This window comes from Lytechinus pictus, chromosome 9, assembly GCF_037042905.1.
Source record: "Lytechinus pictus isolate F3 Inbred chromosome 9, Lp3.0, whole genome shotgun sequence".
Taxonomy (NCBI): Eukaryota; Metazoa; Echinodermata; class Echinoidea; order Temnopleuroida; family Toxopneustidae; genus Lytechinus; species Lytechinus pictus.
The window spans coordinates 23,062,178-23,177,812 of NC_087253.1; the positions used below are offsets into that span (position 1 = coordinate 23,062,178).

General features: G+C 37.7%; 3 protein-coding genes across 5 annotated transcripts; 1 reads left to right on the plus strand and 2 right to left on the minus strand.

Moving 5' to 3' along the window:
• Positions 1-19,351: 19,351 nt before the first annotated feature.
• LOC129268116 (formin-binding protein 4-like) lies at positions 19,352-42,417 on the minus strand. 3 transcript variants are annotated; one of them, XM_064104944.1, is made up of 14 exons: positions 42,224-42,417; positions 40,073-40,158; positions 39,061-39,257; positions 37,765-37,940; positions 37,020-37,206; positions 34,960-35,744; positions 33,423-33,534; positions 32,171-32,358; positions 31,118-31,222; positions 29,804-29,937; positions 27,198-27,409; positions 26,059-26,588; positions 25,444-25,610; positions 19,352-23,593 (listed from the first exon to the last, which is right to left on the minus strand). In XM_064104944.1, exons 3-14 carry the CDS (start codon positions 39,149-39,151, stop codon positions 23,512-23,514), a joined length of 2,769 nt encoding a protein of 922 aa, XP_063961014.1. In that variant the 5' UTR covers positions 39,152-39,257; positions 40,073-40,158; positions 42,224-42,417; the 3' UTR covers positions 19,352-23,511. The 3 variants fall into 3 exon arrangements, with proteins under 3 accessions (XP_063961014.1, XP_063961015.1, XP_054761675.2); XM_064104945.1 differs by having other exon boundaries at positions 40,073-40,163; XM_054905700.2 differs by lacking the exon at positions 40,073-40,158.
• A 16,352-nt stretch (positions 42,418-58,769) lies between these two features.
• LOC129268115 (synembryn-A-like) lies at positions 58,770-91,191 on the plus strand. The gene is made up of 15 exons (XM_064104946.1): positions 58,770-59,179; positions 60,790-60,978; positions 63,770-63,817; positions 64,605-64,797; positions 73,927-73,996; positions 76,360-76,488; positions 76,886-77,102; positions 78,325-78,419; positions 79,967-80,126; positions 81,018-81,134; positions 82,392-82,453; positions 82,923-83,005; positions 83,464-83,617; positions 86,678-86,797; positions 87,345-91,191. Exons 2-15 carry the CDS (start codon positions 60,889-60,891, stop codon positions 87,469-87,471), a joined length of 1,665 nt encoding a protein of 554 aa, XP_063961016.1. The 5' UTR covers positions 58,770-59,179; positions 60,790-60,888; the 3' UTR covers positions 87,472-91,191.
• An 828-nt stretch (positions 91,192-92,019) lies between these two features.
• On the minus strand, positions 92,020-113,337 carry LOC129268114 (NAD-dependent protein deacetylase sirtuin-3-like). The gene is made up of 9 exons (XM_064104947.1): positions 112,986-113,337; positions 105,712-105,976; positions 104,829-104,987; positions 104,098-104,333; positions 102,156-102,256; positions 101,174-101,224; positions 100,214-100,330; positions 99,001-99,219; positions 92,020-96,582 (listed from the first exon to the last, which is right to left on the minus strand). The coding sequence occupies exons 1-9, from the start codon at positions 113,092-113,094 to the stop codon at positions 96,223-96,225; spliced, it is 1,617 nt and encodes a 538-aa protein (XP_063961017.1). The 5' UTR covers positions 113,095-113,337; the 3' UTR covers positions 92,020-96,222.
• Between the last annotated feature and the right edge of the window lie 2,298 nt (positions 113,338-115,635).

The following is a 115,635-nucleotide window of genomic DNA, read 5'->3' on the forward strand; positions in this document are numbered from 1 at the left end:
ACATTGTGAGATACGAGGTTTTATCAGCGCAACATAATATGCCACTGTTGCCACAGACTTGGTAATAGTCCATTTTGTTGACAATATAGGCCTATATGTATGTCTCGAGGTCATTGGGTTGCCGTGTTTTTTCCTGAGGTCTTTCCTTTCAACCGAAATTCCAGGGGTGTTAAGTAACAAACAACGCCACTTTTCAAGAGGCAAGCTACTTTAATTATTTTACCACTGACCACGTGATCAAAACAACAAATAAGTCAACATTTAAAGCTTATATGAAAGTATATTAATATGAAGTAATGAAAGTATTAAAAACAACATTGATAAACTTAAAAAAAAACTCATCTCTTTATCTAAGCTGAAAAAACAATAGAAAAACATACAAATAAACGCATCATGTGCCACAATGTAAGAAACATACTCTCAACAGAGCAAAATATAAATATATCTCAGATCACAGCTAACTGTAATAAAATTATCACAAATTATGATAAAAATGGGGCCCTGTGGGCCTTCCGTACAGGATTTGACCCGGCAGCAACACATTTTCTTGACCACTGATATCATGCCAACATCTTGGGACCATGAAACCTTTGGTGCCCGATCAGCTGAATAAACTCTCCCAGCCCCCGGACTAACTTGGTTTAAATACGGCCCCACCTTCAACACCGCACCTCGCGCGAATCAGACTCTTAACACGTATAGTGTTGGGGCAAAAGGACATCCTTTATAAAACATTTGAATCTTGTTTTATCATCCCCGCAAATTTGACCCTAAACACGTATAGCTTTCCTAGCGAAATAGATACAATTTTTTTATTGTTTTTTTTTGTGTTTTTGACACCCTTATCACGTTACGTACGTAACGTGCCCTATCTTGAAAAGACATCCTTTTTACGTGTTTTTTGGGTCGCGCATGGTATCCACTCGTCAATGTAAGTGCCCCCCCCCCCCCCCCCGGTACATTGGCGTGCTATTCTAGTCACCTGGGCTCCGTAACACAAATGTTTGCGATGGATTGCAAATATGAAAGGACCGCACTGATTGGTCCCTGGTCGGTATTTTAAACCTAATGCGCGTGTAACATTGATATTGATTGGTCAGTTCATTTAGCGATTGATCACTAATCTTTGTGTTACGGAGCCCAGGTCTATTCAATTTCTTCAAACTGCTATGCAAGGCATGCTTACGTAATATCTTGCTTTGAAATCTGCCTTTCAAAGGTCATTTGACCAAAATTGTCCATGAAGTAACTCGAACTGGTCTATTTTCTACTTTCACTTTTTTTTAATGTATCGGAGCATGGGCGGAAATCTGTCCCGAAAGGTAGGGGGACCACAGGGGCGGATCCAGCCTTCGCCAATAGGGGAGGGGGGCGATTTTTTTTTTTTCAGCCATATGTTAATCCCCGATCGGCCGCTCGAAGATGATTTTTGTTTGTTTCATTGAAGGGGTAGTCCTCATGGTCACTTTTTAGCTTTATTCTTATAAATCAACATAAATATATAATATCATAATCCTTATTTATATAATGCGAGCGCGAAGCGCGAGCAATTTTTTTTTGGGGGGGAATTTTATGTATTTTTTCCTAGAATTTGAACATCCTGGGCAATGTTTGTTATCCTGAAAAAGATGTGTATGCAACTAAACAATTACTACGAACGCGAAAAGGTACCTGTTAAAGACTGCTTGCAGTTAGCCATGAAGACGTTACATATTTCAACAATCAAATAAGGCGAGTGCGAATCGCGAGCTGAATTTTCTTAAATTTTTACCTAAAGAATGGAAATTCTAAGCACTTTTGTAACTTAAACATATAAACAATTGATGCGGAGCGCGAGCGGAAAATTTTGAGATTTAGACCTATAAGAACGAGACATTCTATTTATGTTCTGTAAATCATGAAAAGGATGAGTAATTGGAGGTCTTCCTTACATTAATAAAGCGAGTGCAAAGTGCAGCCAGAAAATGTTTATATACGTTTAATTTGAACTGATCGAAAAGGTAGACCCTACTTTTTAAGCAGGGGCGGATCCAGCTTTCGCCAATAGGGGGGGGGGGCAGATTTTTTTCAGCCATATTCTCCCCGATCGGCCGCTCGAAGATGATTTTTGGTTTCTTTGAAGGGGTAGTCCTAATAGTCACTTCTTAGCTTTATTCCTATGAATAAATTTAAATATATAATATATATCATAATCCTTATTTATATAATGCGAGCGCGAAGCGCGAGCTAAATTTTATAAAAATATTATGTATTTTTTCCTAAAATTTTGAACATTCTGGGCAATGTTTGCTATCATGAAAAAGATCTGTATGTTAACTGAATAATTACTACGAACGTGAAGCGCGAGCAGAAATGAACTGATGGAGAAGGTACCTGTTAAAGACTGCTTGCAGTTAGCCATGAAGACGTTACATATTTTAGAAATCAAATAATGCGAGCGCGAGCTGAAATTTTTTGAAATTTTTTCCTAAGGAATGAAAATTCTAAGCACTTTTTGTAATTTAAACAGATAGACATAATAACTAAACATTAATTTTGTTGCGATCACGAAGCGCAAGCGGAAAAAAAAATCGAGATTTAGACCTAAAAACGGCACACTCTATTAATGAAAAGAATGAGTAATAGGGGATCTTCCTACATTAATAATGCGAGCACAAAGCGCGAGCAGAAATTTGTTGATATTGTGATCTGAAACTGGATAATTATTTAAATAGAGAACAAGTTGAGTATCTGAATAAACATGCGCGCGCGTGTTTCATATTTAGACCTAGAATCTAGGCATTCTAAATACATCTTTTATCATCAAAATCAAAGCCAGCGCGAAACGCGAGCTATTTGATTTTCCGTTCTGAAAAAAGAGTAAATTTCAGCTCTATATTTTAAGCACTTTGTAGGAAAATTGTGAGGTGGATATGGATCGCACTTAATAAAGAGCTGATATTTTTCATTATTATTACGTTGAGTTTTAACGTAGGACCGGGACATCCTTAGGACATGCATATAAAAATGATGACTATCTTTCTATTCCTCTTTCTAAGCGCGAGATGAAACAAAAGGGACAATTTAATTATTAAATTAATATCTTATTCGTTAATGCCTATAATGATGGCGCGAAATCTGATGATATTATGGCCTGAAAACTGGACATTTCAAGCACTTTGTAATTATAAATAGGATATATCAGTTAATATATTTTAACCATTAATGCGAGCACAAATCGCAAGCCAAATTTTTTGATAAACTGTCATGAAAAGGGTATTTTGAAAACTTTATGGAGTACACGAAAATGATAATCAAAATTTGCGAGCGCGCAGGGCGAGCAGAAATGTTAATATTCAGACCATAAAACTAACATTTTTACAGAGCACTTTTTAAAAATAAATTTGTAAATCACAAAAAAAATAATGAAAGTTCGATTTCCGAGGTGAAATGTGTAATGTATATTGACTTTCAAACTCGATATTTAAGCTCCATATTGAACAATCACCTAACAGGCAATGCGAGCGCGAAGCGCGACCGAAAATTTTATATAGTGACATGAAAGATTCTTTTTATTTTCCAAGTCTTCCCCTCATCTTACTTTATTCACTCTGGAAATTTTAGAAGCAAAAAAAAAGGTTTTCACCCAAAATGTAAGGTCATTTAGTCGAAAATACATGTATTATTTCGAATGTGAATGATGCATTTTTTCCATCATAAAAGACCAAAAAATAGTAGGGGGACATTTGATATTGTGTCCCCCCTACTATTTTTGGTAGGGGGACACGTCCCCCTGCCCCCCCCCCCCCTGGGATTTCCGCCCATGTATCGGAGTAAAAGAGCAAAACTCTTGGATTCGCCCATTTTATAAAGGGGGTGCTGAAAATGATTGTCACAGACGGACGGTATTAAAGGTAAAATCCATCCCAGCAACAAGTGGATTTGATTAAAAATGGAAAAATCAAACAAACATAAGACTGAACTTGCAATGTCAGTCCCCTCACTTGTATACTGACCCGGATATGCATATCCTTGTTTTGTGTAATTAAGCGATACTTTGAACACAACTTTCTTTAAATTTTCAGTGTAAAAGATAATGGTTACGATCTCAAAATGAGTTCGAACAGAATCCAATAAAATTACCACCAAAGTGTTTGTATCTAAACCTCTCAAAAAAAGTTTGGAAATCTGTGTTTGGCCATTAATATCTCCCGACTCCCAATTTTAAACAATGCATATTTTACATCATTCAAAAGATAATTTAATTCTCTTTAAAATGATACCATGCTTGTTATGATCATGTCTTCACAAAATCTGCGTTTGACCATTCCTTTCTCCCAACTCCCAGTATTGCACAGTGCATATTTGATATCATTCAAAAGATCATTTAATTCTCTTTAAGATAATACTATGCTTATTATGATCATGCCATCACGAAAAGAGCAGGATTCAAAAGTGTTGGATGAGGTCTGAATCGAAAAGCTGCAAAACGAGCTTGACAGTCCCATAGACTCAATACACCAACCTAGAAATGTTCTTTCCGATTAAGTTTTTTTCTTAATTCGCGTTCATATGGGGTCCTAAAACAAATTCAGCTTTGTTGCCCAAAGTTGCCGTTTGGGCAATTTTGCTAATTTGCATAAATCCAAAATTGCCGCCAGATGCCATCTTGAAAACCTAACTTTAGCACCCCTTTTCCCAAAATGATGAGTAATGACTCTTTTTAGGGGTTTAGAGGTGTGTAGAGCCGATTTCTGTTATCATTTTCGCAATATAAGGTCATTTTCAGGTCAAATCCAAGATGGCCGCCAGATGCCATCTTGAAAAATTGACTTTTGATCCCCTTGCCCCAGAATGACTAGTAATACCTCTGTTTGGGGGTTTTGGGGTATGTAGAATCTCTTTCTGCTTTCTAGTTTGAAATGTAATGTTCTCTTCAGGTCAAATCCAAGATGGCCGCAATATATGACGCCATCTTGAAATATTAACTTTTGAACCCTTTGCCCCAGAATCATGAATAATAACTTTATTCGTGAGTCATTTGGTATGTTGATTCAATTTATGCTGTAATGTTGCATAAAGGATAATCTTCAGATCAAATCCAAAATGGCCGCCAACCTCCATCTTGAAAAAATTGCTTTCCGAGGCTTATACGTGAAAGAGTTAATGTAAAGGGATTTCAGTAAGAACACTCATTTCTTTTATTAATTATCAAGTTTTAGGTCAAGGTGAAGTTACATCTTAGATGTCAGATTTTGACATTAACTGCTCACCTAAGAATGAATCCTCTTTAGGTTTGGGCTATGATCCATTTCGCGTGTATTTTTATTTTTTTTTGTCCATCCATACTTTTAGAGTCTTATTTGAATTTGAAAGTGTTTTCTATAAATTTTTTTTATAAATCAATGTGTTCAATGATTGGTGGGTATCAGTTCGTCTTAAAAGACGATGGTGTAGCGCTAGGTCTTACATTCTCGAGAGTGACTGTAGAGCTCCAGAGTGGCAGTCTCTAGAGCAAATCTGTACAGGAGGAGGATGGCGCTGAGACAGGTTTATATAGAGATTCTGCCCTAGCCTTCCTCCTAGGTTTTTGGTCTGCCATTTTAGCATTCCGACTATTATCTGACGTCTTGACCCCTGTACTTAGTAGCTCTCCATAGAATGGCGACTATCATCTACATCTTCACAAGTGTTCTTGTCTATGCCGGCAAGTTTTATGTCACATTTGCAGGTGTCTCTATAACGGAGATGTGATCTACCGATGGGGGTGAGACCAATCACACAGCTCACCTTACCTTGGCGAATCCCTTCTTGGATTCGCCAAGGTTTCCTGCGGCGAACATGCCCCAACCACTTCAGGTGCCTTTGGCTAAGGAGCGAGAATAAGCTTGGGATGCCAGCACGTACGCTGAAGGGCGTCTGTATTTTTCACTTTGTCCTGCCATTTAATGTGCATGATACGTCTGAGGCAGCTGACATGGAAGGTGTTTAGCCGCTTTACTTGGTCGGCGTACGTTTTCCAGGACTTTACTTCCGTTCAGGAGCTTGGCCATGACTGTCACAGATTTTACTATCCAGGGGGCCGTTTCATAAAGCTTTTCGTAAGTTAAGAGTGACTATAAGAACGACTGGTGATCCTTTCTTGCGGTAAATGATATCAACCATTGGTGATTATTTAGCATGTAAGAAAGGTTTACCAATCGTTCCTTAAGTTGCTCTTAACTTTAATGAAACACCCACCTGGTGGGTGTTTCATAAAGCTGTTCGTAAGTTAAGAGCGACTTTATGAACGACTGGTGATCCTTTCTTACATGCTAAACCATCGTCAATGGTGCATACCATTTATCAAGAGAAAGGATCACCAGTCGTTCTTTAAGTCGCTCTTATCTTACGAACAGGTGCTTATATACGTGTCCAGTGAAAGGGAGCTAGAGACTTATAATCGATCCAAGGTAGGTAAGGGGTCCACCACAACCAAACGAGTGCGTGTTATTAATATAGATATCTGGAGGACAGTCAGTGTCTTGAGTCGATCAAGATTTCTGTCTCACAGGCTGATGGGTCATCCAAACCCCTTACATGCAAAAGACAAGCAGCTGTTGTGTATGACTAGGTCTTGTACACCCACTTCTTGAGAGGCAGGGGCGACATCGTTTCCGTACATTTCACACATGAGAACCATCCTGACCATGGAACAGTCTTGGGGGCCTATCTTCTGCAGGAGGCTAAATAGTGCACTCCTGCTGACCAAGTCGATGGCTCTTGTCAGGAGAAAAAGTCCAAAAGTCCAATAACAATTATAAAGGAATTTAATAAGTTAACTATTTTTTTGGAAAAAAAATACGGAGAAATCATTTTTTGATTCAAATAATACTTTAAAGTCCTTTCACTAGAAAAGTATGGTTGGACAGAACTAATAAAACGATTAGAACTCCCGAAATCATAGCCCAAACCTTGAATGGTTTCATTCTAAAGTAAGCGGTTAATGACGAAATCTATCAGCCATCTGACCATCTTAGACATGACTTGACCTCGAACTAAAAATGGGGTGATTAAAAGAAATGAATCATTCTCACTGAAATCCCCTTACATGAGCTCCCATACATAATAGTAACCTTATTAGGGAGAGTACTTCTTCAAGGTTCAATAGTCTCGGGAAATTGTTTTTTTTTTATATGGCGTTTAGCGGCCATGTTGGATTATTTTGACCTGGAGATGATCCTATATTGCAAAATTATTGACAGAAATTGAATCAACATACCAAATAACTGACGAAAAGAGGGATTAATCATGATTTTGGGACAAAAACTTAAGAATTAATAAAAGAAATTCTTACTGAAATTCCTTTACATTAGCTCTTACACGTATAAGCCCTGGAAAGTAATTTTTCAAGATGGCGGTTGGCGGCCATCTTGGATTTGATATGAAGATTATCCTTTATGCAAAATTACAGCATAAATTGAATCAACATACCAAATGACTCACGAATAAAGTTATTATTCATGATTCTGGGGCAAAGGGTTCAAAAGTTGATATTTTAAGATGGCGTCATATGGCGGCCATCTTGGATTTGACCTGAAGATAACATTACATTGCAAATTAGACAGAAGAAAGAGATTCTACATACCCCAAAACCCCTAAACAGAGGTATTACTAGTCATTCTGGGGCAAGGGGATCAAAAGTCAATTTTTCAAGATGGCATCTGGCGGCCATCTTGGATTTGACCTGAAGATGACCTTATATTGCAAAAATGATTACAGAAATCGGTTCTACACACCTCTAAACCCCTAAAAAGAGTCATTGCTCATCATTTTGGGAAAAGGGGTGCGAAAGTTAGGTTTTCAAGATGGCATCTGGCGGCCATTTTGGATTTATGCAAATTAGCAAAATTGCCAAAACGGCAACTTTGGGCAACCAAGCTGAATTTGTTCTAGGACCCCATATGAACACGAATCAAGAAAAAACTTCATCGGAAAGAAAATTTCTAGGTTCAGAAAATGTCAAATCGACTATCAGGAAGGGTCAATACAAAACATGGTTCTTTTGTCTGTGTCAGTAGAGATGAAAATCCATTCAAACCAAGCCCCTGCTTCTGTAGTAATGGTTCTGTGAGATAACATGGTTTGTGTCGTTGTTTGAAATTCCCAAGCATGTTTGATGGTTATGTTTTGCTTGTGCAGAGGTGTCTTTGATTCCATTTTTATGTTGCATGAAAACAAAAGAAATTCCTGAAAAACTCACTCATCACCACGGAAAAAAAAACAGTGACTTTCAAAATTGCGTCATTTTGCAACTTTTGAATTTTGACCTTGCCCCACATTTCAAGGCACTGCACCTCCATGTGAATCATAATCATATCATGTAGGGTATCATTTTAAAGGAATTCATTAAAAAGAATAAAATGCTCTATTTATTGATATTAATTTTACATTGATATTTACTAAAACCGAAGAGGGATTATCGATCAAAGTCAGATTTCCAAACTTTTTTTGAGAAGTTTATAATAAAAAAATATGTGCCAAATACTTCTGGAAGAAAATGGCACGGAACTTCATCCCATGTCGGGTGTTTTTCGAATCAATATTAATACACTGTCCCACATATGCTTATCTGTGTTAGAGAATATCAGAATTATCGATTTTGAGCTAAGGTTTCATGATTTTTACAAAAATAGTTTTACATTAATGAACCACATCTAGATGTATGATAATATTTTGACAATCAACCTTGATTTAAAATACTTTCTCATGAAATAATTGTTTGATGCAATAATTAGGCCGACGTTCCACGAGACCGCGAGTCCATAAGACCGAAGATTAGTACGTTTGTCTTCATCAAAATTAATTTCTGCTAAACCTGATCTTATTATAATTTTGCATTTGGTTTTAAACAGACCCTGACCCTGCATTGTCAAGTCCACCCCCCAAAAAATGTTGATTTGAATAAACAGAGAAAAATCAAACTAGCATCCCCGGGGGGGGCACTCGACCAAAAAAGTGGTAGGGGTGTGCCGCGGGCGAGACAAAAAACGGGGGCCTTGGAGCGGGCTCATTGTAAAAAGGAGGGTCCTCGGAACGAGCTTTGGAACTACAAATGTTTGTGAAAACGGGGGTCCTTGGAACGGGTCGCCTGTGTGCGAGTGCGTATGCATCCCTATGGAACGTACATGCAGCTAGCCCGGCGGCACGACTGACGGGCGCGCTAGCGGAGAGGCGATGGTCGGACAGCGAACTGCGGCCGCTTTTCGCCAAAATTGCGACCGGAACGGCGTAACGGAAAATATGCGAAGCCCTGGAGCGGATTTTTTTTCTTCTTTTTATCTCGAGAAGAAGAAAATGCTATGCTCTGGAGCGGCTTTCTATGTTCTTTTTCTCAATAAGACAAAAATGCTATGCCTCGGAACGGAAATTTGAGTGTAAAAATGGGGGTCCCCTCCGCGGCACATACCCACTATGCATTATATACTGAGTGCCCCCCCCCCGGGCTAGCATCACGCTGAAAATCTAATCAAAATCGGAAGTAAAATAAGAAAGTTTTGGCATTTTAAAGTGTCGCTTATTTTTCCCAAAACAGTTCTATGCTCACCTCAGAAATATGCAAATGAGAGAGTTGATGATGTCACTCGCTTACTATTTCTTTTGTTTTTTATTGTTTGAATTATACAATATTTCATTTTTTACGGATATGACAAGTATGACCATCTTGTTTGAACCACAAAATGTTAATACAGTCAAATACCACATGCTAAGGGATGTATGAAACTTTGCTCACATGACATTGAGGAGAGAATTCAAATATTTCGTATTTCATATAATAAAATACAAAAGAAATAGTGAGTGGGTGATGTCATCGGTCCCCTCATTTGCATACTGACCAGGATGTGCATATAACTGCTTGGTGAAATTTAGCAAAACTTTAAAATGTCACAACTTTCTTATTTCAGATCCGATTTTGATGAAATTTTCAGTGTTATTCTCGTTTGATTTTTCTCCTTTTATTCAAATCAACTTTTTGGTGGGGTGGACTTGTCCTTTAACGTTTACATGGTTAGGCGAAAAGACTGGAGATATCTAAAGATTTTAGTAATTTTCTTTTAAAGTAGTGTTTTAAACTTAATACTCCTACAGAAATGTATGTGTGGAAGATTTTAATCTAGAAATTATTTATTTTTACGGAAATCGAATCCCGACAAATGAATGTAGATTTTAGAGTAAAAATATAGGGGAGAAAAACCTAGCAATGTGATCTAAACACATTTTGTAATCGATTCTAAACAGGTTAATATTGGTTCAGTTTAATTATACCGCTTACAAAAAAAAATCAGAGCAAATATATTCCTGACTTTGAAGCCCAAAATATTCTTTATATTTAGCTTAAATGTTTTTTTATATATCAATAATCGATTATGTGGCAATTTTGTCATTTTTATATTGTCCTAACGATTTATCATTTATACTACTATCTATTTTAAAATATTCTAATTCTTGGAGTTATACTGCCACATTTGTTAACTAATTTAGCGCGATCTACTCTTTCTCGTGTTGGAGTGGCGAAATGCTTTCAATGCTCGTAGGCATTGGGTTAGTACTAGATATTTTTATTTGTGTGCATTCAAAAGATAGTTCAAACCCTAGAGGGCACATGAGAGTAATTCACAAGGCCCTATATAAAGAACATAATTCTTTTGTCTGTGCCAATATACACTACTCAAAAAAAGTTAAAGACCACTTTTTAAAACGTACATAAAGATTTTATACAAGGTGTTTTATTTCTGGAAATACCTCAGTACAACTGTCCTAAATGTCCTTAAACACGCTGTAATCAATTTCACGCATGGGTGGTTTCAGTTGTTGCACAATGTCTCTCGCATCACTGCACATCCTGAAAAGTGGGCCCCGAGGGGTATCAGCTACCGACATGAAGTGGTAAAAACGAATGTCTGAGTGTCTTTCAGGCAGTTCAGTAACGAGTGTGACCACCTCCTGCAGCAATAACGGCTTCACAGCGCTGTCTCATGGAGCTGATGAGGCGATTGATGTCTCTGACGTCCAGTGCATCCCATGCAGCCTCCAGAGCCACACCCAGCTGCTGCAGTCCAAGTGGATGGGCTTCGAGCTGCTCGAGACTCCTCCCCATCATTTCCCAGACGTGCTCTATCGGGTTTAAGTCCGGGGACCTCGCTGGCCACTCCATACGCTCAATCCCCTGGCCCTCAAGGAACTCGGTCACCACCCTAGCTCGGTGGGCACGGGCATTGTCATCCATGAAAATGATGTTTTGTCCCACATTTTCTGCAAATGGCACCACTATAGGTTCAAGGACCTCATCCCTGTACCTCACTCCTGTCATTGCTCCCCCTGGGACCACGTAGAGACGAGTACGGTTGGCGTAGGTGATGCCTCCCCACACCATGACGCTGCCTCCCCCATAACGGTCATGTTCTGCAATACAGGGGTCTGCAAATCTCTCTCCTGGTCGCCTCCAGACTCTCGAACGTCCATCATTGTGGTCAAGGGAAAATCTGCTCTCATCTGTGAACAGAACTCTACGCCATTGCTGTCTGGTCCATCTGACATGCTCCCGGGCCCAGTTGAGACGAATTCTTCTGTGAGCAGGGGTGAGTGGGACACACTGAGCTGGCCGTCTGGCATGCATATTGGCTCTGTGAAGTCGGTTACGGATTGTTTGAGTGGAAACAATCACTCCAGTTGCTGCAGCGAAGTCATTGTTGAGGCGGCGTGCACTGTGAAAGCGGTTGCGGAGGCTGAGATTCGTCAAGTAGCGATCATCTCTAGGGGTTGTCGAAACTGGTCGGCCACTGCGGGGTCTCTCGGAGTATAGCCCTGTCTCTCGGTGTCTTTGATTTGCTCTGCTAATGACACTGTGTGACACGCCCATCATTCTGGCTACTCTTCGCTGACTGAGGCCAGCTTCCAGCATCCCTAGGGCTCTGGCTACATCTGTTTCACTTAGGTGGTGTCTTGGCATTGCTATCCAGCTGTCCAGGATGCCATCAAACACAATGAAATCAATTTCACACATGCAGTTCTTTCATGTCTCTTGCATCATTGCAATGTGCCCGTACAAAAGTGGCTTCCAAAGCATTTTCTGTCTTTAGTCTCTACAATCAACAACTTGCTGACAATAGCAATGCCAAGATACAGCTGTCCAGAATGCCATCAAACACAATGACATCAATTTCACACATGCAGTTCTTTCATGATGTCTCTGGCATCATTGCAGTGGGCCATAAGACAAGTGTCTTCCAAAGCATTTTCCGTCTTTAGTCTGTACAATCAACAACTTGCCTACAACAGCAATGCCAAGACACCACCTAAGTGAAACAGATGTAGCCAGAGCCCTAGGGATGCTGGAAGCTGGCCTCAGTCAGCGAAGAGTAGCCAGAATGATGGGCGTGTCACACAGTGTCATTAGCAGAGCAAATCAAAGACACCGAGAGACAGGGCTATACTCCGAGAGACCCCGCAGTGGCCGACCAGTTTCGACAACCCCTAGAGATGATCGCTACTTGACGAATCTCAGCCTCCGCAACCGCTTTCACAGTGCACGCCGCCTCAACAATGACTTCGCTGCAGCAACTGGAGTGATTGTTTCCACTCAAACAATCCGTAACCGACTTCACAGAGCCAATATGCATGCCAGACGTCCAGCTCAGTGTGTCCCACTCACCCCTGCTCACAGAAGAATTCGTCTCAACTGGGCCCGGGAGCATGTCAGATGGACCAGACAGCAATGGCGTAGAGTTCTGTTCACAGATGAGAGCAGATTTTCCCTTGACCACAATGATGGACGTTCGAGAGTCTGGAGGCGACCAGGAGAGAGATTTGCAGACCCCTGTATTGCAGAACATGACCGTTATGGGGGAGGCAGCGTCATGGTGTGGGGAGGCATCACCAACGCCAACCGTACTCCTCTCTACGTGGTCCCAGGGGGAGCAATGACAGGAGTGAGGTACAGGGATGAGGTCCTTGAACCTATAGTGGTGCCATTTGCAGAAAATGTGGGACAAAACATCATTTTCATGGATGACAATGCCCGTGCCCACCGAGCTAGGGTGGTGACCAAGTTCCTTGAGGGCCAGGGGATTGAGCGTATGGAGTGGCCAGCGAGGTCCCCGGACTTAAACCCGATAGAGCACGTCTGGGACATGATGGGGAGGAGTCTCGAGCAGCTCGAAGCCCATCCACTTGGACTGCAGCAGCTGGGTGTGGCTCTGGAGGCTGCATGGGATGCACTGGACGTCAGAGACATCAATCGCCTCATCAGCTCCATGAGACAGCGCTGTGAAGCCGTTATTGCTGCAGGAGGTGGTCACACTCGTTACTGAACTGCCTGAAAGACACTCAGACATTCGTTTTTACCACTTCATGTCGGTAGCTGATACCCCTCGGGGCCCACTTTTCAGGATGTGCAATGATGCGAGAGACATTGTGCAACAACTGAAACCACCCATGCGTGAAATTGATTACAGCGTGTTTAAGGACATTTAGGACAGTTGTACTGAGATATTTCCAGAAATAAAACACCTTGTATAAAATCTTTATGTACGTTTTAAAAAGTGGTCCTTAACTTTTTTTGAGTAGTGTAGATGAAAATCCATTCAAATCAAGCCCCTGCTTCTTCATTTTTGACGTGGTTTATGTCATGTATGTAGTGATGGTTTTGTGAGAAAACATGGTTTGAGTCGTGGAGTGAAATACCCATGCATTGTTTGTTTGTTATGTGTTTGCTTGTGCAGATGTGTGTATGATGTTAATGTTGATGTTAAGGTGCATGAATTCAACAGAAACCGCTAAGAAACTCACGCATCACCACGGGGAAAAAAAACAGTGACTTTCAATATTGTGTAATTTTGCAAAATTTGAATTTTGACCATGCCCCACATGTCAAGGCACTGCACCTCCATGTGAACCATAATCATATCATGTAGGGTATTTAACGAGAATTAAATGATCTATGCATTGGTATCAATCACACATTAATATTCACTAAAACCGAGGAGGGGTCATCGATCAAAGTCAGATTTCCAAACTTTTTTTAGGAGTTTAGTTCGTCTAATTGTCGGTTAGTCTAATACTAGTTGGTCTAATACCAATTCGTCTAATCCTCACTTGGTCTAATTTCCAGATAGTCTAACATTTATTTCGTCTACATGCCACTCATTATTAAGGGAAATTGTCACACCTAAAATAAGGAACTTGTCGGGCTTAGCTCCCCGGATCACGGTGACGAAGATTTAAATGAATTTCCCCAAGAGAAGACGTTGCTAGTCATCCCAATATCTGTCCTTTAAATATGTTTAGACCTGCTATATTGTGCCTATGGGCTTTGAAAGGTATTTCGCCACCCCAGCTTACCGCAAGTCCGACAAAAAGTGTGTTATGGTTTCATAGTAACATGAACATATATCGCTTCAAGAGCAGCGGTAATTATATAAAAATATAACAAATATAAAAAGAGATTAATTAAACTCATTGAACAACTTTTTTTAATTTGAATTTCCTAATGCTATTTGTAAGCAATAAGTATGTTGATTTTTTTTCTTTCACAATGAGAAATGTATAGCTCGCTATCTAATTTACTTTATTTTATTTCTATTTCTCTATTTCAGACGCTTTTAGTTTCGAACTTAATCGATTACAATCGGGTGACGCCACGCTGACGTGTACTCTGTGTCAATCAGAACCGGCTCCGGTACTTTTTTTTGGGGGGGGGCAGGGGGGCACTCTGCCCCCCCCCCCCGACGAGCCACAACCCATACAAAGGACGCATCCCTGCCCCCCCCCCCCCCCCCCCCGACGAGCTTGAAGACCTTTTTTTTTTTTTGCTTGTCAAATTTTTTGGCTTGTCGGGCTTAGCTCCCCGGATCACGGTGACGAAGATTTAAATGAATTTCCCCAAGAGAAGACGTTGCTAGTCATCCCAATATCTGTCCTTTAAATATGTTTAGACCTGCTATATTGTGCCTATGGGCTTTGAAAGGTATTTCGCCACCCCAGCTTACCGCAAGTCCGACAAAAAGTGTGTTATGGTTTCATAGTAACATGAACATATATCGCTTCAAGAGCAGCGGTAATTATATAAAAATATAACAAATATAAAAAGAGATTAATTAAACTCATTGAACAACTTTTTTTAATTTGAATTTCCTAATGCTATTTGTAAGCAATAAGTATGTTGATTTTTTTTCTTTCACAATGAGAAATGTATAGCTCGCTATCTAATTTACTTTATTTTATTTCTATTTCTCTATTTCAGACGCTTTTAGTTTCGAACTTAATCGATTACAATCGGGTGACGCCACGCTGACGTGTACTCTGTGTCAATCAGAACCGGCTCCGGTACTTTTTTTTTGGGGGGGGGCAGGGGGGCACTCTGCCCCCCCCCCCCCCCCCGACGAGCCACAACCCATACAAAGGACGCATCCCTGCCCCCCCCCCCCCCCCCCCCCCGACGAGCTTGAAGACCTTTTTTTTTTTTTGCTTGTCAAATTTTTTGGCGGACGATTTTGCCCCCCCCCCCCTGTGGAAAATCCTAGGTACGCCACTGGGGGGGGGGGTCGTTTTACTTTGTAGATAAAGATACACATTATCTTCCTATAGTATAGGTCTATAACCCTTGAAGACCAATTGCAGCTATGTTTTTAAATATTAAATATCTCTGATGTAAATTTCAATCATTATGTTCTACATGTATGTATGCATATTCCCTTATTTCTAGTGATATGTGTTAGTTTATAATAGTGTTGTTTATCTGTATTAATGCATTCTCATGTTAGTTTTTCAATAAACAGGAGCCCAAAGGAGAGCAATTTTATGTTCATTGATCATCCTATCGAACATTGTTGATAAATAAATAAATAAATAATAGATAAAAATAGATAAATAAATAAAAAAATATATAATAAAAACAAATTAATAAAAAAAATAGAAAAGTAAAAAAAAATTGCTTTAAACATAATTCGCAAACTGAGCAACAAAAAAGGAGAAGAAGTCCTTGCTCATACGACGAAATTGTACCTTAAATGCTCAGGCTAACAATACAAATGTGCTATTGACAATGCTGAGCTTTGTTTGATGTTGGCATTCATTTTGGATAAAAAAAAGCATCCAAGAAGAATAAAAATCATATTCGTGCAGAAACTTTCATATCTGTGTCTGAAATAAAAATCATCATTTACTAAACCTCCTGAGAGATTAATACGGTATAACACATGTTAGTTATGAGATGTTATTAAGGTGGTACTTTCGGATTATGATTTCCTTTTTTTAAGCACTAATTTTTCAGGCGTGATTATAATTTTTTCTGGGCTTTATTTTGATATCATGTCACAGACACAGGTGACAAGGGGATCTCGTAACTCCGAGTTTTGAAAGTCAAATCAATGTTAACCTATTCCTTTAAAGGGATACTCCAGGCTGAAGATATTTATTTCTCAATAAAAATGAGTGAGATTCACAAAGCAAAATGCTGAAAATTTGATCAAAATCGGATTATGAATAAAGAAGTTATTGAATTTTGAAGATTTGCATTAGTTCCGGTGTAACAGTTGTAGGCATGTCTTCATGAATATTCATTAGGTGGACTGTCATATCCTCACTTGTTCTTTTGTATTTTATTACATGTATCTGAAATCAGGTTTAGTAAAAAAAAATCTACCAAGAACTAAAACAATTGGATTGACAACTGATGAAGAGCATTAACTGCCGCAACTTTTTCATCATAATGGAGACACATCATTTACACAAGTCATGTATGAAAAAAGGAAATATTTATGATTTCATGCAATAGCATAAGAAAAAGGAAAATTGGGATGTGACATCATCAGCCCACCAACTAATGAATATTTATGACGATGTGCACATATCTGTTTTCACAAACTTTTTATAAAACTTTCAACTTTAATAATTTGTGGATTTTGGACTGGTTGATTTTATTGTGCTTCTTTAAATCTTGATTTACGCGACGTCATTTTGTGCGAAGAGGGGTTCCCACGCAGAAGAGATCGATTATTTTCTGGATTTGAGGGAGGGTCTAAGGGGGGGGGTTGGGTTGGGAGGTAGGGAAGGTAGGGTGGGTTTAGGGCCGAGACTATGTTGTCAAGATATGTAATATCTGAGGGAGGAGGCGGAGATGATATGGAGGGGGGGGGGTTAATTGTTAATTGCTTCAATTCGTTTAGATTTTATCAACTGTTGGAGGTAGTATTTAGAAAATCTCTTGTTTATGTTTTGTTATGAATATTTGACACTCGAAAAGAGAATGGGTATGTTGGATATTCGAGTTTATAGTACTTCATTTATATTCATGAACTGAAAATTGGAAGATGTGTGTGATATGTAGATTCAATTTAAGACCCGGCTACACATAATATAGAAATTTAAGAATTAAAACGCAACTTATATAAAAACAAATACACTTGATCAAAATCGGATTACAAATAACAGTTATTGAATTTCTTACATTCCTCTCGTAACATGTTCAAGCTTCTAATGTTCAACTCATACTTAAAATGAAGAACAATATTGCTTCATTAATTATTTATAAAAGCAAATCTAGAAAAATAATTGAATGACAAATGAAAGAAGAAAAAAACATGATCGGTGTCAATTTGTTCTAATCAGTTGTTTGTTTTATTCATTACATTGCATTAGTATTCAAATTTACTCTCAATCCAATACCTGATGTGAAATATAATGTTTGACATGTCGTTATGTCTTTTTGGCGGGTCTACTTCGTATGAGGCCGGCTGGAGTGGCGAAATTATTTCTAAGCTCAAAGGCAGGAGCACCGATCGAAAATGGATGTCATAAAACTAAAAAATATTAATTATAAATGTAAATGTGTTTGTGTGTGTTTAGGTATATACATTTTTATGTATTTTAACAAAATGAAAGGTTTATTTGATTATCAGCAGTGTTTCAGAACGGTGCAGAGCGTAGAATAATTTTCATTCCATGTTTATTATTGTAAAGCAAAATTCAGTAATCGTTTGTAATCGATTATGAAGAGATTTTCTTATAAAGTGTAATTAAGCCATCTTGCTGAGAAATAACGAAGTTTACAACTGTATAATTATGTTAGCTTTGTATCTATGACTATTTTCACACTGTTCAGGCATAAAAGGGTGACAATTACCATTGTCTAAGCTATAAAGATTTATTTCAGGACTTTAACTGTTTTTAAATTAAGATTAAATTTACAAGATGACAAGCTCCCTCCTCATCTGTGGTTGTGTTAGATTGATAAAGTCTTACAGAATTTGACTTTCTTTCCTCAAAATTTTGATTATCATTCATTTTTCAGTTCAGTTAGAAGGCAGTGGCGTACGTAGGATTTTCCACAGGGGGGGGGGCAAATTTGTCCGCCAAAAATTTGACAAGCCAAAACAAAAAAAAAGGTCTCCAACCACAAATATAAGATTTCGTACCAGCAAAAAAAGGGTCTTCAACCACAAACATAGGATTTCGAACCAGAATAAAATGACAAGCAAAAAAAAAAAATGTCTTCAAGCTCGTCAGGGGGGCAGGGATACGTCCTTTGCATGGGTTGTGACTCGTCCACCCCCACCCCCCCCCCCTCCCACCCGCAGGTACGCTAGTGTTTGAAGGGTTTCAGGATAAATATATATATATATATATATATATATATATATATATATATATATATTTGATCCTTGGACTGCTATATAAGATTAATTGCATTGACTATTGTGTATGATCGCTCATACATGTAATTCAACTTCACCCATCTTCAATTTGCAGCTGTATGAAAGGTTAAAATATGTGGACTGTCCCTTTAGTCTGAAACATCCCCGGTGTCATAGTAGTGTCACAATCTGTTGTACCTGGTTATAAGAGATTACAAACACACACCCCATCTCGCTTTCTCACTCATTCTCTTATCTCTATCATATTTATGTTTATTTTAAAATGAGCTAATGCCAATTTGTCAAATTACCAACTTGTCTACTATCATTGGTCTACCATCAGTAAGTCCACTATCCACAGGGTCTAACTGCCAATTCGTCTACTCACCATTTCGCCAAATCACCAGTTGGTCCAATAGCCATTTAGTCCATACACTGTTTGGTCCATTTGGACTAGGTTTCAATTTGGCAAAATGAATGAAAACAAATTGGACATTAGACCAAATGGTTTAGAGACGATATGGTCATAGACGAACTGGCAATTAGACGTAGTGATTGGACCAAATGGATGTTTGACGGAATGGCATTTATAAACTAAATGAAGGCAGACTTAGTGATGGGTGGACGAATTGGCAATTCACCCAAATCTTGACCCCGGATCTCGACTCGTAATAAACAAGGATAGACCAGAAGGAAGCATGTCTATTCAAGATTTTTTAATACCGTTACTTGAATATCAAAAACAATACATGTACATTCATAACCCACTGCTCGGTTCATCAATGTGGTTTTCTAACCACAATTTCTACAAAATTTACATAGGATTGGGCATTTCATTTTATTTCATGTTTTTGCCACTTCTTACAGTGTTACATTTCGCAAACTCTTGAAATCTCTTGAAGGGCATGGCGGAGATCACAATACAGTAAATCAGACAACTTTGATGTCCCAACTATCATCAACTTTATGTCCAATTTATCTGCACATTCTCCACTCTCAAGGGAGTACAAACACTATTTAAAGAGAAAACATGCATGACCAACTACGAGCAGTAAATAAGTAGCAACTCACATGAAATACGAAATACATGTATGCACGAACTTATAACGGGCCCTGGGCTTTTTTGTCAGAGCCTCCGGTTGTGTAGTGAAAAGGGTCTGATGCAGCAATACTACATGTACACTCGAGAGCTGCGAAGCGGCACGAGTGGAGTGCCTTTTGGCTTTTACATCACAATTCTAATCTGCTACCAATATGGTAGAACCTATCAGGAGCCATCTTTCATAACGGCTCGACTCACATTATCAATGGGCAAAAGGGGCCACATGAACCCATCATTTTGATTGGTCAACTGTCTCTGTAGAGTGATGAATATTCATATATGGAACCCCACCACAATTAAAAGGCCCATCAACCAGCTGGCCAGTCGGTAATTTTCATTAGCATTTTTTACATTGCTGTTTAATGGTGAAAAAGCACAATTATAATAACCGTGTAGCCTTCCTTGTCCATAGGATAAGCCGGCCAAAGATCTTGTCCATAAAAGTGACTACATAATAAAAGTAGGCTTTTGTACTGAAATAATTATCTACATGTACTTTGTCAATAGAAATAATATTTTAGATTGGATGATAAAATCCTTTTAGCTAAAAGGGAGCCACCATAGGGGTGCCTTACATATGTTAAATTTAAACGGTTGATCCCTGTTCGCATACTGGGTCATACAAGTTAGGGGGAGTTGTAAGAAAATATTTGCAATCAATTGCAATAGCAATCTCAACTAATACAGAATCAATTTATAGTTTTTGATGCAAGAAGTAGACCAGGGGTGTAATGGAATTTTACAATTAATTTCAAGACTTATGACTGATCTGGGCATCGTCTTACAAAGAATTACAATTGATCCAATCAATTGCCAGTCAACATCGAAAATTACATGTTGGTTCAAAATATTTTCTAGAAATGATGTATATTCATACATTCACAGTTTTCTTGACAATTCAGTATGCTTCTCTTTGTTTTCAAAGGACGTTGAGCAAAGTTCCAAAGAAAAAATAGGACATTGATGGATTTCCATATTCTTGAGAATGATCGGATCAACCGTAACTCTTTGTAAGACGGGACCTTGGGGACTTAAAACTGACTAGTAATCGATTGTAAGTTTCATACAGCAACCCATCAGACAGACTGTAGGAGATTGCTCCAAATGTTTATAATGATATGCACAGAATGCCATGAATTCATCGTTTTGTATATCGTCACCTTAAATCTTTGAAATAATAGAAATTAACAAGGGTATGTTCGAAAAGGCAGATAAAAACCATGTCCTTACAGCTTTTTCATATGAAAAATGCAAAATGTAACAAATCATGCACAGGTAGATTTGAAGGAAAAAACATATGTTGCTGTGTAAGGTTATATCAGGCAACCAATCTCCAGAACAAAAACAGTAAACATTTTGATAAGGCATATTAATTATCAATATCTGGTCATGAACACCAAGCCAAGATTTCAACATTTCAACAGTGGCAAACAAATACTGTATTATTATACCCAACATAGGCTATCTAATGGCAGCAACAGATACTAAATTTCATATCATGATGAAAATATATTACCTTAGAGTTCATGGGGGAATTAGATACTATTCATTTGCTTATCAAGTAACAGGCGGGTGTTTCATAAAGCTGTTCGTAAGTTAACCTTTCTTATGCGCTAAATAATCACCAAAGAACATTTAACAGTGAATATCATTTACCACAATAAAGGATCACCAGTCGTTCTTCAAGCCGCTCTTACCTTACGAAATGACCACCCGGGGACCGTTTCATAAAGCTGTTCATAAGTTCAGAGCGACTTTAAGAACGACTGGTGATCCTTTCTTGTGGTAAATGGTATATGCATTGGCGATGGTTAAGCGAATAAAGAAAGGTTCACCAGTTGTTCTTAAAGTCGCTCTTGACTTACGAACAGCTTCATGAAACAGCCCCCATGTGTGGTAAATCACCCAGGAAAATAGGATGATGAAGCAACTGTTAAGTAATTATATATGGGATATGATCCTCACATCACCTCATACATGTGGTGAAGTCATCATCTCCCTTTATGGATATTTTCACATTTTAAAATTCTGATACACAAAAACCAAAGTATGTGCAAGAATGATTACAGCAAATTGGCAACTCTTTGTGACAATTTGTATGAATGATTACAGCAAATTGGCAACTCTTTGTGACAATTTGTATGAATGATTACAGCGAATTGGCGACTCCTTGTGACAAGTTGTAACCAAAAAATTGCCAATTTGCATTTACAAAATATTTTGTTGTTTTCCTTTGCTTGTGTTGCCAATTTAAAGTGTGTAATCATTAGCAAGGTGAAAGTCTTTTATACAAGAACAGAACATACCACTCTCGGAAAGGTATCCCCTTTTTCAAAACAGATTTCTTTTTCTAACCGTATTTCAGGTAATTGCTAGCATTCGAAATACAGAAGAACTGTATAATTGTCCACTGTACCTCTTCAATTGATATGAATAAGCCAGTTCGTAGATCCTTCTGCGCATGATCAAAAGATTCTGCGCATGATCAGAAGAAGGTAATTTGTACTAAAGTGACATGGTGGTTTAAAATCTAATGAGATAAGCACCAACTTTGATGTCTTGATTATTCATATATTCTTTTGAATAGTGGTTTTCATTTACATCCACAAAAAACAACAATGCGTCCACGAACGACTGGTATTTCACAGTTTGCCAAGTACATTGTGCAACATGGTATGATATGCATTCAAAGTAGGAATGCAACAAATACCTTCATAAAGTGTTGATTAGTGTGCTACTCTAGTCACCTGGTCTATTCAATTTCTTCATCCTGCTATGTAAGGCAAGCTTACGTAATATCTTGCTTTGAAATCTGCCTATCATAATGAAAGAAATGAAAGGTCATTTGACCAAAATTGTCCATGAAGTAACTACAAACTGGTCTATTAGTTGGCTATTTTCATTTTGATTTCTTATTTAGAAAAAAAAATAGACCTTTATCAGCCAAGTCATGCCTTAGCAATCCTTCAGAATCAGTTACATGAGGCGAAGACAATTTCAGAATAGTGACATCGTTTAGTCATAGTCATCAGAGATGACCTTGTAATGACCAAGACGCTAGAAGCAAAAATAATATAGTGGAGGCAGTCTACAAGGAATAGGACGATGGCAGATGCATTATTGTGAACAGATGAATGAAAGCTGGCGACATTATCCTCCTGGGAAGCTTCTCTAGTATCACAGATGTAATCAACACAACTCTCCCATTCCTTTAAAAACACAAACTAGATTGAAATGTATTCATTGTTGTCCATATGTACACATAGATAGTTCCTACGGGAGTTACCATAAATAGAAACAGAAATGTTGCATTAAGTTTACACATATGTAACAGTATTCTTGTAATTATGACTAAATGGGCACACATTTGCTCTGCATGCCTCAATCTCTCTCTCTATAACACACTATTTCAAATATACATCTTTGCTACAAAAAAATAAAGCAAGGCTGTAACTGGGTCCATAACACAATGATTTGCGATCAATAGCAATTTCAAAAGATTGATTGGTTGATGCAGCATGATTTGCCTCTTCCATTTTGCGATTAATCACAAACATTAATGCTTCAGTGCCCCCAGTTTCCATTGGATAATGACATTGTTAGATTTTCATAGTTGGGACTGATTCGATCAATCGCAACTACTGATAAGATGGGATCGTACTCTGTCAGTATAGTCAAAATGAGATGAATGCATACACCTATAAACCTCATTGAAAGGCAAAATACTAAATGGCCACATTTTACATTTGTTACGATGCATCACGGTTTGGCTTTCCTTTTTAGTCTTTCCCTCCAGTCTCCTTGGATTTGCTCGAAGTTGGCATTGTACTTCGCTTTGCCCCTGGAAAAAAAAGAAGAAAGTTGAATACGGTGAAAGTCATATGTCGGGATATTTTTTTCATTACATCTATCATTAGCATTGCTTGAAAACACAAGTTGGATAACTAAATCCAAACAAGTGGAACGCCTCTGGCAGTCTCGCCTGCATTACGCGATTTAATATAGCAGCAGTGCTAACTTTGAAAACTACTATAAAATAATCATTCACAAAAACACCATTCATATAATGACGTAATACCACGTTCATTGACCATAAATGACATTTGAACGGTGACTTAAGACTTTTCAACTACACCCATGTCCACATTTCATTCACTCTATCTATAAACTTTCAAAGTTATGATGGCAATTCAACAATTACCCCAACATGGCCTAAGTTTATTGACCTTAACTGACCTTTGACCTTGGTTTTGTGACCTGAAACTCACAGGGGATGTTCAGTGATACTTGATTACTCTTATATCCCAAGTTTTATGAACTAGATCTATAAACTTTCAAAATTAGGATGGTAATTCAACAAATACCACCAACATGGCCAAAGTTCATTGACCTTTAATGCCCTTTGACCATAATCATGTGACCTGAAACTCGTACAGGATGTTCAGTGATACTTGATTACTCTTATGTCCAAGTTTTATGAACTAGATCCATAAACTTTCAGAGTTAGGATGGTAATTTAACAAATACCCCCAACACGGCCAAAGTTCATTGACCTTAAATGACCATTGACCATGGTCATGTGACCTGAAACTCGAGCAGGATGTTCACTAATACTTGATTAACCTTATGCCTAAGTTTCATGAACTAGGTCCATATACTTTCTAAGTTATGATGTCATTTAAAAAACTTAACCTTCGGTTAAGATTTTGAAAATAATTCTCCCAACATGGTCTAAGTTCATTGACCCTAAATGACCTTTGACCTTGGTCATGTGACCTGAGACTCAGGCAGGATGTTCAGTAATACTTGATTAATCTTATGTCCAAGTTTCATGAACTAGGTCCATATACTTTCTAAGTTATGATGTCATTTCAAAAACTTAACCTTAGGTTAAGATTTGATGTTGACGCCTCCGCCATCGGAAAAGCGGCGCCTATAGTCTCGCTCTGCTATGCAGGCGAGACAACAAAAATGGGATTTAGTTGGGATTCTAAGATAATGACAATAATAACTGGGCCCCGTCTTACAAAGAGTTACGATTGATCCGTTCAATCTTAAGTATATGGAAATCCATCGATGTCATTTTTCTTTAGGAAAGATGCTCAATGTCCTTATGAAAACAAAGAGAAGCATACTGAATTGTCAGAAAAACAGTAAATGAATGAATATACATAATTTCTAGAAAATATTTTGAACAAACATGTACTTTTAGATGTTGACGTTGCTGGCTTTCCATAGTTGCTATTGATTGGATCAATCGCAACTCTTTGTAAGACAGGGCCCTGATGTACCACTTGATACAATGGGGTGATGACTCTGAGCATTAATATCATTATAATCAAAATATTTGATTCTCCCTTTTGCATCAGACAAAGTATACAAAACTCCGCTCCCTGGGGAGCATTCCAGCAATAACCAGTGACTTGGCACTCAAATTTCTTGGCCATGAAGAGTCACATTTTACCAGGTACCCATACTTTCACGGACACACTGAGGCATATGAAGGCACCCCTCAGGGATATGTATATGGACCATTATTGCTTAATTCTAATTCATGAACTTACATGAATAGTTGCTCCTTTTTCCATTCCTCAATCATATTCCAATATTCCCCTCCTTGAAAAAAATATGTGCATTCCCCAAGGATATGTACGTGGACCATTATTGCTTGATTCTAATTCACGAACTTACATGACTAATTGCTCCTTTTTCCATTCCTGAATCATCTTCTGGTTGCGGATTCCGATATCCTCCTCTTCGCTTTCCTCGCTCTCCTCCATCTCTTTCTCCTGCTCTTCCTTGATCTTGCTCCACTTGGAGACGAGGGAGTGTGGGAGCTTGCTCTTGACCAACTTACCCTAAGAGGGGATTGAGAAAGTGGAGGAATGCCATTACAATTATATAAGTGCATGGGACTACACACAATTATTTGATCCAATCAGTGCAGCAATTTTTAATATATTTATTTAATCTAAGTTGTTATTAATTCATTTTTATTCATTATCATTATTGTTATCATTTACTACTATTACTACGACTACTACTATTATCATCATTGCCATTATCGTTTTTTTCTCTCTTTTATGAGGAGCGCATATATATATATATATATCATGAATTTGGGGAATATGAAGAGTAACCTTTCTCAAATTTATTGAAATCAACTCTAAAAAAATGAACCTGACCTTTAAGCGTAAAGTAATCTTTGAACATAATAGCAAATACTTGAAAATCCTTATAAACAATCTTGATGGAGTATGACGACCTTATCAATTACTTTTAATGAACACTTTGTCACCAGCTTACCTCTTTCCCTTTCTTCTTTTTCTTTTTGGTTCTAGCAGGAGGTGCCGCTGGTTGCTGTGGTACAGGCGGCGCTGGGGCTTGGGTGGCAGGTGCAGACAATACCGGTGCTGCAGCTATTGTGGAGGCACCCTTGGTCACTGCAGGCGCCGAGTAGAGGACCTGAGGTTTCCCTATCACCGCTGTTGACGAGTCCCTGGAGGACGTCTGGGGTGGGGGAGGGGGTTGCGTCATGGTGGCCACGCCCGGGAACGAGGAGAGGAACGGGGGTGGGGTTAGAGGTCGGATGGTGTCCCCCTCCTCTGGAGGAGGTGCTGGTGGAGGGGTGGATGGTGGTGGGCTTGGGGGTAATGGAGGCAGGGCTGGTTCCTCTCCTGGTGGTGGCGGTGGTGGTGGGCCGTCTGGTAGAGGAGGGGGTGGGAGGGGTGACTCTGCTTCCTCTTGGGGCATAGGGGGTTGGGGAGGGGTCGGTGATGGGGGTAAGGCAGGGGGTAGCTGAATCTCGGCTGGTTTCGGGATGGGAGGCTCTTCATCTGATCAAGAGGAAAGCACAAGCGAATACAAAATAAAGAGGAAAAGACGATTTCATAATAGAAATTAAAAAGACTGTCTGCACCAAACTCTCTGGATGTTTTGAATTCATGAGCCTACTGTATATTTTGATCGATGTACATAACAGTGGATTCATTAATACAGTAACCTTTGTAACAGGCATCAATATAGTTCTGTGGCAAAAGAGTGCATTCATTAGTGGACGCTGTCGCAATATACACACAAAATTAAGTGTAATCAATGTAAAGAATCTGCATTTATAAACCATGGTTTGAAACCAGATTTAAACACACCTTTGTGAATTCTGTCCAGAGAATTCACACTTTCCAAAGGTGGAGAAACATTTACCGCTGAACGCTTTTCTACCACCATATTGAAATAAATAAAACAAATAATCACTTTCATTTATGACTTATTCCCTTACCAGAAGTGTTCCCCTCATTCATAGACTCCTCTCTGCTGTTCCCAATGTTCCAATGAATTCATACTTTTCAACGGGGTAGAAATGTATACCACTCTACGCTTTTCTACCACCATACTGAAAAAATAAAACAAATAATCAATTTTCATCTTTTGACTTGTTCCCTTACCAGAAGTGTTCCCCTCATCCATGGACTCCTCTCCGCTGTTCCCGTTGTCGTTGGCGGACCCCCGGTCAGCGGCGTTGCTGAAGGCGCTTCTCGTCTCCTCCCTCGTGACCGTTGACTCCGCCCCCTTTGCATCTTCTGCAGCAGCCTCTACGGGATAATCCCACTGTGACTCGTTCGTTGATATGTTGGTGTAGTAGTACTGCTTGTGCGTCCTGATGGTCAACAGAGGGCAGCAGATAGGAGGCACATGGTGGGAAAGGATGGAGAAAAGGGGAAGAGAAGGAAAGAGAGAGAAATCCAGAGAATGAGAACCTAGACATTGGATGATTCTAAGAAGCATGTTTTTGGTGACTTCACATCACCAATCAGAAATAAACTGAAAAACAAAATTGGTGAATACAAGTAATAAGTTCAGTAAATATCACATTTTAAAGACAAACATAACAATTTTGGCAAATCAAGAATTGTTTAAAGAAGTAAATTGCCAGTAAATTTGATTGCATGATATGAGAATCCACTGCCAATCTTGTTCTGTAAAGGAGAACAATTAATTGGCTGTCGTATAAAACGGTGGTCCTCATGTCTTTTTTTTTTCTGAGTCAGTTAAACCAATGTCATCGTAAATATTCATAGGGCCATTTGAGAAATTGAAAATTAAATAAAAACAAATGTGCAAGAGCATATGATTTTTTTTCCAAAATTCATATTCACTGACTCATGAATGACCATGCTCATTGACTCATAAATATTCATGTTCATTAGCTCATAAACAATCATGGTCATTGACCTCTGACAAATCATCTTCGTTGACACATGAATATTCATATTCTCAGGACCAAATTCCTTCATGAATAATAATTCAGGAAAGAACAATCATTCATTCTGGTTCTGAACCATATTCAAACAACATATATATGAAACAAAAATATAGATGAATGCTCCATTTTCTGAAGACAATAGAATTAATCAAAACTGCCATTGATAAAAATACAACCAGTTTTGCTTAGAACTTGCAAAAGATACTCATAACTGTACCACCAACAGAATTCACCATGCAGTATACACATATCCAAACAGGCAATCAAAAGCAAGATTTCCATGGAACTTTGGAAGATACCATTAATGGCAGAGTTACTCTAATTGTTAATTCCATGATATGCGGCCCTGATGAAAGTAAATTATCATCAAGAAGAATGGTTTCTACATTTACTGCAGGCCTGGTTCACAGATTCAATTTTTACTTGAAATGAGGAAAATAATGTTTGCTTAATATAAACTGTAAAATGAAGTGTAATAAAAATAAACAGCGCGAATACTTTGTTTCTACAAATCAAGAAGCATTCTTATCAAAATGAAAAATGTAAATTTTGCCAAAGTACAATTTTCATTTTTATTTAATTTCGAAAAATGAAGCATTCATCACTTACGGTAACAAGAACATCATCCAATATTACAATAAATGAATAGAAAAATGATAGAAAAGATTTGTTTTTGACTGACCGCACCGCAACATCTTCTTGTTGTCTGGTAGAGTTCCTAATCCTCCTCGATGGTCAATCCTGGATGACGTCTGAAGTGTCGACTCCTGCTTACACCATCTTGGTGAGTTTTTTAAAACAATTTCTTTTTTCTTCTTTCATTTTTTTTTTTTGGGGGGGGTTGGCAATCTTATGCTTGCAGGGGGAGAGATGGTTTGTGTGTTGTAGCAAAGAAAGGAACTGGGAGGGACAAGGAGGTGAAAACAGGAGCAAAGTTGGTCGGGTTGGGACCAACTGGGAATACCCAAACGTTGACAATTTTAAGGGACAAAATCTTGTTCATGAAAAGGAATGGGGTTCTTCTTTTGAATAAGAGGTCAAAATTGAAATATTTAACAGAACACACAAAGAAATGCTTCTGTTTCTTTAAAATCTTTTCCACTTCTTCCCATATAAATTACATGAAATGATTGTTTTTTTTGTATTGCAACATAAAAGAGTATCCGATTTGGAATCTGAATAGAAGTATTGAAATTAGCTTCTTGTATCGTTGCTTCCACTTGGAAAGTGAAATTTTAAATTCTATAAAATTTGGACAAAAACAGCTTGTGAAAAATAAAACTGCATCAAAACCAGAATATGTAAATTTTTGTGATGACTACTGCTTCTTATAAATCTGGGAATAGTTATCATAGCCTTTGGAAAATCTGTAATTACCCTATTAGTTGTCATTTGTTGTCTGACATAAATTTGCAAAGGGAAAGGTTGGGGAAGGGTCGATGGGAGACAGGATTGATGAATCAGTGAGGGATGATGGGTAAGTGATAAGATGATCATGGATGAAATCATAGGGATGGGGGCGGAGAGAGAAAAACACATTGCATCTGCACATAGTTATGAGTTATGAGAGTGAAGGCATCATTGTTAACAGAGTCGTTAATGGTGCTCCACCCGGACTCCTTCCTCACGGGCGGAGCACACTGCTAAGGTAATCACCAAAGCATTTCCTCTCTCTCTGGACAGAGTCCACTGTTCCTCCAACAAATACACAATCCCCCTTTTCAATTCATTCATCCAGTCGCCAACAACGGGGGCGCTGTTGAAAGTGAGAAGCCTTTTTGACCGTACCTGTCCCAGGAGCAGAGCCAGCCCTTGGGGGCGGCGTCCGTCTCGTAGCGCTGGAGCTCCCAGTCTGATGTCTCCAGGCGTTGCAGGAGCTGCTTGCTTTCCAGGAGCCCCTCCCTCCAATCCTGGATCCGAGTCTGAAAAAAGAAGAGAAAAGTAATGATGACATTTCAAAAACGATTTTTTTTTTTCTTTCATAGAAAGATTTCATTCAAAATCAAACACGAAAGCAATTCAAATAACAGAAAAAAACATGAAGTGAACATGTTTACAACAACTGTACATGCGGACTATTATCTAATGATAAAACAAAATTATGTTTTTTACTCAGAACCCTTTCAATTTCACAATAGCATTTCAATACGTTCTTAAGAGTTAAAACACAACCGATCACCCTTACAACGTGTCGGGAAAAAAAAGAAATTTAGCGTAAAGAATATAACCGTTTACAGTAGAGTATTGAGCGTCAGGGCAACCAAACAAAAATAAATTCTTATTCAAATACATGTCATTGTTCAAAAAGAGGTTTGGAAGTTTTGAATAAATTGTTGAGTTACAGGGCAGTCCCAAAACAGATGTGAAAAACTTTCAACAGAGGAATTTCAAAAATTTGCCCTTGGTTAAAATTTCAATGTTGGCAACGCTTATATTTCGCTTCTGCTATGCAGGCGAGACAAAAAGGAGATATATTTGCGGTCTCTCTTTCACCTGAAGCATAAGCAGTTACTGTCCTACAAAAGAAAATTCAATTTCAACTGTTTTTATTAAGAAAAAAAACTACAATACAAAGGGGGTGGACTAAAGGAAGCAAGCTCTCATTTCGATTCTCGGTCAATGATAAACTTGCAAGTGTAAGCCCACATTGACTCTCACTCTTAATCTCATCGCCTCTAGTTTCTCAAAATGATGATCAAGCCAATTTTTCAATATTATTGATGAAATGCCACAGCTTGGTCAGCTCACAGTGGCCCAATCACTTTTCCAAGTGCAAAAGGAGACTATCAATGACCCTTGACAGGCAAGTTCATTGTAATATCTCAGGGCTCGACATTAGCAGTGGTCCGGTGGCCCAGGGCAAATAAAAATGAGAGTCGGGCCACCAAAATTCTGTAAAAACCCACACTTCGTGGCCCGGTTGGGCTACCAAAGTTTTGATAAATTGTAATATTTTCCTTTGTTTTAGGGCCACCAAATTTGCTTTGCGGGCCACCAATGATATGAAATTGATGATTTTGGTGGACCGATCGGGCCACCAAGAAAAAAGTTAGTGTGGAGCCTTGCACACCCATGGGTCTACACCCTCGCTTCTATACGTACCTCCATTTCAATGAGCATGACTTGGAACTTGTTAAGGCCTTTGGTGGAGATCCCAAGAAACTCCAGTTTGTTCATCATGGTAGATACCATCTCAACAATCTCCTCCTGCAAGATACAAAAATAGTATTAGCATTAAGGGATGTTAGTAAATTCAAGAGAGCAGTCTTATGGGGCATTGCAAGAAACCTGCGATCAATTGCAAGTCTATTTTCTCTCCCGAAATCACGCATGTGCGGTGCAATTAATTGCAAATTTGCGATTGATAGCTAATCTGCTCCATGAAACGAGGAGTGTAATCTGATTTGCTATAGCAAAAAGTGATCAATCAATTGTAAAATTGCAACAGAATATTTGCCATTGATTGCAAATATTTTCTTGCAACACCCCTTTAGAAATATCCGAGGGGTAACTTACAGTGCCCCCCCATATCTTTCCTTGACTACACACCAATCTGGCAACCTGATCAAGAACATTTCAGTATTTTAAAGCTAAATGAACGTAGTTGCAGTAAAACACTGATTTAGTGAGAAAGTCTGTAAAACCAAGGTTAAGTATTACTATATCATCGTGGATCTAGATCTGGTACAGTTACATAAACTGAACTTTGTGAAATCATAAAATCTAAGCTGAAAAACGATCACACTGAAGATCGCCAACACAGATAGGCACACGTGGGACAGTGTATATTATTATTGCTGGAATACAGACCCGACGGAAGTGCCCAAATCCGCGCATATTTGCTTATTTCTCATCAATTACACAATTTCTTCCAGAAACGTTTGGCACATATTTTTTATTCATACAAACAGACGCTTGGGTGGTCATTATGTTGGATTCTGTAAAAAGTCATTTTGAGATTGTTACCACAACTGGCATTTATCTTTCAAAGCTGAAAATCATAATATTGGTGAGGAAATCAGTATTTTTTAAAAATACCATAGTACAACACATAAAACTAAAACTTTTGAAATCAGTATTTGGAATGAATTCATAAGGAAAATCCCTACACGACTTGGCAGGTCTGTATACAGCATACCGATGTTCTCGACTTACTTTCTTTTCTTTCTCTTCCCTTTTCTTCTGTTTTTCCTTGGCCTTATCCCTTTCCTCTGGGGTGATTTCATCCTGAAGGTCACATTGAATACCAGTCTCCTGAGTTCCTCCAGAGCTCTTCTGCTTTCCTGCAAGGTTCTCTAATCGCTTCTTCTTGAACCTTGATAGATCGACGCTTCCGCTCTCATCTGAACAGGAAATGAATAATGATAATTGCATTTTAAATATTGTCATTACAACTGTCAATGAGTTTTCTCTTGTGACCTTTCCCATATTTCATTAGGATAATAATAATAATAATATGCAACATTTATATAGCGCTTAATACAAATGTTTCTAAGTGCTGCATACTATTACCCTGGCTTTAGCACGGCTACCCTGATTGGGTGCATCGAGCATTCAAGGAATTCCTTCCTACCGGGTACCCATTTACTACACCTGGTTCGAGAGTGGCAAATGGAGATAAACGCCTTGCCAAAGGACGCTAGTACTTTGGTGGGATAAGCACTAACACTTTCGAATTAAGATATGGCATTAGCTTTCCTGACATAGCATTCGGTGGTATTCTAATTCCAAGAAAGAAAGACATGGCACAGACTAGGTTCCGTAACACAAAGCTTTGCAATGATCGTAGAACATTTTTCTACGATTGATTCCATTGACTACAACGTACAATCAATCGTTAAAATCAAGCGTACAATTAATCGCTAACCTTTGTGTTATGTAACCCTGGTGACTGAAATAGTACATCAGTGATCAAATTTGGAAATAGTTTGTTGTATTGTCTGATTTTGACATAATGTGTACTATTTGGGTAACTATCAAATACCAATGAATATTTTCAAAGGAATATACACGTATAAATAATCATCAAATCACAATTATGCTTACATCTCAGTGAATTTAAAACCACCTCGATGGTTTATATCAGATGATCTTTTACTGTTCATGCGCAGGATGCAATCATGAACTGGGTCACGTCCTACAAAGTCTTACGATCGATCCAATGAACCACAACTGTGGAAGGCCAGCAACGTCAAAATCGAAATGTCATATTTGTGCAAAATATTTTCTAGATATGTCTATTCATACATTCATAGTTTTCTTATAAGGTTCAGTGTGCTTCGCTTTGTTCGCAAAGGACTTTGTGCAAATTTTCTGAACAAAAATCATGACATGGATGGATTTCCATACAGTTGGGGTCGATCAGATCAATTGTAACTCTTTGTAAGACAGGGCCCAGGTCTCTCACCATAAATGCTAGCCATCTCTGCTGCATCTGTTTTCCGTTTCTTGCTTTTCTCAGACTTTGAAGGCTCTGGTGATTTCTTGTCTTCTGCCTCTTCTAACTCTTTTAACTCAGCCTACACAAGAGAGAGAGAGTGGGATAGAAGGAAAGATTAAGAGGGGGAGAAAAAATAGAGGGAGAGAGAAAAGGAGAGAGGAGAGAAAAGGGGAAAGAAATGAGAGAAAAAGGGGGAAAAAAGGAGAGAAAAGGGAAAGAAAGGAGAGGGAAAGTGAAAAAAAAGTGACAGACGAAGAAATAAAGAGAGATTTTTAATAAAATATATGTATTTGTAATATTTGTTACTTATTGCAGTACTCTCAAAAGAAGCAGCTCTCTAATGCAATATTTTGGTTTCAGTCATATCATGTGCCAATTGAGGTAGCAAGGTGCAAGACTGTTAAAGTGGAAAAATTGATTTCATGCGTATCGATTGATCAATAAGGTGCAGGTACATAGGCAGGGGCACAGTACAAACATAGGGCACACGGGCCATGTCTTACAAAGAAGTGTGGTTGATTTAATTAATCTCAAATAAGAAAAGACAGCAGCGTGTGTGTAAATTAGTTTTTTCAGATGTGTAACAATCAGATATGATTATCTATGTCTGGGATCGACCTTTACATGTAACATCACCATCCAAAAGATAAGACCAGGGCTCGAATCTCGAATCCAATTTGTAACTTCCCCACATAGCTTGGATTACAGGCGCACACCCACAGCGACATAATTATTTGTTTATAAAGGCATGCCCAAATCCCTCTCTGAAAACTTGAAAGAAACGGATCAGAATTTGAAACGGAATAGTGACAATACAAGAGTATTTATTGTGTTTAACAAAATGTTTTGGAAGGAGCATATAAACTTTAGATTAAGGTCTCATAAGGTCTCATTCCTGCCCCTTGTAAACAAGTATGATTGTGCTGCTGGACAAAAACAATGACAACGCACAGATCAAGTATTTTGCCATATTAAAGCGACCTTCCATTGACAAATCAAGGGGAAATCAAGGCCAATCTCAGAACATAGAAGGGATTGAAGTCTTTCACTCGGCTGCATGCCTGGGGGTGTTATGCAATAGATGCAAGCATGTCTGGGAGGTCTAATATAGGAGAGCAATAGTTAGTAGACTAACCAACCAGAAGTAAACTGTGTTTTCACTTTGAAACATGCAACTTCACAGAGGATATTTATTTTGGTTTTGCAACCAAGAGACCTGCTAAGAGTCTAGGAATTGGGATTGTTGGAAACTAGAATTGTGACAACCCAAAGTAAATGACAATCACGAGTTCGATCAAATTCGTGCCGTCTGAACTCTTATCGCATTAGTCCGACAGGCTCTCATGACAGAAGGATTATATTATGCAAGTCAATAGGCCTTTTGCAAATTTCGTACTGATACACTTTCCCCATGATTTGTCAATGGCAGGCCGCTTTAAGAGAATAGAATGTCGGTCTCACTGGCTTTCCATAGCCAAGATCGGTTGCAGGGGACTAACCATACCTTTTTCTTTTCTAGCGCCATCTCAAGCTGCGTATCAATGTCGTCCATCTCATCAGCAAACATATCAACAGCATAGAGTTCATCTTTCTCCTCCTTCTCCTCCTTGATCTCCTTCTCTGGCTCCGGATGAAGATCATATCTTCCATCATCCTCCTCATCATCCTCCTCATCCTCTTCCTCTTCGTGGTCGATCTCTTCCTTGACCCTCTCAATCCGTTCCTCGACATGATCATCTGATTTGCTAGATTTTGCGTCCACGGTCGCAGGGAGTAAGGTCTCCCCTTTTGTAAATTTCGATTCATAGTTAAGTTTGCGTTTCCTCGGGATGGGAGCAAACTCCTCCTCCTCGTCGACATCGTTCTTCTCTTTTAAATCGTCTTTCTTAAGCTCATCCGGGACCGGATCAAGCTGGTATTTCACCCGCGCTGATCCATACACAGGAAGTTTTTCGATATCGTCCTTGGTGACTTCGCCGACGGCATCGGCCATCTTTGCGAGAAGATCCTCCGTTGGGACACCGTTGGGGATCTCTGCACCATCAATGTCGCCGTTTTGAACGTCCATTGCGTTTGATTCAACAGCAGATGCCGCTGGGAGATTGTCCTGATTGTCCTCTGCAGCACTCTTGTCCGGTGCTGTAGGGAGGGCAGTGGTAGCTGAGGCAAGCTGCTCCTGCTGGAGTTTGAATGCCTGAGGCATCTCCCACGTCACTTCATTCGTGTACATGTTCCAGTAATAGACGCAGTTGGTATTCTCATCCAGCAACTCTTGCCATTCCCCAACAGCTGAAAATGAAAAGAAAACATGTTAAAATCAATGCTTGGCTTTTGCTTAGATGTGAATCAAATTACTTAAACTGGGGGGTGTTTGACAAAGATTTAAGCATGACTTAGAGTCGCACTTAAATGCTGACGCGTATATGACAACCCGCAATCTTATTGATCAAACTCAGTAGTGCGTGTCATCTCAGCATGATCTGACCAATGCTGTCATGCCTTTTTTAACGCACGCAACTCGGCATTTAAGTGTGACTCTAAGTCTTACTTAAATCTTTGTGAAACACCCCCCTGGTTTTGTCCCAACGGACAACTTTACAGCAATCATCCTTAGCCCCCCCCCCCCCCTCAACCCAATCTACTTGCCTGATCTGGTGCATCCTCCATCCTCAGCCCAACCCACCTAATCCAATTCTACAGTTGATTCTTATCATCTTTGGTCATCCCAGCAGTGACCATACCAATTCACATTAATTTTTTTCTTCATTTTGTATCTGATTTTGAAAAAATAAAATTCAGGGTTACTCTCAATTTATATTTCTTTTTATTCAAATCAACTTTCTGGGCCCCATTGCATAAAAGTTGCTACTATAGTAACCCTGCCATCAAATGGTAGCTTTCCTAAAATCTTGTTTCTGATTGGCTGATGAGCACTGTTACCATGGTAGTTACGGTAAGATGGCAAAGTTACTATTTAATAGTATTTTTTATGCAACAGGGCCCTGTTGGGGTTCAGTCTGTTGACAATAAAAACAAGTATTTTGACAATAAAAACAAATAAACTTGACTTTATAAGCCAGTTCACGGTTAGCTCATGATCAACTTTTCTCAAATGACCTTTGTGATTTTTCATTAGGATAAGCACTATCGTTCTTAAATGTAGATGTTGCGTAAGCTTTACGGTAGAGTATTCAAATTCTAAGAACAAAAGGCATTGTATAGACCAGGTGACTAGAATAGTACATCAGGGATAAAGTTTGGAAATCTGTTTTATTGTCTGCCTTTGGCACATTTGACTATTGTTTAGGCTACTGTCAAATACCAGTGATTATGAAGGCTCTATTTATTACTCTTCAGCTTGGATGTGATAAATATTTTGAAAGGAATACATGAATAATCATCAAATCACAAATGCCTATGTCAGTGAATTTGAAAGCCATCTTCATGGTTGTCTCCAATGACCTTTTTCTGTTGTGCGCAGTTTACGACCGTGAACAGGCTTATTGGTCTGGCATGCTTGATGGTGGCTGGGCAAAATAGCAAATTTGGCCTACAATAAGTTACCTGTCAGTTCAGGGTTGGGTACCCCTGCCTCCGTCTCTGTCGCACCTGCTGACAGGGCTTGTGGATCTGTTGGGTCGGGTTCACTTCCTGATATTGGTCTGCCATCGATGGATTCGTCTTCCATCGGTTTGCCATCCTCCGTCTCCCCAGCTGGGCTGTTGGAAGCGGTGTCCATAGCGTCAATTTCCTAGAATCAGAATACATATTGTTTAAATGCAACTGATAGCATGCATCTTCAATGTATAAACATCTACATGCAGGTGCACACTATGAAAATTGACAAATTATTGTGTTTTTTTTACTAATATTCTTACTGGCATAATTATATAACTAACACCAGATTTTTATTATGTATTTTTATCATTATGAATAATAAAAACAATAACAATAATAATGAAAATAGAAACAAATTACCAAGAAATTCCAGAAATGGGAGCAGGATTCAATTTCCTATTCAATACTACAGAGGATTTTCACATAAAAAGGAACATGCAGGTTAAAATGGCAAATTTTCTTTTCTTCAAAGTATGAACATTTCTTTAATATTAGGAACACTTTGCAGGTATATGTATGCAAAATGATGACGGATGCAGAAAATAGAGACATTTCAGAGCTTCTTTTACATTATTACAGACAAATATTTAACAAGAATTTGTTAAAATGGCTCTCCCTCTTTCACTAAAAATCATAACTTTCCTTCTTAAATAAGGGCACTCGGCAGGTATGCAATAATGAAGTTACTCACTGCTAAAAAGTCTGCCAGCTTGGCATCCATTGCAGTTTTAGGTTTTGCCGGGGCCTCGGCTGGCTTGGGGTCACTGTATGTTGGGGGCGTGTAATCCTGTTCTTCATCGCTGTCCCCATAGTTGGCCATTAAACCACTGAGGGCGTTGACATTAGTGCTACTGCTTGGAGCATAACCTAAAAGGAAGAAAAAGAGAAGGGTGTTCAAGGGTAGTTTGGGCATGATGTAAAGATGGTTTTGATAAAAGTAGAAAAACAAACGATATATATATAATATATATATGATATATATTCAATAAGATGCCATTTTCTCAAAAATTGAAAATATAGTCGCTTTCCTACTACTTTTGATACATCGTGAGACAACTGGTTATTTCTTCTTCTCAATCCTTCACCACAATGAACCTCTTCCACATCAAATTGAAAATAGTTTTACCGTTGTATTCAGTATGTCATGAGATATATTATTTGATACCAACTTCTGAGAGAAAAACACTTTCAGTCATCACAAGCCAGAAAAAAAAAATGTGGAATTAGGCATTTATATAGCGCCATCTACCAGTTTCTAAAAAACATATATACCCTGGTATATATATTCTGAGGTGCACTATTATTATCCCCAACTAGTCAGCTACGAACTTCTAGTGCTTAGTGCATTCAAGATATTACTCCTACAATGTACATGTACAACGTACCAATGCCCCTTGCCTGGGTAGAGTGCAGAACAATGTGGAAAAACGGCGGAGGAAATTTTTTTTTTTTTTTTTAGACCCTTGGGGCTATCTTTTTTCTACACACTGGGTCGATTTTGGAATTATGGGGGTATTTCTTTAATTTTTAGGGCTACTTTTTGGGGAAACAAGCAATTATGCAGGAGAAGCAAATCATCATTCTGCCATAGTTAAAATATTTATTATCTGTAATCTTCAATATTGTTTGTGACAGATCTTAGGGCTACTCAAGAAAGAATGGTTGCACAATTGCATGCATTTTGGGGGACTTTTAGGGACGGTTTAGGCCGTCATGAGGGAGAAATCACCCGTCACTCTCATGTATTACCTATGCTGGTGGATAACATTCTTACTGAAGAAAAACGTGCCATGGCTCAGGGGCCACGGAACGGTTTTCAAAGTGGGGAGGGCTGACCATGCACAAAATCACAATCATATGGTCTTCTTTACGTTTTTGGAAAACCCCCCCCCCCCCCCAGCTTCCGTGGCCCCTGTGGCTTAAACTTGAACGAAACAAGGAAAGATGAAAATCAGACCCAATAAACCACAACTCAGACTATTCTAACCTTTCTTGGTGCTGACAGCTGGGCCATCAATCTGAAGAACTGTTCGTCTTTTGCCCGGGCCTGGCATGGACCGGTCCTTCTTCTTCCCCATGGTGAAGGGGATTGGGATCACAGCTTCCTGCTAGTTGCTATCAGTATCTCTTGGGTGTCTCAGCAAGCTTATGTAGGTAAAGATCATTCTGCTGTTGCATGTAAATCTAAGAGAAAGAAACAGATCTCCATGAATTAAGGGAAGATCATGATGTGGGGAAGGTGAAAACAATTTTGTATTTTCAAATTGTTTGCATGATATTTAGGAAATTTTTTGTTGAAAACAGAAATGTTCAAGCATATAAAGCAAAGGAAAAAATTACAGAGGCTTGGAGCAACTTAGTCCCTGAAATGCTCAATTGAGCCCTGGAAAATGAAAAACGGAGTCCTGGAAATCCCCATTCATCTTAATGTTACATGTACATGTATGTAGCTTATCCAATGTTGCAGATTAAGACAGTAAGTTGTGAAAAGTAGCCCCTGAAAATGAAAAAAAAGCTTTTACCTTGCAAAAGAGAGATTGCTCTTAAAATGATATCCCCAAAACCTGACTAAAATGATCAGACCAGTATTTGTGTGTACATACATGTATAGTTCCATGCTTGCTTTTGTTTATGCACTGAATGTGACTAAAACATGTGTACAAATACAATCCAAAAATATACATGTACCAAAATGTCGAAAAATTCATAATTTATACATCTCACATTTACCTCAAGACAGGTATTTATAAACAGTGCAGATATTGAAAAAAGATCAGGGCGAGTTATAAATAACCAACCCCTGGGTACATATAGCTTGTCTGAGTAAGAGTAATGTATAGACGCTCCCATCTTGAATGCACAAATATAACATGCAGGTGTGCATACATGTATGGTAGCAACATGTACCATGCAAATATATTCAACTGGGGAAACCCCCTGGCTTATTCTGCCAACTATGTGCATGAACTACATGTATATACTAGTATATATGCAAATACCTGCAATCACATCACTGCAAAAGATCACTGAAAGACCAAGAATGAGAAAATTCTGGTAGGCAGTTTGTTCTGATAGACAAGCAGTGCTTTGCTGGGCAAGTGATACAAAAGAACAGTAGAGGCATACATGTACAATTGTACATTATATTATATGATACAAGTAGAAGTATATTTCATATTGATAATTCTACAACAACGATATCCACAATCATTAGGGACAGTGATTTTCCGCGATCGCGGAAAACGGACGGAATTCACGGAAAGGGCCTTTTGAAACGGAAAGTGGCATTTCAAACGGAAAATCACGGAAAACATATTTTCCCTCAAAATACACAGAATAGCAACAGAAATTACTCCAAAATCACAACAAAATGAGAATATTAAATTGCCCCAAAAACCCAGAAAACACAATCTCACTTCGCTACTATCATGACAATTCACACATCGTGACTGCACTTGACATCAGCACACTCGATTGTATACCCCGCACCGTACCCGTACCCGGCCGGCCGGGTGTTGGGCTTCACATGCACACATATCGTTCAACTCCTTACACGGTCGTGTGTTGCTGCCCTCTACGTTTGAAGATGTAACAGCACGATATCGTGGTCTTAAAATCCAAGATGGCGGATTGGCAGTAGCCGTTGACTGATGATAACGATGTCCAAAAAACCCCAAAATTATCGATGAAATATCATTTCACCGTGAAATAATGCTAATAATATGAAAGGTGAGGATGTATGCATGCAAAATGGGTGTGTAAAAATATTTTATGCACCCGCATAGATCCGATTAGAACGGATTTTATTGTGTTGTTGGTACAGTAGCAGATACAAATTTTGACCAGTGCGAGTGTGCGTGTTGTGATTTTTCTATTCAATGTGTAAACTGAATTGTCACTTTTCCGTGTGTACAAAGTCTATGGGGAAACGGAATTTCCGTTTTCTGACATGCTGAAACGGAATTTGAGATTTTCTGAAACGGAAAAGGCAATTTTTTGAAACGGAAAATCACTGTCCCTAAATCATGCAGACTGAATTATACCACAATCACGAAGCATAATTCCACCGTACAAATATTACAAAACATAATTTGGACAGGGGGCCAAGTATTAAAGTTAAGAACGACTAGGGATCCTTTCTTGTTAAAATGATATTCACCATTAAATGTTCATTGGTGATTATTAAGCACATACAATGTAAGAAAGGTTCACCAGTCTTAAGTCGCTCTTAACTAATACCTACATGTAAGTCACATTGGCTCTACGGCGGCCGTAAGGCGAGTTGAAAACAGCTGTTTGACATTTTTTGTATTAATTAGCTACATGTATGTACATGTATCTAGGTGTTTTGAATAAAAATAAATAAAACTGCTGTTTTTGACTCTCCTTACGGGGCAGAGCAAATGTGACTGAGGTATTTCAAAAAGCTTTAGGAAAGAAACACCCACCAGGGTTTGGGAATAAGAAGTAAACATGAAACAAATTGGCAGATGTTTTCATGCAATTTTTAGTTAAAAGGATTATGTTGAAAAAATAAGGTGGGTTTTGTTATTAACTCATCTTTTTTAAATGCAATGCTAAATTGATTTAAAATGTTTACAGAATTTCACACAAAAAAATTATTTCACTGCAACCTCAGAAGAAATTCTAGATGCTTTTTAAACATCAAATGATGCCATTCACTTGTTCATCAGCTAAACATCTACATGTACAGCTACATGTAACTTTGTACAACATGTACGCGAGTATAAAGTTTATATAGTACATGTTTTGAGGAAAAAAAATCACTCCTCAAAATTAAAAACTCAAAATTCGAGCACAACCCTGGAAATAATACAAGCTTTGAAACATCAAATAATGCGATTTCTCTAGCCAAATGTCTAAAGCTACATGTATAACAAAGTCAACAGCTACTGTACATGCACAAAACACATAACATTAAAATATTTTAAAGAAAAACAAATAAATATATAAAATAATCAAAAAAACAAATTTTATCACATCTGTGGAAGCAGTTTGAAAACTTTGTTAAACATCAATGCAATTGACATGTACACCAGCTATTAAAACAACTATAGCTACAGTATAAATAAAGCAAACTGCTGTATGTTACTGTATGTAAGCTTAGAAAAGGCCAATTCTCCCCTTACCATGTATAAAAAAATCGAGAGAAATATCATTAAAATGACAAACGCACTGCTCCAGAAAATACAAGTATCGGAAGACGTGTTCACATCTGATTTAGAAGCCATTTGATTTGCGTCCTTGAAGAATTTGTACCACAATTATTCTTTTCATGATTGTAGTTCTGATAGTTGGAGTTGACCATCTCTGCTTCCGCACTAGTAAAAAGATAATAGAAATTACACAATGTGTAAATTTGTTTTCTGAAAAGAAAATTGTGTCCCAAAAGCCACGGTGGTAGCAAATTTTCAATTTTCTCATCAGGATCCCAACTCATCCCAGTTCCTGAAATGAACTTGGGGTTCTTTGTTTTCTTTCCTGTTTTGACTAAGTACTGCATCCCCCACCCTAGACCAAAAGCTTCGGTCTCTGTTATGTTGGTTGTTCAGCTGAACTCCGTTGGCTTCACTCACCAAATACAGAGACCGAAGTTCTAGCGCGATCTGTACAGGGGACTCAATGGCCATATGTTTATGTACTTAAGATTGGATAAAACGGGGAAGTGAATTTGCGCGACAGCCGAGGTAAGTCACTGTTTTTGTTCCTTTTAACTTGATTTTTCTCCGTTTTTTGGCAATTGATGCCAAGAGGGAATATTAATTTGCATTTTGGTCGCGTGAATTTTCAAAATTTTTACTCATTAAAGACAAAAATTGAAGAGCCCCGACGGGGGGATTTTGCATTGCAAGTCCCCTAATGGTGGCTGCACGCTAGCGAGCCGTCTGTGTATGAGGAGAAATTAAAAAAAAAAAAAAATGTTAAAAAACTCCTCGAAACAGACGGCTGCCAGCTGTCTACCCCCACCCCCCTTCTTTAAAAAAAAAAATAATGAATTCTCGTGCGGTTTTCAAACTGACAGAAATGTGACCTTAAATGAAAATGTTCAATTACATGTAACATGGTACTCTGTCTTCAAGAGGACTCCAAGCTAAAATGTTTTTAAAAATTAGAATAAAATTAAATGAGCAGAACAACAGTCACTGTTTCATCAAAATCTGATTTTAAAAAATGTATTGAAAAAGAAACAATGTGGAAGAGGGCCTAACAAAACTACATGTATAGGTCTTGACTCTATGGTAGCTACATTCATGAAAAATAAAAAACACCTCCAAATCTTCTCGCACTCACATCACTCTACAGATAAATAACTCAGTAATCTCTTATGATAAGTGAAACAATTTGTAAAAATTTAAAATGATCAAAATATTTGAATAAAATCAGCTTTATTGTGGCAAAAATAGCATGGAGAATATCACCAGCGATATCAAGCGATATCCCAATATTATGATCGTTTAAAGTATGTGCGTCCGCATACGCGCTCTGAAATTGTGTCGGCTGCTAGCGAGAGATGAATTGCCGAGTGCTGTGTGAAATGTACGGAGGGCTAGGGGCCGGGGTAAGCGCGTGCGGGTACACGGGTAGTCGACGCTGTCATTGCCGATGTACATACAATCTCTGCACGCGAGGCATTGCGACTGTACCGACGGCAGAGACGATACGGGGCTGCGCTGGCGGTCATGCTGGTTGGACGACCGCTCGTGACTGCTGCACTGCACCTGCCACTGCAGTTCACTGCGATCTGCGACTGACTTCGGGCCGAGCTGGGGCTTGCTCTTTCTGCATTAGAATCATGCATTTTGATCGCTGGTGTATTTCCGTGGGGATTACTAAAAAATTATAGCGATGTTTACCTTGAACTGGCATGGAACTGGGGTTATTCCAATGATTAATCCAGAGTTTTTCGTGCCTCGTACCCATCGTCGTAGCTCAGCTAGCTAGCTAGCTATATGCACGATGATGAAAGTAGTTCCGTGACGTAGTACCGAGCAGCATAAATTAAGGAGTTTAGTCGATGAGTCATCCGTTGCCAAGCAACGTGCACATTATGAATTGGGTCATTTTCGCTTGACTGTAACCTTTTTTGTGACATGCTGTGTTTGATGTGACCCCATTATCTTTCCTTTTTTATTTCATTGAATCAAATGTGAACTTGATTTATTATTACTTTCCTTTCCACTTGCATTATAAATTGTTTGTTTCTGATAGTCATTTTTTTATTTCCTTTATTTTTAATTAGCCTTTCACAGTTTTTAATCATCTTTCATTTACTTATTTTTTTTACACCTTTAATAATGCAATTGAGCTGTAATAGTGTGTGTAGGGGGGGGGGGACAGCCCCCCCCCCTAAATTTGAGGTGGGGGACAGCCTCCCCCCCCTAAAATCTAAGTTGATGACGTTTTTTTTTTTTGCTTGTCAAATTTTTTTCCCGTGTCCATCACAAAATTTCAGGTGGACCCCCCTTAATTTTTGGGGGGAGGGGTTGCAAAGTTTTCCTAAATCATTGCACTGGTTACATCAACTGGAGGGACAGATGGGATATAGTATTCATAATCATTCTAATTATTCCTATTTCTTGTTACATAATATCAATTTAAAAGTGTATGTTTTTTCTTGAAGATGTTTCATTTTCTTCCTTTCCAGCTATTTTTGCAGACCATCAAGCTGTAAATTATAAAATTTCAAACCCATTTTATACTCGTACTAACATTTTTTTTCCCCTACTGGTCCAACCTTTCCTGTCCTACCGGCATAGGCAGACATGTCCCCCCCCCCCCTAAATTTTAGGTGGTGGGGACGTTCCCCCCCCCCCCCCTAAATTTTTAGTTGCTACTTTTTTTTTTGCTTGCCAATTTTTTTTCCCTCCCAAATTTGGCCTGATAGCCTTTTTTTGTGCTTGCTTGTCAAAAAATTTTGGTGGTCCCCCCCTAAAATGTTTGGCTTCCGCTGCCAATGCCGACCGGTAGAAATCAATTTTTCAATCTTTTACTGGTCCGAACCTAAAATTTACTGGCCCCAAAAATAAAGGAAAAAAATGAGTTTCTTCTGCTGTCTTTAAAAAAAAAAATTTTGCCCCAAATACAAACATACATTACACACAACTTAATTCACAAGAGCAATTTCTCAATTTTGCTGTTATATATAGATGGAAATATGGGGGGGGGGGGGTTGGAGGCAAAAGCAACAAATTTCTTTCCTTTTTTGCCTTTAAATCATCGAACTGGTGGGATAGGGTATTTGTGGTTTGATATATTACTATTTTTATTTGTTCTGTTTCCAACAATTCATATTGTGGGCACAAGTTACTTAAAATTAACTTGAGCATCGATATAAAGTATTTTTTTCTAACATTGAAAATGTTTTGATTTTCTTTTTCTTTCCAGGTACTGTCAACAGACCTGCAAGCTCTTCGCGCTTTTCCATCCCACAACTTCGAATGAATATTTAGCCAAGTTTTGGTATCAAAATCTGAAAGGACTTTATGTACAAGTATTTTTGATATACCAGTAAACTAGTTCTTGTTATTTCAATCAAAGTTAATAGTCAAAATAAGAAAAATTAGGGGCAATGTTTCATGATTTCAACCTTTGGGCTAAAAGGAGGAGCACATTTGAAAATGAATAAAATGCATATTTTAAAATTATGTCTCCATCCATCATCAAATAAAATGCTTGTTTAAGCCCTCAAGGGGAATTTTTGAAAACTCTTTGTCATTTTTTACTCAGTTTTTCCTTTTTACCAGCTCCAAGCGCAACCTTGTTCATCTTCTTCATATAGCAGGTGAAAATGGGGAGGTGTATACCCACGAAACATGGAATATATTCTCACTGATTCACTTAATTTGGATAATGAACCTTAAATGACAATTGATACAATATGAAGGCAGGCATAAGACAGTTGATTTAAATGCATCTCTACCCAATCTCCCATTTTCACATGTTGTAGGATATGAACATATATATATATATACTCCTACCTATAGTTTGATTACAAGTTGATGATCATATCTTCTTGGTACAGATCAGTGAGAAGCTCAGCTACGGTCATGAAGAAAGGCTCCTGGGAAGACTGATACTTCATCTTCAACTCTTTCTCTACCAGCTCATCAACTACTCCATCATACCAACTGTCCTTGCCAGCTTCTTCCCAACGATGAATGATAGATTTTCCGATCAAGTATTTTGGATCTTTTACTGTATGCAGATAGTGATTATCCAAGTCTTCAACTGGGATGTTTTGGAGGATGTTCTTCAGCTCATCAACTGAACACTTTGACAGTGCTGCCTTCTCTATCTTCTTCCCTAGAATTTTGGTCCTGAATGTGATTTGCTTCCGGAGCAAAACAGAAGCCCTCGTCTTTGACAGAGTTTGAACATGCTGGTGGATTTCTTCTCCACTCCAAATACCACTTTCGATGATATGTTCGAATAGTTCTTCAATTTTATCTCTCTCCCTTCCTTCCTTCTCAGATTGCTTCTGCTGTTTATCTCGCACTCTTTTCCTCACCATTTCAACATACTGTTCCTTTTTCTCCTTATCTTCCCTTCTAACTTTCTTGGCTTTCTTTACACCGAGGTTGATCACTCTCCTTCTTTCTTCTAGCGATTTGTCTTCGAGCCAGCTCCTTGTTTTATTTGCCTTAAACATCACTTTACTTTCGGCCTTCCCTATCGATATGTTTGGTGCTCTTAGAAGGCTAGCATCAAGAAGGGCAAAGTTCCTCTCCCCGCTGATATTTGTTGAAACGCAAGACTGAGCATCATCTGTCAATTCAGGAGACGGTTCCCAGAACTTGCCTCCAGGTAGCTGGGAGCTGAGCTGCCTATCAAGAACCTCTACGATGCCATGGATCAGACTGCTGATAAGAGCGTGAACTTCTTCGATCTCATCAGGGGGAACTTGACATAGTGAAGCCCATGATTCATCATCAATGTCGTGTCCAAAGATGGATACACCTTCCAAGACTTTGCTAGGCTGTTGCTCCCAGTCTTGAAGGATGTTACGTGCTTGAAGGAACAAGTTGTTCATCTCCAGGATTGGTAAGTCTCTCCCAGCCATGCCCTTCCAGGGTCCCATCACCGTACACTGGAGAACACCAAGACATCTCAGTTCAACTTTTGAGGAGGAGGTCCATGCATTAACAAATGCTCTTTGAAGATTGTTCTGAGGACGCTGCACCTTGGTGTAATACTCAAGTATTCCATCGCCGCACTTAAACAGAAGGACTGAATTACAAAACAATATGTTAAACCTGTTTCCCACCCAGCGTGGTAGAGTGGAGGGCAGCCCCTTGTCATGAAGATAGGTCTTTATACCAACGTTGTCCCCACTTGCTGCATTATTAAATATCTTATCAGCCGCTCTAAGAAGTGCTTGGACTCTACTCTCTCCAGGTTTCTGGAATGGCATAAACGTAGTTCCCAAAGCAGAGGCCTTCTTCTTATCTTCGGTACAAAGAATGCTATTGACCTGTCTGGCAAAAGAATCCAAAGGGTGCATTGCACAACGGAATGAGTTAATACTACTCCCAGTCTCCTCCTCCAATTCCTTGTCAACTGCAGAGTTTGTGGTACATCTATCAGTCATGGTGTTCTTGACTTTGCAGAGAAGGTCTTCCTCAACTCCTTCACACGATGCCTTGATGGAAGTCACGTAATCAGCTGCTGTGCCCCCTGGTTGCTGGTAGACACCTGTCAGGAAGGTTGCTGATCTTGTTGCCACCTCTATCTCTGCCAGGTGTCCAAGGCGGCCTTTCGTGGTTCCATCGTACTTGAGGGTTAGGCTATCTTCACCTTCTACTCCCTCCCTTACCTGTTCTCTTGATAGCGTCTTCATTTCAGAAGCAAAGCGGGCTTGTGTTGAGGTTGATGGCAGACTCGGCACAGGCTGGTTCCCAAGACTCTCCATCACTGTGCGAATAACCTCACTCACCCTGTGCTCCGCCACACCTTGGTCCTATACATGAAATTAATGAAGATGCACACTAACCCAGTACTATGAAAACTCATTATAAAAAAATTAATGAGAATTAAAGGGATTGTCCACGCTGATATTTATATCTCAATAATTAAAGTAAAATTATAAAAGCAAAATGCTGAAAATTTGATCAAAATCAGATAAAATGAAACAGTGATTGAATTCTAAAGATTTGCATTATTCTGGTGAAACAGATCTAGACATGTCTTTATGAATATTCATCAGGTGGGCTGATGATGTCATACCCCCACTTGTTTATTTGTATTTTATTATATGAAATTAGTTTTTAACAAATTTTCTACCAAGTACTAAACAACTGATTAAGTGCATTAGTTATTTACTGCCGCAATTCATTTCATCATAATGGAGACACATCATATACAAATATACGAAATAATGAAACATTTATGCTTTCATGTAACCACATAAGTAAAAGGAAAATGGGGATGAGAAATCATCAGCCCACCTAATGAATATTCATGATGATGTGCATATAACTATCTTCACAAAATATCAATTAACTTAATTCAATAACTTCGTTATTTTTTCCCAATTTGGATGAAATTTTCAGCATTTTACCATGTTAATTTTACTCCCTTTAAAACCCAGGCATTCAAAACATTCCAAATTATATATAGGCCTATCGGATATAAAAGTATTTTTGTTCTTTGTTTATAAAATCAAGTTATTTCGGTGACTAACTTAACAAGATGGTTCGCAAACGAGACTCACCTGAATTCGCGATCAATGAAATATGTAATACATGTCTGACCCCTTAATGACCTTTGACCTCATTTTCCTCATGAACACACATGTGGTATTACCCAAGGATCATTTTACCGAGTGTAATTTGAATGCAAACAAATAAAGAAATGAGAGTAGTAAGTTGAATACACACTATAAACAGACTACTAATGAACCAACATTACCACTTTTCTTAATACTTAGAAAACCTTGAAAATTTATGTTGTATGATGATATGCTTCCACTTCCAGAAACCGTGTTTTAGTACATATTTCATATGTAATTGTTACGTAGTAAATTTTGTTTTTGATTCACTTGATTGTTAGCCAACAGAATATACTGACCTGAAGGAAGTACGAGACTTGTCTGATACTACTTGAATATTCTTTTCCTTCCTTCGTACAAAGTGGTTTGGTGAAGCTCTCTACTTGTACTTCTAACTCGTCAATATTTCGATGAAGGTCGTCAATATAATCAACATGTCCTAAAGTAGCTGGAGGTCTTTGCTTGGGCTGTTTACATCTGGGTTCTTTGCTCTTCTTGGATCTCAGGCGATCTAGTCTGGATTTATAAAGTTTACATCTGTTAACTGCTCTTCGATGCGGTGACTGGACTCTAGTGTAAGTGGAATTCAGGGCCTGAAATTTACATTGCCACATAGACCGGCTGGATCTAAGTCTCTTGAAGTTCTGGATGACATCTTTTGGGCAACCAACTTCTCCAATGATGGAATACAAAGCTTTCAATTTCTTGGAAGCACTTCTTCTATCCTCTGATCTTTTCTTCTCACACTCCTCCAATTTCTTCTGCAGACGATGCACACTCTCTTCTTTTTTCTTTTCAAAGGTTTCCAAGCTTCTGACAAGACCTACACAATTTCTACACTGTGGCTTACTGGGTTCCATCTTCTGCTTCGTCTCTCTACGTTGAGGGAGGTTGAATGCCATAGCTAAGTACTCTTCAAGGGCCTTCTTCCCAGCAGTTGTTGCATTCTTCTTCAGCTTGGAACACTTCTCCTTCACCCTCCCCATTGCTGAATTGAGTGATACAGGATTGCATTTTAACTCTGTTCCTAAGCTTTTCCATAGGTCACTGTTCATGACTGAGGCAAGTTCTACAACCATCCCATTTGTCAGAGTTACTTGGCTTATTTTTGAAGCGATGTTAGTGGTTGTGAGGCCTGCCTCTGCGCACTTGTAACCAATGAAACCTTCCATTGTCCTGTAGAATATGAAGTATTAATTGTCCTAGAAAACCTTGATAGTTTTTATGACGTGTATTAGCAAACTAAAAGGTGAGAAGTGAAGTGGGCTTTAAATCAAAAGTTGTAAAAATAACAACTTAAAATGTAAATAAAGTAAACAAATTATAAAAAAATAGATAAAAATTAAGATGAAACTCTCAAACCATAATTTGCATTTCACACACCCACACTTCACTCGCAAGCATCGTAAAAAAATCTATATATAGGCTCTAATAAAAATTAGAAACCATTTCTACCCACAGCTGCACCAAACATAATATCTTTGATAATCTTTCTCTACAATCTCTTATTCTCTTTCACCAATAATAAAGAGTAAATCAATTTGATTCTTTCTTGGAATTTTGTTACTAATTTGCAGTAAACACTGCACTCGATCTTGCAATGTGTAAACACATCGCACCGCAACCAAGTCACAGGCCTGGATATTGCCATGGATGGTACAGGCAGGTACAACCAAGTAGCCTGGAAACTCATGGACCTGTCCATGGAGGATATCTATTGTAACAATAGAATCCTCCGTGGACAGGGCCCTGTTGAAACTGCAGATGGAATAGCAGCGGTTCTGATTGGTTGGTTGATGTCATTGGTAAGATCAAGATGACTGCTCCATTCAATGTTCCTCGAAAAACCTCAGTGTCTCAAATTTATCTACAAAAATAAATAAAATACAAATATGAGAAGTTGAGAGTAAAAAGTTCAAAACTGTTTCTCAATCTATTATTTTAATTGAATCTTTTTTTAATCTATCCTTACTCAGATCAAAGATTATGGGGTATGCAATAGATTTCATTTTGTTTTGCAATTTTAACTTGTAAAAGGCACAATATTGTGGCCCATTTTTATTCAAATCACTGCAAGTCTCTGCAAGTAAATGAAAAAAATATATATTTTGAGATTCAAGGTTACAAAAAATCACAATCACATCTTTTACCTATAAATAATAAGTAAAATAGTATCTGAGAAATGAAGTGAAATAATAAATGTAAACAAAAGTATAAAATACAAAATAATGATTCAAAATGAATGTTAGTTCATCACAGTAAAATTACATCTATTTAATAGTGACTTCATATTTCTTGGGGCAATTTAAATATACAATGTCTACATTGATAAGCATAATCAAATTGGCAACACAGTGCAAAAATATTCATTGCCATGGCTGGAGCGATTCAGGTATTTCACACCTTAATTATTTATTTCCAGTAAAAAAAAAAATCAAGGGGGGTGGAAAACATTTAAAAAAAATTGTACAAGCCCTTTGGCCTTATAAAAAAAATGAGGGGGGAGAAATATTGTAAATATTCCCTTTTCATTTCAAATTGGCAACTGGATCAAAATATCAAATTTGCTATAAAGTACCTGAAAACAAACCTGACTAGAGTCAACTCGAGTCACATAATGGCAATGCATACACCCCCCCCCCCCTGCCAAAAAACAAGATATAATTTTATTCTACAAATGGTATTTCAGTCTTTAATCAAGATAACTGTGTTGCCAATTTGAAGAGGTTACCATCGGTCAAACATGTCCCCAAAATATATCGCTGATCAGAACCATAATGCATTATGGGATAGAAAAGGGGGCATTCATTAAGCTAGCTCAGCTCGCGCACTGCAGTACGAAGAGCTAGCTAACGTAACTGCCCCCTTTTTTATCCCATGATGCATTGCGGTTCTGATTAAGTTAGTGATCAACCTTATTCATGAAGATTCACTCAATGCACTATATTATTATTAGACACATAAGCTCGAGTTCAATGTCAACTACTATCTCAACTGAACTGAGCAGTCTGGACAGTGGACCCCGGCCTAATTAACTTACTTAGACCCAGGCAAATTCAACTTCATTTTCATTCCATATTAACATTTTTCCTTTGGAATTCTATCAATGTCAAACTAAAAATATAAATTCACCGAATCACCAAACCCTTTGCAAAAAAATATTCCTCCGTTTTCATTGTTAACTACACAATTCAATACGTGTGGGTCCCATTGACGTACGCACAGCCTGTTGGCTCACACGCACTCGAACGTGGGGTAATTTCATGAAAATCCGAGCCAGACGGCCCGGGGAAGCCCAACTTCCAAATTCCATATTTTAAAACGGCTAAGTCTTGCGACATAACGGAAAGGAAAATCAGATCTGAAATGAATTCAGCTTCAATAAAATACCACGTTTTCACTTCTATCTTGTTGGATATATATCGCATTTCAGTGGAAATCGTCGAGAATTACGAAAATTCAACGGGAAATTGTACTTACCACTGACTTTCCAGGCAAGTTTGACTGACAAAAGTCTTCGGTTCGGACGGCTCAGTGATCGTAGATGGTGACGTATGTATTCATGTAGAGATTTGTGTACATATTATACCCATAGGGTGAATTACTTTAGAAATTAGAGTAGATTCATTCACCCCTTGCATTTGCTCATGCACCCGGCTCCAGCCGGCGATCACAGCATATCGGCGGCAAAATGCGCCATGCAAAAAGAGCGCCGTTTGTGCGCAGCGCCCTCAACCGTTCGTGGTTGTAGCTATCTATGGGGGTCCGTTTCTCAACACCTGGACAAGTGGAATTAACGACAACAAAGTCAAAAGACGACACGACAACGTCATGAAAAAATCTGCAATGGCGTCAATGGCAATGCCAATGAAAAAGTTCAAAAACATATCGATCCAGGACCAGGACCAAGCATAATTTAACTTAATTTTAAGAACATAGAATTTATTAGAAAAAGACAAATTTCTGTAGATGTATGTTGCATAAACTTGACTGAGTTGACTCAACTTCTCACGTCGTCAACAGCAACACAGCCCAGACAGGGTGCTCGCAGACTGCAAATAGGAGGTACACTCCTATTTACCAGGACGCGCATTTTCCTTCTCACACAAATTAAATTTGCCACATCACGACTCCTTGATAAATGTATTCTCATTGCACACTGAATAAATCGCTCACGATCACCCTTCTTCTTGCGATCAGACATTTCACAAACACTAAAATATCACCCGGCCCAGCAAACGATAATTACCAAGATATTCCACAGATTGACAATAAAACAGCCGAACATGAAAAGGAGAAGCTTATAGAGTTCATTTATCAATAAATTTTACACTGAGGTAGTTAAATTACTGTTTACCTTTTATTTTAGACGATGATTCTCCAGCAAAAACGCAAAGTCGTCATCGTGGATCATGCCCCGGATTCTGACCCGGACGATTCCGCATACGGTAATATCCGGATTTTACAAATCCGATACATCGACGCGACGTCATGAAAGCCCATTTATTAGCATTAGAGCATGGACCTGTCAGGGGCCGGGGTGTAAACTGTAATGGAGGGAGGGGGGGGGGGGGCTCGTCTTTGAAATGGCCCTGGGTATGGGGTTGTTTTGAAAGCAGCGTTAACATTGCCTCACTTTTTCTATATGATAATAATTTTCTATAAGACAGTACTTAAAAATTTGTTTAGTAGCCACTTGGACCTTGCGTGGTCGATCGATCGATCCACGCAGTATAGTTAGTTGGAAGAACAATATCGTAATAAATGCAAAGCATAATTCTGGAATCGATTTCAATTTGGGTAAGAAAACAACTAATTTAATGCTTTTAAAATCAAAAGAAATATACGAACAGCTGTTGAATAAAAGTGACATTAAACCCTCTATTTTCGACAAAATTAGAACGAATTATGATCTTACCAATAAGGAAGTAGAAAGTATATTTTTAAGACTAAGATATTGCACACTGAATAGTCGATTAAGGGAGTTTCAGTATAAACTCTTGCATAATATTATATACACTAACCACCACCTTTTCCGTTTTGGTCTTGTTTCGACCAATTTATGCTCATTTTGTGAAAATGAAGAAGAAACGTATAAACATCTATTTTATACTTGTGAATTTTCAAAATCACTTTGGGATATGTGTGCAAGAAGTTTAAATTTTGAAATGAATAAATTTAGTTGGCAGGAAATTCTTTTCGGGAAGCAGGAGAAAAGTAAAGGTAAATATCAATTAATTAATCATGTTTTGATTTTAGCTAAAGGTCAAGTCCATCCCAGAAAAATAAAGATTCGAATAAATATAAAAAAATCAAACTAGCATAACGCTGAAAATTTCATCAACATTGGATGTTAAATAAGAAAGTTATGACCTTTTAAAGTTTCGTTTATTTTTCACAAAACAGTGATATGCACAACTCAGTGACATGCAAATTAGACAGTCGATGATGTCCCTCACTCACTATTTCTTTTGTTTTTTATTGTTTGAATTAGACAATATTTCATTTTTTACAGATTTGACAATAAGGACCAACTTGACTGAACCATATAATATTAAACAATGCTAATCCCACACGTTCAGAGAAAATTAGTCTTTGTTTCACTTGACAATGGGGAGAAAATTAGAATATTTCATATTTCACATAATAAAATACAAAAGAAATAGTGAGTGGATGATGTCATCAGTCTCCTCATTTGCATACCGACCAGGATGTGCATATAACTATTTTGTGAAATTAAGCGAAACTTTAAAATCTCATAACTTTTCAGTGTTATGTTTGTCGGATTTTTCTCTTTTTATTCAAATCAACTTTTTATTGGGGTGGACTTGTCCTTTAAATATCTTATTTACAAAAACCGAGAATTAAAAAAACCTCCTTCATTGATTGAAATAAAAAATAGTATTAGGGGGGATCAAAGAGAAGAAAAGAATTTAGCAACAAAGAGGGGGACTCTTACAATCCATTTCTCTAAATGGAAAAACTTAATTACTAGACCATTTATTGGAGCCCGAGCCAGCTCTCCACCGGATAGGGGATGGGGGTGTTTTGGGGAGGGTCGGGGGAGGGGGGTAGGGTCCAGGGCTGAGTTTGTTGTTGAGATTTATTTTATTTGAGTGAAGAGGCTGAGGCAATGGGTTTTTTAAAAAAAATATGCTGATGGCTTCAATTCGTTTTATTTATTAATGATTTATTTTTGTGTATTTGACACTGAAAATTCAATATGTTGAATTTATTGTAGAAGTTTATTCTTAATGCATATTATTATTATCAATGTTATTTATAATTATGTTTTAGAAGATGTGTGACATGATTGTGTTTTATTGTAACATTCAAGAAAAAAAATGATGTTAAATTTATAAGTTGTCAAGGTATTTATCAATTTTGTAAAGACATCAAACTTCTATTTGTTATATATATTTTATTTTGTATATGAATTGAAGTTGTCAATAAAAACTACTTAATACAAAAAAAGTATATAACGTTAGGGGGAGCAGAAAGGGGACACTCTTGTAACTTGTAAAATAATCAGCCAATCAGCAATCCGGTTACATCAGTAAAAAGGTGTGCCTAGGCATAGCTCCAAACGGATATATCAGCTACTCTATAGCTCTACAGGTAAGTTATAAACGAGTTTCTTTTTATATACCCCTTTTTCTTTTTCATCGTTAATTGCATGTGAGTAAAATATCAAGTATATCACATCGATCTGGTAGGACCTTTATTATGCTATTTAGTAACTGAATAAGTGTGCAAACTTCTGAAGATAATTGTTTGATAAACGACAGTTTAGAAACAGTGACTGCCATTTTTATTTTTTATTACTGAATAAGAGGGAGAAATGGGACACACTGTTCCATTTCCCCAGTTCATGTAAGTTCTACTACAAATTCCATCACTGTGAAATAGACATCCTCATCTTCATCTTTATTGCACACTATGCCTAGGATGTTAATTCTTTGTTTTAATTAAGTGCCCTTTTCAAAAGAGGAAGTTCCCCACCCCCTCAAATTTACACGTATATACCTCATGGGATAGGATTATGTGTAGGAAAAAATATTGAATGTTTTCATAATGTGACTTGTTCATTTCTGCTGTGTGATACTCACATGTTATGTCAGAATTTTTTTTTTCATTGTTTTACAAATAATTATGTTTTTTCAAGGAGGGAAAATGTCAGTCTGATTTGCCGCTTTGTGTCGACGAGCCAGAAAAGCTCACAACATTTTGTCATTTTATACTCACAGAATTTTGTTTGAATAAAATTGAGCTCTTAAAGGATTGTGTAAAGAGTGTTAATACGATCCAGATTCAAATTCAAATTCAATTCGGTTTTATTAAGCAATACTCATCAAAAAGTCCGAGGACTAACAATGTGAGTTTACATTTTTTAAAATACATAACAAAGAAATAAATAAATACATAACATGCAGTGACCATTAAAGAAGAAAAAAATATACATTATGTTTAGAATGCAATAATAGTATAAAAAGAAATAGAATGAGGAGTTGCATGTAATAAGACAGATTTAATTTGTATATATAAAAAAGCAGGTGAGGAGCAAGAAAGGGGAGCAAGAATGGCAAGAGTGAGCATGTGAAAAGGTGAGAGTAGAGAGTGGTGTAGCAAAAGATAAAGAGGGAAAAAAGGAATGAAGGAGGAAAACAAGAAAGACCCACAAGTAAACAATAAATTGCAGATTAAAAAATATAAGAATTATGTGTAAAAAAAAAAAAAAAAAAAAAAAAAAAAATGACATGATGGCAATCATAATAGACGAGAGAGTGGGAAAGAGCAACAAGGAGATAGAGAGAGAAGGAGGGAGAAAGACAGAAAGAGAGAAATAGAAAAGTCAGACAGAAACTGAAAGGACATCATATCTAATCATAAGTTAACTAAGTAAACAAGATATACATATATAGAAGGAAAAAAAAGGTAAGCATCAATAGTGAAAACTGGTCAGACACCAAATAAAAAGGAGAAATACAAAAATATAACATTAATGATTTGCAATACTGATTTACAATACAACGTTGTCCATAGTGAATGAAGCAATTGGGAGTTTGATGCATTGATGAAAGGAAAACCATAGAAAAGGAGAAAGAGGCAAGAGAGTAAAAAGACAGAGAAAGAGATAAAAAGGAGAAAAAAGGGGGAGAGAGAGACAGGAAAAGAAAAAGTACATCGCATCCAGTTAGGGAATATTGCAAAACAGGTACATGCAATGTTAAAATGCAATCATAAAACTTATACATGTGACTGTGAGAGATAACTGTTTTTTTTAAATTACAGGCACGTCTCATAGCAAATTTACATTTAATATTCAAGGAAACAGTGGCGGACCGTGACCCGGAGGAGACAAAGCGTTGGAGGGGCACAGCCACTAGCGTACCTACGGGGGGGGGGGGGGGCAGGGGGGCACTCTGCCCCCCCTGACGAGTCACAACCCATGCAAAAACGTATCTTTGCCCCCCCTGACGGACTTGAAAAACCTTTTTTGCCCCCCCTGACGAGCTTTAAGACCTTTAATGCCCCCTGACGAGCTTGAAGACCTTTTTTTTTTTTTTTTTTTTTTTTTTTTTTTTTTTTTTTTGCTTGTCAATTTTTTTCTGGAACGAAATCCTTTATTTATGATCGAAGACCTTTTTTTTTTTTTTTTTTTTTTGGCGGACGGTTTTGCCCCCCCCCTGTGGAAAATCCTAGGTACGCCACTGGGCACAGCATATTGTTCACTTACAATACAGTGCCCCTCCCATGCTTTGTCTCCTCGGGTCACGGTCCGCCACTGCAAGGAAACAATGATTTTATGAGAGAATATTGTTATCATATTTTATTTATCATATCATATTTTGACTTGCTCTTATTGTTGAGTGTTCTTGCATGCAACAGTTGTTTTAGTGTTGTTTGTGTTCTTCAAAACGGTGTTTACAACGTTTGACCAATTGTATGCTCATTAATTGCAGAAGTGCAATCTTCAAATGAAAAAAGAGAGGGGGGAAATGAAAGAAAAGTTTGGAAATGAATCAGTGCGGTAGAAATTCAGCTCATATAATAATCAAATTGGTTGAATTTTCATATTAGTAATAAATTTACCAATGTTAAAATGTTAATTTAGTTGTCATATAAGAAAATGTTAAGAATAAATGTAGATCATCTATTAGATGATATCTTTAATAGACCAGACTAACCCTACCTGTTACTATATTAAAAAGGAACTTTCAGGAAGAAACTGAGGAGAGAATGGTGTATGCAATTCATTATAGAGGGAAAACTTTAAAATGTTCTGCGACTATGTTTTTTTTTCCTCAACCAACTAACTGTTAGAGTTTGTAAAGGGCCTTCTGTCACAAAATCATCCCTTTTTGTCTTATATCTTCGTTCAAAATTGTTTGTTATATCATCAATCTCCGAAGTGCGTTTACTGATTATTTTGTGGTCGTCCCATTTCACCCCCATTTTATGTCCAATTTGACCACCTCTTGATGTGCACCCCCCCCCCCCCCCCCCCCCCAATCCGAGGTCGGAAGGACCGCATGCGTGTTCCCAAAATGTCCGGTAAAGGGCCCTTTTTCCCGGGACAAGTCCGGCCCGCGAATTGTAAAAAAGGGGATGTTTTTGTATTTTCACCGGAGATTTCTTCAAAAAGGGGGTGTTTTTTTTTATCTCTCTGACTCTCTCTTTGGAACCCTGAGAAATTTTAAAGGGGGTTAAACGGTTGTAAAATATCTTGAATATCATAGAAAATTTGATCAAATCCCGGGATCAAATTCTGAAATTCCTGCTAGTTTTGAAGGCTCATTCAGGATTATTTCATTTTGAAAAAGTAAAGTACGAACCTTTTGTTGGAATGAGAGCTCACCTGAGATAGGGGGTACATTGAGCAGTGTTCTGGATTTAGGGGGGTCTCCACAGCAGAAAAGGCCATGCAGCGAAAAGCCCTCGAACTGAGGCCGGGTTCAGAAATTTTGGCCGACCTTCGATAGGGGGGTGCTTTCAAAGGGAGGGAACTAGCATAGGCGTACCCTAAATAACACTGAGGGGGGGGGGGGGGGGGGATTGCACCCCGGGCCCGGGGTGTCCCATGTTACCCCCAAAATCAAGTGTTTCAAAAATCATTAATTACACAAAATAGAACTAGATAAGGGATGTCAATACAAACTATATTGTGTGATGCAAAATCAGAACAGTCGATCGACATGAAATTTCTTTGATGTTGATCCTGTTGACGAGCCATCTATTTTTCCGTTGTGCCTGATGAGCTGTTAGTGAGATCAGTGTCTTTCAAATACCCCAAATTAGATGTTCAGAACAGCGTGAGGTAAGTTTAGTTGAGAAATAATGAAACTGATAATGCCAACAAGGCAATCATGTCCCCCCAAAAGGCAAAATGGTCGAGAATCGACTGCACGCAAACCCGCGGCTCAACCATCGATGTCTTGTGGTAGATCTACCTGGCCCGGCACTCGGGGGTGACTCGCGTCACGTCGGCGGTGTTAGGCCGGTAGGCTACCGGCGCGGCCCGTAATCGTAATGGAATGCGGGATATTATCATGTTGTTAAACTTGTACATGCAATATGGCAGTGCTATTGTGTTCGTCCACAACGAATCATCTATTAATTTGAGTATTATTTAAAATTATTGTCATGACTCATGATTGTCTTGATTCGAATTGCACAGCACAGGATCAGGACGGACAGAAACTGAATCGCCAGGTAGCTCTAGCCTCTATTAATTTTATCATTTTTATCAATGGATGATGATTGTGTTGATGACGAAGTCGAAGATGATGATTGACAATTGTATTGATGTCGGTGTTTTGGTCTTGGACTTGGTGGTGGTGATGATGATGAGGAGGATGACGATGATGATGATGATGATGATGCTGATGGGATGGGGATGATGATGAGGATGATGATGATGATGGTGGTGCAGTGTAGCCAGGCGGCTTCTTGAGAGTAAAAATCATTTACTAACGTAGGCTTACTCTAAACGAAGCCAGGGAGTCCTCCCTATTCATCTGCGTGTACCGCAAAAAACCCTGAAACTTTCGCCCCCGAGATTTCTACTTTCCTTCTAAAAGATCTAGCTCTAAATCATGTACATGGGATAAAACTTCATTTCCCACATTTCTACGCTCTCGTTGTTATTTTTAAACAAGAATTCATCAAAAAAAATGAAAAAATATTGTCAAAAGACGGAAGAGACTTGCCCGATGTTTACGCCGCCATCTTGTTTCTTATTGTACTTCCCCAACGTTACGCGACGCTCGCGTCCGTAACGTTGGGGAAGTCAGCCATTGTTATGACTGTAGGCTCAAACATTGATAGATGGCGCTGTCTGTATCGAGGCCTCGCACTATCTAGTGAGACATGTTTTGTTTTTTTCCTGGAAAAAAAGGAGTGAACGTGATGAAATGGTTGCGCTGCTCCCCGATTTACTGGAAAATTATCCTGTCTAGTTCTTTTGGTGATTTGGGTAAGATATTTTCATAAAAAATAATGTGGTTGTAGGTAGACTATATTGGAAATGTATATACGGTAATCAAAGTGAGTTTGCATAGGAATTTTGAGTTTAAATTGAAATCTCATTTCCCCGTGTACTAGATTGAAAAAAAAATCTTGGCAAGTGTCTGTCTGGATAATAGATCCGAATAAGGGGAGGCCGGATAAGAAAGGTGAGACTGTATTACCTTATTTACTAGAAAAGTGCAGAGATCGTCAACCAATTTTTCAGTATTATGTACATACACAGGTAAAGAACACTTTCTTATTGTATTTTTTTCAAAGTTCCAGATTAAAAGCAGATTCGAAAAAGTGCATGCACAGTGATTGCATTCGGCCATAAGGAAGAGACATGCACATTTCATATGTGTTCACAGCACAAACTCTCATCATGTTTTCTTTCTATTTTGTTTTCCACTTCCATAGTGAACAGATTTGAAGAAGTGCAAGTTCTGGTTACATCTCAAGAGGTACAAAGTACATTGTATTTCCAAGGCAAGTTCGTCATATGAACAGCGTCCCAAGATGAACACGCTACTGGTGTCGGCTGTGCCGGCCTTTGAATCTGGGAACGAGACTGAAATCTGTAACAAACTGCAGGAATTCACAAAAGAGGTAAACAAATAATCACCTGCTATAACCTCTGATTCCCCTCAATATAGTATGCTTGTACAATGTCTCTTATTTCCCTCAATACTGTCCCAAAGGAATAAAAGCCAAGCAACAAATTATTAAGAAATAGGCCGATTGTCGATAATTATGCTTCTTATATAACCCTATGGCCCGTATTCTGGAGTCAGGTTTATAGACCATGGTCTAACTCTGTGCTAAAATTATGGGGAACCAAACATTTCAAAAATTCTGTCTATATTATATATTTCTTGTTTTCTTTTTTGTTTTCCTTTTGCTTTCATAATGAAGAAATATACTTCAGTTATCATTCCAAGACAATTATGAACAATTTGGGTGTCATGTGAGTTAATAAAATGAATGTGTACTGTAAAGGAATTTGTGCACAATTGGCTCTCCATAGTTAAACCACAACTTTAAACCAGGGTTTAATTTAAACCTGAGTTCAGAATACGGGCCTATTTTATCTATCCATGGTTTTCCAATGTACCTTTTCCTGATTAAAGATAAATACCAGTTTTGGTAACGATCTCAAAATGAATTCGAACAGAAATCCAATAAAATTACCACCCAAGTGTGTATGTATGAATACAAAATATGTGCCAAGTGGCTCTGGAAGAAAATGAGTAATTGCTGAGAAATGAGCAAAATAAGCATGAAATTCCATCAAATGTCGGGTGTTTTTCCAAGTAATATTAATATCACTGTCCCGCATTTGCTTAGTGATCACAGGGGTGTGGGAGATCAGATTTTTATCTGATTTCAGATGATTTTTTTTTTTTTTAAGCTTAATTTTCAGCTTATTTTTGGCCTTCCTCTGTACAAAAAGTATGGAAGCTCTTTCTATTTCAGACTTTTTCAACACTCTTCACTTCCTTTTTTCAGATCTTTTTATTTGTGACCACTCATACCCCTGTGACCATTATAATGATTGATTTTGAGCTAATATTTCAGGATTTTCACAAAGATAAGTTTACATTAATGTTCAAGATCTAGATATATGATAATATGGTGACAAGCAGTGTTGAAATTACTTTTTATTTTTAGGGAGCCATTTTGAAAAATAAAGGAGAGCCATTTTCAGTTTTCGAGAGCCATTTTTAAGAGTGATTCAGCACATGGTTTCGCATCGCAGTTTTTCCTGCTTGTTTACAAATTTATATAATGTTAAACATTGTTTATTTAATTGCTATTTATTTTTTCTTCATTGTTATTAATTGTTGAATTATTATTTTCTTTATTGTTGTCCATTTGCATGTAGATCTAATGTTTATTGTTTGTGTCTCATTACTTCTCGTATATTAAATTAAATGGACGTTTCAACTTCTTTTTTAATATCCCATTTTGTCCATCAAATTGAAAAGGATGAAGTTTATAACATTTGAACAGAATTTGTATTCAGAGGAATCCTTTTCATGAATACTCTTTAACTAAAACTCACTTGAAAATTATTTTATGAAATATTGAATGCATCACAGCCTGACAGCTAATGTCACCATGTCAACTATTTCTCAAGCTAGGCTAGGCTATGCCTACGCTAACGCAGCTCAGCCACTGAACATAGCACAGCTCTCAGTCAATCACCACCGCAACACACAGCTCACAGTCAATCATCACCGCAACACAGGCGGGTATGAAACTGCATTAGCGCCAATACATGTATACACTCGGGCACTGAATGTTACTCACCAAAAATCCCCACAGAAAATCCTAATTTCGGTCTGAAAATTGTGGGATCTGCGCCAAATTTCCAGAGCACCAAGTGGCTTAGTTCAGATTTGAGAAGTGGGGTTTCCGAAAGTTACTCTAAAATAAAATATGTGATTTTCTTCAGAGTTCACTATCTTATTTTTTTGCAAATTTAGGATGGTATCTTACAAAATTAATCCAATAGAAAAGGAAAATTTTTGCTATCAAAGTTACGGCGAGACCTGGTGCCGCGCAGCGTTTTGAAAAATAGTACTAGGGATATCGAGAGTTTGAAATTTGATACGCGTTTTTTCTGAAGCGCCGCGCCCGTGATTTTAAAAATCCACTCAGTTACACGTCAGAATGCGACGATGCATGAAAGCAAAAACTGCGGCTGTGCTAGCCTGGCTCAGACTACTACTACAGTAATATGCAGTTGTAAATGGGAGACTGGATGGGCGCAGATGGGAGCGATTTTCATGTTGGGAGTCGCTCAGTACTTGGCAGTTTTAGGCAGTTACGAGAGCGATTCCAAAGCACACGAGGGCCGAATTGCTCGTCGCTCCCGTGTATTTTCAACCCTGGTGACAAGTAACCCTGATTTTAAAGAGTTTCACCTGAAATAGTTGTTTGCTGCAACTACTATCCTTTACATTTAAATGCAGATAATCTTTTATCAGTTCTTTAAATTTCTTTGAGAATGATATGCAGTTCTTGTATAGAGCAAAATGTCTGCATTAGCTTCCAAAGGACTTGGATATCATAACCGGAATTAGCATGACAGTTGTTGTTTACATCATACAAGCATGTCAAAGATTAAATTCTTGGGTGGAATGCAGCATAATGTGGATTAATTTCTTTTTTAAAGGAAATAACGCCATGGTTTGCATTGAACCCACGATCCTCTGTTGTTTCAAAGTCTCAAGCATAATCCACTGGGCCATAAGGGTCCTGCTTCGGAAAAATTGATCATTTTTTAGAACAATTATACTATTCTTGTTTTTTAAATAAGTTCAGTAGGATGGTGATACTATACAATGTATACATGTAGTTATCAATTTCATTTATCTAATTTCTTTTAAAACAGAATGCTGGTACATTCTCATTTACAGACGTGCAATTAGAAACAAAAAAGGTAAGCATCTATCTCTATCATTATTCTTAGTGTCTGTATCACACAAGGGATAATGCTTGACCATACACTTTATTAGTAAAGTACTGTATGATTGATTACATGTAATGATTATTAATGCAATACGAAAATCATGTATTCTATCAAGTACTATGCTTTGCATTATGGGGCCTTTTTTCCTGTTTTGTAAAGCCTTTTATCAATAACAAATGAAATATATTCAGGGTTTTTTTCACAAAGAGTATTAAAGTGTGACATTGACTCATACTTAAACACCAATGCACATGTTATTTAATGCGAAATCTGATTGATTGATACGCGGAAGTGCGTGTGCCCTGCGCATAATCTGACCAATGCGGTGATGCGTTTTATACAGCACGCAAGTGTGCGACTCTAAGTCACACTTACCTCTCTGTGAAACACCCCCTGCCCTTAAACCAATTTTTTAAAACTATCTTTGTGTATTGACTGCATTTACTGTCTTTTCTCAAATTAAAATTTGAAAAATCAAGTTTAAGTACATGTATAAAGAGAGCTAACCTTATGGTAGATATCACTGATCATTGCACTCACTCTTTTCTCATAAAATGGATTTTTTTTTTGGGGGGGGGGTTCTGATACCAATTATTTTTAAGTATCTTTGTTTAAAAATACTGAAATGAGTCTCTTTTCTTGTTGTAAATTCTGGTAAACCATGAGACGTTACTGCTAGATGAACTCTTTTCTTTATTTGATGGATATTTTGTTGTTTTTGTTCCTTTTTTGTTTTGGGGTTTTTTGTTTTGACCAGAAATTTGTAGGGGATGTTATGTACATGCTAGAGCAGACAGATAGCTGGGAATGCCAACTTCTCTGCTTGGAATCACTGAAGATCTTCAGCCGAGACAAGTACAACATGCTCCAACTTGAACAGAAGGAATGTGTGCACCTTCTCCTTAAACTAGCTGGCCTTAATGAGGAACCAAAGGATTATGATATCAAAGGTCAGTACTTTGCTGTCTGCTGCCCTCTTTAGGATTAGAATGTGTAGTCAAATAGGACACCCTTGTGTATTTAGTACTGTTTTGTAATTTGCTTTAAGTATGCCATGCTCCAGCTTGAACAGAAAGAATTTGTGCATCTTTTTCCTTATACTACCTGGCCATAATGAGGAGCCAAACGATTATGATATTAAAGAGGGTGGATAGTTTTGGTACTTCCTCAAAATCGGCATGTCACCATTCTAATTAATTTGTATATTATATGAATGTGTATGTCCTAAAACAGTCATGATGTGGATGATATGAAATGAAAAGGTGTTTTTCATGATAAATTATGCTCTTACATGTGTGGATTTTACTTTGTCGGGATACCCAGCTTTTTGAAACGTAGCTGCATGCAGACACTCAAAGTGCGCACCACCGCCTCTGCCGTGCGTGTGCTACGCGAGAACGATAATGTAGTCCTCGCTACACAATTGCGTTGTCAATCAGTTTTACCATAGAGCTATTACAGCTCTATGGTTTTACAAAGCTCATAGTCGTAGATACATTGCCGTTTCCAGACTTTCCTTGCATGATTGCATCACATTACAACGAACGGCAGAGCAGACTTTAGATCTAAACAGCCTTGATCGATATTAGGAGTACGTACCTCATTCCTACCTTCCTTGAAGTTTGAACTTGCCCTTGGCTGGGGGCCGCTTGCATATAACAAACCTCGACCGTCCCATCTTCCCCATTAAAAAAATGCAACCACGATATTAGCTGTTGCAAATAAGTATCTGCTCTCTGATTGCTAATATAACACTGGAACAATTTATAAATCAGAATGAATATAACGTACAGCACAGAATTAGAATTGGAAAAACTTCTTTTTTTTGTTCTTCTCCGACTTCCCGCGTATTAGCCTCAGCTCATGTTGTTTCAGATTGACAAAAAGTTTTATTTTACGATTCTAATGATTCAAAAGAAAAGAAAGGAAAATGAAACCAACAGAAAGAACCCTTACATTCAAAGAAAATTCCAAGATTGTGCATCCTGTTTATGTTTTGGAAATGCATTGATTTAATTCTCACTAAAATGATATATAAACAGTCTTTGGGTTAATTGTGTCTGAATTCGTAGACTATAGTGTGCACGTTGGATGTATGTTCTGTGTATGCAGTAGGACTGGCCGGGAATTTCATTCACTTGTGCGTGGGTGTACGGTATGAGTGTGTGTGTTTGTGTTGAATAGTGCGTGTGGAGACGTTACGTAATAAGGTCAACAGATACATTGCATGCAATGATCTTGTATACCGGGCCTCCTAAAGGTCATGAAGAGTTCAGTTCACTGGTCATGTACATGGAGAGATCCTGCGTGTCCCGAGATAATTTGATTCAATCGAAACCATGGGCCTAGTATACAGCTCAGCATGCTGAGTTTCAGAAAACTGGCTATCCTATGGAATAAGTAATTTATTGGATAAAGTTCTGTAAATAATGTTATTCAGTTTGATCGTATATCTTTCCATAATATGGCCATTTCACATGGTAATAACCACTATCTCACTAACTAAATAGGCCTACCAAAAGAACAATAAAAATAATAATGTGGGTCGGGTGTAACGTCGATATAGGGCCTCGATATCATTTTATATATTTCCCCATAATTTTATTTTTTTCCTGAATATGTGGAATAACCGCTGAGGATTATATCTATGGTTCAGTCAAGTTGGTCCTTATTTTCAAATCTCTAATTGAAATATAATTCAAACAAGCCAGGGGGGCGGTGGGGGCGGTCGCCCCCCCCCCAAAAAAAAAAAACGTCCCCAAAAAGAAAAAAAGAGAAAAAAGAGAGGAGAAAAGGAAAAGGGAAGGGAGGAAAGGGAAGAAAGGTATAGCTTTGAGTTTTTTTTTTTCTTTTTATTCTTTTTTTTTCTCAAAAGAGAAACTCCTTCACTCTTGCTCTAGATTTATATATGAATTTTGCTTCCACGCTGCGCGCGGTTAAATGACAATATTGAAGATCTCCATTGTTCCCCCCACCCTTTCTCTAACCCTGTTTTTCCACCTCAGCTATATATGTGTTTCTTGCCGGGTAAAGTTCAAATGTATACATTAGGGCATGGTTAGGCCGAAGTATATGAAGTTATCTTTTTTTTTTATTGATCGCGCAACTTCTGGTCATGTCGGCTCCGGTTGGGTGAAATCTTTATATCAATTTCTGCCGTCACCTCCATAAAGTCAACTTCTCCCGCTTTTCAGCTCATTACTAAACAACCATAATTTTTGGGGCAAACAGGTTCCTAATTTAAAAAGAGGAAGGTATAAAATTCGTATCTTATTAAATAAAAAAGTACAATATTTTTTATCAAATTCTATTAAACTTCATGTCATTTCCCTGCACATTCATCTCCTGTCCTGTTTTGCGCCCTCAGTTTGACATTTTGAATGACACCAAAGTTTCTTTATAATTCAAAATGAAGCGCTTCAGGATAAGTCAAAGAAATTAGGTATCCTTTTTATATAATTTCAATAAATCACAGAAGTTTCAACTTTTTGCGCACTATTTTCCTTGTAATGAAGTTCAATAATCTTAGAAAATTAATTGAATTAGAGCCGATCGGGTATTGGAGATATCTGCATTTGATGAAACGTCTGCCCTTTGAAATTTCAGAGTTTCGTTGTTCTGCGCGGGGAGGAATATCTTCCTCCCGGCATATACACTTCTTCTCCTCTGTTTTTCGAGTTAAAGATATGCACTGTCGCTAAATTGTTTGTAATCAAATCTGATCTTTCCAAGGGAAGTATCCAATATGTGTTTGAGAATACCGTTTTCTCGGGACCCTTTTCATGGCAAAAAATTGATAAAACGCTTTAGTTTCCGCGCTTCGCACGGGGTTATTATCATTTTAATTTCCTCCATTGTATTCCTTTTTTGTGCGTTCACAATCTTTTTTGAAAACAATGTTCAAAATCACAATATAGTCAACTGAATTGGAGCTGATATATAGGTACTAAAGACAAGAGAGACGGCTCCTTTTCATTTTAATTTATGAAACACCAAAAGCTTCGCAAGGGAGGGGGAAACTCCCCCTCCCTGCACCCACCCCCTAGGGAGCGCGCTTCGCGCGCTCTGTAAGTGTTGGCACGCTTCGCGTGCATTTACCGCCCCCTCCAAAATGAAATCCTGGCTACGCGGTTGGTAGTGATCGAGGGACATCATCAACTCTCATTTGCATAATACTGAGTTGTGCATATAACTATTTTGTGAAAAATATAGGCTATGTGAAATTTGGAAATGCCATACTGATTTACTCATTTTTACATCCAATTTTGATGAATTTTTCAAAATTATGCTTGTTGGATTTTTTTCTATTGATTCAAATCAACATTTTTTTTTCTGGGGTGGACTTGACCTTTAATTAAACATTGAACTGTGGGAGAGATGCAAAAAAAATGGCAGGGACAATGATTTACAAGCCAAGCACTGATCGATTTTCAAGTCATTATCAGAAAAAGGAGGTGAAAGAACGGGAAGGGGAAAAAATGCAATGAAAGAAAGAAATTATATAGAGAAAGAAAGAACGTAGGGGAGGGGGGTTGGGTGGGGATCGAGCTGCATGGGAACGAGTCGTTGGGAATTTGTCTAGTCTGACAAACTTTATTATTGCAATTCTTTGTTTCTAACTTGACAACCAAACGATACACGTCCCTCATGAATAACCGGATATATATTGTCACTCGGACTGTTATGAGTGAGAGAAAAGCAAATAAACCCCAAACAAACATGTTGCGATATCGGCCTAAATTAATTGCATCATAATTCATAGTGCATTGAAGTAATATTATTTCTTCACACACACTTTCTTGTGAAAATGCCTATTTGTTCAACTGCATGGCCTATCCCTTCCCCAATAGGCCTACCCCCCCCCAACCTCACCAATCGCATAAGGGTGGACAAAATAATACTGCACGAGCAAGTATTTGGCCTTCGGCTGTATAAAACGTGTAATTTTTGTTTGTCAACGAAACAAAGTACGAATCTCTTGTAATGAAAAGATCTCTGACTTCATAATTTTATAAAGTCAAAACTTATTCCCAAAATATTTTATGAATGTGAGAAAGACCAGCGGTCGAGAATACAGCATATACGCCAGTTTTCCCATAATTTTTCTTTCCACATGTAAATTGGCGGATCAGGGCTGGGGGCGACCAAGGTATATTTTGAAAATTGCTCATAGACATACATTTTTATTTATTTACTTTAATAATTGTATGCATTTATTCATTCATTCATGCATGGTCATTTATCATATATTCTGTTTCATTTCCCCAGTGTAAGAGAGTCTTGCACAATAGAGCTAAATGTACGAAAATTGCCATTATAAAATATGGGCCCGTCTGTTTTGCTGTTTCCACCAATTTTTATTTCAAAATCCAAAATGATACATTTTCTTTTGTTCCACGTTCCAATAAATAAAAAATCTTACTTGACATCTAACACGAAACGAGTGACCATTTTTGAACTTTCTTCACAACGTAAAATTTTATAAGAATCTTTTTACTATAATTGGCGACCTTGCCTGACACAGTCCAATTCGATATTGCCATAAACTATATAAATCGCTCTTGTACCATGATTGGTATACCCTGGCCAAATGGCACTGGATGCATGATCAGTTTCAAGTTTCCAATTTGCACCTTTCTAATGAGTCTGAGCAGAAACACAAGTAAAGAACTGTATATAGCTCCTTTATAGAGGCATATTTACAAATGATATGTTGGGTACAGGGGCGGATCCAGCTTCGCTGATATGGGGGGGGGGGATTTTTCAGTCACATTTTCCACAATCGGCCGCTCGAAGTTGATTTATGTATGTTTATTTGAAGGGGTAGTCCATTAGCTGTATTCCTATAAATCAACATAAATATTTAATAATCTCATAAGCCTTATATAAATAGTTCGAGCGCGAAGCGCGAGCTAATTTTGTATTTGAAATTTTAACATTCTGGGCAATGTTTGTGAGCCTGAACGAATCGTGTATATATGCAACTAAATAATTACTGCGAAGCGTGAACAGAAATTTTAAATATACGTTTTGATCTGATCGAAAAGGAACCATGCACCTGTCAAGGACGTCTTGCAGTTAGCCATGAATGCGTTGCATATTTCAACAATCAAATAGAAGTACATTTTTACCTAAAGAAGGGAAATTCTAAGCTTTTTTGTAAACGTAAACAGGATATGTATATCACTGAACTATTGATGCGAGGGCGAAGCGCGAGCGTAAAAAAAAGAGATTTAGACTAAAACGGGACACATCATTCATGTTTTGTAAATAATGAAAAGGATGAGTAATTTGGGATCTTTCTAGATTAATAACATAAATAATGCGAGCGCGGATCCAGGGCGAAGTTCCCGGGTCCCTCTAGGAGTGGGGAAAATAAAAAAAGGGAAAAGAGAGGAGAAAAAAAGGAGGAAAAGAGGAGGAAGACAAATGAAAAAAATAAGGTGAGAAGAAGACTTGGAAAATACAAAAAAAATTAGAATCTTTCATATCACTATATGAATTTTTCGCTCGCACTTGCATGTTTGATATCGAGATACAAATAATCCTCAATGGGCTTATATGGAGCTTAAAATATCACGTTGCTTGATTTACAAATTGATTTTTTTAATGTGCAGCCGTAGTCCGTTTATGGTCTGATCGAGTATCAATGCAGCTCGCTCTACGCGCTCGCATTATTTGTCAAGTACCCAATCTCTAGTCTTCGTATTTACAATAAATTCTCAAAATATTCTTATTCAGGTCTGATTGTCAAAACATATCAGCTCTGATTGTCAAAACCTATCAGCTAGCGCTGCGCGCTCACATTTCGATTGGTTAGTTATTTATCTCTATAACAAACTATTTAAAATCCCTTTTCATGACAATTTATTTTAAAAAAATCGGTTCGTGATTTGCGCTCGCATTAATTGTTAAAGATATTTCAACCAATGCCTTCTATTCATAAATAGAAAAATACTTAGAATATCCAGTTTTCAGAAATTGATATTAACAAATTTCTCGCTCTTATTGGGCTTATTAGAGTAATAAATAAGATAATAACAATAACATTTCATGAATTGCTAATAACTATATTGTCTTTTTTTTATAATTGAAAGAATTTTCATCTCGCGCTTGGGGACACTTAATAGGTAGATAATTTCTATTTTCATATGACAAAATGTCCTTAGAATGTTCCCGTCCTAGGTCAGAATAATTTCCGAAAAATATCCGCTCGAGCTTCGCGCTTGAATCATTTATTGAGTGCGATCCACATCCAGTCAGTTTCATTTTCAGTGTTTGAAATAGTTTTCAGATTAGAATTCTGCTCGCACTTCCCGCTCGCATTACGTAGGAAGATGCCTAATTACCCATCTTCATGCCTTACAAAACATGAACTAGTGTCCCGTTTTTAGCTCTAAATCTTAATTTTCCCCATCGCGCTTATCGCTCGTATTGTCTAGTTATATACCTATTCAGTTCAGGATTAATGCTTAGAATGTCAATTTTCTTGTTGGAATGTCAAAAATGTTCAGCCCGCACTTCGCGCTCGCATTATTCCATTCTTGAAATAGGCCATCATAATTATATAGGCCTATGTATCGTCTTCAATACTACAATCAGAACAGGTCCCTTGTTTATCAGGCCAGAATATATATGAAAAAAAAATCTGCTCGTGCTTCGTATTTGCAGTATAGTTATTAGTTAGATGTTTTATTTTCAGGACAAAATATGACATTTACGAAAAATTTTAACTCGCGCATCACTCGCACTATATTGAATAGTACGTATAGGATTATACATTTCAGGGGTCGCGGAAGTGAGGGGGGGGGGGGGGCTCCAGCCCCTGCTTTTTTCCATAACCGTGTTCAAAAAAGTAAAAATGACCATTTGATTGTGATTTTTTGCATGGTCACCCCCCCCAAAAAAAAATAAAACATTTGACTCAGCCCCCCCCCCCCCTCACTTTGAAAACCATTCTGCGGCCCCTGCATTTATGTTGTTTTATGTTTTATTTTATGTTGTCGATCGTGGAAAATAATGGGTGAAAAATCCCCCCCCCCCCATATTCGTGATATTGGCCGCGAAATTGATCTGCCTCTGCTATCATGTTAGCTCGTTCCATTCTTATTTCCTGTTTCCCTTGCCTCATTTGTTATTTCTTTTCCTTTACTTGTTATCCTCTTTTTTTTACCTTTCCCTTTCTTCTTTTCTCCCTTTTCCCACTTCCAAATTAATTTCCCTTCCCCAATGCATGCGCTGAAATATGACGTGAAAGACATGAACACATCGTACACGCAAAACTGTGTATGAACAGAATGCATAGAGTTGGATAAAGCGTGAGAGAATGTCAGGCCGAAGCGCCGAGCTGAGCGAGCGTGACCAATGTCCATCGCATCGCATCGCATGCAGCATGCAGTATAATGTATCTCGCAGTTTCAAGAACCATGAACCAATCTTGTCGCACGTGGAAATTTGTAGCCAAAATTTTGACAGACTCATCTCTAATACGTTTTCATGAACGTCAAAATAAACTACTGTAACATGTGAACTACAGGTTGGAGGGACAGCATATAAAGGGGTAAGTTAGTCCACATTTTTTTAAATAATTATCTAACCCATCTAACAAAAATTCAACGGTTTCCTGTGCTCCTCGCCGAACTCGCTGGGGGAGAAACTCGACGGAGGCCATGCTAAAACTAAGGAACAATGATCGACGAGCGCGTACACGGAATTAGCAGACTACGCTCTCGCAGGGATATTTCGGTTTGCTAAAAGTGGAACGGCTAGTGATCAACTAACAGGGGGAAAAATCAGTCGTGGACGAAAGTGGGCGCTATATAAGTGCGCATAAATTCAGCGAACTGTCTTTGAAATTCAGCCGAGGAGAATGATTTTATTTCTCGGAGTTTATTTAAAATTTAATATTTCCAAGAAGAAATTCTGTCAATTTCGCATTGAATCATCATCAGCAATCGTTATTCAATAGGAAAGATCCATTCAACTGGAATTTTTGTATCCTTTACCAACACTATCCACGAGCTTTAAAGGTTTCACAGACCTAATTCATTTCCCATAGACTCGTGTGTTTAAGTGTCACTTAAAAAAAACAACATAAAAAATAAGGAGGAAATTAGAGGGTTGAATGTTAACTACCAGTGGATAGGATATATGTCTGACATTCCATATCTGACCAGAAAAGGGTACCTCAACCGGCTCATTTTTAAAATAAATCGGCATTTATGGAGACCACGCCTGACGGGATCAAATTCGTCACTTGAGAGAGTAAAATGGCCCTAATTCTTCCGCAAGTAAAAAAATAGTTCCATAGTAGTCATGTGGAAAAGGGAAGTTCAGTAGGTACCCTCCCTAGAATCAGTGTTAGATTGTCAGTCATATTGTCAGTCATATTCATTTTTGTCAATCAGCAATATCAAATTTAAAAATTGAGAATGGGTTTGCTCGAATGAGTATCTTTTGCCTGCCACTTGTAGTTAGGCCCGTGTAACCTAAAGTGTAATCTTGCTGTCTGCTGCCCTCTTTAGGCAAAGAATGTATAGTCAAATAGGACACCCTTGTGTATTTAGTACTGTTTTGTAATTTGCTTCAAGTATGACAGCTTTAACAGAAAGAATTTGTGCATCTTTTTCCTTATACTACCTGGTGGGTGTTTCATAAAGCTGTTCGTAAGTTAAGAGCGACTTTAAGAACGACTGGTGATCCTTTCTTGTGGTAAATACTATATTGAATTGGCGATGGTTTAGCGCATAAGAAAGGTTCACCAGTCGTTCTTAAAGTTGCTCTTAACTTACGAACAGCTTTATGAAAGCTGTTCACAAGGCCTTAATGAGAAGCCAAACAATTATGATATTAAAGGTCAGTGCCTTGCTGTCTGCTGCCCTCATTCTGCAGGGAACATACAGTCAAATAGCACACCCTTGTGTATTTAGTACTATGCTGATAATTGAACAGAAGGAATGTTTGCACCTTCTCATTAATTCAGCTGGCCAGTGCACATTTCTCTAGAAACGTTTTGTTGACAAATAATGATGATGATAACTAATAATAACAAATGAATTTTTAAATATTTTGTTTTTCAGTCATCACAGAAGCCCAGAAGTGCCTGTGTAATCTTGTGTTCAACAATGCCAAAGTCAGGACAATATGCAGGTAATTATCGTTATACATGTAACAATTTGTGCATGTCATTAGAAATGCGCGCAAGTTGTGCCCTTATAAAAAATGCCAACTATTATATATTTGCTGTAATTATTAAATTTTTCATCAAATTACGGCATTAAGGTTTGTCTTTGTAAAGTAAATTTCTGTTTTCTTTCATAGAAAATCATATTTTGTTGATAAAATTGTCCGTCTGTGTCTCTATTTCATAAAAAATTACGTATGTATAGATAATTGAATGTACCTTGATTAGAGGGCAGTGCTGTTAGGGGTCAATATTACAAATACAGTTTGGGGAGAAAAATCAATTTTTTTTTTGGGGGGGGGGGGTCAGGTTATAATAATTTTATGCATTTCATAATACATGCGTGCAAGTTAGTCCTTATTGTGATGTCACTCAGCGTTAATCCTGAGGGATTGGTCGACCAATGTGTACACAACGGCATGCATGAATCGCTGTGAAATTAAAAGCTATTCATGAGACGCCTTTGTTTATACCTGATGGGTATTTCATAAAGCTGACCCTTTCTTAATGATACATGTAGATCCCTATGTAATTGATTCAGCACCTAAGAAAATTATCCAGTTGTGTGTAAAGTAATGCGTTACTTTACAAACAGTTTTATGAAACACATACCTGATCTGAGTGCAAAGAAAAACCCTTCTCGATGATTTGGATTATTGGTGGATCATATTAGAGGCCATTCAGGACATGAGGTGGTCTGCAGGCACAAACCCTGATTGAAACTTTGATCAACAAGTGGGTCTTCACACAAGACTAGCCTGAACGATAGGGCCTTCAGTACACAAGTCATTGTAGGCTGGGCATTCAGACCACTTAAGTCGAGTGAACGGTTTGCAAAGTAGACTAGGCATGATGATGAACTACTTAGTGCTCATAGCCATGTGCTCATGGGTGGATAGAGGCATTGTAGATTAATGACTTAACCAACAGATGTTTATACAATACATGCGAAGTGATGTGGCCCAGTGGATCAGTCTCCGGACTTTGAAACAGGGTGTCTTGGGCTTAAATCCCAGCAGTGGAATAATTTCCTTTAGCAAGAAATTGGTCCATATTGTGCTTCACTCAACCCAGGTGAAGTATATGGGTACAGTATCAGCAGAATATAGGAACACCATAAGATGTACACTATACATGTACAAGGACCGTATAGTATTGTTTCTACCTGTATGTTGTATTGATTACAGTTTTTCCCTCCATTTCTCAATGTTTGTTTTCTCAGTGTTATTCATTGTCCGATTTTAATTTTCAGTGTTGTGTTAATCTGATTTTTCTTTGTCTGTTCAAATCATATTCTTTTCAGCCTGGAGTTCCCCTTTAAAGTGGGCTTGTGTGGAAGAGAAAAAATAAAGAATAAGATCAAAGAAAGTTTGAGAAATTGGACATATAATGAGAAAGTTATGAGCATTAGAGTATTGCGATCACTAATGCTCTGGAAATCCTCCCATTGGCAAAGCGACAAATGTGTGTGATGTCACATGTGAACAACCTTCCCTTTGATGGACTATAAAATACCACCAAAATGTCTCTGTTTGTTCTTATGGTGAAAGAAACTCTTTATCCATGATGTATTCTTTAAAAATCTGTATTGCATTCCCTCAGGACTAAAGAAAGAATTCATGATCTACTGATAGATGTGATAAAAGAGGCATTCTAAGCGAAATATATACAAAGGTAATGGGCAAGTTATTCACATGTGACATCACACATCCTTGTTGCATTGCCAATGGGGGGGGGGGTGGTCTACATTACAATAAGGATCTAAACTACAAATGCTCATAACTTATTATTCATTCAATTTTTCTCAAACTTTTGTTGATCTGTTCCATTGATTTTTCTGTTTTCACACAAGCTATCTTGTTTCGAAGCTTTCACTTTCCTTTAAAGGAAATGCATGTGGCATTAAAAATAAATACCAGTTGTGGTGATGATCTCTAAATGAGTTCAAACAGAATCCAATAAAATTACCACCCAATTGTCTGTATGTATGAATAAAAAATATGTGCCAAATCTCTCTTGGAAAAACTGTAATTACTGAGAAATAAGCACAGAATTCCATAAAATGTTGAGTATTTTTTCCAAGCAATATTAATACTCTGTCCCACATATGCCTTTTTGTGTTAGTGATAATCAGAATTATCCATTTTCATCTAAGATTTTATGATTTCACAAAGATAAGTTTATTTCAATGTACCAGATCTAGATCTATGATAATATTGTGGCAATTAACATTGATTTAAAAAACTTTCTCATTAAATAATTATTTGCTGCAACTACTTTCTTTAACCTTTAATAACTTTTTCCTCCATTTCTCAATATTTGTTTCCAGTGAGAGTTCATGCGTGGAGCAGATCCTCGCCCGCACCAAACGATACACCGATGCCAAGGTACCTTGGGATACCAAGTATTATGACATGAGGCTTCTCTTCTTACTCACGGCACTCATTCCTGATTTGAGGTAAGGCTAAAGATGGTCAGTTTTCATGGGGAATGTATTCCATACTAGTACCCAACTTTTGAATATTAGACTGACTCATTTATTGAAATTTACCACGATCATCGTAGAATAAATATGTCTGGTAATTTTTTGTGGCATCTTTGATGGCTATGAGTTATTTTTATGTTTACAGTACTTAATTCCATAAAAGAATATAAATATATAACAGGTTTTTAACAGGAGGCATTATTCCCTAAAAGCAATAGATTGTACATGTAGCTTGACAAGCCTGTGACACAGATACAGTTCATAAAGACAATCGCTACAACATATTACAGAATACAGATAATGGGAGAGCAATGTGTAAGTTGGGTAATGGAACTAGTTCTTTGATATCACTTGTTCATTTCCTCTGCAGGGCAAAGATTCGAACGGAACTCTCGGGAGTGGAAATCCTCACCGGTGTGTTAGAAACCGAAGTGCTTTGCGACATCACTGACAGAGAGACTCTGGGGACGACAGGGGCTTCGGAGAAGGGAGAGATCGTCTCGGCAGCCAAGGCCGACCTAGCTGGGGAGATTCTCAAGGCTTTCTTCAATGTTATTGTACATGTCAAGGTCGAGGATTTGCAAGGGGTAAGCAGTGGAACCAATTTCCTTTTTTGGATGAATTTACTTTGTATGTCATTTGAATCAATAGAGAAAAATCAAACAAGCCTAAAGCTGAAAATATCAAAATCGGATGTGAAATAAGAAAGTTAAGACATTTTAAAGTTATGATTATTTTTCACAAAACAGTTATAACCTGAACTTTGTGGTTTGTTAATGAGAGAGTTGATGATGTCCCTCACTCACTAATTCTTTTGTTTTTGTTTTTATTGTTTCATGTAACGTAATCTTTTTGAACCCCAAATCATGATATACACATACATTTCTATATTAACAGAAAAACTGAGAATACTGTTTTTCCTCACAAAATACTTTGCTATCCCACAAAATACTTTAGTTCTTTTTACGCGATTGGCATCCCTGGTTAATAAGGATTATAGGTTTATATTCTCAGGTAGTCCCGATACCACACGGTCTTAGTTTACTCTTAAAGGAGAATGAAACTCTTGGAGAAAGTTAGCTTTTGTGAAAGCAGAAAAATCAAAGAATAAGATCAACAAAAGTTTGAGTAAAATAGGACTAGCAATAGAAGAGTTATGAACATTTGAATGTCGAGATCACTAATGCTATGGAGATCCTCCCATTGGCAATGCGACCAAGATCGATGATGTCACAGATGAACAACTGTCCCCTTTTGGACACTGAAAATATACCCCAAAACATCTCTTTTTGCTCATTCTAATCATATGACAAACGATTCATCAATGATATAATGTTGTGAAACCTCTGTACTTGTGAAACCTCTGTACTCTCTCATAAAGAGAACACCTCACCTTGTGATAGACTCTGTAAAAGTGAGAATATAAGTGAAATAAGTACTAAAGTAATGAGGGAGTTGTACGTGTGTGACATCACAGATCTTGGTCGCATTGCCAATGGGAGGATCTACATGGCATTAGTGATCTCAATATTCAAATGCTCATAACTTTCTTATTATTCATTCAATCTTCCTCAAACTTTCAACAATATGTTTCTTTGATTTTTCTCTTTGATATGGATTCAGCTGGTTTCAAGGGTTTCATTCTCCTTTAATATGGTCTAATTGTTGGGTGTTTGGTTTACTCTACACATTATTATTATTATTATTTGTTTGGCGTCACCTGTGCCTTATTTTTTACACATGGTCTATTATCCACTTGAGGTCTGATTGCAGGTAGAATAATTATGTTATTTTTCATTGATTCCCTAGGAGGACGACACTGTTTGGAAAAGGCTTGGTATTGCTTTCAGAGCATTGCTGCTTTCAGAGTCAGAAAATGAAGAGAAAACAGAAGCATATCACAGGTATTTGCAATAAAGGTTATACGTAGCAGTAGATATTTTATGTTATATCCCTTACTTAAGATTGTTGTATTGAGAGTGTACACAAGGAGAAAAAGAATAGTTTTACTACGAAAAACGTTTGCCATGAAATAGTTCATTTTCCTTGCTGACGTCTCGCATAGTCCATTTTTTCCCTAGGGAAAAAGTGAACTATACGTTTTTGACCCCGCCCCCTACTCGATTCGCGAGCTGTGCGGCGCGATGCGAGCAGAGCGCTGCTCAGCCCAACGGTACTCTCTACTGCATGCCACGGGAAACTTTCGGCGAGCTGCACTAACCAGGTGCGCTCGCTGAACAGACGATCAATACGGCAAGGCTTATTGTTTTCTCAACTTCTCAACGATTGTTCCATCATCGACTTATTAAAAATCGTTTTGCTTTAAAAGTCGGGTATCAACGAAGAATATCGTATGAAGAATACATATGAGTGGAAGGGATATAAAACAAATATACAATGACCCTTTCTCGGAACTGGCTAAAACTATTTGCACTCAGGAACATCACATAGTACTATTCTCCCTCGGGCCGATGGCCCTCGGGAGAATAGTACTATATGATGTTCCTTCGATGCAAATAGTTTTATCCAGATCCTCGAGTGTCATTGTATATTTGTATACTATTTGCTTATTCTCGATTTGAAGCAGCGAAGTTCCCTGGCTAAGGTCAAAGAGACGCCAAGCATACTCGGTAATATTTTGTCACAGCTGAGCGAGAGTTGAGTGAGCTGAGCTAGCTTGCATTGTATTGTGGTTATAGTGCGACTTAAGCTGGCGCTATTCATTTTAACCCCTCAAAGTCCCGTTTCGCGCCAGCTTATTTTTTCTTTCCCGTTTGCTTTTCATAAGATACCATGTACACCACGCACGAGAGAGACGGCACGAAGCCGTAAAAACAACTGGAAAAAATGCCAATTTCTTTGTTTCTTGAACCTTCTTGTAATCCCGTATCCAAAATTCATGCTAAGACATCGAATGCTAGACAAATTCTGAAAGTGATTGTGAGTTTGTGATGCAAGAAATGTAAATGTTTCTTCCTCCTACGGCGGGAAAGACACAGATCATTATTTGATAAGATGTACTGGTACCGTATCGTAGTTTGCAATGTACAAGAACAGCAGTGCTGTGTGTGTGCACTGTGAGGTGAGTGAGTGTGTAAGTGGCCAATATTGTCGGGACCTTTCTTTCTTGCTAACATTTGTTGATGAATTTATCAAGAACAGCAGATTTCTGCATACCGGTAATCTCTTTGGATACTTTGAAATCTTTAGCTTCAGTTTTGTTTCTTCGTACCTCAAATATGCATGTAAATGTGAGAAGGATTTTAATTTTTTTTTTTTTTTTTTTTTTTTTAGTCCAAATTTGGGGGTGCGGTTAATCCACAGGTGCGGTTTATAGTCCGTTACTTACGGTAATCATGAAAATTAATGCTAACGATGAATTGCTAATCTTTGTGTTACAGGACCCAGGTTGCTGAATTAACAATGTTATTATCCATCATCTTCCTTACAGTCACACTGTCAACATGTTAACCTTGCCATTACCCAAAGCCTTAGTACTACAACTCATCCCAGAGCCAGAGGGAGCGACAGGAGGATCGTCTAGTTACCATGGTTACAGTATGGATCTCATCGCAGCTATCCTCAAATTCCTTGAGAAGAGAATAGAAAAGGTAAGTAGCCCCTTTGTAAAAACTTAAGTAGGGACAGTCCCTATTTTGGGGATAGGAAAATAAGGTTTTCACCCTTAATGACCCTTGTCCCTATTTTTGTGAAAGTTTGTCCACAGGGATGTGTAGAAAAGTTAGCAATGTCACTACATGTATCTTTCATTTTGTTTGTGATCATCTGTCACAGTTTATAGACTTGCAATGTTGCTAGGTTTGCAGATAAAATAAGTCAAATTCTGGGCCCCATCTTACAAAGAGTTACGATTGATCCAATCAAAATTAACTCTATGGAAATCCATTAGTGTCATACTTTTTTCTATAGGAAATTTGCTCAATGTCCTTTGAAAACAAAGAGAAGAATACTGAATTGACAACATAACAGTGAATGTATGAATATACATAATTTCTAGAAAATATTTTGAACAAAGATTTATTTTAGATGTTGACGTCACTGGCTTTCCATAGTTCAGATTGATCAGATCAATCACAACTCTTTGTAAGACGGGCCCCTGTTCTAAGGGTTGAATCTGTAAACAAATTTGAGTAAAGAAACAAATATCTCCATTGTTTTAATTTAAAAAAAATGCATTGTTGGCAATCTAGAGTTTAAGATTCTTTTATAGTTTGAATGCCTCCTTGTAATTCAGGTTTTCCTTTCCAAGAATTCAAAACATGTTTTTTATCCCATTTTTGTGATATCATCATTCAGAAGGAGGTTATGTATTCTCTTCAGCAAAATAATTAATGAAATAAATATGTAAAATAGTAGGGGATATTACAATTACAGACAAATTTAATGACTGTTTAGACCTATTAACCTCAAGTATCATATCAAAATTGACTTTATCAGTTGTCTTGAACAACAATCCTCTCTTTGAAATTTTTATTTTACAGTGCACTGCTAAAGATGGAAGACAGTTTTCTCTTGTGGAGCAACTCAATCCTGCAATTAGCGCCCTCTGTGTTCTGTCCAGATGCAATCGCTATATCAGAAAACATTTGAAAGAACAGGTAATAAATGTGAAACACCTTTGGTATTGATTGGTAAATTACCACTATGAAAGAACAAATGAAAATGATAATGTGTATAATGATAAATGAAAGTTTATAGTTAGTAACTGGAAGTGAAATTTCTATCTTTCCCATTTGATCCACTATGAAGTAATCCTATCAGTTATTATAAGTTAAAGGAGAATGAAACCTTTGGAACAAGATAGCTTGTGTGAAAACAGAAAAATCAAAGAACAGATCAACGAAAGTTTGAGAAAAATCTGACAAATAATGAATATTGCGATCACTAATGCCATGGAGATCCTCAAATCGGCAATGCGACAAAGAGATGTGATGTCACTTGTGAACAACTCTCCCCATTACTTTAGTATATATTTCACTTAAATTGCCTCTTTTATCACATCTATCAGTAGATCACGTGTTCTTTCTATAGGAGGGCATGTAATACATATTTTTAAAGAATACATCATGTATAAAGAGTTTGTATCACCAAAAGAAAAAGCAGAAAGAGACATTTTGAGGGTATTTTATAGTCCATCAAAGGGAAAGTTGTTCACATGTGACATCACACATCCTTGTCGCATTGCCAATGGGAGGATCTCCATAGCATTAGTGATTGCAATATTCAAATGCTCATAACTTTCTCATTATTTGTCAGATTTTTCTCAAACTTTCTTTGTTCTTATTCTTTGATTTTTCTGTTTTGACACAAGCCTACTTGTTCCAAAGGTTTCATTCCCCTTTAATGAAGTCATTGTTAGTCCTCATTCAAAAGGGTATTCGAGAATAGTCCACCTCGTTGTGTTTTGATCATATTGTCTCGTTCTTAGCATTATTATATAGTGATAACTGTGATTTAGTGGAACTTGTATATAAAGACCATTCAAGGGAGACAAGAATAGCAGTCTTAATGAACAGGTGTTTTTTTATGAACTGGTTCCTGTAAATTAGTGTAATACATGTTTAAATGCAGAAATCTATCCATGGGGAAACAGTTTGTGGTCTGTATAGCCAGGTGGGTGTTTCATAAAGCTGTTCGTAAGTAAAGAATGACGGGTGATCCTTTCTTACGCGCTAATAATCATCAATGATCATTTAATGGTGAATATCATTCACCACAAGAAAGGATCATAAGTCATTCTTAAAGTCACTCTTAAGTTACGAACAGCTTCATGAAACTGCCCCTAGGTGTCCTTTTATATGTGTGGATGCTACTGCAGGTTTGACTGAAAGTTTATTGTATGTATTTGATTCCAGGTCTTGCCCCCATTAAGAGATGCATCCAACTTACCTGAAGAAGGGGATACACTAAGAAACAAGTGAGTCAGTGTCGGTGTAAATGCTGGTGTTGGTGTTAATGCTGGTGGTGGGTGTTGGCGTTAATGCAGGTGTTGGGTGTTGGTGTTGATGTAGCTTTTATCTAGTCGGAGGCTGCAGCTAATCTCTTTGCTTTTAGCTTTTTTTTGCTATAACGACAGTTGTTTGGTAGCAGTTTTTTGTATGCAAATCCTGCACCGAATCCTGGTTGATAACAACTAAAGCAAGATGGAAGTGTATACTATAGGCGGTGGCTTCTTTGCAGTCAGTGTTTTTTGTCTTCTGAATCAAACGTATCGTTTATGTGTAGTAAAAATAATGAAATGATAAAAATGTATATGATAGAAGAAGAAGATGAAGGAGAATGAAAAAAAATGAGAAGAAAAAGAAGACAGAAAGAAGCGACATACTTCATTCTATATCTACAGAAAACCCATTGATTCAATTTCTATGGTATCTTGAATTTTGTAGATTGGTGAGATTAATGACAAATCCATCGACTGAAATCAAGGAATCCGTGGCTGATTTCATCTTCATTCTCTGCAAAGAATCAGGTAAATATATTACATCTTTTTCTGATGTTTTGCTTCAATTTTGAATTCAATTATTTATCATTGCAGGCACAAGTTAATTTAAGTCCTTTGAGATTTTTGTGCCCTCTTATTGTTCCCATATGTGCTTTAATGTAGAAATATTTCTGAATGGAAAAGGGACCTTCCTCTGGAAACATCAAAATTTGAAGCCTGTAAATTATATGTCCTCATGTAAATATATTTTTCTTTTCTATATAGTGTCAATAAATAACATTTTTAAATTGACTTGAGTTAAATAATTTCACCTTGAGTACTCTATTCATTATCATCCATAGCTATCATCATCATCATCATCATTTTGAAATAATTTACATGCCCATCATCCCTCCTCAGCACATGCCCATACCAACTTACCCTATTCCCCTTTGGAAATTATTGTTATCATGTATTATTATTTTATTTATTGTTACTATTTGCAGTTACAAGATTGGTGAAGTATACTGGCTACGGGAATGCTGCCGGGATGCTTGCAAGGCGGGGTCTGCTGCAAGGAGGGAGGGGGAACACTGATTACAGCGATAGCGACGGTGACGATGACAGCGATACGGAAGAATACCGGGAAGTTCGGGACAGGTAAGAAAAATCAAAATAATTTTTCTGTGAGAAGAATTACAGGAAGTGCATTGTATTAATAATAAACACAGCATTTACTGTAGTTTGTGCCATCTGTCTAATGAACTTTTTAGAGGCGCATAACTTTTATGTCTGACTTCAGAACCGTATTGAAAGATGTCAAAATTTGATATTAAACATTACATGAGACTTGGAAAAAAAACTTCATGGACCTTCATGACCAAAGCTATTTTCAATGCAGGCCTATGATGTGAAGTATGGGATAGTAGAGCTGCCAAGTAGTACTGATTTTCCGTATTTAGTACTGAAAAATGAGAACAATACTGATGGTTTCATGCAAAATACTGATTTCTTACGTTTTGGGTTTAGGTGTTTCACTATGGGATTTCTTTAAACATACTGATTTCCTCACCAAAATACAGATATTCAGCTTTTAAAATACTGAAATGTTCTTGATCAGGTTGACAAATCTGGGATAGGGGATTAATTTAGACTGTGGGCTTCTGTTTCATATCAAATTTAGTGAGAAATGAAAAGTGTAGTCACCCAGGTGCGTAGCCGGGGGGGGGGGGGGGGGTGGGGGGCAGTTGCCCCCCCAAAAAACATCCCCAAAAAGAAAAAAAAGAAGGGGAAAAAGAGAAGAAAAAAGGAAAAGCATAGGAAGGAAAGGGAAGAAAGGTAGCTTTGTGGGTTTTTCTTTTTATTCTTTATTTTTTTCTCAAAAGAGAAACACCTCCACTCTTGCTCTAAATTTATATATATGAATTTTGCTTCCGTGCGCGGTTAAATAACAATATTACAGTTCTCCTTTGTTTCCCTAACCTGCTATGTGTTTGAAATGTTCAAATGTATACATTAGGGCATGGAATTAGAGTAATAGGCCGAAGTATATGAAGTTATCTTTTTTTCACATTGATCGCGCAACTTCTGGTCAGGTCGACTCCGGGCGGGTAAAATCTTGATATTAATTTCTGCCGTCACCTCCATATAGGCAACTTCTCCCGCTTTTTCAGCTCATTACTGAACAACCATAATTTGGGGGCAAATAGGTTCCTAATTTAAAAAGAGGAAGGTATAAATTTTGTGTCGTATTAAATAAAAAACAGTACAATGTTTCTTTTTATCAAATTCTATTCAACTTCATGTCATTTCCCTGGACATTCATCCCCTGTCCTGTTTCGCGCCCTCAGTTTGAAATTTTGAATTACACTTAAGTTTCTTTATCATTCAAAATGAAGCGCTTCAGGATAGGTCAAAGAAATTATACATCATCCTTTTTGTATAATATATAATGTCAATAAATCACAGAAGTTTTAACTTTTTGCGCACTATTTTCCTTGTAATGAAGTTCAATAATCTTAGAAAATCAATTGAATCAGAGCCGATGGGGTATTAGAGATATCTGCATTTGATGAAACGTCCGCCCTTTGAAATTTCAGAGTTTCATTGCTCTGGGCGGGGAGGAATATCTTCCTCCCGGCATATACCCTTCTTCTCCTCTGTTTGGCGAGTTAAAGATATGAACTGTCGCTAAATTGTTTGTAATCAAATCTGATCTTTCCAAGGGAAGCATTCAATATAACTTATAGAATACCCTTATCTCGGGACCCTTTTCTTTAGAAAAAACTTGATGAAACGCTTTAGCTTCCGCGCTTTGCGCGGAGTAATTATTATTTTAATTTTCTCCATTTTATCCCTTTTTGTGCGTTCACAATTACTTTTAAAAACAAGGTTCAAAATCACAATATAGTCAACTGAATTGGAGCTGATATAGGTACTAGAGACAAGAGAGACGGCTCCTTTTCATTTTAATTTTTGAAACACCGAAAGCTTTGCACCCACCCCCTAGGGAGCGTGCTTCGCGCGCTCTGTAAGTGTTGGCACGCTTCGCGTGCATTTACCGCCCCCTCCAAAATGAAATCCTGGCTACGCGGTTGTAGTCACCTCAATGAGATATGTAAAGTGTAGTCTTATCCCGGGGTGGCCACTTCCATTGAACAGTGGATACCATGCGCGACCATGGGGTCTCGAAAAGCACCCTAAATACGTATTTTCCATATTCTGAAAATGCACCCCTTAACAAGTATTGGCGTCTGAAACCCTACCCTTAACAAGAACTGGAAACAAAACAATACTCTTGGCAAGTATTCCCTGAAATAAACCCCTAAACAAGTACAGCGATATTTTGTTATGTCACGGGTCCGTCAGTCGTCGGTTTTACCTTTACACACCATTTGGTTTAGTTTAGTACGGCCCCACCTTCCACACCTCGCGCAAATCTGACTCTAAACACGTAGTGTTGGGGCAAAAAGGACGTCCTTTATAAAACATTTTAATTTTGTTTTATCATCCCCGCAAATTTGACCCTAATCACGTAGCTTTCCTAGCGAAATAGATACCCTTTTTTCATTATTTTTGTGTTTTTGACACCCTTATCACGTACGTACGTAACATGCCCTATCTTGAAAAAGACATCCTTTTTACGTGTTTTTTGGGTCGCGCATGGTATCCACTCGTCAATGTAAGTGGCCCCCCCCCCCCCCCCCCGGGAGTCTTATGCAACACAGGACATGATGAATAGGTGTAATTACATGAAGTGCAAGTATTATTTAGTAGATATTTGAAATTTTGTTAATGCTGTTGATTCTCAAATTCCATTCTCTTGCGGGATAAATCCAATTATTAATAAGAAATGAAAAATGTACGGTAGTTTAAATCTACAGTTGACTTGATGAACACATGTGCTTCCATGAAGTGCATGTTTCATCTAGTAGTTATTTGAAATTTTGATATTTGCATTTGCTACTCAAATTGCATCATGATGGCTCAGTGGAAGAGCATCCGCCTCGTGAATTGCAGGTCGTGGGTTTGATCCCCGGCCAAGTCATAGCAAAGACTTAGAAAAATGAAACCTTCTGCCTTCTTCCTAGGCACTCAGCATTTAGATTGGAGAAAGGTAATGATAACATGTTATGCAGGGCATACTGATAGAGCAGTTTTCTAACTGAAGTGGCTACCCTGGGTAAATAAAATGGTATGATTGTATTTGATCCTTTGCAGGATAAATCCGATAACAGGGAGAGTTGAGGAGGATAAACCAGACCCAATGGAAGGGATGTCAGAAGAACAAAAAGAATTCCATGCTAGAGAACTAGCAGCTATGATCACTAAGATGGCCAAGTGAGTTTGAACAGGAGGAGGATGAGGGTGGTGGTGGTGGTGGGAGGTCGTGATAATGGTGATGGTGGTGTTGGTGGTGGTGGTGGTGATGATGATGATGATGATGATGATGATGATGATGGTGATGACAATGGTGATGATGATGATGACGATGACAATGGTGATGATGATGATGACAATGATGACATGATGTTAGTGGTGCTGCTGGTGATATTGATATAGATTTTGTCGATGATAGCAAAATGACCAATTATACTGATAAAGAAATGAATACCTTACAGTACATTGATAATCAATTTAATTATTACATTAAGATGAAGATTTTATTTAGACAAAAATGGTGTATTACAAAATTATAATGCAATAAAACTGTACACCATCATGTATTTTACTTTAATAATGATTTCTAGGTTATGATGCTACATGTAGATTTAACAAAGTTAACGAGGCAACATCAAAATATTTGACTTTGTGTAAATCATAATGGTATTTGCATTCACCTGACCATGAATTAATTACATCATTTCCTTTTCTTATAATCACACAGCGAGGGCGTCATCACACCCATGGCCGTCGGACAAGACGGCCGCCTCGTCTCGATGACAGAAATCATGGGTCGCGCTCAAATCACCGAAATCCAGGAAAATGGCGATGGCGATTCTGACGTCGACTGATACGACCCTAAAGGTCAACCAAAACAAATATCTGCGCCCCTTCTCGATCAGTACCCGCACCCGAGTGGACCCAGTAGGACCAGCATAAGATGTGATGTGTAAAAATGCTTAGCTGAACAGGACCAAACTGGAAAGTTATGTGTATAGAGAGGGTACCAATATTTAGTTTATCACTTAGAGATATTAGAATGCCTCAAAGGTAATTAAGAGATGGCCACCACCCAAGAAAATTTTTTAACCATCATTGAACTTCAGTAACCCTCAGAGAGGAGTGGGCTCTTTTTTTAGATATTGAGGACTAGGGGGTGGGTATGTTGGCCTCCCTTAATGATCTCAGCCACACAAGTTACATTTAAGAAAAGAAGGCATCAAATCTTGCTTTGTTATCTCTGTACATTAGAATAAAATGGAGTGAAATGTCAAGGGGGAGGGCATTATGCAAAATGCCGCCCCCCTGTCCTCTAAGGGTTATTATTAAGTCATTATTTAAATACAGCTGCCCCCGATATACTTCTCTTTATTGATGCACAGAGAATATTGTACAACGCCTACTTAGCTTGTTGTACGCGAGCAAATGGGAGGCTGAATGTCAAACATTTGTATCGTTGCACACACGACGTACCGTCCAAAATGTACCGTTGCACGGCTTTAGGAGGTGACGTCATAATACGATTTAATTCATTGCGCTCAGTAAAAATGAAGGTGCAATACGCGTATAGCCTGCTGGCTAAATGCGCAATGCTGCCCAAGGTCATGTGCGCTTGTGGGATTTTGCTTTTCGCTTTTAATATTTTTGCTCCCTTTTCATAGATTACTGCAGGGAAACTCTTGTTTTGTTCATATTTTCGCTAGATTCCAAGGCGTTGTACAACACAAATAACGAATATTCTTATTCGTGCGATGGTGCGAGAACTCGCATTCGGCGAATGAAAGAGATGCTCTATTCAACTTGGCTAACGCCTCGTTGCATAGAGCATCTTTCTTTCACTTCATGCAAAATCTCGCACTCATGCCTATTCGCTATTTGTATATTGTTAATATTTTTATCACAGCCTACTCTTGTGATCAGACTTAAATTGAGATTTTTCACCAGAATTTTCCTACGACAACATAATAGTCAGTACCTGTATATGCACATAGTTGTCATATGTGTGATTTGTCTATGAACTTTGAAAGTATGTTGCACCAAAGGCATTGCAGCTTTTCTGAGGGACTTGCTCCAGTTCACCTATATTCCACTCAACCAAGGACAAGTACATAAACCTAGAGTTCATGATTTAAAGGGAAAATTCATCCTATTGGTTGGTTTTGATTAAATGTTCTGAAGGGGAGTGTTTCATCAATATTTCCGTCCGACAAGTTGTCAGATATGACAACTTTCCTTGATTATGATTGGCTGAGAAGCAATGTAATCGTGGTAACTGGATAAAATGGACTTGTTAGATAAAACGTCTGACAAGTCCTATCATGAAACACTCCCAGGGGGCTGTTTCATAAAGCTCTTCGTAAGTTTAGAGCGACTTTAAGAACGACTGGTGAACGTTTCCTATGCGCTAGATAATCATCATTGAACATTTAATGGTGAATATCATTTACCACAAAAAAGGATCCCCAGTCGTTCTTAAGGTCGATCTTGACTTACGAACAGCTTTATGAAACACCCACCAGGATTGAAGGAGTCAAGAAAAGAAAAAGCAGAAAATTAAAGAAACACAGTAGTTAAGGTTGAGGGGGCATGATAGCTCAGTCAGTAAAACGGAGGTTTTGTATTCCGGTACCCAGGTTCAATTCTCACTTGGTGCGCTAGTGCCCTTTGGTAAGGCATTTATCCTCACTACCAGGTCCCTCAGAAAGGAACGTTAGCTTTGGTTCTTTGGTTGCTTGCTTACAAGTATTCAGGTTTTCTAAGCCATCTTGTAAAAAAATCGCCAACTGCCAAGGTTTGGCAAAAGTGCATCAAAGAATTAAAACGATGATTCCATTCTGTATGATTAACAACACTGGTCATTTGATAAGCGATTTAGCATCAAATTCCCCATGCAACTGACTCCACTCTCTTTGTTAATCACATTTTTTACCCTGTATTATAGCAAAGCATTAACAATCTAGAACAAGTATGTTGATATTTTCCTTTTTCTTTTTCAAAGAGGTATGCATTTACCATAGTATATGTACATTGCTTTCTGTGAGTATTTATGATAGATTGGTGCAATATTTTTCACTTTAAGAACTTAAGAATTTCTTTTTTGTGAACTCTATGCATTGTCGTTTTACTAGCTTTCGCTTACTTGAAAATGTCTTCATTTAAAAAAGAAAGTAATATTTGCACTTTGTGAAGAATGTCAAAGTGTTTTATATTATTTCATGTCAGCTTGGTCAGTGGGAAAATATATTACATTGTTTTTTCCATGCATCTGATTTAGGAGGGTTTTTTTATTGTCTCTTTTCTAATTTGGTTTTAATATCAGGATAAACGTTTTAAGACATCCTTTTTTTTTTTGGGGGGGGGCTGTTTCTGAGTTGTATGATAATCAGTACAGAAAATAATTAGGTTAAAAACCAATGGTCAAATATCACTGAAAATCAGTGATCATTCAGTCTATTTAGTTTTTATTTCCAACTTTTGCATTCCGAATTTGTGATAATCATCAGAATTTGATGCATTTATTTCCCTGTCAGCTGACTCTAGAACCTTTTAATAATGTCTCCTTTTTTTGGAAGTGCAATTTTTTGTAATTCGATGAGATGAGGGGAGTTTTTAAGCCCCCTAACATGTGTACTAATAACCTTTCTCGTCCACTACACAAATATGGGACTCCTCAAGAGTTTTGATGTTCAGTCTCACTGTTCTCAAACAAGTGATATTTCGTACATGGTGACCTCATCCATCTTGTATCACCCAATTGACTTGTGTCGTGATTGTTCTCCTGATCCTCCTGGCTCGGCAATGGGTCACAGTCCACTCAAAATCACACCGTTAAATGTTAACTTTCTGCAGACTGGTACGGGGTCGATTGAATGTGATAATGCAAGGCTCCACAATAATTTTTTTTCTTGGTGGTCCAATTGGTCCACCAAAATCATCAATTTCATATTTTTGGTGGCCTGCAACACAAATTTAATGGCCCTAAAACAATAGAAAATATTTCAATTTATCCAAACTTTTGTAGCCCAATCGGGCCACCAAGTGTGGGCTTTTACAGAATTTTGGTAGCCCGACTCTCACTTTTAGTTGCCCCGGGCCACTGCTAATGTCGAGCCCTGGATAATTTCATTAGTGTACGAACTTGAGCTGTCATCTTGTTAACTGTACACATCCAGTTGACTTGAATTGTGTTCCTGTCCATGTGATTGGATCGACCGGATGTGTTATTACCAATATGTTTATCAACGCCTCAAAACGCCACAATTGTGCAGTATTATGTCTGGGAAATTTCTCATCAGGGTCTCAGATAATAATGTGATCGCATTTTGACCTATCACTGATTCAAAACTAGAGAACATGTAATATCATGTTAACATTCATCTCGCATGAATATGCTTCTTTTTTTTTTGCTCAAAATATATGTCGTTAAAATATGCTTGTAAAATAATACAACACTTTGTGACATTGGAAACAAAATCTGTGATGATTTTAAACCTCAAATCATGGTTCATGCATTTAGGCCTATTGCTGAATTATTGCAAACACATGTGTCAATAAAACGTTTTGCAACTCTATCCTATTATTTGCATTTGATTGCCTCATTTAATTCTCTTGAGTTTGTTACCTTCCCTGTTAACTTGATAGCAGAGAAGAAATTAATATTTTTTTCCAATTATTGTTTAGCTTGCCAACCGTAAATTGCTACGTAAACGCATGTGCTCATACTCTGAAGTCCGGTTTGATGTAGACCATGGTCTAACTCTGCGAAAACTATGAGAACCCACAAATATCCAAAGTATGTTAACATTGTTTCTTGTGTTGAATTTGCTCCTTCCTAATGCTTTAAAGTTTAGATATTATTTCGGTTTACTTCCAATTGGTCTAATGCCAATTGCCAACAGTTTGTCCACTATCTACATGGTCTAATTGCCAATTCGTCCACTCACCATTTTGTCTAACAACCAGTTAGCCCAATCGCCATTTAGTCCATATACCATTTGGTCTAATTGTGCAAAATGAAAATGAAATGGATATTAGACCAACTGGTTGAGACGAAATGGTGATTGGACCAAATGGTTATTAGACCAAATGATTATTAAATGAAATGTTGGACGGAATGGCATTAGACTAAATGAGAATAGACCATGTGGTGAGTGGACTAGTTGGCAGTAGATGAATTGGCAATTTACCATTATCTCCTGACAGTTACAAATGATTTGAGTTAATATTTGAGTTAAGTGACTTGATATCTCAAACTTATCCTGTACGAGATTTGTGTCAGTTGGCTGTCCATAGTTAAACCACAACTTTAAACCAGAGTTTACATAAAACCCGACTTCAGAATACAGGCCAGAGTAATTCGCAACATGGTATTGCTATGAGGTAAACTCAGTAACACAACGTTTAGCTTTCAAACTGATTTATTCACAAAATACTTTATCACATATACATATTCAATGTTGGCTGGGTCCGGTGAAACAAAGCTTAGTGACTGATCATACGATTGATTTTTACAAGTGATTTATCAGTGCGATAAATGCAATCAGTCATACACCTGTACTAAGATCAAATACTAAGCTTCGTGATACAGGGCCAGGATTATCATGCACACACTGGAAAGGATTACTACTTCTTGGGAAACACTCAAACAAAAATATGAATTTTGGTTTACGACTACATCTTCAAATAAAAATAAAAGTTTGCGTATCAAATATAACTCTTTTTTTGTTGGTGGTGAATGCAGCTTATAATTTTATTCATTGGCAACTATTTGAATTTGATCCTCCTTTTGCACTTACTTAAAGGGACCAGGGTCCCGTCTTAAGCTAGGGTTACACCGAAACCGAATTCTCCTGAATGAATTCGGACCGATTCTGCCCGAATGCGGCCTCATTCGGCGGATTTGAATGTTCCTGAACCCCAAATTTTCTTGCATTCGCGGAGGGAGAACAGAATAATCCACAAACCACCTGAATATGTGTATTCGCAGTTGATTCGGTTCCGCTGTAACCCTAGCTTAACAAAGAGTTGGGATTGATCCGATTGACTTCAACTATATGGAAATCCATCATTGTCATAATGTTTCCTACAGGAAATTTGTAACCTTTTGTAACCTAAGAGGAGCATACTAAATTGTCAAAAGGATGAATGTACATCATATCTAGAAAACATTTTAAACACACATGCAGCTTACTGGTAGATGTTGACATTGCTGGCTTTCCATAGTTGTGGTTGATCTGATCAATCGCAACTCTTTGTAAGATGAGGCCCAGATTCATATAAAGTCTAACGATTCCAGAAACTTTGCCATTATGGTAACTACCCCGGAATCCTTGATTCTGATTGGCTGCTTAGCATTGTTACCATGACAGTTATCACGATGGCAAAGTTACCACAGTTGTAATTCCTTCATGAAACAGGACCCCATTTTCTTCCTTGTACTCTTATAAACATATAAAGGGTACATTTTATGTATTGAAAAAAAAAATCAGAAGTCAAGATGACATATGTACATATTTGATAAAATATGAAATCATAAATTGCTCGTTCATAATAGAGTGTATGAAGCATAACCAAAGTCCATCTCTGTTGCCTTACATAGGAGCCAATATTGTGTGTAATTTACATCTTGGATTTCCACGAAGAAGTGTCCGAAATGAATGAAAAACTGACCAAATTCCTCATTGGACGTACACAAAAATCCTCCCGTTTTTCTTGATTTTCTCAGAATTAAACTTGGGTTGTTCTTGTATTCATAAAATCAATTGGCTACCTTTGTCTAGTCTGCAGGCAAAGACCCTGATTAAAACTTTGATCAACAAGTGTGTCTCCACGCAAAGACTAGCACATACAAAACTTGTATGAGCGAGAGGGCCTTCAGTACACAAGGCATGAGTAGGTTGCAATTCAGACCCTTAACTCGAGTGAAGGGTTTGCACAGCAGACTAATCTTTGTCCTCAGCGAGCAGCTTGAAAATATGATACCAAATACCAATGAAATACCAATATAAATGAACATAGTTTTCCCTTTTTTAGTTTCAGCAAATACAGTAGCCATACAAATATGTGCATCAGAAGTGAGATATATGTACAGAGTTATGAATTAAATTCATGGATATATTCCAAATTTTTAGAATAATTTGAAAGACATTGATATGAATATTTTGTTAGGAACCAAGGTGTAGGTGAATTAATTTTTTCTACTACATGTATGTATCCTCAGGCAAAAAGCGCTTTATAAATCAGCTATTATTACTACGATATTATTATACTCATTATCATTATTATTATTATTACTATCATTATTATTAGTAGTATCCTTATCATTTATTATCATTATTAATTTTCAGACTGTATCAGCTGTAATAGGAACAAAGAAACCTCAATTTCTTTGTCAGAAACAATCTTGTCCGCTCTTAAAGGGGGAAGTCAACCTTGAGATGAAGTTATTTCAAGAAGGGCCCCTCAATAATAAAGGAATAGATTGATGAAAATGAATTTAATTTTGATTATCATTTACGCCACATATTTAGAATTTCAAAAAACATGTTGATATACATGTAAATATGATTCTATGATTTATTCTAATACAGTGAGAGGGTTCAGACTCAGAGAAACTTGTAAAACCCTAATCCAAATTTGCTAATTTACATGTATTTATTTAAAAAAATTGTAAACATTCTCAGTACGAGTGAAAAGTTAAATGACTCTGAATGTTGTGTTTCTGTTTTAGATAAAACTGATAGGGTTTCCTATTATTATCATCATCAGTACTAGTAATTTTATGCATGCTACTTTCAGCAAACATCCGATTTCACAAAAATGTTTGCACCAATTCTTATAACAATTTTCATAAATGAGAATGCAACTTTTAAGCACAAAGTGCTCAAGGCGATAAATTATCACACCTGACTGTAGCCCCGCCATTTATGTGCACAGGCAATCAGAATTAAATATTACTGTCAGGTACCTATTTACCTCACCTGGGTTGAGTGCAGTACAACAAGGATAAATTATTGCCAAAGATATACATGCCATGACTGAGAGTTGAACCCATGACACTCTCTTTGAAGGACAAGAGTCATATGCAAATTACCGCTAGACCAGACGTGTGATGTGCCCATAAGGTATGCCTATCGCCTAGGAATTGTCCAAATTAAAATAAAACCACCAATCACCACGACAAGCCCTACCACATCACTCAAAACACTTGTAACACACATCGTATTCCCATTCACCAAAAACAGCAAAAGCAAGGCACTTTTAAAGCAAGTGAATAAAATATTGCATATTATTGAACACACACCAAAAATTGACCAAAAAAAGAGAAGATATAATAAATTGCTAGAGGCAGCATCAAATAGCATATTGCTGCTATAAAAGAGAGAGAGCAAGAAATAAAACAGCTTTGGGAAAAAATACATGAAGGTCCAAAGTCCATTCTCATTCTTAATGAGATTGATTTTTTTCCAATCCTATACCTTTTGATAGAATACAGTAAACACTTTACACATATCATATTCAATAATTACAGTGTATGCACTTAGTGACCATATTATCAATAAATATAATATATATACAATTTGTCCATATTAGTATATGTTGTTGTTTTCATTGTGTTTTGGCTTGAAAACTTCGATCGAGGGCTCTCATAAATGCACATACTGAAATTATTTTTGCGAAATGTGTTTAGTGCATTCATGTGATAAAAAATTAAAAGACTACAAATTGTTACATATTGGAAACAGATGCAAAGTGCAAAAATGTGGCGCTATGCCGCTATTGGACTTTCTTTACTCCAATGCCATCAACAGTCTAAACCGATTAATATTCAACTAATAACAAAATGGATTCACAATTTACTGTGCACATTGCTTAATTATGAAACCGTGAAACTAAATCCAAGAAATTATGGTAAAAGAAATAATTGCAAGTTTCTACAAAATCAATTTGTTCTACTTCTTTTAAACTACCAATTGCACATACCTTATATTTTCAAATATAATAGCTTCAGCATGCCAATACATTTTATTATATTAGTTCAGAAATACTCATGACAAGTTCATTCACATACATTTGGTGTCGATCAAAGCTGAAAAATTATCATCTGCTGCAAACTGACATACTGATAACTTAAGGATGGTCATCGTCTAAGCTCCCCCTTGAAAAGACAAATGTCATATTAGAAATGCATCCGAAATTTATCTCCCTTGTTGGATTATTATTGTCTAGGCTCCTAGCTGAAGAAAGGCAACTAGAGTAGAGTCATGCTAAAAATACAAACCTCTAAGAGATTTATGCAAATCTAGTCGAACGGAAGATTTGTTTCTATGATGTCAGATGCCATCAACGATATGAAAATCTTAAAAAATGAATGATGACTATAAAAAGCTGCTCCTCCACATACCTTCCTAGCTGAGTTGCTCACACCTCCCGTAGTTCACTCTTTCATTATAACATAACATCTTTCAGACGAACTCTGCAACCTCTTTTCTGATCCTAATTCTTTACTATTCTTCCATCCCAACAAAGCTACATTCAGACTCACGAAGCCAGCTCCTCACTGAGTCGCTATCGAGCAAATGCTAATGATCGACGACATTCGCTCAATAATCATCTTCCGAACTCTCTTCCGATGAAGATGATTCACTACTACTACTGCTTGATGATATCACTTTCCGACCTGTTCTATTAAAATTTGTAATCCGTGGCAAGCTCGACCTCCCCGTGCCCGAAGAGCTTACTCGACGCACGGACGCAGAGGGGGCCCTCTGCGAATTGGCTTTGCTTAAACTCTGCGTGTGTATTTTGCGTATATTAGTGGTGTCCTGTTCACGTTGTAACCCCGTAAGGCGTTGTGGGCTAGTGTTTGTTTTGGCATTTTGATCTGTCCCGTTGCTGTTGTTCTTTAACGTCTCTGCAGATGATGGTTCAGCATTTGATTCCATTTCAGTGACCATTTGATCCTATGAAGTGAAAAAAATTAAGTTAGAGAAAGAGAGATTAGTGATAAGGAGCAGAATCTCTCATTGAATGAATAAATCAAAATGGCATTGATTTGGGGAAAAATATGTGTTATCATGACCCCCAACTCTGGGGCAATGTTTTGCAAAGAGTTGTGATAAATTTGGATCAATCTCAATTCTGAGATCATTTATTTGTTAGCAATTGATCTGAATTCTCGCTACCCCAAATAGGAACAAAAATCTCATAATGCGCGAGACGAGATAATTTTCACTCCGTCGGGTCGTCATCACCACTTCCGGTTCAGAGTCATGCTCGCGCGAAGTTCGCGATACTGAGTTTTCCACCACGCCGAAATCGATGCCAATCAGTGTAATATGTACAGATTATAATACTTTTTATTAAATTTGGTCAGTTTTGATTCCATTTGAATTATAAATAAAAATAAAAAATATATTTCACATGAAAATAATTTTTATTCATGTTTTTATTTGGTTATAAAAAAAGTAAACAAAAAATGAATATCTTAAAATTTTGCATTTAGCGACCGGCCTGACATCACGATCGGACTAGACTAGACGCTAAATATATACAGTATTCACTCCGTTCAATTTTTCGTCGACCACAAAATGGATAAAAAAATCAGTTTCGGAACTTAAAAAAATCTTAACTGACAGAGGAATACCGTGCGATGGAAAGCGTCGGGCAGAATTAGTGACTTTAGCAGAAAAGACCGTTAAACTGTATCGTGAAAGAGAGGGTTGTGATCACAATTTTTCCGAGCGAAAGCGACGTTGTGTTGTTGTGCATGACGGCACTGTTGATCTGAATGGCAAAACAGTGCATTGGACATCCGAACAGGAAGTTGTAATACCGAAAAGCTATCCCATAATGCAATGCGCGTTACAGGGATTTTCCCGGATCTCGGCGAAATTGCTATTTGGGGTAGCGAGAATTGATTACAACTTTTTGTAAAACTAGTCAAAGCACTAAAATCAATTGAAAAACCAACAGCTTGTGTCAGCCATGGCGTAATTTCCTTTGACAAGAAATTTATCCACATTGTGCTGCAGTCGACCTAGGTGAGGTAAATGGGTACCTGGCAGGAATTTATTCCTTGAAATGCCACCGCGCTGTAAAAGGCTGCGGGGCCAAAGCCAGGGTAATAATATCCAATTAAGCGCATGGGGACGCATTTGACAGTGATATGCGCTATATAAGCATGTTGGTAGTATCATTATTATTATTCTCTAATCTCCATTATATTTCCTCTGACCCCATGGCCCGTATTCTGAAGTCGGGTAGACCATGGTCTAACTTTGTGCTAAAATTATGGGAAGTCAAACACGTCAAAATTTTGTTTACATTGTACGTTTCTTGTGTTGACTGTGCTCTTTCCTATTTCTTAAATGGTGAAGACAATTATCTTATTCATCCTTCCCAGATAAGAATGTTTTGAGAGTCAAATGAGCTGATACTATGAACCTCTACTGTTAGAGATTTATGTCACAATTGGCTATCCAAAGTTAAACCACAACTTTAGACCAGAGTTGAAATCAAACCTGACTTCAGAATACGGGCCCATGGCTCTGTCTGACAAAGAGTTTTGATCGATCAGGGGCCCGTTGCAGAAAGAGTTGCAATCAAACGCAATTCTAAAAATCACATGCAACTTGATTTTCAACCAATCAACAGCGCACATTTTGGATTTGCGATTGATTTTTTTACTTGCGTCTAAACGCAACTCTTTCTGCAACGGACCCCTGATTAATGTCTTGATTGCAAATGATCTGAAGTGATCATAATTGGTAAACTCATCAGCTTTGCTTCATTCTCTGTATTTATGCCTTCCAATTCAGGGCCCTGTCTTACAAAGAGATAAGATTGATCTTTATTAATGAAAAAAAAATCCATATTTTATTTTTTATTGTTCGAAATAGTCATGAAATGAAATACTCCGAAAATTTGCTTTGCCCAATTGATCGTGGACCTGGCAGCCGCTGTGCAGCGCCAGATCGACGAGGCTCTATCCCTTTAATCGTTGAACGCCAAGCAGGGTAGCAGCAACTCCCATCTTTTAACGTCTTTTGGTCTGACGCGGCCGGGGTTTGAACCCCCGACCTCCCAGTTGTTAGACGGATGCTCTACCAACTGAGCCAACACACCGGTGCTAATCTCAACACTGAGATCCATCTCATAGTTGAAAGCGATCTGGGTTACGTTGCAGAAAATGTTTCAATGAAAGAGAACTCTCAAAATCTTACACAACTCCAGAATGTTCGCTCCTGATTGGTCCAAAATCAAGTTGCGTTTGATTTTAGAGGTTGTGTTTGATTACAACTCTTCCAGCGAGGCTTCCCTAGAATATTGATCACAACACTTTGTTCAGATGGGACCCTGAAATTAATTCACAAACTCACCAGCTTCGCTTCATTCTGCGTTATCACATCCTCAAGCTCTTTCTTCCAGCCGAGAACCCGGGCGAACTTCTGGACGCACTCCACCAGGTCGCCCGTCACGGCCAGGTCGTTGTGACGGCTGGAGGAGGGGCGCGAGAACGGCCCCACCACCTCTCGATTGATGAGGAGACGGGGGATGAATGGGCGCACAGAGTCCACTATACCAGCAAAGGGGTACACCTGAAACATTGAAAATAAGAGCAGATGCAAGAAGAGAATGGAAAAAGGAATTTCTCAGTTGTTTTCCTTATAGCATATTCATTAACATACAATGTATATTCATAGTTTACTTATTTCAAAAACAACGATATAAATACTGCATCCAATGTCTGAAATGTATTGGGTTATAATAGGTTCATAAATAAAAAAATAGAAAATAGGAAAAAAAAATACAGATCCACAATAATACATGTAATAGAGCTGGTAAGATTGTAAAAAAAAATTGTAAAAATTAGTAATATGAAACTGAATTGATGGTGGGCAATTATTTTCATTAATTATTAAATAGTACCTAGTACATGTCAGAAAATGAAAATAATAAATAGATCAATTTGATAGACAGATCCAGTAATTTTGTTAAAAAATAGATATATACAATTGGTCGTGTGTTCCAATCCCACCATGGCCTAGCGTCCCTTGCAAGGCATCGATCCACACTTTGCCACCCTCCACCAAGGTGTTTAATGGGTACCAAGTAGGATGCAAAAGCCCATGCAGTATGCCGAGCAGTCGAGTCTTAGAACTCATGTTGGAATGCTCCACAGGGAGTGGAGAAAGTGCATACATTATGTGCGAGCATGACATGATCCAATGACCAGGGTAACAATGTTGAGCACTTAGAAACAAAATGTATTAAGCACTATAGAATAATAATAACAACAAAAGGCATTTATATTGCGCCATCATTCTAGAAATAATCTACTTCGAGGTGCATTTCCATTATCATTATTACCCCAGCTTTAGCTCAAGCTGCCTTCCAGCATTCAGTGCATTAATTCTGCTGGGTACCCATTCACCTCACTCGGGTCAATGCAGCACAACGTGGGTAAATATCTTGCTGAAGAAAAACACTCCACGACTGGGATTCGAACCCACATCCTTCTGATTGAGAGACACGAGTCGTAACCTCTAGACCACGGCGCCCCACGTATATGAATGTAACTATTATTATTACCTCTAAAGATGTTCCCATGATGATAAGAAGATCACACAGAGGCATATCTTTCATGTAGTAGAAGAACCTCTTCGGCAAGTCTTCACCAAAGAACACAATGTTGGGTTTGACCACACCCTACAAAAGAAAATCAAGATGAAAACATTGTAATGGCCGTAAATAATCTTATAACCTCTCTTCACTTCATCCTGCTACTACTCAAACCATCGCTACTCAAACCATATTCAGATCTTCTCATCTGGTTTAGTCCTTTTCAGGACTTAACTCACTTTCAAGAAAGGAATATCTCTAATTTCCTCTTTTCATCCTTTCTCGTCTTTCCATTTTAATTTTTCTGCCTGTATTTCCTTTCCCTTCTTCATTTCACACATGGTGAACCGTAAACCTTCTCCACGTTAATAATTTTATAGTAATAACAATATAATGAATTTAAAGAGCACAGAAACTATTAAATAAAGTATAATATGTTCTGCTATTCTAAATAAGACTTCTTGACATGCTCTTTATTAATTATCCGTATTAAATAAATGCGTTTTAATTTCTTTAATTTCAAGCTGTTTACAGATGGTGCTTTCCTGACTTCCAGGGGTATGATATTCCAGACCTTTGAGGCTACATATATGCAAATGCTCTATCACCTAGTATTAGTACATTTGTTTTTAAAGATGGGATCTATAACACCAAGGAATCCATTTGAGCTGTGCAAGTTGCAATCTTGTTAATTGGTTTCATCTGTTTTTAAGTGTAAGGCACTCTAAGCAAGTACATGTAAATATAATTAAAGGTTTGGGGCCTTTCACAATGACTTACAACTATGGTAACTTTGCAATTATGGCAACTATCATGGAAACCTTCATTCTGATTGGCTGCTGAGCCCTGTTACCATGGTAGTTGTCATAATGGTAAAGTTACAACAGTTGAAAGTCCTTAATGAAACGGGCCCCTGTTCAAGAAACTTACTGTACAAGTTGGCCTTGTGCATCTTGGTATTTTGTCATTGAATATAGTTCCCTGTGTTTAGATAAGAAAGTAACAAGATAAAAGAATAAGTCTGGAATTCATATAAGAAAAGTGAAAAGCATATTGCAGTCTTGCCTGCATTATGTAATGCAATATAGCAGAACTGGCCTTGATAATAACTTAATGTACAATGAATAACTTTTCAAAAAAGAAAGGAGAAAAACAATAACAAACATTCATTTGATAATAAATGAAATCCTAAGTCCATTGACCTCTAATGACTTTAGAACTTTGTCACTACTATCAAAAGAATAAAACATTAGAATATTATTTTCATGTGTAATACATGAAACAAGGAAAGCAACAAGACCACATTTGATTTATATACATATATACAAGAATGGAATTTATACAAAAAGAAACAAAATCTGAAGAGATAAATCTTAGTTTCAATGTTAGCTCAAAAACACTGCCAACAATCGCACAAACTAAAAACAATCTGTTTGATTTATACATTATCATAATTGTCGTTATACTTTTTGTGTCAAATTGACCCCTCGGCCCTGTCTTACAAAGAGCTGCGATTGATCCAATCTATGGAAAGCCAGCAATGTCAACTTCCGGGGCCCGTTTCATAAAGAGTGCAACTGTTGTAACTTTGCCATTATGGCAACTACCATGGTAACAGGGCTCAGCAGCCAATCAAAATCAAGGTTACCATGGTAGTTGTCATAATGACAAAGTTACAACAGTTGTAACTCTTTATGAAACGGGCCCCTGATATGCATGTTTGTTCAAAATATTTTCTAGATATGATGTAGGATTCATACATTCATGGTTTTCTCAAAAATTCAGTGTCCTCTTTGTTTGCAAATGACTTTGTGCAGTTTCTGTACAAAAAATTATGACATTGATAGATTCCCATACAGTCGAGGTCGATCAGATCAATCGTAATTCTTTGTAAGACGGGTCCCTGACATACCTTGACACTCTCTCCTTTGTGCTCATAACCACACTTGGTGCAGGTACACCTCGTAAATGTCCCATGAGCCTCTACCAGCTTATCTCCAGGGATACCAGCCACTAAAATAATAATAATAATAATTTATAATAATAATAATAACAGTCAGTTCTTGTATAGCCCATAACACATTGTGAATAACGTCTCTATGCGCTTCCAAAAGGACTTGGATATTATAACCCCGGCTGTATCTCAAGCACTCAGTGCATTTCAAGGAATAAATTCCTGCCAGGTACCCATTCACCTCAACTGTAATGGGGTAAATACAAAATGTCAATCATCCAGGGTTTATATCCAGTTTAGTCCCCAACTAGGAGGGTGTTTGGATTCACCTCGCACTAACAGAGATCCCCTTCAACCACTCCCTCCACTCTACTCTATTCAGTGTATCCTCTCCCTCAACCCAACCCTCCTACGATCCTCCATCACTCAAGTGCCCCTCTCAAACATGGCCAAAATCCCTCCTCAAAACATGCCCATACCAATGTACTCCATTCCCCTCTGCCATCTGATCCGCCTTCTATACAATGAAAACATTAAAATAAATATAAAATACAGTCAAGACTGCCTAAGTCACACTTAAGTGAAATGATATGCAGGGGGGTAGTAATTTTCAACATCAGGAGGAATAAGGCATTTCATCAACATTTTCTGTTGGATAAGCAATCAGATCTGACAATTATGTCTTTGACTGACAACTTGTTTTCAGTTTTGATGGGATAAGACGCGACTGTTTCAGTCTCAGTTTGTTGCTATGTAACCTTCAGACCAGGGTTGTTTGATTTAAATCATGTCGATTTAAATCATGATTTAAATCGCGATTTAAATCACTTGATTTTTTTTTTAAAAATCACTGATTTAAATCGACTTTTATGAAAAAAATTAGTTTTCTCTATTTTCTCTTCTTCTTAACAGATACTTTCAATGTAATCATTTTCATTTCTGTTCCACATGCTTTAGAGATACTTTAAAAGAATGATACACCCTCATGGAGTCTGATTTAACACCACTGTTTTATTTTCAAATTGTAAAACAAGCAAAACTGATGAAAACAACAAGTTTCTAACGAAGTAATGATAAATAACTCTCTGTATGTACACCAAACTGTTAAATCTTCAATAAAATAATATATAAAATCTACAAAGGTGCTCAAAGTCCACAACTTGGATACTTTTACAAAACAGCTGAACTACTTGTATGTACCTCCTTCTTGTTACTATTAATACCCATTCTTTCAATTACTTAAGTTGAAGGCATATGTGTACATTTGATAAGAATTACATGTATATTTGCATGCCTTTAATAATGTCAATTTTGTTGGAAATTCTCAAGTTCTTTGAGTACTTCATGCATTGGAGTAACACTTCGGATGTTTTGAACTGACTGATATAAAAATTTCAAGAGTTTAAATGTATACATAATACATAACATTACTTGGGCTTCCATAAAATGTCCCTCTCTATAATGCAAATAAAAAAAAATAAAAAAAATAAAATTACCTGTATATAAGTGGATTATTGTGTCAAATAGTACAATACACAATGTTCAAAAGACTACTTGACCACTATTATTGGTGTAAAACAGTTTAAATATAGTTTAAAACTTGTTAAGTGTGACCATCTTTTTTCGTTGGAAAAAAATCAAAAAAATCTGATTTAAATCATAAAAATCAGATTTAAATCATAAAAATCAGATTTTTTTGATTTTTTTAAAAATATCAAAAAAATCAACAACCCTGCTTCAGACACTGACAACTTTTTTTTTATGAAACAGTTATAACATGCAAAGCATGTATCTTCTAAGTCAAATTTTTCCGAAATCGACTCAACTTCCGCAGCGATCTGACTTCAACAGATTTATCAAGGTTTGTTAGAAATGAAGAATCCAATATTTTCAGACTTACATCTCTCCAGCCCGTCTATATTCTGCGTATACATCCTGAGAAGCAGTCCCTTATCATAGAGCATCCGAACAAAGTAGTGAACGTAATTAGGACGGTACTTCCCTGAAGGATACAGCTCTTTGGCTAGGGCGAAGAAAGGCTTTGGGTTCTTGCGGAAGAAGTCAATGTCAAAGATGGCTTCGGGATAAGGGATGCTGTATTGCTGTAGGTTGTCGTATAGACCCGACCCTGGAGATCTGAATAAATTAAATAAATAAAATAAACAAAATAAATGAAATGAACAAAATGAGTAAAATAAACAAAAAGTAAAGAAATAAAATAAATAAACAAATAGTATACAATAAATTGAATGAATGAACGAACGAACAAACAAATTGGATGGATGGATGGATGAATGAATAAATGAATAAGTGGGTGGGTGGGTGGGTGGATGGATAAATAAATAATAATAAATAAATAAATGAATGAATGAATGAATGAATGAATGAATGAATGAATGAATGAATGAATGAATGAATGAATGAATGAATGAATGAGTGAATGAGTGAATGAGTGAATGAGTGAATGAGTGAATGAGTGAATGAATGAGTGAATGAATGAATGAATGAATGAATGAATGAATGAATGAATGAATGAATGAATGAATGAATGAATGAATGAATGAATGAATGAATGAATGAATGAATAAATAAATAAATAAAATGAATAAATTACTGTTGACTCATCTGTACCTGAAATCTGGGATACCACTAGGTGTACTGATCCCTGCACCAGCCATCACAACAATGTTCTTACTCTTCTTCATTAGGATTCGTCTTGCTATGTCTTCTATCTTCTTACATGATGAACTGTTACCCGCAGAGGTCGACTGTCGTCTGCTCGGCGTAACACTGTAATCAATAACACATTAGGGGGTCGTAGCATTAAGATATTCACTAATATTCACAACTGATTTGCAATTTGCAATTACACTTTATTTAAGAATTGATTGTATAGTTTGTATGTTACATCTATGTTGGAATTGATAATTGACCTAAACGTAATATCAAAACTAATAAATTTGTAAACTTTGATGCTACTAATGTGGTAGAGAGACAAGTAACAAATAACTCCAAGTGTTTCTGAATAAGACATTGTAACACCGAGCAGTTAAGAAATTCTTTTTTTTTGTGAATACAACATTGGCCTGGAATCAACTCCCTAACAAAGTTGTCAGCAGTACATCACCAGAGGTGTTTAAAGCCAAGATCGAAAAAACCCACCTACGTTTCGACTAAACTCATTTGCGCCCTCTCCTAACCCAGTGCACTATACCGAACGGTCCTGCATTGTATTACATCCAGATCCAGATAACAATCATGAATATCAATAATCAGTCATCTGCCCCCTTTCTTCATACTTGCTCTAACTTTAGACAGGCTTTAATTGAGTACTTGTCGGACCATTAATACATGTAAGATTAACAAATTTACTCACAAGTAGGGGAATTTCAAGGAACTTATTTGCAATCAGTTACATAATCAATCGTCAAATGTAATTGATTCAGGCACTTAAAATGTACTTGCAATGGATTAAAGGTTCCTTGCAACAACCCCCGTTGTTCTAATTTCATACCTTCTTGATGCTTTCTTGTCATCGATCGCCAATTTCTGAAACGATTTGTTCAAAGATCGTTCCGACGATGCACTTCCCGTCCTCAGGATGTTTCGGTTTTTATTGATGTTGCTCGCGCTACTGGAAGCAGGAGCCTTTCTTGATCCAGGAACCCTAGTGGTGCCATTGTTTCGCGGAAGTCGAGGCGGTGGCTTGGTGGAATGATTGCGCAATCTTGTCCGGCCCCCACCGGCAGAACTGGCATTGGGAGCTGATGACACACCATCTTAAAATAGAAATGAGTAAATAAGCATTTGTTCTTGAATTATTGAAGCATTAAAAAATAATAGTCTCAAAAATGAATAATCTCACAATAAAGGGCAAACTATACATGGTACACATATATGCCATAATGCAAAAATGCCTAGATCTATGTAAAATATTTATAGATCTACACTACCACCACTACCAGTCACAATTCTTTGACTACCTATTTACCTGTTTCACCAGAGAACAATAGATTCGGTCCACTGAATTTATTGTTCTCTGGTGAAACAGGTAGTCAAAGAATTGTGACTAGGGTTAATTCAAAATATATCAATGAAGAGACGGATTTGTTTCAAATTAATGATTTAATATGAGAAAGGGAAGATGGGAGATGAACCGCCAAAAAGGCAAAGTGAATCTGAATGGACCAGTGACATACATGTAAACAAGGATAACGCCATTACTTTCATAAAGATCATATCCTTTTAGGGTTTGACTGTCACTAGATTCTACATGTAGATCTACTGACTTTAAATAGGCCTAGTATCTACTACTAGCTTTCTGATTTGTGTGCCTACAGGTAGTCTATTGACTGAAGTCAGACCGAGTTGATCTAACAACAAAAAAAGTTAGGATCTCTCATCCTGGTGGGTGTTTCATAAAGCTGTTTGTAAACTAAGAGTGACTTTAAGAACGACTGGTGATCCTTTCTTGTGGAAAATGATACATTCATTGACGATGGTTGAAGCGTGTAAGAAAGGTTCACCAGTCGTTCTTAAAGTCGCTCAAGGTACCGTTTCATAAAGCTGTTCGTAAGTTAAGAGCGACTTTAAGAATGACTGGTTTCCTTTCTTACGCGCTATCGCCAATGAATATACCATTTGCCAAAAGAAAGGATCACCAGTCGTTCTTTAAGTCGCTCTTAACTTACGAACAGCTTTATGAAACACCCACCAGGTCTCCAAACAATGTCAGACAAACTGACAAAGCCAAAGGCCCATCAAGGCATCATTCATTATTAGACAAAAAGCTTTGGTCTCTGTTTTATTGGTTGTTCCGCTGAACTCCGTTGGCTCCAATCACCAATTACAGAGACCGAAGGGACTCAATGGCCATATCTTTATGTATTAAGTTCGGATAAACCAGGGAAGTGGGAGTTGCGCGACAGCCAAAGTAAGTCACTGTTTTTTCCCTATTTGAGTTTATTTTTTCCTGTTTTTGTGCATTTCAGGCCAAAACGGAATAATAATCTTTAAGACTTTACTTTAGTATGGCCATGGCCCAGTTCTTTTTATACTTATAGTAAGACCACCACATATCGACCACCTCTTTTGAAACTGACCACCTTGCGCGCATTATTGCGTATTACAAACGATACGTGCGGGAGAGTAGGCGCAGTGTCCATAGGAACGGGAAGAATCGATTTTACGAGATAAAAAGAAGGGGGGAAAGGTAAAAATTTAGTAGAATTTATCAAAATTGTTTAGACTAGACCCGAACCCTGCCAAAAAACAGTTGTTCATACCAAGAAATCCGATAGGGAACGGCTTTAGAACAAATATCCGTCGTCAATCGTCGAATCGTCGCAGTGGAAGTAGTGAGACGATCATTTAGCATGTTGACATCATAGAACTGATTTGGAAGAGTCAAAATATTTCGCCACCGCGACAAGAATCGGCCGTAAACTTAGTGTATCGCGGGTGGTCGGTTTCAAAAGAGGGTGCAAATTGAGCAAATGTAAACCGTCGTATTAGTTGTTCGCCAATATTTACGCGAATTGAATCGGAGTCGCCGATCGAAACATGGGAATCTGATCTGCTCACTTTTCTGCATGAATGAGACGAAAACTGGGTAAAACTGATTAATATTTTCGTAGATAAGATGCTTAGAAAATTAGGTGGTCGATAAGGGGTAGTTCCAACCATATATATTTTTATGAAATAAGGAAAAAAATTGATGAGCCCCATCGGGGGGATTTAGCATTGTTTACCCCCAATTGGCGGCTGCACAATCACGAGCCGTCTGTGTACGAGACTGAGAAATATAAAACAAAATTAAAATGTTTAAAAAAAACTCCTTGTTCTTGAAACAGGGGGCTGCCTGCTCCTGTCTACATTCATACCGTAAGTAACGGTGTATTAACCGCACCCTTGTATTAACCGCACCCCCCACTTTCGGATGAAAAAAAAAAAAAAAAGTCATCAAACTGACTTTCTTTCTCTAATATGCGTATTTAAGAAAGAGTCAAGAACCAAAAATGTAAAAAAAAATATCAAAGTACCGGTATTACTGGTAAAAAAAATGATGGGAAATCAGCGCTTCGTCACTTATCTGCAAATTGCCGACATTATTGGCCAACTACACATTCACCTCACACACACACATATGGTACCGGTGTTCATTGCAAGTACCGATACCAGCATCAACATGGGAGCTCATCCATTCGAGAAGATCGTTCATACCATATTTCCTGCATCACAGCCCCACTTTTGCTTTCAGAATTCTGTCTAGCATTCAATGTCTTGACATGAATTTCAGACACGGGAATATAGGAAGGTTCAAGATACGAGAAATTTGTGATTTTGTTCAGGTGTTTTTCTTGTCTGCTTTGAACCACTACCGGTAGTTCTCAGTACGTGTGTGGCGGTATCTTACAGACAGCAAATAGGGGAAAAAATGCTAGTACCGGTATACCGTATTTTCAATGGGAGCTCTGGGCGTGCATAAAATGAATAATAATAATTTTAAAAAATAAAAAGTCGGAAGGAATGAAGACGGGGATTGAAGATTGATTTTAAGATGATGGATGATAGAGAGAAATTAAGGAAATTGGAGTTTAAAACACAGAGAAAAAAAGTAACGTGGGGAAATGAGAAAGAGAAGAAATTTAAGAGCAAGAATGAGATGAAGAGAGATAGGAGTTCGAGATAAATAATTTTTCTTTCTTTCTTGCATATTAAGAAAAAAAATGAAAAATAAGGAAATGAACGAAAGAATAAAGAGGAAAATTATAGATTGATTTTAATATGAGGAATGACAATGAAAAAAAAATGTTCGTTCATAACGCCATTAGGCCTTCTTTTTCTGTTCCAAAATTTGCTTAATGCGTGACAGTAAACATCAAAATAATAATACAGGTAATCAATAAATGAGTCAAATTGAAATTATGACATGAATTTCATGAAACTTTCTTCCGTTTACCTCCCTCCTCATGGCACAAAATTGTCAAATAATACCAATAATTTGTCAAACATTATAACAGCCACAGAAAGGTAAAGCGCCAGCTTACGTTGACGTTGCGATAAACATTATATGCGTGTCTTATTCAGCTAGCCGCACCGTGCTGTTCGGTCGATTGTCGATTAGCGTCTGAACTTTGCCGCGTTGACTAATAAATGACAACAAAGACAAAGTCACACCATTCAAAATGTCAGTTTCATGAAGGTAGGTGCGTTTGTTACCGTAATCTAACTTTGAGGGACATTTACGGTAGATACCGGTAGTCATAGTTGCTTCCCTTTTATACCCGCGGCTCATGCCCCTCTAAACGGCATTGGCCCAAGCGGCTACGCTCGGCCACCCGACGCGAGTTGTAAACTGGTAGTGGTATCGGGCCGAGATTGGCTTGGCTCAGACCTATCACCGTGTATAAACCGCACCCCCGACTTTTGATTCTGTCCCGCCGAGAAAAAGGTGCGGTTAATACACCGTTACTTACGGTATTCATTAAAGGGGAAGTTCACCCTGACAAAAAGTTTATTGTAAAAATAGGAGAAAAAATAATAAATTCATCAAATAATTAAAAAGTTATTAGAATTTCAATTATTTGATTTGTGAAGTCATATGCGAACAGCATTCCTACATAGCGAATGGTAAAAAATCAATGAAATGTCATTTGTTATGTTGGTTGTTCAGCTGAACTCCGTTGGCTTCACTCACCAAATACAGAGACCGAAGTTCTAGCGCGATCTGTACAGGGGACTCAATGGCCATATGTTTATGTATATAAGTTTGGATAAAACAGGGAGGTGAAGTTGCGCGACAGCCGAGGTAAGTCACTGTTTTGTTCCTTTTAACTTGATTTTTCCCCGTTTTTTGGCAATTAATGCCAAGAGGGAATATTAATTTGCATTTCGGATGCGTTAATTTTCAAAAGTTTGATTCATTAAAGACAAAAATTGAAGAGACCCGACGGGGGGATTTTGCATTGTAAGTCCCCTAATGGTGGCTGCACGATAGCGAGCCGTCTGTGTACGAGGAGAAATTTAAAAACTAAAAAAACTCCTCGAAACAGACGGCTGCCAGCTGTCTACAGTCAGTGTAGACAGGAATAACCGTCGTTTCTGGGGATTTATTCAACAATTTCTGACATTTTACTGTAATCCCCATTTACCGACGGTAGGGTGTACGTGTGGGCTCGCATGTGTTCTCATTCCCTCCCTTTTGTCAATTCACAGTCCAAAGTTTGATGTAATTTTACACATCGAATTTACAATCTAAGGATGTATAAACAACAAACTTTTAAAACTTTATATTTTAACATTTAAATACTTTAAACGATATAGATGAAAAAGGCATGAAAAATATACTTTACCGATGTTTAATTGGGTTGAACACGATAAAAATGGTCAAAATGGCAGCCAAACTATAAAATATTTACAAACGAACGTCAACAATCACGAATGTGATATCGATATTGCTTTCGATATTATACAATCTGCTCCATATGCGAACGAAACCGAAGATAAACGATACTAGTTATACTAGTACTAGTACTAGTTATAATCGCGATATATCGATTCGAGACATTAAGTTAATACGATAATGACGTCATTCAAGATGGCAACTTGCAAGAAAAACCGTCAGGTCAGGTGAAAATGTCTTAGATGACAGATTTCTCAATCATCCAGAGGATTTTTTTCAATAACTCCGGCCCAAGGTATGCAATTACTTAAGTAGGGACAGTGATTTTCCGCGATCGCGGAAAACGGACGGAATTCACGGAAAGGGTGTTTTGAAACGGAAAGTGTCATTTCAAACGGAAAATCACGGAAAACGTATTTTCCCTCAAAATACACAGAATAGCAACAGAAATTACTCCAAAATCACAACAAAATGAGAATATTAAATGGCCACAAAACCCCAGAAAACACGATCTCACTTCGCTACTTTCATGACAATTCACACATCGTGACTGCACTCGACATCAGCACACTTGATTGTACCCCGCATCGTAGCCGTACCCTGCCGGCGCCGGGTTGGGCTTCACATGCACACACATATCGTTCACTGCACGGTCGTGTGTTGCTGCCCTCTACGTTTGAAGATGTAACAGCACGATATCGTGGTCTTAAAATCCAAGATGGCGGATTGGCAAAAGCCGTTGACTGATGATAACGATGTCCAAAAAACCCCAAAATTATCGATGAAATATCATTTCAACGTGAAATAATGCTAATAATGTGAAAGGTGAGGATGTATGCATGCTAAATGGGGTTGGGAAAATATTTTATGCACCCGCATAGATCCGATTAGAACGGATTCTATTGACTGTGTTGTTGGTACAGTAGCAGATACAAATTTTGACCAGTGCGAGTGTTGTGATTTTGCTATTCAATGTGTAAACGGAATTGTCACTTTTCCGTGTGTACAAAGTCTATGGGGGAAACGGAATTTCCGTTTTCTGACATGCTGAAACGGAATTTGAGATTTTCTGAAACGGAAAAGGCAATTTTTTGAAACGGAAAATCACTGTCCCTACTTAAGTTATTTATATTTACCTGATAATGGAAACCATGAAACTTTCAATTTTGCTTAAAAAACAGTTTTAAATCGCGATCTATAAAACGCTAGTTCACTATACGTTGGCTGTAGGTACGGGGCCCCATCCCCTTCAGTCTATGTATGGTGAGTGGAGCCAACGTAGTTCAGCGGAACAACCAAAATACAGAGACTGAAGCTTTTGGTCTACAGTCAGTGTAGCTTGAAACCTTAATTATATTACTTCTTCTTCTTCTTCTCTATACAGGCCACCGTCTGGCTAGCCTGGAGGCGTCTGGGGAGTGAAAGTAATATACTGTACGTATGGTCACTCCCCTAACGCCTGGGAGCCTAAGCTATATTCCCACACGCACGGGTACAAAACCTGAAACTTTCGCCCCCGAGATTTCTACTTTCCCTCTAAAAGATCTAGCCCTAAAACACGTAAATGGAGTTAAACTCCATTCCCAACATTTCTGCGATATTGATTACATTTTTAAAGAAGAATTCATGAAAAAAAACGAGAAAAATGTTATGAAAAGATGAGAGAGCTTACGGCCGTGTTTACGTCGCCATCTTGATTTCTTTGTCTTCCGCTTGGCGACAGCACGCAATCAGCACGCGATTGCGTGCTGTCGCCAAGCGGAAGACAAAGAAATCAAGATGGAGACGTAAACACGGCCGTAAGCTCTCTCATCTTTTCATAACATTTTTCTCGTTTTTTTTCATGAATTCTTCTTTAAAAATGTAATCAATATCGCAGAAATGTTGGGAATGGAGTTTAACTCCATGTACGTGTTTTAGGGCTAGATCTTTTAGAGGGAAAGTAGAAATCTCGGGGGCGAAAGTTTCAGGTTTTGTACCCGTGCGTGTGGGAATATAGCTTAGGCTCCCAGGCGTTAGGGGAGTGACCATACGTACAATATATTACTTTCACTCCCCAGACGCCTCCAGGCTACGTCTGGCGACTGGCGTATTGTCGTAACACATGGGGCAGCTGCTCGTTTATGACGTCACAAATCCAAAACTTTCAACTCTAATAACTTTCTTACTATTTAACAGATTTTCCTCAAACCTTCACCAATAATATTTTTTACTATTTTTTCTGCTATTTTTACAACAAAGTTTTCTTCAGGGTGAACTTCCCCTTTCGGGCTTAATTTAAGGGCTGATATGCTTATTAAATACCACATCAAGTATTACAGGGTTATTCTAATATTCTAACGTTAGGCCCTAACTTAAATTAAGGCCTAACTTGTTAGAATTACCTCGAGAAACGATCGCATCCTTTTCCTTCAGTTTCGGCTTGATTTCTCCACGCAAGTTCCCCGTGAAGTTTCGGCTGCTCGTTGCCATCATCAACCGACGCAGCATCATTCTCCACAAAACTTCCACGGACGGAGTCTTCGAAACCGCCGCATCTCATGAAATTCAGCATAAATTCATGCTAATTAATATATTGCCAACTGTCAGCAGATGACAAAACATGAGTCTCATTCGGAAAATAAGATTTCTTTCACTATTAAAGCCAATTTTTTATAAAATTCTAGTTGATGAAATCGTCTTGACCAGGTGAAATATGCGGCATTCGCAAACTCTGACATTATACTGATTTTGAACGTAGATGGCGTATATACTTTTTACAGACTTCGACGACAACTGCACTTATCATAGAAAATCATAGATTTAGATTTAGATTTAGATTTTATTTCCGCTCAACAATTTTTTCAAAATATAATCAAAGTAACAATACATATTCAATATAATCGATAATACAGAAAAATCAATGAAATTTCGTAACAAATGTTGAATATAAATTAAACAAAACTACAATTTGTTGCAGTAATTTTATCAATGAAAAGAAACAAGAAATGACTTGCCAAGAAAAGCAAAAGATAGAGATATATATACTAATAATTAGTATACATCTCTATATGTAGAAAATCCACTTCTATGCCACTGGTCGAGATGTTAAATACAGATCAGTGAACTTGATTTTTTTTAAGGAAAAGTATGCGCCAGATTGATGTTGCTCTTTTCCTTTGGTATGAATTTGCAGTCATGATATGAATAATACATTCCATCACCATTTCTTTTTCTTCTAAAGGATGAGTACGAATTAAAAAAATGGACAGCAAAAATTTTAACAAAAATTATAAAAAGTGCAATCACTTTTTCATATGAGGGGGGGGGGGGGCTTATTTGCAGATCCTATAATATGGGATGTCGCCAGATATTTTTTAATCAATAGCAATTTTATGTTGCCATTTTACAATTGATAGATCAATTTCATCTGTTGCAAGAGGAGCAGATCATCAGCCAGTATTATTGATTTATAGAAACCGAAAAAAAGATTTGCTATCACTATTATTATAGGCCGAATATACTGTTATTGCTGTAAGTAACAGTTGTGTCATTAGCATCATCACTCTCCTCCTCTTCGTCAGGCATTCGTCGCACGGTCCTCATCATCATCAGCAGCATCTTAATCACCATCATCATCATCATCCCCGGTCATCATCATCATCATCATCACCACCATCATCATCATCAACAACAACATCATCATCTGCCATGATTTGTTTCGGGCGTCAAAAATAAATTTCCATATCTGTTTTATTTTTATTATGCAGCAAACAACAACAAAATGTTAAAAACTTCAGTCCTTCGCCTCGGGGGGGGGGGGGGGGATTAAGTACGTAACATGTTGTCGAAATCCGTCGACAGTAGTATAGTAGGTCTTAAATCCCGTTAGCCGGGATCCCCCCTTTTTTTTATCCGTGTCAAAGTGAATCGTTTATAGATCATCAACGTTTTTCATTCATTTTCTTTATGATTTTAATTAGACTATTAGTTTGAGTAGTTATATTTCCATATTTTTCCATTCAACACCTTTTTAACTTGTTTATCTGTGGTCGAGAGAACAAGTAAATTCTTTTTAATATTAATTGCAGTGAGGGACAATCCAAAGTAAGAAGTTAACAATTTCAATCTTAAAGATTTATAAGTATTTTTATTTTCTCTCAATCTGATTTGGTCCCGACCGTATCTTACGCCATGTAAAATGACAAAGTTTCTGGCCGGGATTACCTAAAATTTTAGAATAGGGACACTTTATAAATGAGGTATTTTTTCACTCTAAAGTAATAACTTCCACCTGGAAACAAGGAATGCCCGTCCTTGTGAAGTGGAAAAAAGGACAAAATATGACCTATAAAATACTGCTTTCCTACCACAAGAGAGGGCGTCATACAAAATTCTTAAGATTTGCTCGATATTCTTCTGAAACCATTTGAACACCTGAACAATGTTGCATTCCTTGACACAAAATGGGAGGAAAATTGGGAATGCGTTAATGAGATAATAGGATTGCAGTTTAGGCGCCGCATTTCCGACGTCGGCGGCGACAACATCATAAGTTTTTGAAATGTAATCATAACTTAGAAAGTATATGGATCTAGTTCATGAAACTTGGACATAAGGGTTATCAAGTATTACTGAACATCTTGCCTGATTCTCAGGTCACATGACCAAGGTCAAAGGTCATTTAGGGTCTTTAAACTTTGGCCACGTTGGGGGTGATCGTTGAATTACCATTATAACTTTTAAAGTTTATGGATATATTTCATAAAATGTGGACTAAGGATAATCAAATATCACTGATCATCTTGCACGAGTCTTAGGTCATATATGATCAAGGTCGAATGTCATTTAGGGTCAATGAACGTATTATTATATGAATTGTGTTTTTTGTGAATAATTATTTGATAGTTATTTTCAAAGTCAGCACTGCCTATACTATATTGAATCGCATAATGCAGGCGAGACTGCCAGAGGCGCTCCACTTTTTTTTCTTTCAAAATAGGCCTATACTTATATATGAAAATATATGATTTCTCGCAGATCTTTAGCCTATAT

What these genes read in the sequence shown, in the direction of transcription:
- LOC129268116 (XM_054905700.2), bottom strand. Translation starts at nt 39,151, where the DNA reads ATGGGGAAGAAGAAGGACCGGTCCATGCCAGGCCCGGGCAAAAGACGA. An exon ending in AGCTGTCAGCACCAAGAAAG is followed by an intron (nt 37,941 to 39,060) that starts GTTAGAATAGTC and finishes TCTTCCTTTTAG; the next exon opens with GTTATGCTCCAAGCAGTAGC. An exon ending in AAAAGAAGAAAGGGAAAGAG is followed by an intron (nt 25,611 to 26,058) that starts GTAAGCTGGTGA and finishes ATCCCCTCTTAG; the next exon opens with GGTAAGTTGGTCAAGAGCAA.
- LOC129268115 (XM_064104946.1), top strand. Translation starts at nt 60,889, where the DNA reads ATGAACACGCTACTGGTGTCGGCTGTGCCGGCCTTTGAATCTGGGAAC. An exon ending in AAAGGATTATGATATCAAAG is followed by an intron (nt 64,798 to 73,926) that starts GTCAGTACTTTG and finishes TTTGTTTTTCAG; the next exon opens with TCATCACAGAAGCCCAGAAG. An exon ending in AAAACAGAAGCATATCACAG is followed by an intron (nt 78,420 to 79,966) that starts GTATTTGCAATA and finishes TCTTCCTTACAG; the next exon opens with TCACACTGTCAACATGTTAA.
- LOC129268114 (XM_064104947.1), bottom strand. Translation starts at nt 113,094, where the DNA reads ATGATGCTGCGTCGGTTGATGATGGCAACGAGCAGCCGAAACTTCACG. An exon ending in GCACAAGGCCAACTTGTACA is followed by an intron (nt 100,331 to 101,173) that starts GTAAGTTTCTTG and finishes TTTCTTTTGTAG; the next exon opens with GGTGTGGTCAAACCCAACAT. An exon ending in CGCAGAATGAAGCGAAGCTG is followed by an intron (nt 96,583 to 99,000) that starts GTGAGTTTGTGA and finishes TTCACTTCATAG; the next exon opens with GATCAAATGGTCACTGAAAT.